General features: G+C 41.4%; 1 protein-coding gene across 1 annotated transcript; it reads right to left on the reverse strand.

Moving 5' to 3' along the window:
- Window positions 1-61,261: 61,261 nt before the first annotated feature.
- On the reverse strand, window positions 61,262-120,286 carry foxo6b (forkhead box O6 b). Its single transcript, XM_074687690.1, has 2 exons — window positions 118,947-120,286; window positions 61,262-65,520 (listed from the first exon to the last, which is right to left on the reverse strand). The coding sequence occupies exons 1-2, from the start codon at window positions 119,442-119,444 to the stop codon at window positions 63,796-63,798; spliced, it is 2,223 nt and encodes a 740-aa protein (XP_074543791.1). The 5' UTR covers window positions 119,445-120,286; the 3' UTR covers window positions 61,262-63,795.
- Window positions 120,287-129,133: the final 8,847 nt, after the last annotated feature.

The raw sequence follows: 129,133 nt of genomic DNA on the forward strand, positions 1-129,133 counted from the left end.
TTCTGCTGGTGACGCATCTTCAGTGAGACTTGTCCTCACTTATCTTGCAATATCCAGTCTTCAGGAACATGGACAAAATGTTTTAATGACAACACAAGAGCAGGATGTGTAACCTGTGTGCGTTTTAATGTACAGTTTTTCCAAGATAAAGATTTGATTACTGACATACAGTGATTGCCTGGCTTCTATTCTACAAAACTCCACTGTAGTGTCTCCTATACATTCATATAAATATTCTAACCTGAACTGACAAATTTGACTTGAAGTCTCAACATTTTCCTATTGGAGCTTAACCGGGTCTTTTTAAAGGTTTCGTCCAGAATAAGGGAATCAAGTCATTCTAAAGCAAAAGGACAAAAATCTAGCACTGCGGCTTCAGTTTTAAGCGCTTTCTTCTTCCTTTGTCCTCCCTCTCCTGCGGCTGAAGTGGTTACAGGTCCTGACACAAAGGTTTGAGACTGACCCAGACAGTCAGGACCTCCTGAGGAGGGCCTCCCTGGGTCATGACCACCGATCACAGGATAACAACTTCGAGGTCCTGAGGAGGCAGAGGAAGAGTCTGAACCAGGCGCTGCACTCAGCCGAGAGCTGCTCTCTTTTGAATTCATTTCGATTGGAAGAAGTCTGAAAGGAAAAAAAAAATACTGTAAACTGACGAAAGAAAAATATTTGTGCTTTTTAAAATATCTTTTACCAGAATGTAAGATGTAGTCTCACACAGCTTGCACATTATGCTCCTATAAAATGAAAAGCTAAAAATCAAGCAAGCTGCTAGCCCCTAACATGAATTCATCAACTTTTACTTAAACAAAAGCAGCTTTAAAACAAGATCTTCTCCTGTGAGTTAAATATAACTGGAGCCTTTTCTGGTTTAACCAAAAGAAAAGTTGTTCCTAGAGGAGACCTGAGGACAGTTCTTTTTGGCTTTAATACCTCTCTTTTACTGTTAGCAAGAAAAATCCCTGCACAGAAAAACCCAGACCCTTCAGACTTGGAGCATTAGTGAAACACAGAGTTTTTCTTTTCAAAGTTTAAATATTTCCACATCCCATACAAAAAAGAGAAAACGTGTGATATGTACATCTTTTGTGTGGGTTGCTAAACAGCAGCACTTGCCATATCCAGTTTTGAGTTTGGAGATCCGGAGTTCTAACATCAATCTGGAAATCTGGAGAGTAAATTCTCCAGATTTATGAGTCATTCAGTCTGTTTTTATAGTTAGATTCATTTAATTGGTGTTTTTGGCTCAATTCTTTGAGTGAAGACAGAGAATAATTACAAGTTTGCATATCAAAATGTTATCTCTGTCACGTCACTAACACTTAGAGATGACACTGAAAAATAAATGTGGCATGTAATCTTTGGATGCTGTGTGTGCTGGTTTTCTTGTTTTTGCAACATGCAACAATTTTGTTTAATTAATAAATAAAGTGAGACATCATTGGTAAAGAATGCTCTCTTTGTTATAATATGGCTCTCAAACACACTTAATGTGTTGTTTTTATGGCCCTTTGCTCTCCTGTGAGAATTAGAAACTATAGCACAGCTTGGCTCTGCATTCTGAGGAGTTTCACACTTTTATATATATGTACAGTATAAATGTGATAGTTGCCCACGGACAGCCCTGCCTCCTCCTCCCACCTGTGGCGTTTTCATCTTGGCACATTCTCTGTCATAACTGTCTTGGCTCGTATGTCTGAGTGCTTTTCTGCGGCCTCAGCCTGCTCCCTCATTCACTAATCACTAATCAGAGCTCACGGCCCCGCCGCTCCGCAGTTAACCTTCAGGCACTTGGGAGGTGCTCCTCCACCTCCTCTGCATATGGCTGTTGTGGATTTTGGGCGGCAGCCAGGGTGCCCTCTCGCGTCGGCCCGCCCGCCAAACGTCGGCCCTGTTCAGAGGCACAAAGACATTTGTATGCCAGTCATGCTACGGAGGGGCCGCTGCCTCTTTAAGACTGTGGGAAAGAGGGCATTTCTACAGTGAAACAGCCCGTTTTCACACATTCCTGAGGAGGGCATATTGAGCTCATTATCATAGCTAACTACAATGGCTCTTTGTGAGGGAGATGGGATTTGGGACGGTGCCAGATATCCTCGGGTGCATGTGCAGATGCACATGTGTGGATCTCTTTTCATTTTTTTTTGTTTTAACTGAAACATAAGTGAGACAGTCATACTGCTTAATGAGATGTGTTTTTTATTACAAGATTATAAGATCAATCTGAGGCACAGTGTGGCTCTGTAGTCCTCAGCAGAAAAAACATGTTACACACCAATCATGCTAATTATGAACATGTATGTAGAAAACAAAGGGTTTTCTCTTTGCACAATAAGATCAAAGAATTTCAAGAACTGAAATGATAAATTCACTCACTTTTTTTTTTTAATAACTTACATTAAGTCAAACTCCAACACTACCACTACTTTTGTTACTATTTGAATGAAAGCATACAAACCTTAAACTTGAGAAAAATCACTCAAATATTTCACTATTCTGACAACAGTAATATGTTTTAAGGGATAGAGAGTCTATGGTGTGCTTTAAAGCTCTATAAAAAAGCCAGTGAATGGCCCTCAAGCCAAGATCTACCTGCTGTACACAGACGGAGGAGGAGAAAATATCTAACAGTTGAAAATTTATGAATGGTTGTGTAAACCACAATGACTCAAAGTGAGATACTGCAGAGTGACAAAGGCAGCGACCAGCTTCATGTCTTTTAAAGCATCCGTATGAGAAGGTTAATACTTACCATGAGACATCTAATCCACAGTCAGAACTTTAACAGGAGACAAATTGAAAAAAAAACCCTGTCTCTGTCATAGACTATGAGATGTGTGTAAAGAGAGTTTGTTTAAATCAGTGATTGTCTAGTCAGGTCAAAGTCAGGTGATAGACCTGGGCAGCCTTCACAGGTATATTGTGGACAGCATGTGTAGGTAACACATACTCCATTCAAGTCAATCGGTCAACTTACACCGTGTCAGTCCAGCTGTGGGGCTGGTCCGGCAGATCGCTGGTAATATGCAACTAACCTATTTTTGCTTGACACTGGAGCTGTGACGCACAAATTCAGAAAGTTGTGCACGGAAACTACCTAAAAACACTTAGTTACTTCCCAAAAAAAACAAACCCATGGTAAAACCAGATTGTTTTTAGCTTGACAACAAAACAACATAATGAGCGCAGCTACAACAGGGGTCAGCAGGTTTAAGGTTTTACAGCTCAACATGATTGAAGAGAGACTCATCAAAAGAGTGAGAAGTGAGGGAACCCCTCGGTCTGACTCCAGCTGTCTGTCAGTCATATGTCTTGCTTAAATACGTAACCGGCGTACGTTGATGATCACAGTCAACACACACCGGAGTTGAGCAGGACTGCAGACGTATCTGGTGTGAATCAGCAGCACCACTGTCCAACAGATTTACAACCAAGAACAATTACAAACAGGTCATCATGTCAACAGTCAGAATACACTAGATGTGGTCTCTAGTCTGGCTTCCCTGGATCAGATAGGTGTTCATTCAAGCCAATGTGCCAAAAACTGCCTAAAAAAAGTCAGTGACTTCCAATACAAAACAAACCCTGTCTAAACCTGATCAAATGTATCATAACGAGCTGACGGATGAGAGAGCACGCAGTTAACATGCAACAGTGTAGTCAGATTAGTAAAAGTACCTCAAAAAAAGGCATTTTACAGAGTTGCAGCATTTTTTCAATTCAGTTAACTTAATTTTATCTAATGTATATAACCTCACAACTGCCTTATGAATGAGAACATGTCTGTTATTGAGACAATGGGTTAATAAAGCAAACCAGCCAGCTCCTGCATAAAGGGACCAATGATGAGTTTGAGACTAAAGATCTGTTATGAACCACATAGACTGAATCTCAGAGAGGACTCCCCATTATCAGCCAACCTTTTATAAGGACACAATGTGATTTTGACCTGAACTTGTTTTCAAGTCTGTCCCTTTGCCTTGTTGTAATTGAGCTTCTGCTTTAAGTCTTAGCTGCCACTTCCAAGCCAGCAGGACAGCTGCAGCTAATCAGACTAATGCTGGCGGCAAACCACATCACAAAAGCCAGAAGAGCACGGTTTTGGAGTGTGTGAATCACACAAAGCTGAGGATGAAATCAAATCAAGACACTGGACGGAACTTCTCACATTGTTCGTACAGATTTCAAAAACGGTGTCTGACTGGTGAGAGTTCATGTATTTTGAGCTGGTGTTAATGTGAATTAAATTCCAAACAGGGTGAACTGGAGCCCAAACACATAGCACTCTGAAGGTTCACTATGTACATCATCCACTAACTTCCGCAGCAACCAGTTGGTTGGTTACGTTTTCATGCAGACAGATTTCATTAGCATCCAAGGGGGTCAAATTTATATTTAACTGAACATCTTAATTCAGTCAAATATTAGCCTCCTTATTTGTTCTTATTCAAGTCCAACGCAAAGACAAGGTGAACAGGGATTCTCAGAGCTTTGATGTTGACACCTTTCCACATAAACAACACTTCATTCGTAAGTAAGACTTTCACATCTCCTGGTACCTGTCTGACCTAACCTCAGGGACCATCTTTGCATCAGTTTCACAAAAGGGACCATTAGTAATGACACACTGTTATGGAACAGCCCATTTGGCCTTAGTATTAGCCGTATGCACGAATGCCAAAAGCTGACTAATAAACTAAATGCATCATGAAAACGAGGCAGGTAAAGAACGTCACGTCTTGGGAACTTCCTGGAATAACCCTATCTGAAAAAATTTAATTTCACATGTGTACTCCATGTAAACAATGACAAACATTAAAAATTTCATGTCTCCTGAAACTTTTCTGAAGGATTAATTCAATCCCCAAATATGCGTTCTTTTTGCATTTTTTTTTTTAATGGCAATGCCATTACCAGGTGTGGTAATCCTGCTGTTACTGCCTGTAACGGTGGAGTCCACTACCTTTAAACTGAGAGCTCTGTTGGAGCGCTAACCTGGCTTACGCATATAGCTTCTAACCATTCATAAAAATGGTCTGGTTTCATCTAAAGCTAAAGCTAATGGCTGGACGTGCATATACAGGGTGGGCCAGAAAGATTTACCCATTGTATATCTCTATTTTGTTTGCTTCGCTTTTGTCCTAAAAACTTGAAATTTTGGATAGTTTCTCTTAAAAGGCATGGCTTTTGGTGTACCTGAGTTAACTCGTTTACCCCTAAGACTGTCTACAATGTCATGAAACAATACAAGGAGACTGGCAATACCACCAGCAAGCCAATCCCTGGAAGAAAACGTTCAGTCCGGACCAAAAGGGATGTTGATGGTGAGGAAGAGAATCCAAAGGAATCCTTGCTGGAGCATGAGGGCAACAGCAAAGGAAGTGAACATTTCAAGAACTTCACTGAGAAGAGTCGTCAAACAGAATCTCAGACTGAAAGCACTAAAAATGCAACACAGACAACTGATTTCAGCCGCTTCTAAGAAAAAAAAAAAAAACGGCTTGACGGGGAAAATGATGCTGCAGGAGATCCAGAGTGCTGCAGACAAAGTCCTGGTTTGGTCTGATGAGATCTTCACTGTTCAGGCAATGGTCAATTCCCAGAATGACAGGGTCTATGCACATAGTGCACAGCACCTACCCGAAGGCTGCAGAACTCATTTTTGTCATCAGAAGCCAGCTGGAGTCATAGTGTGGGCTGCTGTTGCATCTGATGGCTCAAAGTCTCCTTTGAAAGTATAGAAACTGTGTTCAATATTTGTTATGTTTGTCTGCAAGCATTTTTGGATAGTGCTGAAAAAACGATGGGTAAATCTTTTGGCCGACCCTGTAGGCCCTGGTCTTCACCTCACTTGCTGCGGTGGTGTGTTTGGCTCTTTGGATGTAACTCTTTTAACCCTTTATTCTTACCCCTGACTCTGTCTCTCTATATCCGGTGCCTCACCGCTAATGCCAAGCCTCTGATCTTCTGGACTGTACCCTGTCAACCCTGTCAACTCTACACTGTTCAATCAGCTCTAGATATCATAGGACAACCTCGCCTTGGTCTACTCCCTTTGTTAGCCTGCTTTCAATCAATTCCCTTTTTCCCCACCTCTACTTCCTGTTGTGCATCTGGAAATTTGGGCCTAGTTGAACTCAATACAACACAATTAATGTTATGCTATACATCCAGGTCTGAGATCCACTTATCAACAACAATTCTGCACCATCAACAAATCATGTGATAATGTTGGTGAGCCAGACTCCTTACATACAGTCTGATTGTGACTTTTGGATAAAACCAACAGTAGACGTTGATTGGGATGAGTAGATGAGTCTATTTAACTACAGATCAGTATCTCATGTAAAAGTTTGAAGGTTAGATCGTAACCTGAAGGCACCTGTCATTATGCTTCAGGGGTGCTGGGATCATTTGGGTCTAAAAAGGCCGACGATGTGTAGCTCTGCAGTGTTTGCATGAAGCTGCAGCAGGTCTTTCTGAGTCAACGAGTGTGTGTTGCAGTGGCGGTGATGATAACAGAGGTGGGAGGGGAGTTTGTATTGTGTTACACAGGAAGACATTAGCAGACAGCCACTCTGAAATCGGCGCACTCGTTTCCTACCAGGATGCTCCCGGCAGCCGCACTGATCGAAGCCGACATCAACAGCTTTCCTCCAGATTCCCAGATGCCCTCAACACACAAACATACACACACACACAAACACGCACACACACACTCAAGATTTTTTTTTTGTGACAAAAAATGGCGACAGCATTTGAAATCCTTCTTTTTCGGTAAAACAGAGCTGAGCATGAGGAGCAACTGCAACAGATGCAGTACAAGGCCATCAAGTTTCACATTGTATTCCCACTCACAGACCCCCCACCCTGAACATTTCACCCAATCGTCTAGACCCCCGTCTCCGGCTCTCCCTCTCTGCATGTGGCCTCGCAGAAAGGGAGGGCGATTCTGCCTCTGCCGGGAAAAAGGTTAAAAGGGGCTGTCTTTCATCAGCTCATCATCCTCAACTCCTGCTGCATAATTTATGGGCTTGTTACTGTAATCGAAAATTCTTCTTTATTTTTTGGGAGAGGGTTGGGGCAGGGAGGGGGGAGATGCGCGGTGGAGGCTGCGCTCTCCCGTACAAACAGTTTCCCGCGAGCCCGGGCCTTTTCATGTGAAATGAGATACTGCTGTAATGTCCCTCGGGTGAGCACGAACACACAACACATACACAAAGTTGTGGAGGAAAAGTCTGTGTGTACACAAGCAGCACAATATCTCAAACTTCTTCCACTCGGCTCATGAATGTTAATGAGGGCAGGATGTACAGACACATCCAGAGTCTGTAAACCCAGCTGCAGCCTGTGATGGTGTTGGTTTACAGGCGATTGTCGGGCCAAACTAATTGATCGTGAGGGTGAGTCTTGTTTTATTTCATCTATAACAGCTACATGGTTGCATCATGACTCTCCTAGCAGCCATTTCTAGCGCTTATGTAAAGACATAACCTTGAAAAATTCATGAAAATGTGCTGTAAACAAAACATAATGCAATACAGTATCTGAAATATCTATGCTATGGTTCAAATCAATGGCAGCAAGTAGGATCCTGAATTAATACCACTATCCCTCTGTCCACTTGCAATAGTTTTCATCAACAGTGCACTTATCCTCCAGTGTGATTCCAGATTGGAATCAATAAAATTCATCAAACCACACTTATGTCCATCTGTCCGTCCATTTATCCACCAAGAAGCCAAAAAAGCAAAATTCTATAAAACATGACATTTTTTTGGTTTTGAAAGGCAAGTTTTTCTTTGATGTTTTGATTTGTAGATTTTTTTCCTTAAAGGGGCTGTGATCTTGAACAAGTCTCCCCTCTTCAAGTTAAACTTTATTGTCTCAGAGGGGCAATTTGTTCTGCAGCCATCAGTTGACAGTATCACACGGACAAGAAGACTACAATAAATACATTTAATAGACCATAAGACAGTGAGTTCAGCAAGGACGGTATACAGTTATTCAGCAGAACAATGGCTGCTGGAACCTAAGAATTCCTCATCCTATTGGTTCTGCATTTAGGAATACAGTATCTGCGACCTGAGGGAAGTAACCTGAACTTCTCATGCAGGGGATGACTGGGATCATCAAGCACCAACTGAGCCTTCTTCAGGGCTCGCCTCTGGTACAAGACAGTCATTGAGTGTGGTGCCAGCAATTTTGCTACATACTTTAATGATGCCCTGCAACCTGTTCCTGCTTTTGAGGGTGAGCCACCCATACCAGCTGATAAAAGAAAAGGTCAGCACAGACTCAATAAAACAAGAATAAAACATTTTCATAAAAGTGTTCTCTACTGTAAAACTGCGAAGTCTGCGGAAAAAGTACATTCCCTGGAAAGCTTTTTACATATAGTGTCTTCATCTATGCCCAAATGTAATCCACACTTTAAAATGAGATTACTAGCGCCAATATTGCTGGTTACATATTATCTTAAACTGCTACTTCTTAGCTTCCCGATCTGGTTGAGCAGGACTGGATTGATTTACAGCACGCCTACGTCTCTATGACAACACCACGCTGGCCGACAAAGTTTAGAAGTGAGAAGAGATAAAACACAGAGATCTATGTTTTTTCTCTGCTAAAATGATTTCTATGACTAATTTTGTAGTGATAGTGGACACTGAAGCCTCACTGTCAGACAGAAAAAGGACAGAAGAGCAGAAGAAAGCTAAACGGGAGAGTGATACAGCCCAAGCTAAAGGAATTAGCCTTAAGCTCAGGCTGTATCACTCTGTAACACAGGGGCTTAGTTGTGTGTGATAATGTTCATTTCAACCTACAGTCAGCAGTTATTCTGCAGTGGTCTGTTTAAACTTAAGAGTCTATCAATAAAATGAAGAGTGAGGTTATGTTAGCTTGGCTTGGTAGATGACTGACAGGACATAGCTAACCAGAATTCACTAATGTTTCACATTATGGACATGTCTTAGAGCACCGGGCTGCCAGATGTGCTTAACACAGACAGCTACTAAACCACTTATAAAGTGACAGTGTTTAGTTGTTCTCATGTTAGCCCACAGATTTTGTCTGGGCTAATATATAGCCAGCTGCTACAACGTTTGCTTGATGTCACGTTTCAAACTGCAGAGCTGCATAACTGTACTGATAAATACCTTACCTCAGCGCGTTGTATCCAGTAAAAAGTCGTCTTGTAAAAAGGAAAATTGTTTTGATCCAATCTCCATTTAATCCCAAAACAAACACATGCCTCACTAAAAGTAATTTACAACATTGTAAATGTTGTAGGTATGTGATCAAAAGAGGTTTAAGCTTTTGGGGTATCATGAATAAAAACCTAAACCTCTTTCCTTCTCTTCACTCGAGGTAGTTTCCTTTCACGGTGAAGCTGGTCTGCACAGTTGAATGTAAATGATCAAATCTGCTCACTCTGACTTAAAAATCAAATTTCCTGCAAGCCCTAGAGTAAAGTTTCTGCAACAAGTTGAGGTGAACAAGTGTGAGTGCAGCAAGCAAAAGTCACAGTAAGTGATTAGATGGGGTTAAAGTGTTTCACTATTTCACCGTCTTTACTGCTTGCCTTGGTTGTCAATGTTGTTTTCTGTGTTTGAATTGCAGAAAACTAGTCATTTCACAAATACAAAGAAAATTACCATAATTGAAAACCCTCCCTCTTCTGCTTCTTCTTTTACCAAAGCTGCCTCCTCGGCTGAACCTGACAGAGTACTTCAAGCTGTGTGAGAGTGTCGCTGAAAACATCGGGGATGATCTACTTATCATTTTTAAGCTAAAGTAGGCAACATCCTATCATTATGATAATGCCATATGCTACATTTGTTAGAAATAATTTCTGATCTGTGTTTATTTATTTATTTATTTATTTTTTTGATTGTTTGATCCTGATCATCCGGTGAGAATCCAGCCATCAATCAGGAGTAGTTTGCACATCAGCAGCTAATCACAGCAGCTCTGTGCTAACTAGCACCATCTAACTTCTACATTTCTTGCATTGGCAGCACTCAGAGGTTGTGTCAGTCAGCTTGTGGTAAATTTCCTTTACCCTTTCCTCTGAAAGACACCAGCATCTCTTTCTCTTTTCCTAACATGCTTTTTTTTTTCTCCTCCCCTCTGTGGTACTGGGAGACAGCACAACTGCTGTGCAGCAAACACAAGTTCATACTTAAATGGATTTTTTGAATGTAAATTGATGTCTGTCAGAGCTGCTGTTGTTCATCAGATTGCACTGACAGTGATCCAAACATGATTGTTGTTATTTATTCCATATTGCTCGAATTATTAAAGGTGCTGTGAGGAGTAGTTTTTTTTTTCTTATCTGAGTTTAAAATAGTTTCACTTTTACACCTGTGCTTCTTCATGACCCATATAAAAATGAGTTTATCAGTAACAGGAACAAGCTGAAGTTCAGCACTGACAAAAACACAGGTAGAACTGTCATGGTGAAGTTTGGCAGTTATTGAGTTATCAACCAGGATGAGTTCATTTTCCTCTTCAGATTTTTTTTTCTTTGACATAATTCTGGCCCTTATGCTAATGCTGGAGCAGGATTAGAAAAAAAAAAAGAAGTCCTTTTTTTTTTTTTTTTTGAGGTTTTGTTTTTGATGAAAAAACTCTATAACCAGGGCTATGCTAGCTAACAGAGCTAAATGCCTTTGAAAAGGATTCAGTATTTGTACCTGTGACATTAAGTCATACATGTGCAAATTTTCATTATTCAGACACGGAGTGAACATCATGACACCAGGGCTGTGAGTCCAACTTTTTGTAATGGGGTAGCCAAACTGGGCTACTGACTTTTGTTGGGTGGTCAATTATATTACACCTTTTTGACTAATCCTCAAACCTAGGAGGGTTATTTCCTTTCATCACATCTGTATTAACATTTGATGGAGAATAACTGCTTGTCAGGGTCCAGGTTTCAAGGGCAGCAATGTCATCATTGAAGACCAGTGGCCCCTGCCCACAACCACTTCCACTAGCTCCTATGATGGGGATACCAAGGCGTTCCTGAGCCATCCCAGAGATATCAACTCTCCATCGTGTCCTGGGTCTACCCCAGGGTCTCCTCCCAGCTGAGTATGCCCGGAAAAACCTCCCCAGGGAGGCGTCCTTACCAGATGGCCGAAGCACCTTATCTGGCTCCCCTCGATGCGGAGGAGGAGTGGCTGTACTCCGAAACTCTCCTGTATGTCCGAGCACTGAGCCCTATCTCCAAGGTTTGGCCCAGACACCCTGTGGAGAAAGCTCATTTCAGCTGCTTGTACTCGTGATCTTGTCCTTTCAGTTGGTGACCTAACTGGGAACAAGTTCAACTTTACCGTTCGCAATAAGATCCAATAATTCTTGTACTATTGTGTATAGGAGGTTAACCTACGTAAATGTGCAAAACTCAATTCTCCAAGTAATGAAAAATAAGTCATTTGTCCAAAGTTAACCTTTAAAGAGGGGGTACTCTGCTCTCCTATATTTTAAACATGGATATAAAGTTACAATGTTGGATGTTCAGGCTAAACGTGCAGATTTTCAAACCTTTACATGTTCATATGTTATAGAAATCACTGGATCTGAGCAAAACAGCTTGTTACAAAAGTAGCATGAGTTCTTCACAAGATCTTCATAAGCCTTACTCAAATGAAGACGTCCCCCGCTTAAGGATCTATTGACTGGTTTATAACACATTGGAGGGGTGGGCCTCAAACACCAAGGTCCATACCTCTATACTTGACAGGCCTCCAGTGGGCTGGCCATTCAGAAAGAAAGGGGTTTGTGGGGTGGGGAGCCTTAAAGAGACAGCAGCTAAAACAAAGGATTTTTTTGTGTTGTTTCTGCAGACAGAGATTGAAATAAGAGTTTTTCGAAAACACAAGTGTAAGACAAATTGGAATTTTGTTTTAGTTGTAAATCATGGCAAGCTACTACAGGGGTACCAGAGGGAAAGAAAAAAGACTTAAAAAGGATAATTTCCCTCCTTAATGATTTTATATGCATATCTTTACATTAACTCATCACCCTGCATCCTGCTGAAAATTTAACACAGAAAACTAGTAATACAAAGGAGATCATTTTGTTAGTTTTCTTTAACAAGAAGGAGCAGCATCTTAATCACACTGGGTGATGGTGCTCATGGGAAACACAATGTTTAACTTTGCTGGTTGCATCCAAAGAGGGCACCAGAATCTACTGAAAACTCCTCATGGCGTCTTTGTGTTGCAGCTGTTTCTCACCTCATTTAAATCTGAACATCAGTTATGCAGCAGGCAGGGGTTGATGAAGTTGAGGTCTTTATTGGCTTTCCTTTTCAACCCAGTCACAACAGCATGAGTTCAGACAGAGCTCTGAGGCCATGGAAGTTATCAGAGGTTTATTATAAGCCATCATCAAGCAATGAGTTGCTATGACAGTGTTCAGAAGTTTCCAGCTCCTCTCTCTTATTATTCATGCTGTTTATTCTCACCTGCTTCATACTGCTGTTACTGGTAGAGCTGATTTTCTCCTGTCTGCTGTCTCTTATTCTGGTTTCATTTCAGTCTGAGTCACATTCTCACCTCACCATGTTTTTTTTTTTTCATTGCAGGAGTCAGGGTTTTTGGTTTGGGATCTTTTCTTTGTACAAGGACAACAAAGTCAGGTTGTTTGATTGCTTTTTGGAAGTCTAGACTTTTTAGTTTTTTCAAAGCTGTCACATTTTTATTTGGAGCCTTTGTGAGAGCATCAAGTCCTGGAGAATAATTCTGTGGAGCAAAGAATTTCTCAAAGACCTGACCAAGAGATTGTTGGTTTATCTTTTCCACAATAGGTAGATTTAGGGATAAAAAGCTTCACATCATGAGTAGAAATATTCTCAGTCAATCAGAAAAATACAGCTGTATCAAAAAAACCTGACTTTACACATAGTTTGGAGCAATCACATAGTTCTCGCAGCACCTTGTCATACAATCCCTGTTTTTAAAAGCACTCAAGTCATAAGGAATGTGCTTCTTTTGTGCCTTTAAAAATTGTAGCGCACAAAAGACACTGATTCACAAAGCACATGTGAAGGTGAAATTCTCCCCAAATCGGACTGCAGAGCAAGTAATGTCTGTGTTCTGTTGCACATATTTTCACAAGTCATCATACATGCATTCAGGGTGAAATGTTACCCTTTCTGTACAAATAAACCTCAATGCAAGGTATGTCTCATTCACAGACACTGGCACTCAGATTTTCATGGATCAGGTCTGCAGAACAAGTGTTTTGATAAGACACCACAATGTTTCTGATACGGCTTTGCTCTGTTGTGTGTTGACTGCGTACATTAACTCACATCGGGTGCGTGTTCAGTTCGGGACATTGCAGGACACCAGACATCTGGAGTAGCAAGACCAAGAAGTTCCCTTGCTTCCCACTCCACTGATTATCCTCCTCTCATTCATGTTGGGATGTAAAACCTAAAACCTGTTGACCCCTGGCCTGGCTGCGCTCATTATATTAGTTTGTTGTTATAGTCAAGCTACATACAATCTGGTGAACAGTGTCTGTTTTAAAAGTGCTTTACAAATAAAGTTGGATTGGATTGACTTGTAGAGAAACCTATCTGATCCAGGGCCATGAGCAATGAGCAGTGCTAGGCCGAGGCTGTTGTGTTTTGGCCATCAGGACCGACAGCTGGAGTCATGAAGCAAGGAGTTTCCACATTTTCCACACCAATAACGAACCTGTTCTCGTTGATGCTGGACCTAAAACGTGTTGTTGTAGTCAAGCTAGTGGCGCTAGATATTATCCATCTATTATCTATTATCTTTACCACTTTTTTTTTCTTTCACAATTTGCTAGGCACCGCCCTGTTGGCTATGGCGGCCTTTTGCAGCAGCTCTCTCGTCTTCATACGTTTCTCGTAATTTTTTCGTCTCTTTTTCTTTACCTTTGTATTTGGAGTGGATCATTACTTTGTATGGTTCATTGTTGGTCATGGACACCAAACTTTTTGTGGCTTCAGCGATATTATTACTACTTTTTCTCCTGTGTTTGTCTGGAGATCCTACATGTTACCATGGCTGCATTGTTTACATGTGAACTCAGCTGTTAGCAGCCTGTAGCATGTCACTGCTAACTGGTGTAAGGCCTGATGTCTTCCCATGACGTGAGGAGAAGGAGGTGAGGACGACGTGCTAGCTCTCAGGTGTGAGCTAAGAAGTGACGACATGGACCTGTCCTTCCATCTACTGTTATTGTGAATGTAAGATCTATCTCGAACAAGATGGACGAGCTAGCTGTGCTAACCCAGCAGCAGAAGGAATACCAGAGAGCAGAGTAGCTCAGTCCTGGACCCTGTGGAGGTGGAGGCTGGCTGAACTGGAGAATGATGGACAAGCTGTCATCACCTATGTTCTGATGGACCTTTTTGCACTTTCTTACTCTTTTTTTCTTGATTGCTGCTGTGACTTCAATTTCGTTGTACTTGTTACAATGACAATAAAGTTCTATTCTATTCTATTTTATTCTTTACTTCTGGCCTGGCTCGGCTCATCATGTTGGTTTGTTGTTGAAAAAAAAATGTAACACTGTTGTTTACTCTGTGAAAGTCAACTAGATGTTTTAATGTGGTTTCAGTCCAAGACTTTCTGTCCTGCTCTATCTGCCCTGTGCAAAATGATGCCTTGTTGCTCTGGCATCAGGCACAAACAGAAGACTTCAATGGCTGAAACGCAGCCAGAACACAACGAAGCTGAGCTGACAGATTGACTTGAATTGAAACCAATCGGACAAATTCAGATCTGTTGTAATTCAGCCATAGGTGTGACATACCTTTTATTATTAGCTGTGCTAGGTGTTATCTGTCTATTCCCTTCACCACTTTCCCTGTTTAAGGTTGCAGGGACCTTTCCCGGATGTCTTGGGCACACAGAGACAAACAACTATTCACACACTCCCACCTAAGGGCAACTTAGAGTGACCAAACCAACTGATGAGCATGATTTTCAACTGTGGGAGAAAGACAGTGAGAGCTCATGCATGCCAGGGGAAAACATGCATATTCTGCACAGGAAGGGACCTTTCCAGCCGAGGAATCAAACCACCAACTTTCCTGCTCTGAGACAACAGTGCCAACCACTGCACCACTGTGCAGCCCAACACTTGGTATTAATGACAGTGTTATTCGGACAGCTTAACAAATCCCCTAACCAGCCAATCCCAAAGAGCGTCCTGTCTTAACTTTTACTTCATTTAGCCTTTATCTCAAAATGAAAGTTCCTTTGATCAGTTTTCATTTATTTATCCTTCATATTAGTTGAAGATGATAAAGAGAGCTTAAAGGGAATTTTAAACATCACCTTTTCTGTCTCATTTAATCTCGACTACTTAGGGTTTCAGTTTTGTGCACCCAGCTCCCTCATGGTGCATATTTACAGTCTGAGTCTTTCCTCCATGATACAACTGTTGCTCTAACTTTTTCCTTTCAAGTGGAGGAGGCAGAGGCTGTGTTTTATTTATCATGTAATATCCCTTTATGTGTTGTCTTAGGATTCTCACTGTCACTTCAGCAGCGTGAAACTCCTCCAGAGGACTGAACTCCCCTCTGCAGACACCCAACTGTCACGTCGGTCCCACTGAGAGCGGGATCTCTCCATCATTATGCTGGACGGGTGTGTGCTGCATGTGAATGTGCTGCTTCAATACACACATGTGGGTAGGAATGTTGGGACACAAATGTGTGTGTGAGTGTGTTTGTGTGTGTAAAGAAAAAGTTTCCTAACAAGCAATAAACACTCAGCCATCTCACACAATTGGAATCTTAAACCGCAGCCTTTAATTACTGTCCTGACAGCCAGCACTCAGGGCAGAAGGGAAGTACGAGCCCACAGGAACCTGTGATTTTTATGTGATTCAACCACCGGTCATCCACCTCATCAAAGTCTGACCATTCCAGGACTCTTGATAATGCAGCTTTCTCTCCACAGGAGGACTGGAGACCTGACCTGAGAGGCTGAAGGATGAGTCTGGAGTCTAGTCAGACACATTCCTGCACAGCCACCAGACTCTCCACCCTGTGGACCGCATGGAGACCTCAGCTCATTCCTTAACTCCTCTCCTTTGTTTCCGGAAACTGACTGAGCATGTGGTCAGGCTGTAGCATGCAATGTATTTGGCATGAGATAAAACACATTTTGCATTGATACAGGTGGAGGAATTAAGGTGGTGATGAAAAATCAATCAGGCAATCTTTACGAACATAGTGCCAAATCAGAAACGTTCTCTTCTTCTTAAGACACTTGACATGAAATATATCAGATCTAGAGCTGCTTAGTTAGAGAGTTTCTAAAATCCTTTAACAGACAGAAACCTAAAAAGAAGAGGGGTTGGCAGAGTTAATTCTGTGTTGTAGTGATGATGAAGGCAAGGGTGGACTGGCATACGGGGATACCAGGGATTTACCCAGTTACCCGGTGGGCCGATGGGCCGGTGGGCCACGGCCGCAACATGAGAGAGAGGGGGCAGGGCGGACCAGGCTGTGGCAGAGTCGCCTGTCAATCACACTGCTCCAGGGGACAGTGCCAGAAAGCATTGTTGGAGGATTTGAAGATTGCGTAATCTGCAGGGGCGAGCTGGCCATCAGGAAATTCAAGACTTTTCCGAACGGCCAGTCTTTTCCAGACCCTAACTGGCTGGTGGTCGGAGCATTTTTTTTTAAACTAATGACGTCAGGGGTCACTGGTCTACTGATGTGTCCAGTTGTTGTGGGCCGGGCCAAGTCAAAGTCCCAGGCTGTTTTTCAGTACCAGTCCGCCACTGGATGAAGGTGAGACTGTTAATAGCCGTAGAAGCTGGAGTCATTGAGATGGAAAGTCAGTGGCAGACAGACTCTAACTATAAACTTTATTAACTGATTGCCTGTCAGCAGGTAGGATATTGACAGAACATTGTGTTCTATGTAAGCACAAAAATCAAAACAAAGCATAGACTTTCTTCTTTCATTAGGAACAAGATGTTTGTTTCTACCTTATCCGTTCTCTAGTTACCAGCGGAAAAGTTTCACCAAAAACACCTGTTTCTAACCAAAAAAGTGAGAAGCTTTGATTAGCTTTCAGTGCTCCTTCCTGAAGCTCCTTCCTTTGATCCTTTCCACAATCTCCATCGTCTTTTCTCGATTGCAACACTCTCTCGGAATTACTATGACACATACTCTAATTGAGTGTGAGCTGCCTGAGTTTGCAACATTTCTCCCTTGTCTCACTGCCACTTCACATCCTCTTTTCATATCTAGGCTGACCTCTTATCAGAGGAGAGCACTGCTGCCACCTACCATAGTTTACAAGCCTGAAATTGATAGATAAGCCAGACTGTCCTCCTGCCTACCCTGTTGAAAACACAACTGGTGTTTATGGACGTCAATGGCAGCCAATGAGTTGAAAAGGAAAGTTTAACCCCTTGATGCTTTTCATATCTTTAACTTGTTTTAAAATATTGCATGTGCTATATTTAAATCTACAATCTCAACTAAATTTAGCATCTGTAAGAATGCAAAACACACAAAAATAATCTTTTTGTATGTTTGTAAATTTATTATGGCAGTAATGTGTTAAGTCTGCCCCTAACAGAGATGTGTTTGACCGCCAGACCTCAATCAGTAGATGATTCCCAAGTACAGGAGCCTGACCACTTAAGGCGCCAATCCCATACTACTTTTAGAGACTGTAGGGACGACAAACAGCTGCATGCTGGGAGCTCAGTTCTCTAGGGGGGAACCATGAGGGTTTTCTTAAGACAGGACAGCTCATTAACATTAAAAGCTTTTGAACTGTTTTTTTTCTGTTTGTCCTTCTCCCAGTTGTCTTGTCTTGTCTTATCCTGTCTGTCACTGTTTCCCCTTCTTTCACACTGTGGTGTGGCACAGCTCTCACCTTCAGCTCTCGTCAGGGGTTAAATAAAGTTAGAAAAAAAAAGCTTTAAAACTGAGGAGAAGGATTTATTTTCTGTTCAAGAGATCTGCTCCCTCCTTGTTCCAGTCAGAACTCAAGTCTTTATGGTACAGCCACACCAAACACAAATTCGGTCGAGATTACATATAAAGTTAAAGCACGCTTGGCGCATCGACGCATTTGGGGCGTCAGACGCTTGAATTGAAAATACTGAAGTTTGAAGATGAAGGTGAAAATAATCTGTGTGGTGTCATTATTCAGAGTTATATGATAAAACATGTGTACTCTACAGAGACCGGTACAAAAAGGAGCAGACTTGGGTGAAAGTCGCTGAGGAGACAGGTTTTGAAGGTAAGAACTGTAAACATTTGTTTCCAGCTGGATTTGCCAGCACATGTCATCACTGAGTCCGACTGTGTTTTCCTCAGTGGAGTTTTGTCGTAAAAGATGGAAGAGCCTGATAGAGAGGGGGAAGGAGCGGGGCAGGGGCAGAGCCAGTCCTCTCTTTCCTCGACCCCTTCATTATCCCCAGGGAGACCTCAGGGAACATGGGTTGGTGGGTCGAGGATGAGGTCTCAGGGAACAGCCAGGCAGGGCCAGTGAAGGTGGATTACCAGGGAGAGGCAGCAGGCCTTGGTTTTCACACACTCTCCTGTCATGCTTTTGAAACCACAGCTCATTTTTTCAGATGCTCTTTTGGGCTTTCCATCTTTAAATGAGTGGGCTCTCTACTCCGCCAGCACAGTGACACGCGTCAACCCCCATAGGTTGTCAAAATAGTCCAGTGTCCAGACTCGGGCATTTACGTGGCGTGTCACAAGCGTGATGCATGTTTGAATTCGCGTCCGGTGTGGCTGCGGCATTACAGACTTATTAGGACAGCCTGATAAAAAAGAATTACAGTAATCCAACCTTGAGGAAACAAAAGCATGGACTAGTTCCCCTGCATGGCTGTGAGACAGGATGTGTCCAAATGACTAAATAAGTTTAAAACAGTCTGACTGCTTGAACCTTCACTAATGACTTAATTTGTGTAACTGCATGACATTAACACGAGTCCACTAACAGGTTCGGGCTCCTGCAGACCAGAAACTCTTGTTGTAGCGTCAGTGCAGTATCTGTCTACTTCAACAACACTGACACAGCTGCTACAGAAAAGATCTAAGTTAAAAATAAAAAGGTGCCTCTTAGACCTGACACTAAGACCAAGGAACCATCTCAGTGGATTTTTTAAAAACAGGAGTATATGACCCACATGATCGTGAAGAAGCTGCAGCTGTAAGATCTTATCTTGAAGTAATTTAGCCCCCATAAAACTTTAAACTGTGGCTAAGGTTAAAGGAAAAGCAATTCCCCTTCAAGAAAAATGATTAAATGTTGAAATTTTGTGCAAATTACGATAATTTCTAACATTTAGACCCTGGATGGAGTCCATTCAAGTCCAAATTTATTTATATAGCCCATAAATAAGACAGGCCAAGATCCTTTCCTTCCTCTTATAAGGCTTTAAAAACCTTTGGCTTCAGATGAGAAATAGAGCTTCTTATCACATCAATAACCCTGATGCAATTAATGTTCACAGACCTTCATTACAGAGTCATTAAATTTTTATGAAAGTTTGCAGTTGAAATATAAAAAGTCAAGTGCAGAAGAGACATCCACAGGAAGAAAGGGTTTCAGGTTTTCTTCTGAGAGCACAGGTTGTCTGACCCTGTCCAGCTTTCATGATGTATTTATCACCCAGCTGACCAAAGGCTGGAGTTACTGAGGAATACAAACTCCAGAGAATCCAGAGACGGAGTATTTCTCTGATTGTAACTTTTCTGCTTGTCCTTCTAAAAACAGGTGCCATCAGCAACGAGAGGTAGAAACTTCAGAGGGAAGAGAGACTGAGGGGAGATAAAGAGAGCGAAGAGGCCTTTGAGTAACAGCTCATCTTTTATTTGGCAACACTTCAAATGTAGCCCGTTTACCACGTCTAGACGAGACAGCTTTCACAGCCAGGCTAGGCTACTGTTTCTTTTTTCAACCCGAGTATATAAAAGCTATTTACTGTAAGAGCAGAAGACAGACATCTCTTTTAGTTTTCCTACCACAGACGCTCTGCTGCTCCTCTATGTTGCAGATGAGTTTGTCAGATGCGTGCGTCCACCTCTCTTTCTCTCAGTCTAACCCTCCTCCTCTCTCTTCTTGCAGTCTGTTTGAAGCTGTGAGAGAAGTGAGACAATCTGATCGTGTTTGATGGATAATTTGAAAAACTCGGTGAGCGAGATCAGGGGCTGAGACGATGTTCTGTTTCTGGTGGCTGGGCTTCAGAAAGCAGGTCGTACAAAGAGACGTGTTCTCTCTCTGCCGCCCTTTAAATTCTGCAGTCAGCGTGTTGGGACCGTTTATGTACTCTAACGACCGCCGCAAGCTTTTCATGTGGCTCTTCCTGCTGATTTGCTGCGAGAAACCTCATTTTTGTTCAAGACGCCGTGTGCAGAGAAGACTTCAAGTATCTGCGGTTTTTATATCAGGTGTGCCTAAACCTGGAAACAATCCAAGCTTTTTCTCTGTTTGATTACAACTCAAATACAACTCCAACAAAATATCTTTAATAATTAATGACAGCATTCAGCTGTTTTCACATGTAATTTACTCAAGACTGATTCCACTGAGGCGTTGGATCCGATTTATTCAAAGCGTGCATCCAGAAAGGTTATTATTCAAACCCTGCTTCACAGTAGAGAGATGCAGTATCACACAGTTGTGAAAATGTAGTTTTGAAACTCCTATCTTTTGTACATATTTTTTAATTATGAAAAAAAAACCTCCTATGTTTTATGTCAAATGGAAACATTAAAATATTAGGAATATTCCAGCTACTGGCAGCATCGGTTTGATATATCATCTAACCTTTAGGTCAGAACTTGACAGACTCTCAGAGGATACACTCGAGGCCCACAGAAGAAAACAGTCCCTCAGATTTAACAAGGAGCATTGGCTTAAGCCTGCTCTTTTGTTTTAAATCACATCAAACCTAATGTAAAATTCACAGTTAAGCCAAACCCTCTAAGGGAGCGCCAATGCCACGGGTTTACGCCCTGGCACACTGGACACGTGTTTGGAGTGTAGTGTAGTGAAGAGCAGCCAGAGGCAGATGGGGTCAGTAAAAAGAGAACAATGAACAAACAACAGGTTACAGTCTCTTTCTGTAGCTGAATTACTCATTTGGAGATGATTCTGTGACTTCTGTGCTCTCACCAGTGATGAGGATGCTGCATAGCCATAGATTGTCTTTTGTTTAATCAGGTTTAAACATGTACAATATTGAAAGATCTGCAGTGTGTTGCGATGTCACTGTCTGACAAAGCCAACAGCTCAAAGTTCTGCTTGACGAGGATCACGTACATCTGTTCTGTATCCATTGTTGTATCCGATGGACATTTTTCCCCCTAGTTTTCTCATTTATAATATCCTGTTTATTTATTCTTGAATGTTTTGCACCATATACTTTATTGTTTTGCTGCTGTAACCCTGAATTTTCTTTTTGGGGATTAATAAAGTACTATATGTAAGTTCTATATTCTATTCTGTTGATACATTTGTGTTCGATTCCCAGCTTGGCTGGCGGGTTTTTCTGTGTGGAGTTTGCATGTTCTCCCTGTGCATGCGTGTACTTTGGCTTCCTCCTACAGTCCAAAAACATGCTCATCAGGTTAATTGATCACTCTTAATTGCCCATAGGTGTGAGTGTGTGCATGAAAGGTTGTCTGTCTCTGTGTCATCCCCGTGATTGACTGGCGATCAGTCCAGGGTGTACCCTGCCTCTCGCCCAATGACAGCTGGGATAGGCTCCAGCCACCCGCGACCCTGAATAAGATAAGCAGTTTCAGAAGATGAATGAATGAATGATATGTTTGTCTGTAATCAGGGAGTACTTCTCACCAACATTATGTAATAGAAAGTTGAGGGTCCACGTGTTGTTTATTACTTTTAAATTGATCTGTTACGTTCATGAGCCTGGTTCTTTATCTAGTTACATCTTCTGTATTCAGATGGACTGGTGCTGAAGGTGGGCTCTGTCATATTACAGACTAGGTGGAGACAGACCTGAGACATTCTGCAGCACTCACTGTGTAACTCGGACTTCAGTCTAAACATTGGTGTTATGTGTTTGTAGATCCAACTTATTAGGACCTCTGGGGCTGGGACACTGGCACTCCAGAATCTTTTCTTTAACAACTTTGAAATACTGAAGCAATGAGATGCTACGGTTGCCATTGTCAGCCTAAATACACCAGATGCATCTTGCTTTGTTACGGCACCGGATCAGATGGGTTTCCATTTGAATCAATGTGTCAGCTCACACTGGATCCACTCTCTTGTGGTCCGGATGTGTCCCTGCTCCAGCAGGTTACAGTAGATACACAACATTTCTACAATGTGACTTTTAAAATCAAACAAAACATGTAAAAATCGTGCAAATGAGCACAGTAAGGTCAGGATTAAACAGGTTTGATGTTTTAAAATCCAATATGAATGAAGAAAGGATCATCAATGGAGTGGGAAGCACGGGAACATCCTCAGTCTCACAACTCTGTCAGTCCTGAACAAGCAGCCGGTGTGAGTTGATGTACACAGTCAATATAATCATTGAGAGCGATGGACTTCAAATTTCAGCCATAAAAATTACAACCCACCTCCAGCTCAGGGTGAAAACAGTTATTTTCACAACTTGAGCGTTAGCCGTACTTGTGGTTTGAATGTGGAGCGAGCTGACTTATGACTGACAGCTGTTCAGGATTACTCACACCTAGCTATGCTCCTACAGGTTCAGGTTCTATTCTTCTGTATTATTATATCCGGATGTGATGGGGAATAATGAGACGCATTTAACTATAAGAATTAAAGAAAAGCTTATTTTTTTCGTGCACATCTCACGATCGCCTTGGATTGGGCTCTGCTCTAACTGTGCACTCCTGTTGCCACGCTAACGGGGCTCAGCTCAGGGACAGACTTTCTTCTGTCTTTAAGTACAGTGACAACACTACCCATGGTGCAATGTGACCATCTACACTCAGGTGTTTTATGGCAGCAGTGTCAGACCTAATAACGTACAGAGAGCTCCCTCCACTTATGGATTTGTCCACTCATAGGTTTAAAGCAGCATATAGACTGCGCCCACTCCCCAAAATCCCAAAACATTCTTAAAAACAACAACAAAAAAAAGTCAACATCAACAAAAAACTATAAACATAAGATGAGTAAATCTCTTCAGGGAGGGTATTACCGAGTTTTAAAAACCTTTCAGCTACATCGTGATGGTATTGTGTTTTCAGATTTAACATATACACTGCTAAGTGTTGTGCTCTGGAATGACTGTACGCTCAGTGAGGAGAAGAATTAAAGGCTACAAACCTTTAATGGGCCACTTCAGGGATTTAATATGAAACTTTAATAAAGTTTGGGGACTTATGGGTGATTAAAAATATGAACCTGCAAAAAAAAGGATGTTCTGAGGCAGAGACTGGGTTGAGAAATACAGCATCGAATGACTCTTAAAGCAGCCTTATCACAGGCTCTGTTTAAATCAATGGTCACTAAAGCTGAGCTGAAATAACTCTGAAGACATCATCATCAAGTTTATAAGACAAAAAAAAATCTTATGTCCATAAAAATCGTCATTTAGGTAAGAAAAATGTTCTTGTGAGTTTCTTAAAATTAGTATGATGTCTTGACATGAGAAGCTAAAAAAGATTTTTTTTTTCTCACCTCATTGGCAGATTTATTTTTAACAACCAATGCAGGCCTCATTTTTGTCTTTTAATATCTTAAAATCATACATTTTTCCGGACTTATCATGGGAATGTGGTGAGTATTAAGCCTATTAAGACAAATATTGCTTAAAATGATACATCAAATTTTGATTTCAGTGTTTGCAGTGTAAAACTTTAAGAAAGGAATGAAAATGCTAAAAAAATAAATAAATAAATAAATAAAACCTTCTAAAAAAACAGAATCAGGAACAAAAGGTTACATGTCATTTTTGGACCATTCTTAGACTGTGTGCTGAGAAGAAATTGTTGTTTGTTTCTTTGTTTTTTTTGTGGTTTGTTTGTTTCTTTCTTTCTTTCTTTCTTTTTTTCTTTCTTTTTCTGCAGGTAAGAACACATTTCACTCTTTAATTCAGACAGGGATTCCCATTGATAAGTTTGTGAAAACCTCAGATTTAGTGAACTGATTTGTCTGAGTCGGGTGACGTTTCATCAATGTTGTTCCCATTCACACTAGAATAGTTTGCTAGCTTTAAGTTTTAAATCATTTTAAACTAGGATTATGATACAAAAGATGAACAAGTTCACATTATATCTCTCCTCATCTTTTTTCTTTGAGCTTTAACTGGACAGTGTAATCCTTTTTTTTTTTTTTTAGCAGAGCCTCTTGTACCATTTGGGGCTGCTGTCTCAGCAGTAGAGTTGGGAGGTTGGAGTTTGATTCCAGGACCTGTTTTCCACATGCTAAGGTGTCTCTGTGCTCTGCCACCAGTGTCTGAATGGGAAAAATGAGCACTGATGGATCTCTACATAGCAGCCTCTGCCATCAGTGTGTGTGAATGTGATGAATGTTTAAGTGCTTTGAGTAGTCTGAAGAAAAGAGGTTTTATCCTCTCAACCATTCACTTTTACTGAACGTAATGAATTGCTTAATCATATAGAATTAAACACAAATAATTAGTTTAAAAAACCAGAAAAAATGCATCTTTAAAAATTATGTAAACATAGTTTTATTAGTCTGTCAGCTGAGTATTTGGTGATAGGATTATGGCTGAAATACACCAGATGCAGTCCGTCTACACTACGTCACAGCAGCAGATAAAATAGGTTTCTGTTTAAGTTAATCAGTCAACTTACACTGGATCTGTTCTATTGCAGTCTGTCTGCGTGGCTGGTCCGTCATGTTGCAGGTAATAAACAGAGGATCGAGCGGGACAGGAAGTCATGACCGAAAACTACCAACAAAAACCCTTCACTTCTAATTAAAATAAACCGTGTCCAAATCCGTTTGTATTTAGCTTGACTATGACAACAAACGGACATAATGATCGGAGCCAGACCAGGACCCAACAGGTTTGAGGTTTTGCTGCCCAACATGAATGAAGAGAGACTTATCAATGGAGTGACTGAGTGGGAAGCGCAGGAACTCCTCAGTCTCTTGACTAGCTGTCTGTCAGTCCTGTAGTTTGCCAGACTGAACACACAGCCAGTGTGAGTTGACAAACCCAGTCAGAGTTGGACTGCCATTTTTGAGGCATCAGTCTTTAACCCCTAAAAGTAAAAAGTGGATTATGACTCATTCTCAAAAGCTAGACCTCTTCGAAACCATAAAATGTTTGTTCATAAAACTCATTACATCTTCACAAGAACTTGCTTCATCAGCTCTTGAATGTCATGACGTGCCATACTAAATGCATGATGAGTGTTGTAAAACCATCTTTGTGCCCTCGTTACAGCTACTATTCATATCTCTTGTTACGTTGTAGTCTTAAAGCGATCGTTCAATGTCTCCAGAGTGAACTACACTCACGTTTCCTTTTCACAAGCTGCAAACTGAGCTGTTTATCTCATCTTTCACTATAAATGTTTTAGGGTGAGGGTTAGTTCGCACAGAGCATTGTGTGTAACCACATGTTGGGGCCATTATAAGAAAACAGAGTTATAGGCTACTAGTTTGTGAGGGGGAAAAGGTATTGGATATGTAAAACCAAAAGGTTACAAATTTGCGAGAAAAAGCTCTGAAGGAGGTTATCAAAGAAATCAGACACTGGGCTAGACCTCCTTTAATCGTTGACTCTGCCGTAAATGAATCATTAACTGACTTCCATTAAATTTAAGGAGTTGACAGTGATGAGCAGAGGAACTCACTCAGCTCTGATTCATGTGGTTCTATTTATCATGTTTTACTGGTAATATCTGGCTCAACATAAATAAAAACAGCTAAGTTAGCTTAATTTAAGAGGGCTACCAAGTTAACAGACAATAATGCAGCTGAAACTCTGAGTATAACTGGAAATTAACGATGTTTATATCAGTAGAATCACACCTTGGTTGTTATTTTATGCCTGATCTCTCCGCTCATCCCGCTCACTATCACTGACCTCACAGCTCTTCACACGAGGAACAGAGGTGGTCATATTTTGAAGCACTGACCACAAACTGACTCCAAACATTCCCTCTGCACAGACGACATTATACAGAACGCTGGGCGAGTGTTTTTAGCACCAGAGGACTAGCAGCAGTGTTAAGTGGGTCTGATGATCACCTTCACACTCACTCTACATCACTGCAGATAGGAATCAGCTTCATTGCTTTAAGGCCAAAATTCAAATAGTGAAATGTTGCTTCACGGAGCGGTGGAATGGAAATATGTTTCCGAGCTGCAGGGTGTCCTTCTTCGCCTCGCCGCTGGGATCTCTGATGACGGGGTGCGACTGTGGCTTCTGGGGAGTGTCTGGAATGGGTGCCATCTCCCTGCGGTGTTCCACAGAGGCCTGATGACAGGAAGAGAAGGGACTTGTCACCGTTTTCAGCTGGCCATTGGATGACATGAGAGGAGGAGGAAGAGGAGGAGGGGGAGGAGGGTGAAAACTGAGGGTGCATGGGAATGGCTTCTCCTCTCCCCCTGCAGCTCTGGCACATCACCAGCGTTATGGCGGTAATTGATTCTCTCTGTGCCATTAGTCTCCGAGACAAAGATGCGCCAACGAGAGGGGGTGCTGTCACTTAGAGGCTGGCATGGCGCCCAGCCACACTCTTTCACCAACACACAAATAGATACATGCAAAGATACACTCCTTCTGCGGGCGCACACGCATTTAGTTTTTCACACGGATGCAAAGTAGCGTGGCTTTAATGTCAGCTGTCAAGGTCTGCTGAAGAGGGAGCGTTGCTCATTTGCAAATAAGCCAAACATGAACGGTATACAGCACAAACATGGTTAATGCAGAAGTCTACACAGAAATCAAAGGGAATACAAATGACTGCTGATCAGCTCTGACATCCTCCTCTTACACATGACGCTCCTCTGATTGTGTTTGTGAGGTTCCTGTGGTCGCATTCCTCAAACACACATCTCCACACACTTGAATATAAAAACAGGAGCTCCCCAGACAAAGAGCAGGGCACGTCGTTATCATATTAAAGTTAACAAGAGGCTGCTGTCCTCTGCCTGCAGACCGCTCGTAATCTGATACAGATTAGGCCTCCACGAGCGCCCAGACGCTCGTCTCACTCATCACGACGACACCTGAACGCTTCCTGCTATCATAATTCTCATCACCGCCGCAACGGCCATAACGGTAAACCATCATCACGCCATCGCATCATCTTTACTGTCGACACATGAGCGGCAAACATTGTACACCGTCACCATGGCAATCGTCTTTTGTCATCCTCCCTGATGCTGTTTCTCATCACCATGGTCACGGCAGCCGTACCTGCCTCACACACTGAGGAGGAGAGGTGGAACAAAGGCAGGTAAAACCCAGTGAACACACACACACACACACACACACACACACACACACACACACACACACACACACACACACACACACACACAGAGAGAGAAAGGAGTGCATGTACTGAATGCTAATTAAGCAAATGAAGGATAAGCTAGCAGAGACAATAGCCCCCTCACAGTCAGTTAGGAGCTAATTAAAGAACATATAGCTCACAATCTAAGATCACTCAGATCAGTTTGCCCTGAGGCGCTGCAGGCTGCTTGATAAGCGTTTTTCCTCATCTCTAAAGTGAGCTGTGCATGTAGGGACTGATGTAAAAGAAAAGGGGGATAAACTGGTGGCAGCCCTCCATTGCTCCAGTCGAGTTAAACCAACCCTGCCTGACTTTCTTCCTCTCGCCTCTCCAGGCCCACTTCTTCTTCTTCTTCTTCTCCTTCTTCTTCCTCTTCTTATTCGTAGATGCTCATTTGGAGTCTGTAATTAATTGGAGCCTCTATTTTTTTTTTCATCTATTTTTGTTTGGCTGTTGACCGACGTGTGGTCCTCTCACGCGCTCGTCTTCAGGTCGACGTGGCTCCCTAATTAAGACTCCAGAGGACGGCTAATTGCTGTTGCGTGCCTCTCGGCGGAGCAAGGGAGCCTTCTCCCGGCGCTGCCCGGAAAGAGCGCCCGAGTGCTGAATTAAAGCAGCTTATGTAAGCTTGTGGTGAAACTATTAAACACCAACCAACTTTTCCTTGTGAGGAACTGCCACTTGATTTAATGGGCCTCATTAAAAGTGCACATCACACAGATCCAAACCGCTCTCTCCAGCTTCTCACAACAATAGGATAATGGTTCCTCCTCCATGCTGTCAGAGACTAATCCGAAATATTGAGCAGTGCTGTTGCTCCCTCAGAACCATCCAAAATGGGCTGAAACATTCTTAAAAGGAAGGATTCACATCGTTTGTCTTTTTTGACAAGGGGCAGAGAGGAGCAAGTGGAGGAGCAGATGACTCTGAGCCGCTTCGTGTTGTTTATACGCAGAGCTGAATGGAGGAATGTGGAGCTGAGAGAAAGTGCATCCTGTAACGAGCTGAAATAATGTTGCTATCGCACAAGTCTTCAAGCAAGCTTCTTGTGAGGGGGCGAGATCAAATACATCAAATACATGTTGGCATTATTCAGGAGGAAAACTGTGATTTGAAATCTGGTTAAATGTCAAGCAGTAAATCCTCACATCCATCAATACAACTCGAGTCTATTCAAACTCCTCTGTGTAACACTTTTGCTCTTTAAACATTTTCTGAAAGGAGCAGAAAATTAAAGTTGTTTGTTCTATGAGGAGGAAATAAAAAGTACATCTCCTAGTTTACATCCTGTGTGTCTCATGTTATCCCACCTGGTACCAGAGCGCTTTATTTACAAGCATGTGAAAATGAATCAGGGAATCTCACCTTTAAATAAATTCTGCCTTTTCAGAATAAATTCTAATAAGATTATTGAGATATGGAAAAGAAACACATCAAAGGCTTGATAAGAAAGTTGAAACTTTCAGCAAAGGAAATGGAAAAAATAATCATCAGGGAATTTTTAACTAATAATTATTCAAGAAAAATAAATAAATAAATAGTAAATAAAATAAAATCAGCAGGTATTTGGCTTACCCCCCCCCAAAAAAAAAAAAAAATAATAATAATAATAATTAATTAATTAATACATAAATAAATACATAAATAAATGAAAAAATAAATGAAAAAATAAAAAATAAAAATAAAATTAAATAAATAAATAAATGAAATAAAATAATGTTGATATTGAATTGCAATAATCAGGTCACAAGGACACTCTATGTAAATAAATGCTTTTTTTAGGGTGAACAGTTGATAAAACCTTATAAAGTAAAGAGAAACTCATCACTACGGTGGCCCTGAAAGGCAAACAACAACAGCAGATAACTAAACACAACAGCAAATCCAAAAAGACAACTACAAATCAAAGATGTCTTTAGTTTTTTGCTGTTGTGTTTTTTTACCTTGCAAATTTTGAGAAGTTATTTGCTGTTGAGGTTTGCACTTCAGGGCCACCATACATCACAGATAAGTCCAGAAAAGAATTCTTGCAGAAGTTGACAATTATAGAGATGCTCAAATGTGCAAAAGACACATTTGAAATGGTTTAAAACTAGGGATGCACAGATACCAAATTCAGGTAGTGATAACCTAATAACCTGCACCTGGTGGTTACATTAATAATATTCTTTAAAAGACGAATTAAAATGAATCTTTTGAAAACTGTACTTTACCACTGTGTTCACAATTATGTCTCCAGTCTTTTTCACACCATTTGCTGTGAAACCCACAGCCTTCTGCCTTGTAAGGAGGTGGGTGATCAAACACTGTAAATCCAGAATTTTGTTCATTAGTCGCTGCAGCTTTGGGTCATCTCAGTGCTGCTGCTGAAAGTTTCGTTGGTGCTAATGCTAGCAGCAATGACAATTTTCAAGTGGCAACCCCTGGTCTGAAAACATGAAGCTCATGCAGAGGTGCTAAAAACTGTAGTTGTTCAAGGTTTAACTTGTGGTTGGCTGCAGAAACACAAGAAACCACAAAAACACACAGAGCCAAAAAAGAAGACGTTGGATGGCAGCCAGTATACAAAATAAACAACTTTACAGCCTGGCTGAAAAAAACTGTTTGGACTGAATGGCTCATTTATCTATCAGCGCACACTGTATGGAGGCAAATTTCTGCCAGAACTTGTTGTTTTTGAAGTAATCAAACTTGTGAGTTATGCCCATATAAGGGCATGGCTACTTTGAGTGACAGGTTGGCATCCTGTAGCATCTGTAAAGAGGCTAAAGGCCCGTCTCTACAGCACATCCTAACTCAAGCTAGGTTGAGTTCAATGTTTCCAATTTGACCTGATGATGAGCTTCAATACTCTGTATGAAAAAAAAGGTTGATATGACAGAGACTATGTTCATATATTAAACAGCTGATAATATTTCCTCTATACGTCTTTGTTTAGAGGACGAACAAGTTATTTTCTGAAAGGGCAAATCTCATTCACAGGTGTTAAAATGTGTTTGCCTGCTCTCAATCATGAAATAATTGTTTGGTTGTTGTTTTCATCAGTTAAAAGTGTTCTATTAGGAAAATAAATGATAAAATGCTTCCTTTATCAAGAAGACAACCTTTACTATGTCTACTGCACTGAGCAGCAACATTTCTGTTTTGAAAAGCAAGTGGGCTCGGCTGAAAACCTTTGGGACACTTTCAACTTTTAGGGAAAAAAAATTATGTTGGAAAAGTTTCCAATTTGAAGCTCCTATTGCGAGGGATTTTTGTTTAAAATCAACTTTGGGAGGTTCAGGTCTTACATCAGACATCCTCACCCAGCCGGGGGTGATCAGGCCCCAACTTGTGTCCGTTCCTGAGACCCTAAGCCACCAGGTCAGCATACTTGTCCAGCTCATGAGCTTCATCCATCTGATCTTCCCAGGGAACAGTCCGCTCCAGTAGTACCACCTGCCTGCTTGCCCTGGACATCAAGACCATGTCTGGATGGAGTGTTATTGCTGCAATGATGTCAAGGAAACTCCGGTCTCAAGGCTTTTGCTGTTGTGAGTAGGCCCTCCTTGATCTTCTCTGGGGCCTGGGCTTCTCGGATGCTCGAATGAAGGTGACGGTACACCTGGAGGGATTTTGCTGCTTGCTGCAGATGGTATTTGCTATTGCCCTCTTATCTCTTTGGGAATGTTTCCATCAGCATGTTTATTTTTAAAAGAGAAAGACTCATTCTCCTATTTTTAAAACCTTAAGGCTGTCTTTTGAAACCATCCAAAAACTCCTCACAGCAGCTTTAAGTGACAAATATCAACCTGATGTGTTTTTCAGGAGGTGTTGATACAGGTGATTTTAATTCTCCTATTTTGTACATACAAACATAACCCTCCGTTGATCTTAATTTAAAGGAAGTCACAGCATCACACATTCTTTTTTTGAGTTGCGGTATGGAAATCTGTTCAGACGTCAGAGAGACGTGACCATGTGAAGACAGGGTCCAGGTTCAATAGGAGAGAGGAAACAAGGAAACACAGCAGCAACAATTACTTAAGAGACACAATTAAGGCACCAGCAGCGCAAAGACCACTACCACAATGGACTCTCTGCAGATACCCTTGAAACATTCCTTCACTTCAAACACACAACTTGTGCCTCTCATCGAAAAAAAAAAAGCTCAGAGAGAAGAAAGAGATGGTGGGGGAAAAAAAACAAAAACAAATCAGGAAGAAGCTGGAAATGAGTCCAACTCATGCATAACTTCAAACACTCCATCTTCAAAGTTGCATAACATTAAAAAGCGAGCCCACTCCGAGCTCTCTACATCAAAAAACAGCCAGCATCGAGGGGACACAGCCGAGCCTGCTGAGCCATGCCCTCGCTCTGAGGCACAACATGCACCCACCCTCCTCTTTATCTTCATCCTTTGTCGTCCCTTCCTATCGTCCTTGGGGTATTTGTTACTGCAGAGTTATGGAGCATTATGGGTAAGAGAGGGTCAGGTGGTAATGCACATGACTTCCAGCTCTGCGAGAGAGCAGATATGATGCAAAGATCCTTTTAATTCTCTAACGGAGCTGAGATCGCACGGTTGTGTTTTCCTGTACGTGTGTCAGGATAACCTCATCATCAGTCACCTTAAAGCTCCAATGGGGTGCTTCTAGTTTGTGTCGTTATTGGTGCCCCCTGTGGACTAATCAGCTCTTGTTACTTCTTTGCCAATCTTGGTATGTACATGCAGGAGTAAAGTTTTGTATCAGAGAAGAAGTTAATCTACAGCACAGCAAAGCTATAGGATCAGGTGTGAGGTGTGCGACAACAAGCAGGTTTCAGTCATCAGGTAGAAAGTGTGATCACATCATGGAGGAAAACACGCACCTATGTAAGTCAATATGAAACTCATTAGAGGTGCAAAAACATCTGCCATTTTTAGCGAGGGCCTCAGACCGGGAGCGCAAGCAGTCAGGACGTCTTTGTGTTGATTTTCAGTGTGCATGTTAACCGACCTTCGCCTTCGCACTTCCACTGCTTTATGCCTCAACAGTGGTAAAAACGAAGAGCAGTAACACTTCAGGTGTGTATGCAAGTTACCACACGATGAGACGACTGAGTTACACTTTGTTTAAAATTAAACCGTATCACTTTACAGAGTCTGTCCCTGCAGCTTTTCCAGTGTTTGGGTTTTAAATAAATCTTTCTGTCCGTTTAAAGTCACTGACCATAGATCTTTCAGGGAGTCCCTGAGCTCTCTCGTCTCATAGGTTCCTCTGGATGGCTGTAGACCTGGCAGACCCCAACTGCTACAACTGTTAACAGTCTCGCCATCATTATCATCATCACTGCTACAACACAGAACTGTGATCTTATTGTGATTCGGCACTGTAAAAATTGTTATTAATTATTACAGTGATTCCTGGTTAATGCCACAGCATTTTCACTTTTCAGGAGTTTCACTTTAGTTGGTTTCTCTGTTCCGTACTGGTCCTTCATACATGTAATATATAATTATTGAATCCCACAACTTGAATCCCATTAAAGATCTGTAAGGGGGCTGAACTGAAGACCAGGATTTATGCCAGAAAACCTTCAAACCTGGAGGAGATTGAAAGATTTTCCCAAAGAAGAATGTGCTGGGATTCCTCAGGAGATGTGTCAGAGATGTGTTACAAACTACAACAAACAACTGCATGCTGTTATCCAGCAAAACACAGACACAACTGACTGTTAGCATCAGGGGGCTAATGAATTTGATGTGATCTGTACTGCTAAACTCACACAAACTATATTGAGTGTAAGTGCGTTCACACTGAAAGTATGGAAAAATTATGATTTGATTTCTCGGCTGGCTGATGAATGGATCAAACGATGGATTACGGTCTCAATAAATGAATAACAGAAGAACACCTGATGTAAACTGAGATTATTTACGTTAAGTGTGAAGCAGCGGATTTGAGACAACACAACCGTGGAAGATTGTGTTCATGTACGTGTACTAATGGAAGTATCTGCTGTCAGACACAGCATGTGAAGTCACTCATCTGTTTCTGGTACAAAGGCTGAATCCTAATGTCCCTCCTAAACCCTGAGCCCGTTACAGACCAGTAATGGGACAGTACTTTGCCACTTCTCACATAAACTGATTGTGAAAGGTTTAACTTATTAACACATTCTGATATAATTAGGACAGATATGGTAATCCAAGGCTAGAGCTTTTACGTTTTTGGATCTCTCCAACTGTCACAAAGCAGGCTGTTAAGCTGTAAGTACTGTGCTGCACATGTGCAGTAAAAAAAAAAAAAAAAAGACAGAAAAAAAGACTCATTCCACACTGCATGACACCATGTAGCTCACCTGAGCAGCATTAGAATTCTAATTGAAAATGTTTTAGTTTAATTTTTCACCAATACACTTCTGTCAGTCAAAACAGCTTCATTAATGTACAGCATTTTATTGTATTAAATGAACGGCACATACACTTATGTGTAATGACAAATACATTTAGGTGGATTGAGGATGTTCCATAGATTTATTCTTAAAGGTAGAGTCTGCAGGATTTTCCCCTAAAATAAAATGTCAACTTTTCCTGCTCAATCGTCATTTCTGGGCTTTTATACATGTGTGTCAGTGTCTGTGTCTGCCTCAACCCCCTCCTCTGCCTGTATGTTGATGTTTTGGTTGTATCAGGATGTTTCTGGGTGGAGAGTAGATGTGATTATCTTAGCCAATCACAGCGCAAGAGACTTTGTGTGAAACAAAATACTAAACGGATGCAACTTCTTACCAAATAAGGGTGAAGCTTGGGTCGACTTTTACTTGCTTTCCAGCACTTGGAGAGCAGCACAAAAATTAAAATTGACACGAGTTGGCTTACTGCTTGCCAGATATGTGTCAAATACCCGTGAGTAGCTTGTTCTAACATGTCAAGTCAGGTGCATGGCTCTCCAGTCTCTCCCACATAGAAACGTGATTCTACTGGTGTTTGCTGGGCTAGTGAGCGTGTTCACATAGTCCTGGTTGGAGGCTGTGGGTGTGGGCTGCTGCTGGCACTGAACCAAGCAGAAGGAGCCCAGTTTGAAAGTTGTGTTTATTAACTAGAAATGAAAATTCCTGCAGACCCTACCTTAAAATGGTCAGAGGACCAAAACAGTTCATACTTCTTTCCGGGGTGTTTGCGTATTGATTGATTTATTTAAACAGAGTCTGGTCATTTTCTTGCTTGAATCTAACAAAGCTGACAGCTTTTGGTTCAGTTGGAACTCCAAAACTTCTAGGTTACTAAATTTATGGTTAGGATAAAATCAAAACCTCATAGTCAGCCCCTTGGGCGAGAAAGCTTTATAAAAAAGTCTTTGCGCCCACATTTCTGTCACCACAAAGCAGGAATAGGCCAACATGTGTGTTACAGACACAGAATTTCAATCTCTTAAACCACTTTTATCTTTTTCTTTTTTTTTTTTTTTGTTGGATAAAGTATGCCTTGTGAGTCTCCGGATGTGACCATGCTATCATCATGCTGTCATCACTGACAGTTCTCTGCTTAAAATAACAACTCTGTGTCGAAAAGTTTAGTTAACTTACTTTGAATAGAAAATAAAAGTTGCACTTTTCAGTATGGAGAAGCTATAGGATCAGGTGTGAGGTGACAACAAGCAGATTGCAATCATCAGGTACAAAGTGTGAGCACGCCATGGAGAAAACAGGCAGCTATACGAGGCATCACAACGCTCAGCAGAGGTGTAAAAACACAACTGGTGTCTTTGAGTCTTCACTTGGCTTTTCCCCTTCTTTGTCACTTTCAAATGCTCCTGACAAATTTACCAATATGGTGATAAACAGATACAAAACCCCGCCCACACGTTTGAACAGAAAAAGCTCTTCAGATGCGCACCTTTCCACCCACATATGTTGACTTACGCACATGAACGAACCGGTAATGTTCCATCAAAGCTTATAGCGCCCATTAAAACGCCGAGACAAACACAGAGCCACGCTCGTAGTTAACACCCACACGCTCTTGAATGGCGTGGCTTTCCATCACTGCAAGTGCCAGTGACAGTGACAATCACATACCCCACTCAATTACAGCTGGCTAATTGTTCAGATGCCACATTACCATAGAGACTCACAAAGACTGGTCACACAGTCTATATACAGTCCATACACACACACAAAAACACACAAACAGCCTGTGATATTTGTCAGAAAACATATACTATTACAGTTTAAAATAAGCATGAAACGCCCTCATGTAATCTGATAATGGATTATTTAAGCATCTGCTCAGCGTGCCATATAAAACGATAAAGCTACAGTACATTTTCTCTTTTTTCGTCCCCCTCAACACACACGTTCTGTGCACAGTACACAGCACACACTTTGCCTGAAGGATTTTAATTTGAGATGCAGACTCCGGTGTCATAGTGAATGATATTAAAAGTCGTATCATGAATAAATCAGGAGACAGAGGACTCACCTCAGCAATGTGACAGATAAGCAAAGAGGAGCAGCTCACAGGAGGAGACAGAGAGAGGAAGAGGTTCAGGACTAACGGGAGGAAAGGCCGATAAATAAAGACACATACATTTTAACAATGCAGACAGTCGCAGTGTTTAATGTAGGCCATCAGTTTACGCTGCGTCCTAACAAGGCTGTAATTACTTCACTGCTAAACCCACAACACACCTTCATCCGTCACCACATCCCCAAAGAAAAGCTGGATTTCATTTGTTTTTCATAATGAAATCCCTCATTTATAAGAAAGCACTCAGCTGTTACATCAATAAAAATCGACAATTTGTCAATTTGTCATGTAGCGTCTGAAGGAGACTGGCATCACAGCAGGGGAGACCTGCCTCCATATTTTTTTTTGAAAGAAGCGAAATTCAATGAGAGCTATTCAAACCAAGAGGTAGCACACATGATGAAGTGATGTGCTGGTTTATTTGCTCTGAACATGTCAGAGACCTTGAAGGTTTATTCTGTCCTGACGCGATCTTGGTGCTTCTGTTCCTCTTTGTATTTTTTTATTATTTATCTTTTAAACGTGTTGTAATATTTATACAAGTTAATGTCTTCCACATACTTACAAGCTTCATTTCTGCTATAAGAACTGTGCCCACTTTGCTGTGTGCCATAAAGCAATAATTCAGCAGAACATATTGTGTTTATGCTAAGGCTGACAGATGTAAAATCTTGTTTATATACACTGACCATGGTAATCCCGGATTCAGCCTCTTTGACCTTCAGAACTGTCTTAATTCTTGGAGTAATAGATTCAGCAAGGTGCTAGAAACCTTCCTCAGAGATTTTGCTTCATATTGACATGACAGCTTCACACAGTTGCTGCAGATTTATGGGCTGCACATCCATGATGAGAATATTCCGTTCCACAACATCCCAAAAGAGCTCTGCTGGATTGAGATGTGGTCACTGTGGAGGCCAGTGGAGGAGAGTGAACTCACTGAAACCAGTTTGACACGATTTGAGCTTGGTAACATGGAGCATTGGCAACAATACTCAGGTAGGCTGTGGACTTTAAACCAGGCTCAGTTGGTACCAAGGGGCCCAAAGTGTGCCTAGAAAATAGCCCTCACATCATTACACCACCAGCAGCAGCCTGAACCGTTGATAGAAGATAGATCCATGCTGTATGGTGGCCCTGAAGTGAAAAACATTAAAAAAAAAAAAAAAAAAAAAGACAAACCACAAGATTAACTTCGCTATGTCACCCTCATATCAGGTACCTCGTCTGTTACAAGTTAATGTTGCATTTTGTGATTTGTTGTGTTTTACACTTAGGGCCACCAAAGATAGCTCTAGCGTGCTAACATGCATGAACCAACTTTAATTCAGATTTGCAAGCATGTTAACTTTTTGTCCACAGGGCAAGAAAATGAGCACAAGATGGAAGCTGCTCATGGAAGCTTTAAAGATCTGGAAAACATGGTCAAGAATATAATCAGGGATTGTAATGACTAAAGAACGATTAGGCCATAAGGACAAAGCTTTGGAAAAAGTCATCCTGCTTGTTGGCATAATTCTAACTGCCAAATTTTACCAACAGAGCTCTAAACAGAGACAGTTCGGGGTTAAAGACAAATTGTAGCTGTTCGTTAGAAAAAAATCTCCATTATTTTTTTCTAGAAACATAACAAAACTTTTTCTCATAGACTGACTTTCAAAATATACACAAAACACTGTGATAATTGTAGGCAGTGACAGACAGACATGTTTCAATAATATGCTGGAGTCGTGGTGACTACAAAACTTGGTTTATGTCCCATTACAATGCAGCATTTACCTCAAAAACTACCCAACATAAAATTTTCCCTCCTGGAGAAAGCTGGATGGGATATTAAGATGACTTAACGAAATGTCTTTCCATTGGTCATTAGGTCCCTAACGCTGACGGCTGGCACTTCGTGTACTGTAGAAGTCAAATTTGTCAAAAGTGGAGATAAACATTTTTTTTTTTATCGAACAGCAACAAAGTAAGAGACTCACAGAAATTCTGGCCAAACAAAGGCCCTGAAACCCAGTATCAAGAAAAAAAATCTGACTCTTTAATAAATGAATTTGACTTCCTGTGTTATAAAGAAGCATTAGTATTCAGAGCCATGATGAAGAATGAGACTCATTCAAAGTCAGTGAAAGCTCCTCACCGTGCCTTTAATGTTTACTATTAAAAGGTGACTCACTAGGCCTCATTGAGTCAGAACCTGAGGAATGGTCTTTCTCACATCAAGAGCTTTTGTTTCCCATGATGCTTTGTGCACTCCCTACTCACAAGACCCATCCAGAGTCATTCACGAGGTCAGGTAGACTAATGAACAGAGAGGGCAGCAGCCTGCCCATGTTTGTGGACAGGAGGCTTCATGTGGTCTGCACATCTTCCCAATGAGCCAAGTGTGGTCCGACACGTCAACATGAGTCTGCTGCGTGTGCCTGCACATACGAGTACATGAATATGCATGTGTATCCCTGTGTCTGTGCTGTGGTTACCTCTGAGGAGCGACGGCGGTGCTGTCGGCAGGTTAATCCAGCCCTCGGGCTAAGCATCAAACTTTCAGATCAGACAATCAATAATTCAGACAGCAGCTTGTCAGGATCTATCACAGAACACAGACTGAGAGGCAGGCAGCAACACAACAAAGGCACAGAGGTGATTTACAGCCTCATACTACTCACACACATACAAATAAAGGTGGACGCACACTGCTCCCTGCGTAATTGTGCGCAGATACACGTACGTTATAATCACAGCCCACACGTAATGCTGGACAGAGGGGAAACATGCGCATACATAAAACCGCACACAAAGAGCCACGCCTGGGCCTCAGTCCCAGGAGATATTACAGTATGTGATTGACGGTCCGAATGGCTTTTTTGATTCCCAAACCCCAGAATCTAAACTAATTCCTGACTTCAGCGCATCACTGATCTACTGCTGTGCTTAAGATCCTGCAGCTAGTCCTTGAAGTATACGCTACCTTATTAATATGGCCGTGGCACAGTTGTAAATCCCGAGCAAATCAGAGAAACATAGCAGCAAACCATGTCTGTTTAGTGTGCGTTGTGGGGGAGTGAGCTGGTAGGGGGTAAGAGAAATTGAGGGATATTTCAGCGTGTGGGTGTATAATGGCTATCAGAGGTGACTTTCAGTGGGATCAACTCAAAACACTCGCACACAAACACACAAACAAGCTTTTATTTTCTCTCTTTCCTCGCACAGTCACAGACACAGAACATTAACTTATACAGATAACCATATCAAATGATCATGCAGCAGCAACTAGCAGTGTGTGTGTGTTTGTGTGTGTGTGTGTGTGTGTGTGTGTGTGTGTGTGTGTGTGTGTGTGTGTGTGTGTGTGTGTGTGTGTGTGTGTGTGTGTGTGTGTGTGTGTGTGTGTGTGTGCACCAGCATGAGGCAGTCATAAAGTGAAAGTGCTGACGCTCAGAGACATTTTCTTGGAGCTGAGTGAGCCCCTGCAGGCCTGCTAACCTTGACTTCCATGTTTGTGTGTGAAGTAGACAACGGAGTGAATGTGTGTTTGAGTAAACAGAGCTTTGATTGGATAATTCAAACATAAACAGTCAAACCATAGACTGTATATAGGGTGGACAGCGTGGCTCCCCCATTTATCATTGTACGGTTTTGAAGTCAAAATTCCCCAGTCACAGGCGCAGCCATTGGCAGCAGTTTGGAGCCAGAGTCTGCGCAGTAGAGAAGATGAGGGATTCTGGGAGAATCTGAGTGGAGCCGAGTGACAAAAATATATATATATTTTTTTTCTTTCGAGAGTCTCATCACTTCTTGACTCTACCTCCCGACATATTTTACAAGCCCTGAAAAAATACACAAGAACGGCAGCTGTAAATCATCATTCAGCCTTACCTAAAGCCTCATTTTTAACCTTGTATAATTAATGAAAACAAAACTTTTCAGAAAAAAGAGGACTTGAATACAAGACAGACCAAAAACATCTTCAAATCACCACAGCAATCGGACGTGAGAAATATTTCTACAAGGTGTATCAATTTTTTTAAGTTTGACCACAGCCCATCTGGAATGACAGGAGAGATGGATTTTTTAACCTATACTGCAGCCAGCCACCAGGGGGAGCAGTTTTGTGGAGACCTTACTTCGGGCCAAGCAAACTGACGTCCATTTTTTACAGTCTATGACTCAAACAGGTAATTTCTGACTTTTATTTTGAGCAAAATGAACAAACAAATGTGTCTGTTTGTTCACCAACAGTCTACATCCACCAAAATTAAAAGCCAAAAATATTAATAAACTCAGAGCGCTACTTACAACCTGAACCAGAGTATCAACAAAAAAAGAAAAAAAAAAGAACAGATAAAAAAGAAGAAAAAGTGTGTGTGTGTGTGTGTGTGTGTGTGTGTGTGTGTGTGTGTGTGTGTGTGTGTGTGTGTGTGTGTGTGTGTGTGTGTGTGTGTGTGTGTGTGTGTGTGTGTGTGTGTGTGTGAAGTCGTTGACTTTGTAAAATTTGTTGCTTTATTCATGATAGTTAAATATAAAACTGCTTTTAACCAACTATTACTACTAACAAACTATTACTACCTACTGGAAGAGATGTGAGGTAAGAAAAGTTGCTCAACCAACATGAATAACTGCAGCTTTTAGAAAACTTTCAGTGAAAGTCTTTTTGAAAATCTTGAGGGCTTCACAAGGAGTGGACTGAAGCTGATGTCATTGCATCAAGAGCCTCTGCACACAGACATCTTCAGGAAAGAGACTTCGGCTGTCTGATTCCTAATACTCAGACACTCCTGAACCAGACATAACACCGGGAGGGTCTTACCTGGGCTAAGGAGGAAAAGAACTGGACTTTTGCTCCAAGTCCTCTCAGTGAGTGGAGATAAAGCATCAGCATTTCATTTGGAAATCAAGGACCCAGAGTCAGGAGAACAGAGTTTCCACTGTCAGCGGTTTTCGGAGGTACCATCTCATCTGTTGGTGTTTGTTCCTTGTGTTTTCTGACGTCCAGAGTCAGCACAGCTGTCTGCCAGGACACTTTAGAGCACTTCATGCTTCCTCTGGTGACAAGCTCTATGGAGATGCTGGTTTCACTTTCCTGAAGGACTTGGCACCTGTCCACACTGCCAAAACTACCACCAAATGGTTTTCTGATCGATATCATCATGCTTTATTAGCCAAATAACACACCTGATCTAAACCCCTTATAGAAAGTACCTAAGGAGTACTTATCAGGAGGACAACAAAAAACAACAGCACCAATATAACCTCAAACTAAAGTATAACACTTAAAATTTGGTAAAAGCTTAATGTAGAAATAAAAAATGAATCCAAATCATTATTATTTTGATGCTATTTCTTCAAAGTTATCTTCTAGCTATTAAAATGTGGCCTCTGCTGAGACTTAATTATGTTGCGTTGTCTGTATTTCATCATAAATCATAAAGTTGAGTAATTACTTTAGCACTTCATGGGCCTTATCGTGTGATCATGATGCTCAGACAGGGTTCAGTAAACATGGATATCTATGACGCACAGTTAAACAGTCATTTTAGCTGCAGCATATCTAAAATGTGACTTTAAAGAATGCTTTTAATAGGTGTGTAAATGTGTTTTCAGTCTTGGACCAAAACTACTTCATGAACTCCTGAACAAAGATGGTACAGTCAGTGTTGATCTGTGTCCTCTGAGAGCCCCTGAGTTTGTTTCTACCCCAGTTGTTGCTGAACCTTGTTTCTTCTGAATACTTAGTGTTGTTATTAAGTCATTAAATCTAAAATTCTCCCAAAAGCTAAGAACTTTTGAAGGCCAAATCTCTGCATGACTCCTGCACACTGTGGATCACGACGGGCTGCGCTGTGCTGTGCTGTTCCACCTTCTCTGTTCAGTAGCCTGAGGATCCATAGGATTATTAAAGAAGCACTAACATTGATCAGGGGACTCTGAGGGTCAGTAAACATTAGTAGACTAGTCTCATGATGATCAATTCTACACACACACACCTCGTGGGCTTCTTTGTTCAGGTGAATATGACTGATTGAATTCCTGTAGCCAGCTTCAACATGTTGGATAACAGCAGCAGATTTATACTTATGGTCGTAATGATTTTAGATCCAACAACAAAAAAGTGTTTAAGTAGGGTTTTTAAGCATGTTTTCCTTCTGTCCACAAACTTACAGACATTACTGCGGTATTTTTATTTGTTTGTCTGTTTGAAGAACTTTGACTCGACTGTGTCCGCTCACTTTTGATACCCAGAGAGAAATGAGAGAAAAATCTGACCTCATGAGGAGCGGCAGATAAAGAGATAAAAGGATAAAGAGGGATGAGAGATGAGAGGGAGGATGCAAGAGAGGAAAGGGAAGGAGCAGACTGCTTGCTTCCTGTGTTCATCCATATTTCACAGCACTTTCAATTAGCAGCAGTGTGGCTGCAGAGCAGCCGAGAGAGATAAAGAGATGGAGAGAGGTTTGCTCCAGGTCACTGTGGCCTGGTAATGGCCTCTCTCTTTCCCTCCCTGCTCTTTAAAGGTGTTTGCAAACATAAAGTCTGTTTGCTTTGGCCTGAAGCAGGCCGCGAGTCTTGGTTTGTTACATCTACATATTTCTCAGGTTATTTTAACGTGGCATAACTTCAAGCGCGCTGTAATTTATCAAGAGTAGCCACATGGATGAAGTCTTTTCATTTGTTGTTGGGAAAAAAAAACGGAAGAGGACTTTAATCTGCGGGGAAACTCAATCTGCAGCTTTTGCAGCCAACATGGTGCAAGAAGAGTTCAAGTTCAAAGTACAAACAAACAGGTTTTTTTTATTTGTGATATTGACACAGGGTAAAAAATTATTTGAAAGTACTTTGAAAAAAAGTTTTCAGCAGATAATCAAGACTTTGTGCCCCAAGTTCACCTGATAGAGGTAAAAGTTCTTCAATGTGGACTTTCACTTTTTTTTTTGTATATTTTCATCCCTTATTCTCCTTTCATTCTTTCATTCAGTGAGGCATTTGCAAAGATTTTCCTCTCGATAGCTGCACATGAATACAGACAAGAAACTCAAGAAGTTGGAGGAGGTTCAACCATGCCTGACATTAATAAACTGGAATCATTCTGTGAATTAATTTTAAAATGCTGTTAATTTTAAAATAGAGGGTTTTTTTAACAACTTTTCTTGCCATGACTGTAAACTTATATATAAACATATATATATATATATATATATATATATATATATATATATATATATATATATATATATATATATATATATATATATATAATTAGAAAGTGCTCAGAACATACACTTTAAAGCCATTGAAAGGCACCATATGAAGTAACTGTTAAGGGTACAAGAAGACCACTCCAATTTAGGAGGACAACAAACAAAGCTAGGTACCTTAAATCAGATATTGTGTTATAAATGAGGAAAAAATTTGCTGAAGGTTTCCATCAGACAAACCTTATCACTTTTTGAAAGCAAGACAACATATACTAAAAAGGTCTCTTAAAAAGTACCCAGAAATTAACATAAAGTATAAATATGTATGTTGGAGGTTACTTAAAACAGACTTCGCAGCACAGGGCAAAGAAAAATTAAAAGGCACCTGAAAATCTTTAGTTAAAAGAAAGAAAGAAAGAAAGAAAGAAAGAAAGAAAGAAAGAAAGAAAGAAAGAAAGAAAGAAAGAAAGAAAGAAAAGCTATATCTGAAGACATGTAACATACCTTGACCTGGGCTATTGTGTGCATTTGATTGAGTAACAAAAGACAGTATGATTCATTGATAATGAGACCTTAAAAATATGTATATCAGCAGAGAAATGTTGTGTAGAGTCTTTTCTTAACAGTGCTTGGTTTAGTTGGCCAGGTCAGTCTCACCAAGCACAACAACACTTCATCCCACTGGTGTCTTGCTTGTGTGATTATTGTGCGCTCATAGTCAGCTGGGCCCCTCCAGAGCCCGAAACAACCGGTCTCAACCACCTTAATACAGAGGAGCCTGTCAGCCAAATGACAGGCTTGTTGTCAGAGCAGATCAGAGGTAGTGAGGCAGTACTTATTCTGCCTCTTCTGACCTGTCGGAGGCTGCAGATACTGGGTCTGAGTCCTCAGCTGGGTACCACTATGGTCCAAGCGTCAGCACTGTACTTTCTCTCTTCAGTGACAGAATTCACAATCAGCCACATAGGAAAAATCATGACCTAAATAAACTTTGTTGTTTTTGTCAGAGACAACTCTAAGACAACCTCAAAGCCAAGAACGTCAAGCTGAAACTTCACTCCTGTGAAAATTGTTCCCTTGGAGAGCCAGAAGACCAGAGGGCAACGTAAAGTTTGAGGTAGACTACTTGGTACATATTCAATCAATTATGGCTCAAATTTGGAGGCAGGCTGGATTCACAACCAATCTTAAATCAACTAATTTGTTTTTTTAGACAAGCTTCTTCAGCTCATCATCATTTCATCCCTGCTTTCTTTTGTCTCCTAGTTATATTTAGAGCTCATTTCAATTCTTATTTTTCAAAATACAATATGCAAATGTCTGTTTTTTAATAGGGCTGTTATAAAATGGGTCAATAAAAACAAACAGCAAAAAAAAAACAAAAAAAAAAAACAAATATGGTTCAAAAAATTGCGGTGCAAGCAATCTTTTAGTTTATCTATTGTTTGTATTTGCCCACTTTGGTTGCTGCTGAAATGCTGTCAAGTATAGAAAAAATATATCCCAGTGTGACATGCCATCAAATTTGAGCACTCAAGACAGTGACAAAGACAAACTGCAGTTAGGTTGAGACCTCAATGAGGACCATGAGCATGCAGACGAGCTTCCCTGAGACAGTTACCAACAGTTTGAGCAGAAACTCTTGCAACTTGGTACGGCCAGTGAGGAGGAGTGGACCAACACTCATAATCAAGAGAGAGATGTCTTACACTGCGTAAAGTAGTCACGCCAAATACTCTCTGACACCCCCCCACACACACCCCCACACCCCCCAGCGGATGTCATAATGTTTGGGGAAATGTATGGGGACATGTTAGAAAATGACCTTGCATATGGTGTCCCTGTATAGTCAAACTTCCCTAGAAATGATATGGGCAGAAGTGAAAAAATGTAAAAAAAAAAATCAAACCTGTTCCGAAATAATGATGGACAAAAGTTTCAGTGTGATTGTGCAAACATGGTTGACATTACATGAAATTGATTTTTTTTTTCTCAACACGTGCCAATTTCAGACAAAAAAAAAAAAAAAAAACAGACTCAGTGTGCAAAGACCTTTAGGCACACCTGTGCAAAAACCCTACTGTCCAATCAGCATCTCGATATGCCACACCTGTGAGGTGGATAAATTATCTTGGCAAAGGAGAAGTACACACTAGGACAGACTTCAAATCTGTGAACAGCATTTCAGAGAAATCAATCTTTTGTGTGCATCGAAAAAGTCTTAGATCTTAAGCCGCGTTTCCACCAAGCAGTCCAGGTCGGTTCAGTACGGTTTGGCTCTGTTTGGTACAGTTAAGCCTGATCCCGTTTGCGTTTCCACAGCAAACTATGCCCTCGCATGGTAGGCGGCGTGTAAGTTGGATGCCGCAAGCCCCAGCGGTTAAACAATAGCGTTACGCCATAGCAGCGCGACACAGCTTACCCCGCTAATAAATCCAGCGAAGAAGAAAAACATGACACTGTAAACAAAGACAATAGATGGAAGACATGCAGCATTTCATTCTCTTTGTGATTGGCAAATAGCTCTTTGATACAAAGTGCAATCAAGCTTTGTTTCAGAGAAGTCTGTGTGCCGCCAGGAGAAATGCAGCCGCTGTCAGGGTAAGTGATGATACTTTTGACCAATCAACAGTCTGCAGTGTGTTGCTCCACCTTCCGAGAGCGGATCGGTTAAGTCCGGCACCCATACAGAAGGGTCCCAAAAATTAGGCTGGCTTGTCTTGGTTTTTGGGGATCTGTCCTGGGATAAGTCAGTGGAAACGCCACAAAATGCGTGCCGTACCGAGACGAACCGAACCGGTCTGCTTGGTGGAAACGCGGCTTTAGAGTTCAGCTTATGCAAAAAGGAGCAAAACTTGCATTTCAATTCTTGCTTAGTGTAAATATTAAAGAAAAAAGGGAAAGAATCATGCTGTTGCATTAGTAGAAAAACTGTTCCTTCAGAAAAGTGTCAGAATTAGTTTTAACTTTGATAGTTCTTGACAACGCTAATAGTCGAAGCCCCGCCCCTTCTTGATTTTGATTGATCACTGAGGAAGAATACTGGAAAATATATCAGTTCTACAATGGTTTAACTTTTTCTTTTATTCCTAAGTTATTTTTTGGACTTTTATGTCTTTAACTGGATAGGAGAGAGGACAGTGGTGGAAACAGGGCAAGAGTGGGGAGAGACATGCAGGAAAGAGGCCACAGGCTGAATTCAAACCCGGGCCATCTGCGCCAGGGTGAACCTCATGGAGTGCGACCTAAACCACTAGGCGCTCCACAGTTTGACAATTTTAGATGATCCAAGGGGCACCTGTAATTCAGAATAAGGAGCCCTGAAATACTGAACTGGTTATATACAGAAAGAACAGTCACTGAAACTGTAAAAAAAAAAAAAAAAAAATGTTGTTAGTGGAGACAGGCCCTTACACCTACATACTTCTAGTCTGTTGTTTCTACTGAATGGAAAGATCTTGGTGCACATTGGCACAACCCAGCTTCACATGGTATTTTAACCAGATTTTAATTACACATGTGAAAATGTGTAATAAACATTCACATCAGACTGTCCAGTGCTTCTTACAGTGTTTTAGTTTCATATATAATGTTGAGCCAAGTCTCTGACATCAGTCACGTCTTCTGTGAGGCTGAAAATAGAGTCTGGTTTCCATGTTTTCGAGACTGGAAGTCACAAGTTGGAACAAGATGGCGATGAATCTATAAATATCAGAACAGTTCCACTAAACACTGCTACAGTAGGACACTTCAGTGAAGCTGTGACCATGACTTCATTTGATGGCACCAGTGCGACCATTAAACAAGCAGAGAAACATGAACATGAACTCATATTAAAGCCTCTGAGCACCCTTGGGCCTCCCTGGCACATTGCTGAAAACCTCAAGAGGACTGAGTGTTCTGGTTGGACTGCAGGGCGGGGAATTAAGGGTGCATATGAGGAAAGACCATTCCTGCTGAATCCAGCAGCTGTTTCCTGGCACCACCTGCTTCTCCAGGGAGCAGAGGCCTACAGAGAAGGGACATCAGCCCCCAGGAATAACCCCAGGCGATGTATGTCGGCCATATGCCTGGCCTGCTGCGGGGACCGAGCAGTAGGGAAAGAATGACTCCTGTGTTAGGGCTCAGACAGAGAGACACTGTCAAGTCAGGCTGCTCTCTGGCTGACAGCTCGGCCGACACCAGGCCAGGTCAAACCTCGGCCAAGAAAGACAAGAGGGTTTGGCAGAGTGTTCTGATGTCGAACATCTCTGCGTCTGATAAAAGCAGAGCCACGGGACAGGGAGCAAAAGACGTGGCTATGGGGAACGACGAGGAGTGACGTGTTAGGAAATTAATTAAGGTAGGGAAAGGAGAGAAGCTCCTGCCCTTGGGCGTGCAGAGCAGAGCAGCCGTCTGAATCAATGAGGCTGTGCTCGTCTCTCTTTGACCAGCCAGCCTTCCCCGGGCTGTAAGTAGCATATGAAAGAGTAATGAGATGTCTATCGCCTCACTCAGCGCTGCCCACTCTGTTTCAAGCTATAGCCAGAGATGGACAGTGAGACTACGATATGATAGCATTGTTTGACACCTTAGGGATTGCAGAGAATTGCCCCTTAAAAAAAAAGAGGGAGAGAAAGGGAGCTGAGTCGGGAGGCGGAACGTGTTTTGGGGCAGATGATTCCTTTAATAGATGCAATCTACCTGCCATCGAATCCAACACTCCTCCTGCTCTGTCCTCCCTCCTCTCAGGCTCAGTCTAATGCTGCAGGATTCCTCACACAGATTTAATCACAGGAGGAGAGGGAGGGATGAGACTCCTTACAATGTTTTTTTGCAGCATGTTGGACTTATTACTTGTGCAAACTTCAGTTTGCTTAACACTCACTCTGTGTTAAACAGACCGTGAATTATAGCCTTGGGAAATTAACTGTGGTCATTTTTAGACTGTCTTCACCTTTGGTGCTAAGAACTTGCTCATGTGATTTTTGTCTTGCTCACAGATGATCATTCTTCACAGCAGTATGACTGTTAGAGAGCTGGGGATGCTCTTCTTTTCCCTTTTTGGAGGGGAAATGTTGGATGCCTCTTCTGATTATTCTTAGGGGAGAAAAACAAATAGAAGTAAAAAAAAAAAAACTGGCTCTACATTTCCAACAGTCTTCCATACTGTGTGGCACATATGGTTGCTATAGTTCACTCCTCTCAATTAGATAGTTTTACACAGCAGATAAAACTGGTTTTCAGCTACAACTTCTGATAAACCGACAGACGCTGACTCGCTGGTGACAGGATGGAGAAAAGAAGCAGCTGACCATCAGGAGACACTGAGTGTCCAACAACATGTGTGCTCCAAGTATTTCTGGTTTCAGCAGATGAGTGAAGTTAGACCCAAGTAGAAAATTTAACTTGCCTTTTTTCCCTTCAGTCACTCATCATTGCTTACAGTCTTCACCTTCCCAGCAACACCTAAGCCGAGAATACACCAGATGAGTCTATGCGCCGACTCTGCTCTGTTGCGTGTTGACTGCATGCTCTCTCATCCCTCAGCTCACACCGGCTGTGTCTTCAGTCCAGCAGGTTGCAGGACTGTTTTAGTTGGGAGACTGAAAAATTCCCTCAATTCACACCCCAGTAGTGGTAGATAAGTAGTTTCTGTGTACAGTTTCCTGTCCTACTCAATCTTCCTCATCGTGAACTGACGCAACACAGCTCTGGTGTTGAGCTAAAATAGGACTGTTACGAATCTGCTGCAATCTGTCAGAGCAAGGACGCAGCTGAACAGCAACAGTGAGTTGACGCAGTTGAAGCCATGAGGCATAAAGCAAATACATGGAGAGCAGATTTCTTTTTCTTTGTTCCTGACAACTTTTCCCAGGGTGCAAAGCGACAAGTTAAGGTTCTTATGTGTAGTTATGTAGAGCTATTGTTTGAAACCTGCAACAATCAAACTTGTAAACTCAGTTTGTAGTTTGAGCAGACCATCTGTTTACTTAGCTGTAAATCACAGCCCAGTGCTCTGAGACGTGTCTGTAACATTGGGGAATCTTGGTTATGGCCCACCAGTGCTCATCTACCAACTCCAACCTCACCAAGTAGAGCTAATGTAACCTCACTTTTCATTTTATTGATAGACTCTCAAGTTTGAACAGACCACTGCAGAATAACTGCTGCATGTGGGTTGGAGCAAAAATGATCACAAACAGTTTAACACGTGTTTTAGCCTGTGTGCTTTCACTCTCCTGTTTAGCTTTCTTCTGCTCTGACGTCCTTTTTTTTCTTTTTGACAGTTCAACTCCAGTGTCCAACATTACACTGTGTACATATGTTCTTTTCTATTTTTTTTTCTTTTTCTATGTTTCATCATGTCTCTCTATTTAAATTGTCTAGTAACAACTTTTTTTTCCCATATGTCCTCATATACATATGGTAAATTGAAAAACCTTTGAATCTTTGCAACAAAATTAAACCAAGAAATAATTTTCCCAGAATAAAGGACAGATCTCTCTCCTCAATGTTAAACTTTGCTGACTGATGTTGTGCTCTTCAGGGAAACTCCAACCAGACCATGGATCCCGAAAAATAACATCTGGAAATATCTAATTCTGGTGCTGATAATCCCATTTCAAATTGTGGATTACGCACATGGAAATGTAAAACAATAAAAGTTTGACTATTTCAAGATCACTGATGAAGTCCTAACAGGGACTTTAAATGTGCATCATTTAGAAAGGTAATACAAGGTTACCTTTTAAGAAACACTTGGCTCATTGTACCTTTGTGTCCTTAAAGACACCATAGGGGGCATGACATGAGGGTCAGCATTTGCAGGAAGAGTCGGGCACAACTCTCCTGTGATTTAACCAAAACAGTGCAGTTTGAAGTGTTTTTTGTTTAGCACATTCTTATTATGTCAGATCAATGTTGAAATAGTCTTCACCGTCCACTTCCGCCTTTGTATCAAGATGATGCAATAATCCTGTCAGCTCAATTTGCGTGGGAGTGCCGTTGATAGACAGATAATCGAGCTGTTGTGATGCGATGTTTCAATGCATTATCAGTTCCAGGGTTGTCCAGAAGCTGGTGTTTTTAGAGGCATTAATACACACATAACTATATATGATGCTGCACATTATGCAGTGATCACAACTTTAACTGGCTGGAGGTTAAATAACAGTTGTATTAAATCATTTAGAAACACAGAGTAGCACTCACAGAAGGCGTTCTATCCGGGCTATAAAACGGATTTACAGCAGCATTTATCAGGAGCATCAATCGCAAAGATCTGAGGTTTATAGGCACTTTAAAGTTGGATCATGAGACCATCAAAATGTGAGCTGTGATGGTAGCTGCGAGAGGTGATGATGTCACTCTTGTTTGCCCAGTTTGATCTTCACTCCGCTCCGCTAACACTCCTCTCTCGCAGCTTTTCCATCATCTGATATGGTGTTTCATTGATCTGTTTTCTCCCCCGCTTGTTTTGGCATCTCAACATGGAGTCAACAAGAAAAAGTCCCAGGGGCAGCGTGGAATAGCTGGAGGTAGGATTGCAGAGTTCAGTGTGTGTAACAGGCTGAAATATATATACATACATGCAATTAACCAACAAACAAATTCACCATACAGTGCAGGGAATTACCCCTTTACCCTTCCAGAGCTGGGTCTGCATGGCTGTGTTTCTATGGTACCAAGATATTCTGTTTCTTCTAATGTATGTGATCTGTTAAATAAACTCAAAACTCTCTAGTTGAACTCTTTTTAACACTTTTATAATTATTTCTTTTTAAACTTAGTCCAACATTTGCCTCATGGACACACACAGCTGAAGCTGTCAGAATGAATAAACTTTGCAGACACTGAGCACACTTCACGTACGGTTTTGTTGCCTCATCTTCATGAAGGGCAACGACACATTTCATGTCCCTCCACTTTTATTATAAATTGCTCCAGCTCCCTGTTAAAGACCCCTGTGCTTTACTTTTTTTAACATGCAGATGATCTCTAGCAGTAAATTAAGAGCTTTGCACACGTTTCATGACAGTTATCACATGTAGGACAACAGAGAGTGCATACCAATGAGCAGCTGCAGACAGCAGGCCGGCCAGAAGGTAATAAGAGAACAAACGGATTTCTTTTTCCTGCAGACTCTGGTTGATAGTGTTTCATTCCCAAAGACTAATAATTTTCATTAGACAACGAGGCTGATAATCACACCTTTGGCTTTGTTTCATTACCAAAATAATACCATTCATTAAGGAAAGCTCCAAAATAGAAGAAATAAAAGGAAAGGATGAATACACCATGAGATAAAGAGTGTGAACAGTGAAATTTGGAGGCATTATGTCTTACTGTATCTGATTCATGGAGAGCTGATTGTTTGTGAGGAATGAGCACACAAAGCGCAGTTAGGGGAAGACCACTGTTAATGGTTTCTCTATGTTCATGGTCTCTCATTGACTGCTGCAGATTGTGAAACCTGGGATTATTATGGAGACCTGTTTTAATACAGAGTTGAGAAATGTTGGGATTAATCATCTGCAAAGCAAATTTGTCTTAAAGTAGAAAGACAAAGAGCAGTCACATGTTGTCATCATTGTTACCAGTGCATGAGGCAACAACACCAACTCCAAGCGTTCATCAGTGCTTGGTTAGAGATATGCTGAGGCAGCTGACGCAGCTAAAAGAAGTACATACTTCTTCTGTGTGTCCGTGTCTATGTCAGCCTGCAGTACTCTAAAACATGAAGGCAGTGTGATCTGTACGATCATCAGGTTGTCTGTTTACAGTCCTACTACATTTTCTGCTTTTTTATGGTAAGTTTTTTCATTTTTATTCTTTGGCTTTTAACTCCAGCGAGACTTAGTTTCTTTGCCTGGTCTTATTCTCTTTTATTTTCTTTTATTCCCTTTTACTTGCTTTTTATTTGCTTTTTATTGTTTTTACAATGTTTTTCTTTTATTTGTATGTTTTTACTTATCTGTTTTTATCATTTCATTTGATCTACCTGTACAGCACTTTGTCTACAGCTGTGGTTGTTTCTAAAAGTGCTCTATAAATAAAGCACGTATGGTATGGTATGGTAAGTTTGAGTTTGTCATGTAAAATTGTAGCAGATAAATGTTGCCGTTTCTTATACAGCAACAACAGAGATGAGTTTGGCCAATGTGCAGCCATTCTGAAAACTTTGTGAACAGGAAACACAATACGAAGACCAGTACCAGGGCTTTTGGTCTGCCTAATAATGAATAGCAGTTACAGCTGATAGGAAATGCAATCATGGTATGCACATTGGTTTCTGCATCAAAAAAGGGTTTCATAGACTTATGGCATGGACTATAGTGTCCATTTAACTCAGAGGCACGAACCAGGCTTAACTGTAGCCTATACCAGCCATCTTTGGACAAAAAGCGGCGTACACTCTGGGCTAGTCTCTAGTCAGTCACAGAGCTTAGACACAGAGACAGACAACCTTATCGCACTCACACCTAGGGGTTATTTAGAATCCCCAGTTAACCTGATTAGCATGTTTTTAGAGTGTGGGAAGAAGCCAAAGTACCTGGCAAGAACATGCACAGGTGAGAACACAAGCTCCACACAGAAAGGCCCACCTTGCCTAAACCGGGTTTCAAACTGATGACCTTCTTGCTGTGAAGCAGCAAAGCTAACCACTGCACTGTGCTGTCTTAGTTATCATCAATTATCAGTGTTATGGAATTTACATTGAAAATGAATTAGCTTGGGCGTGGCCAAGTAGTTAAGTCATGTGCCCATGTAGTGGCATGTCTGGGTTCCATTCCTAACTGAGGCCCCATTCCCACATATCTCTCCCCCCCTGCTTTGTCCACTGTCCTTTCCCCTAGAAATAAAGGTGTTAACTAGCAGCAACCTCCGGTCTAAGAATATGAGACAATGCGGAAGTGCTAAAATCTGCTGTTTCTTGAGTGTCTGCTTGAGGCGGGCTCCAGAAGTACTGGAAGTCACATACACACCAAAACAAAAAAAAGCCATTTTCAAAGCAGAAATAAACCCATTTACAGCCTGGTTCAAAAACGTCTCCTGTCTGGCTCGCCACTTTTGCTATCGATACACACTTTACAGGGGGTGATTTTTTTTTCTAACTCGGCAGTTCAGAAGATATTAAGATCATGAGCTCGCCCAATCAGAGGCACAGCTCGGGGTCACGTGACCCAAAGGCGCCGTACGCAAAGCCCTTGCCACTACCAATACGGCCGCTATAGCCAATGTGCTTCATTCACCTTTTAAGAAACAGACGGGTGACATCAGGGAGACTACGTCCATGTTTTGTGTTACAGCTTTAAAATTTTAACTAAAACATTGTATGTAACACAAATTGAAACGGACTAGTTCATTTTCTTCCTTTTTTGTTTTGTTTTTTTAGCTGCACTAATATTAATTTGCAGTATAGCCTTCTGTGCTTCAAGCATTCACTCTCATCCACTGAAATTCACTTAACTGAAATGTATTAAGTTTGAAAGCTTAAAAAACATTTGACTACATTTTACCAACTTGTTAGCGTGCCATACAGGCATCAGTTCCCTGAAGTAATGTTTGTTATAGAGATGGGTTATGTGGAGAAGGCTAAAACTCACAGCACAGCATTAAGCTTGAAAACTTTATAAATTCTTTAAATTAGACAAATGAAACAGCAGACAGATGGTTTAAAACACAGTCAATACTGAGTAAATGATTGTTTCACTGTTGTCTGAAGACCTTGTATACTTTAGAAAAGGTGGAGTGAGTGAGAATTCTTTAACATATCCTGAAATAAAATGAGCTCAGAGTAAAGAAACCCTGAACTAACTAACACAAAAAGTGAATTATCCTCCTCTCTTAAAAAGTGACACTTCTGTAAAACCATACCAGTTATAGTCCACTGAGATTTGTCCAGAGTCGCTCATAAAACTCCTTTAAATGTCTCTTTTCTGCACCGATTATTGTTTGCTCACTCCTGTAAAATAATGATCTCACATTAGTCTGATTCCTTACTTTTCTCCTCCACTTCTCCTCCTGCACATATTAAATCTTATTCATTTTTAATAGCTCTTTAAACCCTTCTTTTAATTAGTCTCTGCTCATTTAAATGCTTTATTTAACTGTATTATTTTTAATGTTGGGAGCAGTGTGAGGAATGGAGCTTTAACATTTTATTCTTATGCTGATAAAAGATGCCTTTTACCTACATGTATGTTATGCTAATTTGCTTTGTCTTTGTAATATATGAGTTGTAATCGTACACTGAACAACCCCGACACATTTCAACACAAGAACAATCTGTTTTCACATCTTCTCCCTCCCCCACAAAAATAACAATCAGCTTCCAGATCAATTAGCATTCAGCATCAAATCCTTCACAGTATGTACGAAGCCCGAGCTGCGTATTATTGAGGGGATAATTGTTGCCTTGCGGTGTTTGGAAGTTGCTCGCTGACTGACTGACACTGATACATACACATACATGAACGGTAATTACGAACAAGCACGTAAAGACACATAAAGAGTGAGTGACACTGATAATTAACACGCCAGCAACACATGCTCTCCTCTTTCTTGTGCCTTTCAGAGGGGCCCGTGTACACCCCAGTCAGAATAATCCGTCTCCATCATGTCGACACTGCGCTCTGTCTCTGAGATTGTCACACTCACTAATTACTCTTTAAGATAATCAGCCTGTGTGGCTGGAGATGCAGCTCCCCTCCGTGGCTCTGTCTTCTTGGGGAATGAGAGGTTTAATCTGTGGCGAGATCAGAGCTACCGGGAGCAGGAGGGGGAGGGATAGGAGGCGGATGGAGGGAGGCGGGTGGAAATGAGAAGGAATTTGGGCATCTTAACAAACTCTTAATTACGTTCTCTATCCTCCGCTGGTGGCAGGCATAAATGGCGGTCCCCAGGGAGCCTCTGATCCACTTTCTGATCTGCAGAATTCACAGCAGAGCTACTGATCAAAAAGATGGAGCGGCCTAGATGCTTCAAACACATGGGACCTTTTTCCAGCATGGGACTCGTAGCTTGTCATTGAGCGGAAGTTTGAATTGTCGAAATTCATGCTCAAAAAAGAGAGAAAAAAAAACTTGGCTCCCTTTAAAGACAAGAAAAAATAAAAGAAACGGAGCGTTCAATGGCTCCATGAATTGATAATGAGCATTCATGCAACGTGCTGAAGGCGTTTGTCCCATATATGAGGCAGAATTCATTGGAGATGACCTCCACCCACATTCTTGCTGTTCGAATGTACCAGGCACAGCTTTGATGTCGGCCATCAGCTGAATCCCTGGGGAGACTCTGCTGTAATAAACCACAGCAGTGAGCTCAATGTAACACACTCACCAGCAGGAAGTCCCGTCAGCCTGTCCCAGTGGCTCTCCGGGAGCTGTGTGGGGTCAGGAGGCCACTGAAACTGGATCACGACTCATAACTGGGCAGTTTATCCGCTGACCACCGCTGTTTCACATTTAACACAGTTTGTGAAGAATTGAACTGAAATTACAGATATTTAATCTCCCTCAGTTATGATATTTTGTCATAATTTTGTCTCATCTTGATGTAATGAAACCGTTATCATCCCTTGGCCTGCAGAGTCTTTCATGAGACTAAGAGTCACAGATACAACACTGATGGTACTTATACACAAGCAGAAGTCAGCCTAACTAACCATAAACTGCCTCTAAATGGTGAACAGAGGCCTGATAACATCCTAAAGTTGGTTGTATTTCTTTAGTCTTTATTTTTGTGAATCAGTAGTTCATATTTCTTCTGAAGTGATGATTTTTCTCTGTTGGTGATCTCTCTTTGGCATGAATACTGGCCATCTAATGAAGTGTAAGTAAGCTCATGCAGGACATGGAAGTCATACACCCAGCTGTTATCAGCTGACATGTTAATGTTCAAATCATTTTTCAACCTCACTCAGCCAATCACATTTCTCTCCAATGATAAGGCGTTTTTGTTCAACACAACTCTCACAAATCCCTGCTATACCTACACAATTCAGACTCCTCTACTGTCCGTTAAACATTGCCTCCTCCACCCTAGCCTCCTCCTACTAAGCCTGTTTGAGTGTATTTACCCATGAGTGGTAGAGGCAAAGCAGGCTGCTAGGCTAACCCAGGGAGCACTCTAAAAAGCAAAGTCTGGCCTAACTGTAACTGTGAATCCATTCGAGAATAAATGGTTAAAATCTGTGATGAGTGTGTTCCTGACTGAACTCTTTTTGTGACATGTTCAAAGCAGACTTTCTAAAGAAAGATTTTATAACAACTAAAACTCAATATATACAGGACAAATTTATTAGGCCACCACCCAGCATAGGTTTATATATCTGATTATCTGTTGTTTTGGGGTTTTTTTTGATAATTTTCCGCCCTGTATCAATAGGTGACAGCACTCTCAGACATGATGAAAACACAATATGAAGGTAACTTACCATATATGCAAAAAGACTGATCTATCCATCAGTCTATCTGGTTTCAAATCTACCACAAAAACGTAATGAAAAATGTAATAAACAGGACGATAACGTAGCAAAAGTGCTGAGCTCGAAATGTAACACAAAATAACAATAAAAACCAACAATGCTGAGCTGAAAATGTAAAAACGTTTGGCAACTTGTTACATTTTAGGTCATTTAATACATTTTTTGGTCTGCTGACACCCCCCCCCCCTTTCTCTTTCTTTAAATGATTGTTTGAAGTTGGTTTTATGACGTATGATTTGTCTCGTTATGTTATGTCTGGTAAGTTTAAATGCCTGGCCGGAATTTTGCTGCCACTCTATTTTTATCCACAGGGACAAATAACCGAACTACTACAGTTTGAGTAAAACAGGTACCACTAGTAAAACCTCTGAATTAATAAGCCAGAAAAAACACTTAGGCTTAAAAAAATGTTGTTGTTTTTTGTGCATTCGGAGAATGAAACTACAAGCTGAATGTGTGAACTAACAATGCTCTCCATTGAAAGACACCAGACTTTAACAGATTAGGGCTGTAAAGAGGTGTAGTTCTTTACACTTTAACTAAAAATGCAAGTAAAACATCAAATATCATGTAATGTCAGGCTCTTAGTAATGGATCTCTTTCAAACTTTGGTGTGAGATGGTTGACAACTCATTTTTTGTTGTTTTGATTTTCTTTATTTTTTTCAGTTCAAATAAAAAGCCCAGAAACTCTTTATTAAAACATTGTAGGATGAATCCCAGAAGAGACAGATCTGTATTCAGTGAAGTTTTTCTGGGATTCCTAGAGAATTTGAGTTTGTCACACTAACAGTTACCAACAGTCCCTGCACATTATACAGCACTGCACAGTTTATGCAGATATCACACACTCGCACAGAGCTCGAATATCAGCCTACAACCTTTGTCAGATCACAAAATCCCTTATCCTGTGAAATATGGGGACGTCTCTGAACTAGCTGCAGAATAACAGGGAAGATTAGGGAGGAAGAGTGCATTAGGATGCTTGGGTTGTAAATATATACGGGGAAGGAGTGAGGGAGAGGAAGAGGGAGTGTAGGTTTTTAAGTTGCTGTCACCGGGCTGTCACCGTGTCTGTCAGAACAGATCCATCACGGCTCTGACACGTCAGGCTTCACATTTGCATGGAGTGCAGCCGGAGCAGTCCTTATTATGCATTCTGTCTCACACTAACCTTCCTCCTGCTACCCCATGAACTAACTAGCATCCGAGAGGCATATTTCATAGAATGCCATGAGCTGAGGATGATGGAGAGATGTTATTGGCTTCTGACAGCACATGTGTGTGTTTGCGTGTGTGCATGTGTTGCGCTGGGTGCCGCCATCTTCCCAGGTGAACAGGGATCAGCCATCTTGTCAGGTGAGCTGCTGCTAACTAACTGTGTATTACTCTGATGCCACACACACACACAGACACAGGCACAGAGGTGAGGGATATGAGGACATAGCTGTGTGTGTTTCTGTGTGAGTCTGTGTGTGTGTGTGGCACAGTATGGCGGTGCAGATGCAGTCAGTCCCTCAGTGAGGGATCCTCCGCAGGGACAGACACAGCTGTGGCATGGCATCGGGATGCTAACGAGCCTTATCATACAGTCACACACACACACACACACAGACACGGGCGCGCACACCAAAACACACACACATCAACACCAAAAATGCACGTAAACATGCAGGAGTCATTCACTAACACACACTCCCAAAAATGAGGGAAAGGTAGTGTTTAACTCTGCATTCATAAACACTCTGATAAACACACATGTGTGCTCAAACACACACACACACAAACACATGTACTCACAGAAAACACATACATTATCTTCACACACACACATATGAATATATTCAAACATGTAGTCAAACGTACATATTTGTTCTGAGGGGATAAACAAGCAACGTATCCACGGACAAATATAAGAATTATCAACATGTCATGGCATGGCTTTTTGCAAATGCTTTATTTAATAAGTACGCACACACATAGAGGCAAAAACATGCACACAAATTCATGTGTAGGGAAATGTGAATACACTAGTACACACACACATGTGCAGACACACACAAGCATTATACATGCGCTCCAGATTTAGTCTATCTTTAACCTTGTCTGCACGACTGGACTGATACATGTGTAATCTGATATTTACCTCTGGGGCTACGTTTATGTAAAACTTGTTTTACAGTCTACCTTGAAGGTCAGTGATCGGCCTCATGTCCACTGGCTCAGAAGTAGAGTTGGTTGTCCCTCAGTCAGAAGGTTGGCGGTTCCACCCCAGCTCACTGAGTCACATGATGACCAAGTGTCCTAAAGAAAGATGCTGAACCCACAACTGCTCCTGGTGACGTTGACTGTCTCTATTATTATTAGCTTTTACATGTTACCATTTCACAGTGAGATATTGACACATCTTGGGTGCAAGGTGCAAAAGAAAAGGTTGGGAATGGTGAAGCAAATTCATTTTGCCCCTGATCCTTCCACAGAGGAAGTACCAGAGGTGGAACGGGGAAAGATGGTGTCAATGAGGCTGGCAGGCTGACTTTACAGAGTGAAACAATGACAGAACCAAGCAGCCTTAGTGCAAAAGTTTAGTTTGGTGAAACCTTGTTGATCATGCACTGACACAGCTTTGTTTTTATTTGTCTACTTATACATTAACAAAGAGGAGGAATAATATCACCTTCCTCTTCAACAGTTCCAACTTGTGTTTGTATGGTGTACGGTCAGGGGGTCTGGATAAACGTATATTCAAAATAATTTCGAGGGCTGGACAAGTTGTATAATCATAAGGTAAAACAATTAATTGGACAGTTCCAGATTTCTGTTTCAGCTGCTCTGATCTTTGTTGATATGTTCTGTTCTGTAAGATGTAATGCACATGTGTGAATAATAAACTGAAAAAGAATATTGATGAAATTACTTCTCTGAGTAATTTAATGTTTTGTGAGTTCATTCAATGTAAACTCTTTCAAAAGGTCCTTTCTCACTTTAACAAAAGAAAAATGGAGTGGTTGTTATTTAGAGGTTATTAAGCTCAAGTTTTTGGTCTGGTCTGGCCCACTTGAGATCAAACTTGGCTGTGTGTGACCCGGAACTTAATAGAGTTTGAAACCTCTGGTATATTGTGATGTGAAATCACCATACAGAAAACAGCTCCTGATACAGAAAAATGAAGCCTAATAGAAACAAGAGCAGAGAATGTGAGTGGAGAAGAGCGCAAGCAAGAAAGAATTTTGCAAAGAGCATAGAAGTTTTTTTTTTTTTTCAATGATGGCAAGGTGGGGCAGAATTTGCTTCAGTTTCACTCCTTTACTGCTTACATCACGGGTCTGAGGCATGCCCAAACATGGCCCAAAATCAGAATCAGAATCAGAACATATCATTTGGAGCGAGCTAGGATTCCTCCATGTTTTTTTGTTTTTTTTTAACACCACACAGCTGTGTTAGATACTTTACTCTGATTGGTTGAACTGTCTAATAACAGTGCTTGCGTCTTAATTCCAAAGCAATTCTTGGGTCAGAAGCCGCATTCCCACCCAGTACAGCTTGGTACAGATTGGATCGGTAAAGCCTGATCCTGTTTGCGTTTCCACAGCCAACCGTGTCCCCTCTTGGTAGGTGACATGTAAGCCAGATGCCAACAACCGCGTCAGCTATGTAATAGCGTGACTCCATAGCAGTGCGACACAGTGTACCCTGCTAATAAATCCAACAAAGAAGAACAACGTGACTCAGTAAACAAAGAGCAACAATAAAAACCTAAAGGGGAGGGTCCAAAAACTGGGACGTCTCATCTTGGTTGGTTGTGGATCTGTCCAGGGATTAGTCAATGGAAACACCACATGATGTGTACTGTACTGAGATGAACCGAACTGAACCACTTGGTGGAAACGGGGCTTTAGTAGTAGCTCAGAGATACTCTCCACAGCTGTGCTGCAATGCCTGGATTGCAGGACAGGATCCAGTGCTAGGCATCCATGCTGTTCAGCCTACAAATTTAGCATGCAAACAAAAGCTAACATTTTTTGCAGGGGTAACATGCTGAAACTCATTTCTGCAGATTAATATGGTATTTTGTGTGTGATCTCTTGACACTGTTCTTGATATTAAGAATAAACAGCAATTTTAAAAGAGCTGTCAGGGGTTTTTGATCAATTAGAATCAAGTATATAACACAGCTGAGCAGCTGGTAAAAAGACATGATACAGTAAAGCAAAACAGTGGTGTACAGTTAAGTGCTTTATTTGAGGATAATGTACACCTGGCTGTTTAAGAGCAGAGGCAACTTGACGTCACACTGAGTGCAGAAAGAAAACGGATGTGGTATTTCACTGGAAATAAATTCCCACCTGTAACTGAATTATATCACATACCAAAGCAAGTGTTGTGAAGATCAGCAGTATCCTACAGTGTGTTATTCCCCACAGAACTTCAGACTTTAGTCTAATTCTTAGTGATCTGATCCAACCTTGTGATGCCTTCATGTCAGACTTCTCTCTGTTCTGTGTGAATGACACCTGTAATACCCATCTGTTCATGCTTTCAGCAGAGTCTGTCTAAAAGATGATGTATGCAAATGAAAGAGACACACAAATATACCTTTATGTTCTTATTTGATTTTATTTTACGTCACCAGATGAGCAGATACATCATTTTAGAAAAGAAATTGATATTTGCAAAAAATTATAATACAATTTTCTCAATATAGATTATGTACAGAATGAAATGTAGTCAAACTGAAATAGCATTCTGCCTCTTTGTCTTGGAGAAGACAAAGCAGTGAGGGGTCTGAATGGTCCTCCATAGACCCATCTCCCTAACCAATAAATATAAACTGTATATATTATGTATGCTGCACTCATCCAGGCATGGACAATACCAGGGCACGTTAGCTCTCAACAATATTCCCTTAATCAGTTCTTGTACATAACTGTGCTACACACACGCCCACACACTCGCACACCCACGAGAAAGCTTGACACACAAGTGCACACAGGCCAGAGAACAAATTACAGTTGGGTTACAACAATGGGCCATCTTAACTCATGAAAAGGAAGAAGAAAGCAAAAGAAAAGTGTATGGAAATACCCGTCATTGTCCTTGATCAGGAGGGAGAAGTGGCTTTCTGGTCAAAGCTCGTCGGAGCTGGCGGAGTAGCACTTGACATTTGGCCCGATTCAAACAGCCAATTCTACAGAAAGCCACCGAGCTGGAAAATCTCTCCCAGTCTCACAGATCCTGCCTCCTCATTTAGCTGCCTCCCTCCTATTCAGTCCCTTTCTGTATCTATCCACCTTTGTTCTCTCTTGTTCCTATTCTCTCTATCTTTAATGGGACAGGTGCCAGGACAAGGGTTGGCTAATGCCCCCTTTGCCCGTGTTCCCTCTGGGAATGTAGAAAATAAAAGTCACACGAAAGCTTCTATCCAAGCAGTATTGTAACAGGACAGACAACTGCACAATCACAGAACAAGCACAAGAAAAGACAACAGCAAAGTAAAGCTATGGCCAGGACGAGCGGGCGGTGGCGGTGGTGGGGGTGCAAAGCTTGTAGAGGGGATGCTTGAAGGACTAAAAGGACATTATAAGCACTCCACTTGCCAGCCGCTTTACCTTGTCGCTGGGCATCACCTCTCAGAAATCGCCCTGCTTGTTCTTGGTGGGGGGAAGAATTATGACTTTGTGCCGATGAGCGAATACACACACTTGCATAAATCATCCATCTTGTTTGGCGGTTAATTACTCTTGTTTACCCTCCGAGTAACCTCGGGATGGGGCGGCGCGATAGGAGGGAGCCTGGGAAGAGGAGATAGCACCAAATAGTAATCTGCTGACGCTGTTCATCAGTGTGCAATTCACAGGAGTAAAAGCATATAGTGGGCTTGAACCTGGGTGTTAGTGAATTAGACAAGGTTGCCTGGGGTCTGAGGAGAGCAGCTCCATCAACATCCTGGCCTGACCACAGCTGCTCGCTAAGCTGTTCTGGGGTCAGCTGGTGAAGGAGCCACGCTGAGGCAGCCCAGCACAGGCCAATCAGGGACCTCCTCAGGATGTGCAGCAGGCTCTGATCGTTGCTTATTTCATTACGGGGAAAGCTACATAAATCCACAAAATGGAGAGGAAGAGGCACAGAGGGAATATTTGCATTTCTCCTCTCCTATCATCTCCCCTCAATGCCCCCCTTTCTCCTCCCCAACACTACCCCCCCTTTCAATCCCTCCCCCATTTAGTGCAGAGTGACTTTAATCATCACTTTCGCCAAAACACATTAAGCCGGTGTGTCCGGAGTTGAGGAGGGAGAGGGGGGTTGAAAAAACACAGAGCAGCGCATTAGATTTGCAATAGTGATGCATCACTCTGGCATTACTTTGGAGATTAAAGAAGGGATGTTGCATTTCAATGGAGTGGTGCTGATGGCTGCCTGATGGATGACTGTCCTCTCGCTCTAAACTGAACAGGAAACACCACTGTCCACCACACAGAGAAGTCACTCTGACCCTGATCCCTTCTTTTCCCTCCACACCTCAAGGTTTTATTTCACCCTCATGTTAAAATTTCCTTTTTTTCTTCACCTCAAAGCTCCCCTGCGCATTTTAACCCCCAATCTGAGAGCACCTCTACTTTGAAAGGTATTTATGCAGCTGTTTGATCATGTTCTTAAGTCAAAACAACACCTCCTTTGTAGGAGGAGATAATACTGGGAAGTAGATTGCATACATTAAACCTAAGCCAACACACGACTCGACTTTTCCCGGTCTTTTTGTTACTGCATCTGTTTAAAGGATGGATGTAAAGTGCTTGACAGCTTTGAACAGGCATGTCGAGATTGGGAGGAGCCATAACAACTCAAAACAAAAACAAAAAAACTGAAGGGCATAAAGAAGGAGGGGGGCGTAAGGTTTGGGCTCATCGGGGCTGGCTCAATATGGAGACAGAAGGCTTTGCAAACAGGGTCGGGGTTGAAGGGAGAGTCAGATATGAGCTGAAGGGCGTCCCCAGGAAACAAAATGACAATTTGTATCTTGTTCTACAGTCTCAGAGGAACAGAATCACAGTCCGTCAGTCCAAGGGTACAGCCCACCAGCAGCCTGGCCTGGTGGGTGAGCTTTCTGATTATGAGTCTATCCAAACCCCTTGAGCCTGGGTTCACCCTGGCACCCAGCTCTGGTTGCTGTGTGCTGAAGGAGGGCATACAAAAGCCCCCAAGCTCATGCCCATCCCCATGCCCAAGCCTTGGGATAGAGAGCCATCGAAGTTGAAGTCAATACTCTCCGTGTCCATAAAGTCACTGAGCAGGATGGAGTCTACGTCACAGTCCAGGCTATTCGGGACACTCTCTATGTCCAGACTGGCGGCCATTCTACTGTGAGTGTTGTGCTGTTGCCCCTGGTAACCAGCATTTCCCGGCTGGTGGTTGTTATGGTAGTAGCCATGCCAGGATTCAGTCATACCCTGATGATGAGCCCCAGGGTAAGGCTGGTGACGTGGGTGAGGGGCTGATGCCAAGCGGCAGGGGTCCTGGGGCACGTCCATGACCCCAGCAGGGTTGGGCGGCAAGGATGGCGATGTTGGGAGATGTGGGCGGGGACCATAGTGGTTCGAGGTCTTGAGGCTGTAGGGCTGCAAGATGTCATTGCTAACCCGTGGAGAGAGGGCCTGAGGGTGAGGCCCACTGTGCATAGGGTTATGAGGGTTGTGGGGGTTGTGGTTGTGCATGTGGTTCTGGCTGGAGCGTGGGTTGTGATCGTGGTTGGCGTTTACTTTGTTACTGTGAGTGTGCTCGTGACTTGGGCCATAGTCATGAGCTGGGTGGGGCTTGTGGCTGTGGGTGTAGTCGAGGCTGGCTTGGTGTTTGTGACCCTGATTGTGGTTCTGATGGTGGGTATTCTGGTCATGAACTGAGCCATGCCCGTTGTGTAGGCTGGGATTGTGAGCATGCTCTTGGCTGTGATTGTGGTTATGATTGTGGCTGCGATTCTGATTGTGACTGTGCTGGCTGTGAATGCCATTGGTTCCCTGTGTCATGAGTGTGTGTGTTTCCCGTCCCTGACCCAGCACTGTGTCCTTGTTGCAGTACGACGGACCTCCTGTGAGGAGACTCTGCAGGGCATTGTTCTCTGAGTAGCCCCTCATCGGGCGCTGGAAGCTGACTGGCTTGTTCTCCTGGATGGTCTCCATAGGAGTGTGGTGCCGCAGCATACCCATGGAGGGCTGTGTGTATAACGGCCCACAGTAGGAGCCCTCTGCCTTGGGCCCAGGCACATAGGGATAACTGTTGCATTTGATTTGCGGGGGCTGGGGATATCCGCTTTCATCTAGACTGATAGCCCCAGTAAGGTCAGTCAGCTGGGGCAGCTCAACATTGGGGCAGTGGCCTCCCGTGCCAAGGGCAGGGGATCTGGTGCTGGTGGGGCTGGGGTAGAGTCGAGGAGAGGCTGAACAGGAGAGTCCTCCCTCTTCAGGTTCATCAGCCTCAGCCTCAGCCAAGATCGGAGAGAGGCAGCCACTCATCGTTGAGGCAGAGGAGGAAGTGCGGGAATGGAGGTCAGTCCAAGTGTCATACTCCTCACCCCCCATGCCAATGCCTCCTTTACCTGCTGGACTGCCGTGCTCTGGGGAGCCTTGCATTGTGGGACCAGCCCCATGACCTTGCCCCCTTCCGAGGCCTACGGCTCCTGCCCTCTTCCTGCTGACACGACCCTTGGTCTTCAGGTAACGGGTGCCGTTGTCTATCGTGGCTGCACGTCGTCTGGGTCCCTTGCCCATCTTCCCTCCTTCTGGGTTCAGCATCCACCAGGAGCTCTTCCCTGTCCCTTCGTTCTGCACCCGGATGAAGCGACTGTGCAGGGACAAATTGTGTCTGATCGAATTCTGGAAGAGATAGATAGGAAGGAGATGGAGGGAGGGAGGGAAGAGAGGGCAGAAAAGAGGGAGAGAAGAGATAAACATTAACACCCGAGGGAACATTTAGGGTTAAATAATCATTTCTTGAGAACACAAAGTCATTTCAAATTATGGCCAAACTATCAAGGCTGTACGGGGAGCGAGAAAAAAGATGGATAAAGTAAGGGAGGGAGATGGAGGGGGAGCAAAGAGGGCAGGGAGAGTGAAGGACCAATCGATACCTCCCCTGACCAGCCTCTCTTCTCCACACGCGCTCACTGAGTCATAATATGGACATGGGTGCAGCCTCCACATCAAACCATCACCAAGGTTACAGAAATGAATCACGCGAGGCAACCCAATCACAGACAGACCATATCGATTGCAGGGCCTCCAAATATCAGAGCCTGAGATCCAGCCAGAGACAGGGAGGGAGGAGAGGAAAGGGAAGGAGGGGGAGGCGTGTGATTTGGCAAGAGAAGATCTGGAAGAGCACCAGAATGAAAAAGAAACACTCACACACACAGGCCTGGAAAAAGATAGAGAGGAAGTTAACGAGGGAAGGGGAGGGGGAGAGACGACATGCTCATTTAACCTCTTTTAAAATCATAGCACAATTAACATGACCTGAGGCGAGGCGCCGGATATCTTTATGAAGAAGTCTTCCTGAGAGGAGCTTTGAAGGGGGACGGATGTGGTGGTTTGGGGTAGGGGAGTGTATAGAATGAGCCTCTCCAGACCCCTGTTTAAGTGCCTGAGTGACGGCTGTATAGTTAATCCAGGGCTCTGCAGGAGCATTTGAAGCCAGTGCCAACCTGGAGTGAGTTGATGAGATCTAAGCCTGCCTAAAGGAGAGCTTAGCAGGGATACACATCATCTCAGCTGGCCAAGTTAGTCTAAGTACAGCGTGTTCATCCAAATCTTTCCTGCTTGTGTCATTATTCACACTCTCCAGCTTTCCTCCCTCTGCTTTACCGCCTTCTTTTTCTTTCCCACTCTTTTGCCTATCGCTCTTTTCTGATCATGTGGGAGGAACAAATCCCCCTTCAACCCCAGCCTTCTACTCCATGCGCGCAATCACACACTTTTCTTTTTCCTCTCTGGAGATATCTATCTATTTCTGCCTTGTTTATTACCTGCACATAGCTCACAATCTCTGTCTCCTGATATCTGGCGCCGTTCTCTATCTTCATTCACTCCCCGCCTCCTGTCCAATTTTCCTGCTCTCAGCCCCATTCATCTCCTTCTCTGTGTCCCAGCGTCTCTTGATCACGACATTGCTCATTCTCTCCCTCTGCTTTCCCCGCATCCATCCTCTCATCACCCTACACAACTTCCATCCTCCCTCTTCTCTTCCCTCTCTTTCACTCACTCATTCATTCGCACTGAAAAAGCGAGCAAATATCGGAAACAAACAGCAGGAGATGCAAATCTGTGCTCAATGGGGGGCCAGCTTACATTTCACCCTTCAGTGGGATCCATACAGTCAGCATATGTACCCTCCTCATCCCCCCTTATCTGCCGTTATACTGTGGCAGAATACACACCAACATGCCTGCAAACTGGACAGCCGGCTCAGAGAGGTGACAGTTTTTTATTGTTGCAGAGTATTATGAAAAGCACAGCACCGGAGCAGCAGGTAATGTGTTCCTCACAAAATGTTTACAGGGGGAATTCAGCTCTAAGTGGATTTCAAATCAGTCTTGTATCCTACCTACGACCATTCTTGTTCACACACACACACACACACACACACACACACACACACACACACACACACACACACACACCCATCCCCACAGCATGACTCCAAACAGGTAATTTCATCCCATCCTCCACTCAAATCACGCTGCTTTGACTACACTCTCTTCATAAACATGGAAATTGGATAGAAGAGATGTATTTATGTTTTTCTACCGTTTAGAGGGGTCCTCTTCAAAACACCAGGTCGGGTAAATTACACAAGCTCAACACGCAGCGACGAAATGGGCCCGACCGCACTCCTCAACCACAGTGCGCAGACTTTATCAAAGCTAAATTGAACGAGGACGCCGTGTGAAAGAGGCCGCCGGTGGAGGCGACCCGCATCAGGTGATCTGAGAGCGGCACCCTGACAGGTTCCTCCAAAACATGACGGCTCTGGCTGGGTGTAGTCATGGCAACAGAGTAAACCAAAAGAGGGAGAAATGAAGAGAGGGGAGGTGAAGGTGGGGGAGAGAGGAGGGGGAGGCGGCTGATGCTGTTTGATGCTGCAGGCAACTCCAAACAGCCTTTTATCTGAGTCTGTCAGATTCCTGCTTCCAATCCACCAGGGAGGCTCAATCACCAGTAGTCCCAGCGTCTCACTACCTGTACCAAGCTGTGATTAGCAGTAGTGTGCATGTGTGTGTAGCTGTGTGTGTGCGTGAGAGTAAGCAGAGCTACTGCACAACTACCAGAGCAACAATTAAACCTCACTCGTTCACTGTTGTTCCTCCAACTGCTGAAAATAATGTAAAGTACGGCAGTGTGACAGCCCTCTGCATTATTGTTTGTGAATACATTCAGATAAATCTGACACTCCTTTAAGGCTGAGTAACACATTATCTCGCAATAATTCTGAAAATGTGAAAATATGAAAATGTGCTCCTGTTTCTCACCACCTAAAGGTAATGTTCCTTTGCATTTGTGTTGTTCTCTATTCATTCAAACCAGAGCTTTCAGCATTAACACATTAATTAAGATGAGGAGTGGGGCCCCCAAATTAACGTGCACATTGTTTTTTGGCTGAACGCTACATCATTTCCCTTTCAGCAAAGTGCGTTTATGCCACAGCTGCATCCCCTCTGCTCTCACTGATGGGAAAAAATGGCACCACTGGGCTTTGGAACAACACATTTTGCAATAAAAACTCCAGGGTCGCTCAGCAGACAATTACTTTGTGTCAGTGTTATTAAAACATTACAAAAGAACCTGAAGTTTGAGCCACCACCTTTGAGCGAAGTATACAGGTGCAGATAATCAGACTGATGACACAAAAGTCTTGGAGTAAGTCAATCCCCAAAAATCTGTGGGTGTAACTGAATAAACAAAGGCAACAGCGCTTCATAAATGGGTGACAGTTGACTCTGCTTAGGGAGGACCAGGTCTGAGGTTCTTCTGACCCATCATATCTCAACGTCAGGAGAAACAGCAGTTTCACTCACTAAGAATCATTATGAACAGAGAAAGTACTAGAACTGCTGCATTAACCAGGAATCACTGGACGTCAGTCAGTAAACAAATTTACCTTGTGACCTGCACTCCTGCATATCTCTTAACATGTGACATTATCATCCTTCAAGAATAAAGAGTAAGAGCTTAGAAGCCATCTCCTACCTCTAAGTCAGGTCAGACCAGTGCATTATTTATTTGGACCATAAATTTAAAAGTCAAGATAAAGCACATTTCATGAATTCATTTGATTTCCAAATCTCAATATTGATGAAGTTTGATCTAAATTGGACTGAAAGTATTAAAAAGCAAAACAATTGAATTTCAAACATACTTAAAAAAAGGTTGTTAACTATTGGGGCTATGCCATTAATAAATATTGAAAATATTAAATGCAATTTAGTATTGAAGGATTAAAAAAACATGAACGGTAAGAGTTAAGTTTTACATTTTTTATCTAATAAAAGCCAATTACAGTGGAGTCGGATCAAAATAAATCAGTCTGGCTGAAAAAAAAAAAAAACCTGACTGGTTGAATTGAAAGAAAATCTGTTTTTGTTGTCTTTCAAGTTAAATTTCTAGGCCCTTTTGACCTTTAAAGCAGAAACTAGGGAGAGTATAGAGAGAAAAGGGCCACGGGCTGGGAGCAAACCTAGGCTGCCCGGTATGTGGGTGCATGACTTTGCCACTAGGCGAAGCCCACAGCTTAAATAATATTTTACAATAAAACGAGATGGTACAGCTCACATTGTGTTTCTTCTTTCTACGCACTGAGACCAATTTTTCAATGATACATAGCTAAAGCAAAGGTAAATGTTTGCATTCAGTGGGGCAGCAGCTCTCTTTGGGATCAGTTGACCTGTGTCTCAACCAGTGATATCAGTTAAAAAAAAAAAAAAACTTTCTTTTATCTCTCTGATCCATTGACATTCATTAATGTGGACAAGTTTTGGGGAGACATTGCTCTAAATACAGCATATTTTTGTTTTTTTACGACTTACTTCTTGTGTTCCAAAGCCGCTCACTTACTTTTTTAACGTTGAATTTATTGTTATTTTTTACTGGATTTTGTTCTGTCTGGTCTGATCACCAAAATAAGATTGAATCCCCTCAAGCTCCTTGAAAAAAATGTAAATTAACACAAACCAGACCAACTCTTTGGTTCAAGCGGCGTATAATTATGTTTATACCTAAGAATTATGGTGGTGGTTGAAAGGGTCAGCCAGTACTTGGTCTTGAACAGTCCATGCCTGTTACTTTTAGCCATGAGCACAATCATTCCACATCCATTACCAAGTGGCTATTATTTCAACCGGGACAACCAAGGTCCTCCAACCATAAAAAGTCCTGGGAGTTCCGATCCAAACCACAATCTTTCCTTAAACTGACTGAGCCTTAAAATGAAGGTTTGGAAGTGTGATTTCAGAAAACAAATGTATTGTGTTTTGTATTTTTGACTTTTTGTTTAAAATGTTCATGCAGTGGAAATAGAACCACAGCAGACCCAGAGCTACAAATCCCAAGTTACCAGCCCCACTTATCAATGCACACCACAAAAGTCTTTTTGTTATTACCAACTAGTCCAACTGTCTGATCCTGAAATGTGAAGAAGTCTCATCCTTCAGCTCGCAGCCTTTGCTCTTTTTTCCAAACAGCTGGAGAAGTTCTGCAGAGAGAACTGTGACCGAATCTATCCTCAAGTCCACCCTGCTCCTCCACAGGGAACATACAGCACTGAATCCTGCTCCACCACTGAATATTATGCACCAACGGTGACTGAGTTTGACCCCGACACTCTGCTGCTTCCACTGAGTCAGGGGATAGTCAGTCCAGTGGTTGGCTAATGGCCTGTGGGCACACAGATCGGTCTAAACACACAGTTCTTACTCTTTCCCCTTTCTCAATTCGCCAGACCGAGGAACAATTTATGACTGGGTGTGGGACTACATCATACTGTCACAGTCTGTTTGCTTCATAATTACAGAGAAACATTAAAATCAGGCCGTTTAAAACACAGTCTTCTTTCATTTACTGTTTGTTCTCTCAATCAGACCAACACATTTGTGTAAAGTGCTTGGACACTAGCTTCTGTTCCTGTGAGGTTCAAGTGGATTCCAACTAACTGCAAAGTTTTGAAGTGACATATATGAGTGATAACCAGACTTTAATGAAAGGTGATAAATATGTGACAATGCCGGATGTGACGATGCAAACAATACAGGGTTTTCAACCAGGAGTCCAGAGGTGGGTTCACAGACACCTGCTGCATTTTCAGGCAAGGATTTTGTCTTCAAACCTTTTCTAAAGAATTTTTAACCTTTATTCTAAGTCAGGGGTTTCTTTTTCTTCTTCTTCTTTCTTTCTTTCTTTCCTTTTTTTTCTTTTTGCTTTGCTTTTTTTAAACTTTTAGTTTCAGAAAAGTTCTTTTTTAGTTGACATTTCTTCACTTTTGATGTTAGCTTTAGATTTCTGGGGTTTTTTTTAATGGTCCAAAAGATTTGCTCCTAATACTCATTAAAAAAGTGTTCTAAACTGCAAAAGGTGAATGACCAAACGTAGGATATAAGAGATAAACCATAACAAATTGATGCTGGTAAGCTTGTGCTGTATGTATGAAATAAACTGACAGAGGAATCAGTGATAAGATTTGATCTGAATATATTATCAAAATTCATTAAAAAAAAAAATCTAAATCACTTTTTTACAATCTTATTCTTGTAATTTCATCAGTTTTATAATGTGTGGTCAGCTTCCCTGGGGCTGAGAATCTGTACACAATAGCTCGGAATAAAAATATGATGGTCGTCCAAAACATCTGCATGAAAGGAATATAAATGTATTCCTGTTTGATATAACCTGAACTTCGTTATTAGGATGTGTTGCAGTCAGGTTTGGTTGAAGCATGAAAGTCCGGCGTTTACCAAGTAGGCACTTTGAAATGTAGGATATCAAATTATGCTCAGTATGGGTATGCTCACAGGTTTTTCCAGAAGTTTCAGTCTTATCTAATTGTCTTCATTCTTTGATCCAGACAATGAAACAGTAAACTTTGGAATACCATTAAAGACAGACATTCTGCTCTTCTATATTTTAACATGAATATAAAGAAACAGTGTTACATTTTTTCAAACCTCTACGCATTCATTTGTTGTAGAAATCCCTGAATCCATCTGTAAACTGATCAAAACCACTTGTTCTAGAAAATACCACCAGATTTTCTCAAGCTCTTAGAGAAATGTCCAGCGCATTGTATAAGGATCTTCTATCTCATTCATGAAATGTTGAACAAGCAGGTCTTCATTAACAAGGTCTACCCATAGCTCTGCCCTCAACAGGCCTTGAGAGGATTGGCCAATCAGAAGGAAGGGGGTTTTGTTAAGCAGGACGCCTTAAAGACACAGCAGCTGGGAGAAAGCATTTCAGGCAGAGGCTGAAGTAAGGGTTTTCTAAAACACCAGTGTGATAAAACCTGTTATTTTTTTCATCTGTAAACTATATTAAGATACTACAGGGATACCAAAGGGACAGTATGGAGCCTTAAAAAACACAATACCCCATCTTTAAAGCAATGCTCTAGCAGATGAAAAAGTTTGTAACCTGAGATGTTTGGTGGTTCACACGTAAGAGATCTCGGCTCAAATTTAAAAAGGTTCATCTGTAGTTCTTCAGTCTCTTTTTATTTATTAGTTATTTTTGGGGCATATTTGTCCTTAATAGATAGAACAGATGAGGAGAGACAGGAAACACAGGAAGTAGAAAGTTGAGGAAGACTTTGGCAAAGGGTGGAAGCAGGGGAGTCTAACAAGTGACTGGAGTGACGAGGACTGTCACATTTTTGTGATTTTACTTTGCTGAACACAGAGAGAAATGGCCTGGTACACTCGAGTTTTGTCTGTGGTCAGGTCTAAAAACAAGTCATTTCCACTGGTTTGAGTCAAAAGTGCCCTTCATGGGACCAATATCGCAGTCAGTTTTTTTTTTACCTTTTTCAGAGCTACCAAAGACATCATACACCCCCTTTCACACACTGATTGCTGGAAGCATCCCTTCATCCCCATGAGATGAGATCACTTTGCTTTGAGCTTCTCTACACAAACACTAAATACGTTTAAGAGCAGGTTTTAAAATTTCACTGATTCCCTTTTTAAGGCTCTTTGTTGCTTTTCTTCTTGTTATTTTTCTCACTGCTTACAAACAGACTTTGTCATCTTTTTGGCACAGGTTTTATCCTTCCTTTAGACACACTTTCACCACAGAGGCTCACCAGATTTACATCTCTTTTATTCTCTTTTCAAAAACTTCTCTTCTTCATCTACTTGTGTCTCCGGCAGTTTTTGTATCTGTTTTCTTTGAGTCTTGCTGCTGTGAAGCACTTTGTGAAGTGGATTTTGAAAGGTGCTCTATAAATAAAGGTTACTGTTATCACTATAATCCTGGAATTGACAAACTGAGCATACATGAGGCACACAAAAACAGACAAATATGTGCAGTCAAAGTGAATGCAGTGCAGGAGGACTAAATCCTTTGTTTAAATATCAAACCCTGGCTGAGGAAGCCTGATACTGCGGCTGCAGATGAAACAGACTCTTTTCCTGTTGAGCATCACTTTTTGAAACTCTACTTTAGGACGTCGTGTGCCCACATCCTTCATTTCCAAACAGCAATATCAGAGCAATGGCTAATTCTCTTGATTATTATTATTTTCACCCCCTTCCCGTTCCTTTTTTGATTCTGGGTTAGGTAGCTAATTACATCTGTTGCAAATTATCCAGTTTATGTTGCATAGCAACCAGAATGATGTAACCCTTTGCACCCTCTTTCCTCTCAACGTCTCTCTGCTACAATCCTCTGGTGGGGCTTTGTCTGAGGAGAGAACAGCTACGTATATTACTTCTACATAATGTCACATGTATTTATCCGTGCACTGGACCTCGTAATGTGGAGGTGAACTGTGTCCTCACTTCTGAAAACGTGTCACAGATGAGGAAATGTAATCATTCCTCGTGTTTTCTTATAGCACGCTAATGCTGTAAACAAACAGCATCATGTATGTTTCACAACTTGACACATGTTCACCTCGATGTGAACGCGCACACAGCCTCGAGCACCCCCCCACCCACCCCAAACTGGCAATCATACTTAATCCCTCTCCAGCCTGAGTAATCCCCGACAATCCAAGGCTAATCCTGGTTAATTCTGGGCACTCCTCAGCTGGGTTTCACCCTGAAACCACAGAGACAGGGTGGGGATTGGTCGGATCATGGCGATTGAGGCTGGGCGCGGCGTTGATGGACATAATTGGTTGGGCAGTTATTGGAAGCCAAGAAAAACAAGCACAGGTTTTCACGGGTCTTTAGAAATGCGTCCGGATTGACCCTCCCTACGTCACGGCTCAGGGTACAAAACATGTTTTTCCTTTAGTGTCCCGTGTGTAAGCATGTAAACATTAACCCTGTCACTTTGTCCGCTTACTGCCATGACCGCCTCGTGACTAACCCTTTAGGATTACACACATTTCTTGTGAAAAATAAAATAAAAACAGCCAAACGTACAAAGAGAGCCGTCCTCTGCGTGAGGGGCTTCTGAGAAGTCATTAGCCGCTATTCAATCAGCTCTACCTAGCGAAGCTCCGAGCTCAATTCTTCTTAGCGGCTATTGATCCTGATTCCAAAATGAAGCACTTAAGACGCCTTGATCAAGCTGCTCCTTAATCTAGCGTTAAGGAGATTGAGACCTTTTCACCCCGTGTCTCAGACAGACTTATTACTCTGGCACAGAGGTACAGTGGCAGTCACAGCACACTTCACTATCATGCGCTCAGTTTGGGTTTTATAGTCTGCTTAAGCCCCTCTGGTGCAGAGCAGGCAGCATGAACACTTTTACTCTCTGCCATTTTGCAAAAGCTGTCAATATACACAAAGCCAAGAGTGCTAATGAAGCAATATGTCAGTGACAGGGGAGGGATGGGGATGCTTTGTTAAAAAACAAGAAGGCCTCTGGTGTTCGCAGGATTCTCTGTGTTTCTGTTCGATTGAGTTTGCACATGGAAACTCAGGATGTGTGTGCAGAACCGCCCGTGTCCTCATGAGAGCGTGAAAGCAGAAGCAAAAAGGAAACTGATTTACCTTCTGCTGCGGCTCTGTCAGCAGCCAGACGGGGAACAGGTTGCAGAGGAGTTCTGCTCCTGGACATTTTTATGGGATGCTTTTACCTCGCCATCGTCACGGGAGGGAAGTCTCTGGAAGGGGGGTTCTTTGGAAGACTCAGGAGAACATCATGTAGTGGATTTTGTACCGCTTACTGCTTCACATTTTGAGGAGCCCACCTCTAATTTGTGAAGCGTTCAAGAGGAGATCTGTGTTTTAAATTCCATACAGCGCTCCATTAGACGTGGTCCTGCACAATCCAAATGGAGTGTTGTTGGGGGATTGTTGTTCGCTGCCTTGTTGAGAAGTACTGGGACTAGGCAAAGCCGTTCTCTCCCCTTGCTCAACCATTATTTATTAATCCATTTCACACAGCCAGGAGTCATTATGCATGGTCCTGTCAATGGGTATCTCTCTATGCCGCGCATTTATTTGATAATAAGCAGGAGTGGGGGAGAAGATAAAAGCGCTGACTGCGTTCATTGTGGAGCGCTTTCTGCAGGCGGAGAGACTTAAATGAGAGCAGCCAGGCTCTGTGTGGGAATGGGTCTCGTCTGCTAAGCCTGTCTGGAGGCAATCGATGGAAATTAGTCAACGCTAAAGATTCACTTCCTGTGACTGATGTCACGGGCAGCGCTTGTCTCTTTGAAGGGGAATAAAGGAGTGGGAGGCTGAAGGATTAATGGGGTTGGAGAAGGTGTGAGCATGCGGGGTTTGGGTGGGGGCTAAGCTGGGAAAAAAGATGCCATTCTTTTAGTGAATTGCAGGAAGACGATAGGCCTGAGCATCCAGAGGGATGCAGTGGAGCTAAAGACAAGAAACAATAAGATAGTTGTGAAGTGGGGGCCTGCTCTGTATCAAGCAGCCAGTATCAGTAAATCATTTTGATCTGCATTTCCCTGTGTGATAAAAGATAGATGAAGATGACGCTGGTTTCCCTGAACAGTTTTCCTAAGTGTCAAACAAACGAAGCACCTCTTCATCTTTGCATCAATTATTCAACTTAACGAGGTGCACCATAGGTGATGTATTTCAGGTGAAGTAATGAATGGTGAGTGGAGGCTGGCGTGTAGTCTAAGGGGGTCAAATTCAAACCAAACAGCAAAGACATATCAGTTACAGTGAAGATGTGTAGTTTTTAAGCTTTTTTTTAGGACTTTTGGGACAGGGTGGAAAAAGAATAAGTTGTTAAAGTTTGAACAGCAATCAGGTGCAATAAGGCAAGAGAGTACTATGACTAGATCATGATTTCTGAATATTCAACAAACTGTTTCAAAATAAAGAGCTGAATAGTTTATGTGGTAGTTATATCACAGTGGTAGAGCATCTGAAAGCTTTTTACTTTTTGCCATTTAACAACAAAAACCCTCTATGATATCACGGTCACAATCTTACTAACATGAGAAAGCACAGTGCAGGTGCCAGTACAATGGAAAGCAGTCAAGAATTTGATTCTATCTCCTGCATCACTTTCCAAAGTGTCCTTGAGCAAGACACTAGACCCCAAATTGCTCCCACTGTTGGTCAGTGGTGTGTGAATGTGATAGATAAACTGGTTCTTAATGCAGCATCAGTTCCTCAGTGGTGTGTTTATGTGGTGTGGGTGCATCATAGACTGTATTAAACATGGACATAGTCTCTGCAACGTCACCCGTCTGTTCATGAGACCGTGAAATCAGTCATGCTACCTGAGCTGTCTCTCTGATTGGACAATCAAAAAATCCTAATAATTTCACCTTACAGTGTTTGCCAATAGTGAAATTGTTTTAGACCCAAGATGTTTTTTTGCACCAGGCTGTAAATATGCTTTTTTAATGCCATAAAAGTCATTTTTTAAGGCTGGGTGTGTACGTGACTTCTGGTTTTTCTGCAGTCAGCCTCAAGCGGATTCTCACTGAACAGCAACTTTTAGCACTTCCGCATAGGCTTCATTTTTACTAACAGGAAGTTTCCCCTTGGAATGGGTGAATAAGACTAGCAATGTAAAGCACTATGAGTGGTCAGAGAGTAGACATGTACTATCATCATCATATCAGTACTATTCCAGTACTCTGTTTGTCTGCAAAGAGGGAAAGGGAACTATTTAAATGATTGGTGAAAAAAAGGTCCAAAGGTCAAAGGTTAGTGTTTATTCCAATCCACATGTTACTTAAAGTGAGTCATGTTGTCAGGAGATTTTTGCCTAACATGTTAAAAAAGAAAACAAAAGACATTCAAAGTTTCATGGCAGGGATACTGTGCATTGTTTGATTTGTGCAGAAACGGATAAAATTGATTTGAGGTGAGACTAACTCTAAAAGAGTGTGAGTTAACCTCCAATACTTATCCAGAACCTGTAACAGGTATTTTTGCTCTCTTTCCTTGAGTGTCATGCCATGAAAAATGGATGTTTACAAACATGTCTGGCTCTGCTGATTCTGGTTTTTACCTGCCACTATTGTCAAATGTTTGCTTACTGTTGGATGAGGCTTGGTTTTGTTTTTGATTTTGTGAAGTCAAGGTGTCCAAGGTGTCATAAGAAACTCTTTGTTTGGAATTCACGCAACTTGAATAAAAAATGTAGAAAGTGTTTGCAGGTTTGGACACACTCTGCTGCTGTGTCCAATTTAACATCTTTGTTAAGGTGTTCGGGAATGTGAAAAAGCATACAGTTAAGGAGATTAAACATTCAGTGAAAAACCTCCTTTGAGTCATATTTTAGTGTTGCTTGTTCCTGAAAAAGTGATTTTGCAACATTTGTCACAAAAAGGCTCAGTAAACCGAAGCACAAAGAAACTCTGTCAAGATGTAAAGCTGACATTTAGAGGCGTGAAGAACCTTGGTTGCTATAATTCAGCAGATTAAATCACACAAACATCTGAAGCTGGAGCTATATTTGTCTGATTTTCTGGTATCAGTATTTTTTTTTTTTTTGAGTTAAAATAACCTCACAGGAGTCGTTCAACAACAGGTAGCTCCTCTTTTTCTGCCCAGAGGATGAATAATAGTGTTTAGGTGGTAGCAGCAGATTCAGTTTGTAGTCGCCATGACAAAACGATCAGAGTTAGTGTCTCCAGCAGCTGTACTGAGGCTGCCTCCTGAAAGGTGCACCAGTTAGCTTCTCCTCAAAGTACAGCCCAGGGACTAGAGCCAGCCCTCAGGCGACAGAAGGCCTTTCACTCCCCCTCACTCCCTGTGGAGCTCCATGAGCTCTGGAGAGGGGGTTGAAGACGGAGAAACAAGGCAGACAGGAAGGGAAAGACGGGTGGAGAGAGGCAGCGTCTGGGGCGAACCTGAGAAAGGTAGACGAGAAGAAAGCCTGAGGGGCCAGAGGCGGACAGCAAACCCAATCCCCAGCGGAGAGGCCTCTAATTGGAGCTGCTGGCGTGCCGAGGCAGCCTGTCCCTCGGCGGATGGACATAAGGAGCCGAGTGAAGGCGGAGAGCCCAGGGGTGGGAGGAGAGGGCAGATAAAAATAGAGCCGGCAGATTAACGAGCATCTGAAAGCGGGGCAGGGGATCAGAAAATCCTCCTCTGTGTGCCAGAGATGCCAGTCCTCAGGTCACAGCCAGATCTGTAAAAAGTGATGGACCCGGGGTGCCCACGAGAGGTGCTTCCTCCTTTTTTAGTCCTCCTAACGTCACAAACACTTAGGGGAGGGGACAGCACTATGTCCTAATCCGGGTTTGTGATTAAGTCTAAATGACTTCTGGGGGAGAGAATTTGAAGGGGAAAAAAAATGTGCTAAAATCCTCTTTGATTTATCTGTTTCATAGAAATATAGCAGAATATCTTTTTTTTAAAAAAACTCATTGTGTCCGATAAAGACTGTTTGAACTTTCATTCAGTTGTAGCAGTATTTAAGAAGGTTTTCAAATAAAGACAATATTTTAAAGAGAGATTTTTTTTATCTGGGTGAAGCTTCATACCTTGAATTTCAAGTAGCTCTTGGGAAGAAATGTTACTTTAGCTGCTTTATGATCCACAGGACAAAACCATACTTCAGGACGGATGAATTTCCACCTGAGATACCTGAGATGTCAACCTGTTCAGAAACAAAATTTCTTCAGATCAAGTGTATTAAGGTTTCTGATATTGATGCCTTTGTTTAAGCTTTGAAGAAAACTTTTAAGTGTGGACCGAACCAGATTCAAGCCACAGCTTGCTGTCTGATCTTAAATAGACCAAAACTTCAAGCTTTTCTGCCTTTTTTTATTGAAAAATCAAATATTTCCTCCTGTTTGAGCTGTATTTAATCATTGTGTAGTCATCAGAGAGTTTTAAAACCAGGTTAACCAGTAAAGAAATGTGGAATTCAGCCGTAGAGAAGCTAAAATAAGAAAGAAGAATACTACAGAGACCAGGCAGTGTGTAACCTGAGGGCAGGTGGTTAAAAGAGTGAAAACTACAAAAGTTGAATTTAATACTCAAACGAATCACCTACTAACTATATGAATAAATAATGACAGGTAAATCATTTAAATCTACAGAAACTACTAAAGTGTTTTGGATTTTTTTTTCTTTTTGTGCTGTCTTTGTTTTTCTGTCTTTCAGTACGCTCAGAGAACCACCTGGCTTCCTTTCTAATCACCTGGCAGTGATGAATACTGATTGGTCAAACCTCCCCTAACAACAGCCACTAATTCTGAATATTAAATGCAGCGCCAAAGTGGCACAAACAGAGCAGTGGATTCATTTCATGAGAAGTTTCAGCACATTCAAACAGCTTGTGATTCCACCTCGTGCTGTTAAAGTGTGACAAAGATATCAGAGTCTGAAAGCGTCGTTTAAACCAGTGGTTCCCAAAGTGGGGGTTGATACCCCTGGGGGTTCACAAAAAAGTACTCACAATTTTATATTTCAACTATTATTATACAAAAAGTTAATAAAAAAATATGGGGTAAATTTACTATAAAACCATGCAAACAGAAAATATTTGATCTCTTTTCCACATTTCTTTGTTGAAGACCCCAGAGGTGACTCAACCAAGGGAACAATGGCAATTTAGGAAATACAGCGACACAATGTGCTCATTGGTAGTCCAATTCATCAGCTAAATACCTTCATTTAGGTTTTTTTTTATGTTTGTTTTCACAGTGCAGGGGGTCACCAGTCTCCTGCACTGCTAATTTGGAGGTTGCAAAGTTTGGTTACCCCTGGTTTAAACAACAAGGAGAATCATTTCAGTGGAACATTTAGTCTGTTTAAAGGGCACATGGCTTGACGTGGTTAATGTCTCAACAGAGAAAAGAAAGTTAGACTAGGAAAACTAACAGTAAGGAAGTTAAAACTTAGCATATCTTTACATTCTTTACAGGCTGTAGTGTCATTTTGTGCATAAAACTTTTGCTTTAGATCAAAACAACCATTATATTCCAAACTTTCATTAAATGTATAGACTTGTGTCCAGACTTACTAAATACATTGCTGAAAAATGAAAACTTTATATATATTCTTCTATGTGCAGAAATGTCATGGCTGTACTGCTCAAAAACTAAATGTAAATCACGGTGACGTGTATTCAACATGGGAAGCAATGTCAACAACAGCGGTCTAGATCGTAATGTTTTTTTGTTTACACTTTTTACTAGATTTCTATAAACACATCACAGCGCTCTGGGACATGTTGAAAACACAATTTGACAGTGTAGGTACTTTTATAGATACAGACTGAATTCTGTCTGTAGTACCAAGTACCATGTTTTGGTACCCAAACGCATCCTTGTGAATGCGAGAGAGTGGAAGAGTAGGCGATTTTTCATGCTGGACATGAACACAGCATAGCAACTTTATATATTGAAGAATAAAGATGTTATATTGAAAAACTTTGAGATTTTATTATTAATAAAGAAATTGATATAACCACACACAAAAGTACCAAAAATTGGTATCGTTGAGTACCACCAATTGCCAGGTACCAGGCAATGGTACCGTATCATTTCAGATGTAAAAGGTATCCATCCCTTGGCTCTATAGGGTTAAAATTCATGAGGAACTGAGTGAATGAGACGTCGATCAAATTAACCCAACAATGGAGAAGAAACCACAAAACACAGCATGGTGTGGGTTTTCGAAGTGTTACAGGACTGACTGAGTGTGAGAAAAAAATGTGGACATAAAAGTTTGTGCAGGTGCTGCTGTTACTTCCTACCTCTGCTGAGAACTACCCATGGCCACGGAAGAGCGATCAACCACCAAAACCAAAGGACTTTTTTACTCTAGCAGCATCAATAAAACATTTTTAAGTCAAGAAAATTAGTGAGCAGAATGAAACAGATTCCTTACAGAAAGAGAAAGGAAGTGTTGGGGTCTTTAAATCATCTTTAAATTCCTGAACTGATTATCTGTCTTCATATTCCTTTACAGGTTTGTTCTCTTTGTTGGCATTCCTCTACCTCCATCAGACTGATCCAAACTGGGACCATTACTGTAAGAGCTGATGATGTTCCCCACATGACAGATGTGCTGAAGGCAGTTTCTGATGAAATGCTTGATTAGACAAGCTGCCAAATACACCTTCAGCACTGTGAAAATACAGAAAGAAGGGCCCTTCAGTTACAGTAACGCCAGTAAGTGTAGTTTGTCACCTCCACCTTTGACTCTCACTCATGAAAGGCATCCACCCCCACGGCTGTGATTTCTATCCCTCCCCTGGGCGCTTTCACACGCCAGGTGGAGCATCGTGACGCCTATGAGAGCCAAAGGAGAAGCTGAGAAACAGGCCTGATCACACCTGCCATCAGGTCTCAGGAGAGCACCACCCACCTCAGCACTCAGCTGTCACATCCATCCACACAGCGAGGCTGTGCGACACCTCCAACAAATGCACTGATCCACAGTCAGAAGCTGATACACTGGCAGAAACACGGAGCTGAGACAGTCTGAATGGCACATTAATAAAAAGAAACAAAGGCGAGATTGACTGCAAGAATTGGAAACATACCCAGACACTGCCACACAACTCGGCATGAGAATAACAACTATCTCTTGTCTTCAACTCTTGGCCTTTCATCCATAACTGAAAGCATTTTTTTATTAACATGAGGCTGCAGCCTTGAAAGAATAACAGACGACAGAAGACGAGGTGATCAACTTCTTCTCAAGTGTCTGAACCTCATTTACAGGTTAGCTCGAATTAATCTAAAGCTGAAAGAAAGAGCCCCTTCACCATGACCATGAGTTTCCCTCACTTTGTGTGATGAATATTCATCAGGGTTTTAAAAAAGACAACCATTGTTAGATCTTTAGAGCTTAAATAAATGCTACAAAACTGCTGCCGTTGCTTCATTTAAGAGTCAATAAAGATTTTACCACTGTGATGGAAACTCTGTCCTGTTAGACTCAGTCCTACAGTATGCAAACTTTCTGTCTGTAATTTTTTTTGCAAAATTGTTCTTCAACCTCAGATGTCTTTTGTTTCTTTGTTTACTGATCCTTTTTTTTTTTTTTTGGCACTACTTTGGTGTTGCACTGGTCACATTATGTAAACACCCTCCGCCCCTGTCCTCAATCTTGGATCACCCAGGATACTTCTGGGAATTTCACTTTCAAATTTCACTGTAAGGGGCCAGCAGGAGAAAAAAACTCAAGGTGAAAATTTCATCTGTTTACTTTTACCCAAGCACACCACCTTGGAAACTTTTGGATTTTTTTCGGAGTTTAGGATGTGTGAATAACTCCAGAGACTTATCAAAGATTTCAAAGCCCCGGACTTGTGCATGAACTCATTCTAAAAACCAAAGGCAACCATTGTGCTAAACAATAAAATATCAAAGCAATAATAATTATGAAATCAACCACTGAAGACAGTCAAGGTGTAAAAATGAATATTACCCAATTTACAGGTAGTCAAAAAAGAATTGGGAAAATAAATTATTTGCCATGACTGAAGGTAAATAACAATCTTTCATCGAATGATACTGATCCAAACTACCCAGAAAACTTTTGTTCAACATTAAACAAAATATTTCTTTCCTATCCAGAAGTTATGTGTACTCTAAAAATAGTTTTCCTTTCTTCTTTTAATTTTAATGAGTACTGAGTGTTTTTCTCCTTCTGCAGTAGAGGAACAGCGCCTTCACAGTTATCATAACCCTTTTTTGCCTCTGGCCCCTTGTATATTTTCACCCACCCTGAAGCTAAAAATAAGACATTAACTCTTTTTGGGTTCTGTGTCTGATCTATTAAACATTTTCCTATATTTATACTAAATACATTTAAAAATGAATAGAGCTTTTTGAAAAGACAAAAAGATCTACCTAAAAGAGATCATTTCTGAAAAACTCCAAATAATGTCACATCATCTCTTCTTGTGCTGTGAGTTAAAGTCTAACCAACAGGGGAGCATTAATGTGACAACAACACATATTTATGTTAAAGTTCCTGAATATTTGAGTTTCCTCTCTTTTGCTCTTTGTAGATTTTCCCTGCAACAAGTCACAGCCTGCTGTGAGTTCAGAGAGTTCAGAGGGAAGTGTCCAGATTACAGGACGGCCTGTTCTGATCTGAATCAGGTTGTATCTCACATGTGAGCTGACTGTGGTGGTAAAGAGGAGTCCACTTTATCAAATCTATGTTTCTCTGCTCAGTTATTGACCTGAAGGACCAACCTGTGGAAGAATTTATTGATGTCCTCCATGTTCATTTACCTGATCACTGGACAACAGATTTAACTTTTTTGCTTGTTTTTGGCCCTGGTACTCTTCTGTCGTACTATCATAGACACAAAAAGTCTTTCTGCTTCACTGTGAAGGTAACTCTTTAAAAAAATGTGCATGATCTTCAATGACCTCTGACGAGAGCATTTATCAGGAGCACAAACATCCACAAATCGGTGTGGATCGTATTTCACAGCAGTCTATGTGGTGTGTCTCTCTTCATAATGGATCATCATTAGCCTCATCCTTCATCACTCCTGTAACCTGATACCTGCTTCAGGGCTCGCTCTCAAACACCATGGCCACCAGACAGGAATAGTAATGACTCAAATTTATGAAAAGAACACTCGCTCATGGCCGGTAATAAATACTTCATAATACCTTTTGATTCTATTAGTTCTTCTTGACCCGCTCAGGAAACACTCTTCAAAAATTCATGAGATTTCAGATTGATTGTTTTTTTGTTTTTTTTAAATAATTACAATTCACAGTGTTACTTTTTAGAGAGCTCAGGTTTCTTTCAGAAGAACTTGTCTTTTCAGATTTGCTTTTGATGTAAGCCAGTTTTAAAAACTCAAACCCTCTGCCATAATGCGTGCAGACTGTCGCTCCTACAGGATGAGGCTTTCAATGCAGCGGATGGGATCTGGTAGAGTGGAGAAATTGATAAGACACACGAGGAAAAGGGATCAACATATTCACAAATCATACATTTAACAGAAGTTTAATCCTGTTTTATTAATTGACACCAGTGCAGAAGTCAAACCTCGCTCTGACACTGTGAATATCAGCCTCACAAAGACAAAGCCACACACACACACACACACACACACACACACACACACACACATACACACTCACTACACACACACACACACATCTCGTGCTTCACTAGCGTGGCATGCTGGGCCGGCTCATTACTACAATGCCAAGCTACTAGTTGCTAAGGAGACCTTAGGGAGAGGGAGGGTTCCTGTTGCCATGGCAGCAAGCCTGCATCCTGCCAACTGTCTTCCCCCGTGAGACATGACCATCGCTGAGAGAAGAAGAGACGGGGAGGAAAAGTGAGGGCAGAGCGGAGCGAGGCGAGAAAAGGCTGGAGGGGGTTAAGATGTTGAAAGAGGAGGACTTGTAAAGATGCCTGCGAGGCGTTCGAGAACCACAGAGACTGTAGGAATAATGCACGGGGAAAATTGATGGGGTGAGAGCAGAAAGAGAAGGAGACCTTGAGGCCCCTCTTTCAAAAGGCATGCAGCAGCTTTCCCATGGCCGACATGCTCTCTGCCACGCCGACCACAACTGGATCCAGGCGGTGACAAAGACAGAAAAATGACGTTAAATACCCCGAACCAAACCCTTCCCTCAGTGTCACACATGTCCCCAACTGAACCTTGCAGCTTTTACTACACCAGCAGAAGATCTGACAGAGCTTTTTGGACGAGCGCTCACAGAAACCCATCCGTCATGGAAAGAAATCTGCTTTGGTGTGAGTGAGCCGTAATGAACGACGGATGGGAGAGAGTGAGAAAGAAGGAGAGAGGGAATCTGGGAGGGATGAGCTGAGAGAGATTAAACTGATTGGGGAGAGCAGAAGAAGAAGGGCAAGGAGGTCATTCCAGGCAAAAGAGAGAAGAAGTCCTCAGTCTCAAATTCAAATTAGCCTTATGGGTTTCTAAGGACACTGAGTAGTTTCCACCCTCCATTTCTTTCACTGTGTCACCCGTCTCCCTCCCCCTCTCCCTCCTCTCCACGTCTCCTTTCTTTCCCTCCGTTTCCCTGATTTCATTGGCTCTCATTAAATCACTCCTTTGAACGTCGAGGAGTGGTTCATCACAGTGAGGTGTACATGTGTGTCAAGGGAGCTATAATAGTGTAGATGCTATAAATAAACACCTGAAGCTCTTACTCTCATCACCCTCGACCCTCCCTGGAGATCTGTTACCTGACCTGAACCTGCTGAACATGACTCAGGATGGATCCCAGTCCACTCCCCTTGTTTGAGACTTTTCTTTATGGTTTTGGAAAATGGTTTATGTAATCACGATCATCGGCAGCATTTGAGAAAGTGCAATGCTATCCATGTACTTCAGTCTGGGAAATTGGTGCTTTTTTGTTTTTGCTGTTGCAGGGTTCAGCTTGTTAGGTCTGAAAAGATCCCTACAGAAATAAACTTTTTGATTAAAAAGTGACCTTCTTTAATATATCCCTTAAGTTTCATCCTAACAAGTCATGAGACTTAAACACAGCAACTTTCTTGGAACTGGTCTGTCAACTTGTCATTTGTCTTTTCTCATCCTGTCTGGTTTGACTTTCTGTGAAACAGACATTTGGAGTCTTAATAGTTACTCTGAATAAAACGCAACATTATGTAATCAACACATGTAAAACTGGAAAGTCTGTTCTCTGTGGGGTAAAATCCTTTTTCCTTTAACTTTGTTACCTCTAGGTAGGATAATGACCTCACCCTGAGACTCTTCTGGGATCTTTTTCTTAATTTTGTCTGACCCTGAAAAACACAATCAGGAACATTTGAAGTGAAAAAAGCAGGGTTATCCTTTATCCAGCTAACACGGTAAATGCTTGCTGTGACAGTGGGTAAGAATTTTAGATGACCATATTTTTCTGTTTACAGGTTGCCCCCAAGTACAAGTTGCATCAGTCCAAAAAATGCGTCACTAAGAGGACAAAAAATATCGTAATGGACTATAAATTGCATCTAGTTATAATTATTTGGTATGTTTACAGTATTTCCAGAGGGATGTATTTACATATAAGTTTGATAAATAAGTATTTATTTATTGAAAGGAACTCAGATCTGTGACCATAGTTAAGTTTCAGTTTCTTTTTTTCTACGTGCTCCTCTCACTCACTTGTACACTGCTCTACTGTTAGTGTTGCCATTAGACCGATGCAGTGGAACCTTAAATAAGCTCAACTGGATAAATGTCCTCACGTTAAAAAAAGTTTTAACCTTAGTTTGTGACTCAAATTCCAAAAAAGAAAAAAACAGTCTCAAAGACAATCGAGGAAGACATGAGTCTTATTTCTCTTAATCACATGATCAGGGCACTAAAGCAAAGCCTCTGTCAGCACAGAGCCATCAGAGCCATGGAGATAATTCCTCATCAGTATTACTCATGTATGAACATAGTAATAGTATCATATGACACAACACCTTATTTATTTATTATTTCATCTATGAGTGGCAGGACCAGCCAAACCAACAAAAAGTGCCACTTACAGTCCGGGAAATACGTTTAAGTATTTCTTTTGAAGGTTTCTTTCATCCCTGGCTCGGTATATTATTTTTAACTGGGTTTGCTTTGACATTTGATGGTGGCTCTAATGACGTACCAGCACAGCTCTTTCTCTTTTGCCAATACGTTGCCGTTTAATCCTGTTCCTGCTCTTTTTGCCAGTTACCTGTACTCACACAAATGACCTTACGTTTTCCACCCTCTTCTAAAACTTAAGACTTTTTTTTTTTTTCAATCAAACCAGAACGCTGCAATGCTACTTTACTGAACAGTAAGTACGTTACGTGCTGCTAGATCAGTACCACTCACTGTATATTTGATAAAAAAAGATCCTCTATCTGGTTCTTTGATTGAAATCAATTTTCTGGTAACTGTTACCAGACAAAAATCAATGAGCTCAACCGGAAAGCATTACAGAAAAACTCACCTCAGTTCGTGTTATGAGCTTTAATATGGTGTTCAAATGAATGACCTTAAGACCTCACTCAGATTTCTTTGGCCTATTATTTAAACTGTCCGAGCAACCACCCAATAGCTTTCTATTGACAAAACAGTATTCCTCAGTTTTCTGACGTTGACATTTTTTAGTGGGTGGGGCTTGGCTGATGGTAAAACATCCATCCAGACACGATACCAGCCCTAGCTAACAAATCGCTTTGGGTTTAATTTTCCCACAATGGCAAAAGCTCATGATCTTCCTGAATATGTGGCCACTTACTGTCTGTTACTTAAACAAGTTAATACTGATGGATGGAAGCAAATAAAGACAAACTGAGGGAGTTGAAGTCCTCAGATGACTTCATATTTTTCATTCATTTTGTTTCACTTACAAGGCTAACATTACCAAAAAGAAAAAAAAATCCAATGTTCCCCTTAATGCCTTTCAGTTAATGATTGGAGGGTGATGATGATCTATGTAAGTAATGTCACTATATCATACATATATAGTGAATGTGTGATTACACTGTAGGCATAAATGAATTATGTTGATTGCCTCCAGGATGTCTCTTTATCTCATTGTGTTTACCATTGATGACTCTGTTTTTATTTGTAGTGATTCAGGTTTGGCTTCACTTTAGTTTTGACTCCAGTATTTAACGTGATGATGTGACATTGGCCCTCATTCCGGTAAAATATATAGGTTGAAAGTCGATCCAGTGATTTATACACTTGGTGTGTTTTATTAATCCTTTCTCTTGTACCAGACCAAACTACATCTTTTGTTTTCAAAAGAATAATCTGTCTTTGGGTTTTCTTTGAATTTTGGTTTCGTGTTCGTGAAAACCAGTGGGGTTCAGTTGGGTTCATCTGGGTTTATTTGGGTTCGTGTTTGAGGCCTGTGCTTTTATTCCCACAGACTTTTTGCTTCCAAAATTTTCTTGCAACGTGCAAACACGCTGTAACTGTCCCAACCAATTCAAAGTGCTCCTCTGCCTCGCTCTGGTTTTCATCACTGCTCGTCTCCTCTTCCTCTCCCTCGGTCTGTTTCTCATTGTGAGGGAATGTGGCGTCTGTCTCATTGTCACAGACGCTGGGAAACAAGAAGCCTCATCACACTCATCCTCATCTGATGCTCTGCTCATCCCTCCTTTCACTCTGTGTGTGTCTCTCTTTTACACACACACACCGCACACACACTGCACAGACATGGCTTTATTGACTTATTCATGCATGGGTTTGTTTCGGGGGCAGAGCTCCTGTCTGCCAGTCTGACAGACACCCCGTGAACCCTCGAGACTCCCCTCCCCATCATGCTCCCCCCCCCCATACACACTCACACACACACTCACATTATCTCGTTCTACCCCCCACTCCTCACCCCTTTGCCCCCCTAACCGGAGTATGGCACAGGGAGTACTCATAGAGCAATCGTGAGTTCACTCAGGTTTCTGCTCCATCGTTTCCCGCCTTCTCTGTCGTTTTCCTCCCCTCTTCACTTTCTACTTCTCTTTTCTCTCCTCCGATGGGGAGAAGGGGAAGGTATGCCCACATTTCCCAGAACAAAGACAGCCCAATTAAGTCAGTTTGAGTTAAGGTCTGTGTGGCAGAGAAGGATCGGAAAAGCGAGGAAGCAGCAGCAGCGGCGGAGGAGCAAACGACGAAGAGAGAGACAGCCTAACGAAGAGGGAAAAGAGGGGGTAAAAAGAAGTGGAAGACAAGAAAAAAAGAGGAGCGAGAGTCACTTTGTAGCGGAAGCGGGTTGACTTCGTTTTTAGCTCCTCAATGGGAGACTATGAAATATTAATAACTGCTCCAGCCATATACTTCAGAGGCCTATGGTAAAACTTAAAGTCTAATGAGACGCCGCTCATGAATTGCTAATGGGGATGCTGGAATGTGTGTTTTTTGTGTGAGTTTGAGTGTCTGCATATGTGTGTGAGTGTGTGCGAGTGAAGGGGGGTCAAGCTGGTAGCTGAGGGGTGGAGTAAAGCAGAGCGTTCAGTCTTTCAAAGAGTCGACGAGAAACTTCATTAGAGGCTTGAAGTTGTTCCTGCCGCACATCTAAGCAGCGTCGCGTTCAGCTGAACCGAGAACTAACTCCACTGTCGTCGACGCTCCGACCACAGCCAACAAAGTTTGAAACCATCCTGTTAATTGAGACTAAATGGAAATGGGTTTCATTTTCTTTATAATGTGGGTGTCAATCTCTAGTAACAGCTTCTTTCTTTGAGTTACAGTTCGCCTTGAATCCATGTTTGAAGGGCAGAAAGTGCTGGAAGAAGTTTCTGCAAGAGTGTTATTCTCCCTCTATGTTGCCCTTCAACATCCAGGATTTCATCATGCTGCTTACACACGACTAATGAGGGAGTTCAATTGTGTGGAAGTGTAAATGTCAAAAAAAGATACTCATAAACCAAAAGGAACCTTCATCATGTGTAATAAAAAAGAATTATGAAGCCACTACTTAAAAATCAGAATGTTAGATGTTCCTGAGATATGACTCATTCCTTCAAACCTCTAATCATTAAAACAATGTGAAGGGGCCTGTATGGGAAAATTACCATAACAATCCAAATGTGCGGAAAAACTCCCTCCTTTTTCAAGAGGTACTTTTAGAGAAGCCATTTTTCAAGACCAAATCTGGATTTATTTACAATAAAAACCTGAAAATAATGATGATAAAAAAACGTGTTTGTCTTTGTGCTGTTTTGACTGCAATTGTTTTCAATATCTTTCAGACAAAAATGTCACGTTTAAATCAGATTAACTCAAATTAAAACACAATCACATTTTGTGACCTTCTTGGAATAACTACCTTGGTCATTTTGACCACAACAAAGATTATAATAATTATTTTTTGTGTGTTTTCTGAAAAAATAGAATGAATAAATAAAAAAAAAATAAAAATGACTCAGGGGGATTATGTTAAGAAGGTAACAATGTGTCAATGGAGCACTCTTCCAACCACTATTTACAACTAATACCATCAATATATGTGAACTTTTCCAGTTCTAAATAATCACACCTGTCTATTTGTTGAAAGGTGTGGCTGCTTTAAGGACCTCAATAAGACTCTCTTACTGTGCCTGTTTAAAGACTGTCTTTTCAGGCTCACCATCTTTAGACTTCACATTTTGTGGCATCATATTTCAGTTCAGTGACTGATGAGTTGCACCAATAAACATTCTTAAAACTAATAACACAGCTCTGTCTCAGTGGTTGAGTAACTGTATACATGTTTGAGCCACTTTTTTTCCCAGATGATCACCATGTCTCTCCATCTTTCATCCCTCTAGTAGCAGAGTGACAAACCAGCAACCCCAACAATGAGGACCATAGTCTCAGTATATTAAAGTTAAAAGGGTTTTCAGTATTTCATAAGTAACAGAGGTAAGACCCTCAAATCTATGTCTAGCATCTGCTTTATGGTACCCATCTATACCACAAACTATTCAAGATTAAAGAAATCATGGAGTGCAAATCTGTTGGTTACAGGTGCTGTACTATTTGACCTATCCAACATCAATACAAAGCTACCACAAACAAACTTCAGAGGTGTTCTGCTAAAGTAACAATCCCGGATGTTTATATCAAACATAAAGATTTTCAAACCTCTACATATTCATAGGTTGTAGAAATCCCCAAATCTGTCTGCAAACTGATCTAAATGTAAAAACAAGCTCTTCACAAGACTTGCTAATATGATGAGGTCATCACATAAGGATCTCAGAACTTGGCATGTTAGAGGAGTGGGACTCAAACATCAAGGTTTGCTAAAAGCAGTATCCTCGATAGGCCTCCAGAGGGCTGGCCAATCAGAGGGCCTTAAAGGGACAGCAGTGAAACATAAGCTTTTCAGACAGAGATATTTAAACTCACTAAATTGAAAAAGGTTATAATCATCAAAAATTAGCATATGCCCACCAACTTCATGCTCTGCCGTTTTTTTTTTTTTAAGTTCTTAGATTTAGTTAAAAACAATTGGTTGAAAGTATAAAACATAATTTAAACAAGTCTTTAAGTTATTAAAAACACGGTTAATCATGAAAGATAATGCACTCAGTAGAAATATGATACTAAAAAAAGTGTACATATTCTTGCAAAACTCTTTCACAGACGTATTTGACACAACTCAAAACTGATGATCATTAGAAAAGTTGACATCAGTTCATATATTATCAACAAATTAATATTTACAGGGGCTGAAAAAAGGTAGAAATCCTTTGTCTTTGTCTTCAGGAGAAGCTGTTCACTGTGAGTAAGAACAGCTCTGGGTGTGTTGTTGCGTCATGTTGTGAAAAATCTCTAAAGTTTGTTTTCTATACAGTAGAAAGGCTTTTATGCTTCTGCTGAAAACTTTATGGTTAATTACAAATATACACACCCTAACTTTTTTAATCCCATATTATAATTTATGACTGCAGACTTGATAGCCCATTATAATCTGAAAAAGTTATGAGCATTAATTAATAACCGGGCCATTATTACTCAACAGCAACAGAGATTTTTCTCAACCTGACAACCCAGAGGTTGGTGTAAGCACTGACTCCTATAAAGTCTGGGTAATTATTTATATGTAAACCTTTTATGATACCTCATAGACCCTTCAAAGAGCAAGAAATGAAAAAATAACATAAACATGCTGCCTGAAACACTCCGTATTGACATAAATAACACTCTTTATGCCTGTTATGGTCTATAACGACCTCTTATTTGGTCTCCAGCCCAGATCTTTCTTACAGCAGTGAAGTACCTGGCCACATCTCCGCAGCTAATCTGTGCCAGAGCCGGCAGGCCTCGTGGAGCCTTGCGTAACCCCGGCTGAGTGTAATGGCGGGGCTGAGCCATCAGCTGGGGGATTGAGGGCTGTGTGCAGGCGGGGACCGAGGGGGAGCCCAGGGGTGTCGCCCTGCATCACAGCGCTGCTTACTGACCTCATTTCTTACCTCCCTGAAAGTCCCCTGGCAGGCCGCTGATGCTGAGAGGCTGAGACGGGACCGAGTGGAGCACGCTTCAGATATATCGCCATTTTATTACAAATCAAATATGAATCAGTCCTAAAGTGATAAACAAAGGATTGATTGTAGGGTGGATCTGCATCATATTGGATGTTCATGGGACTATTTTACCAAGCATTGGTTCAAATGTGCTATTTTGATCAGATTTTCATATGCATGGCTGTTATTGTTGGAAAGAGATGATTAGTAATTAGGAGACAGAACAGCAGGAGAATACTGGGATAGAGTGAGAGCTAAGAAAAGAATAGAGAGATTTTCTGTCTTTGATTCAAAACAGAAGAAACATCCACAAAATGCAATTTATAGCTGATGTTAAATACGATAAGGGGTGATGATTAATTTCTGAGAGCCACTTTAGTGATTTATGCTTCATCTAAAAATGAGAAATATGTGCAGAAAGGCATCTTTTATTAATGATAAACTTAGAAAATATCTAATCTAGCAGCAGGTTTTTTTTTTTACAATTTGTTAGGGTGTAACAATGAAAACTAAATTCTGACTCAATCCAAGGCATTAATCAAAGGTGAAATTTTTTAGGTAACAGCGAAAATGTGATTGATCTTTGGTTTTCTTATGGAAGGATACATATCTGGTGTGAAATCAAAGAGATGGGATGAGTTTCTGATCTGCCTGGCACGGAGTGCAGAGCACCATGCCTATGTCAGATATAAATAAAAAGTTTTATAACTCAATCTACACAGTCTGAAACTTGAGAGGAAAATAGCTATTTAAGCTTGGAAAAACCACACAGTTTACTATTGTACGGTGGCTGGTAGGTGTCAGACATTTTCAAAAGCTACAACACGAATGCAAACACCACAACACAACGGAAGTACTGCTATCCCAACACACAAAAAAGTTGTTTAAGTCAAGAACAGATTGTTTTCTTTTCTAACTTAAGCTATGATAAATATAGCTTTAATGCTAACATTTTAACATGACTGATTCATAAAGCTAAATACAAGATGATACATTACCGGTAAACAGAGAAATATAAGCATCACAAAGGATATCACAAGGTGAGACCCCTACAAAGCTAATAAACCATAACTGTGGTTTAAAAAAGAAAAAGTACTTTACTTATTTTCCAAAATTTCCTGTCCATTGGGATAACTTAAATCATTTGACTTCATTGACTTCCATTGTGTTGTGGGGTTTGCTTTTGTGCTGTGGCCTTTGCAAATCATCTAAAACCTACCGGCCACTGTAGTATCAATAAAGTGTTTGACTTGCTCACAGTTTTCATAGATTTATCACTGCCCCATTATTTAATGCAGACGTAAAACCAGTGCTACACAAACTTTAAACCTTAGCATGCAAAACAAGCTAGCAGGCTAGCATGTCAACTTCAGTAACTGAGACTATAAAGTCACCTGAACGCCATCCAGCCTGCAGGTGATGTGACAGCATGTAGTACACTGATACCAGTGTAACTACATTATCCTGTCTTTAACATAAATTAGCTCCTTCAGACGGCAGTGCCATCTGTTTTGGGGACTCTGATATAAATCAGGATGTGTTGGATGTACTTCTCTAAAACTGCACAAGATTGTCAAGACATTTTGATTTTCTGTGATTTTTCATATTATTTTCCATTATGGGATAATTGGTCACATGTTTCCTGGGTGTCCCAGAATGTACAGAAGCCCTGGGTTTTGCATGTCTTATAACACGTGTCATTTTTTGAGCCTGTGATGAATTGAATGGGGGTTGTTTTGCTATTTTCTGTTTTTTTCTTGTTGTGTTTTTTATTTACTCATTCATTTTTTTTAACTTTTATTTAAGTTTTCTGGAAAGTTAGTTATCAATTCCAGCCCCTGCAGTGAAGCTGGGGAATAAGCCCGAGCTGGGTCTGCCACATATTAGAGTGGAAAATTTAATTTATACAGTCAGGATGTGACGATAAATCAGAGGGAGTTTCCTCAAATGAGTCAACATAAGTAACAGATTACTAGTTTTATTTTTCATTCGAATAATAGGTATATCCTCACATAAAATCTTTTTAATACATCATTAGAGGACTTAGATTTTATTCAGCTCACAGTGTACTGAATGAATGGAAAGCAGAAAATACTCCTGTATTAGAAGATGAAACTACTCAATGTTGCCCACGTTCTGTTTTCAGCTAATCACTAAACTGCTTCAGCAACAGTATTTATAAAATCTGAGATGAATTACAAATGCAAACTTAACGTGATACAGAACAGCTTTTTCCTGTAAAGCTGCTCTGACAGAAAACGAAACATCTCCTCTCCCGTAACTTCTCAGACTGAGGCATTTTTCAAGCTTATCATGTCAAACCTGCATCATCATTTATATGACTAATACATCCACATCTCTATTTATTACTTTATTTCTTTATTTAAACTTTTCTGCCTCAAGCAAGCAAAAAACTATTTTGTGTCAGTGTGGAAATTTCCCTGAAATGTGCCACTTTCCATTCAGCCTGTCTAATTCAATATGTCATCATTTGCATAAAAATGCATGGATGGAGTCAGCTGCTCCACCAGGATGCTACAGAGTGTAGGATGAGTGCTCTGCTGCGTGCTCTATTTGTGTGTTTGTCCGCTGCTCTACATATATGTTTGTTGACATGTGAGTGAACAAATGGGCGTGATTTGTTAATGCACATCTATCCGTCTCGCTGTGAGCGCTTACGCAAGCTGGCGTGCATGTGGCATGTGTGTCACATGCATAGCAAATATGTAGCATTGGGATGTGTAGGAGTTCATTACTCTATGTGTGTGTGTTTGTGTGTGTGTGTGTGTGTGTGTGTGTCTGTGTGTGTGTGTATGTGTGTGTATGGGAGGAGGGGTGCAGCCTTTCCGCATGAGTGGGGCTGTCAGTGGGCATCAGTCAGCCAGGCAGCGACAGGCGGAGCAGATCATTAGCAGAGACGGAGGGGAAGAGAGGGAAAGGGAGAAAGGGGAAGGTGAGGGGGGGAGAGCAGGGACGGAGCAGAGCGAAGGCCTCAGTCAGAGCCGCGTCTTTAATATCTATCTTCAAACTACACACACACACACACACACACACACACACACACACACACACACAGGCCTGTGCATGGCTCAGTCATGCAACCACGACTATCCTGTCCTCCTCTGTCCTCCCATCAGCTCCATTACTGTCGCCATCACGCCTGTCAATAACTCCACTGTGAGGCTGCACGGAGACCATGGTTTATTATTATGATAGTCAATACCCCATTAATGCTGCATCATGGGACATTAGAAACAGAGTCCACTGAGACGTTGGGCTCTACAGTTTTACCACTGGTTACAGTGATGATTTACAAGAATCTGGCAGTATTAATTAACACACAAAAGATGTGTCCTTGTACCCTTTGGGGTTTGGGCTTTTTGTTGTTGTTTCTGTCTGGTGATCTCTTCAGTAAAGTTTAGGTAAAAGATAATTACATTTTGTCACAACAGTATGGTTTGTGTTAAACGTCTTATCTCTTCATTGAGAGAGGATGGCAGAAAGAGAAGGAACCTGCAAAGAGACAGCAGGGAATAACATGGGCCCCTGTTTCAACTTACACTGGCAACTACAACCTCGGTACCACGTAGCACCACACTGACGAAACTTAGCTGACTATGACACCAGACTTCCACCCCTCCCATCTCTATGATCAGCCTCTCCTCATTCATGTTGTCATCACTGGTCTCTAAAACCTCAAACCTGTGGCCCCAGGCCTGGCTCCGCTCACTATGATGGCTCGTCATTGTAGTTAAGAGATGTATGATCTAGCATCCCCGAGGAGTGTTTTATTCTCAAAGATAATCCTCTTGTTGTTTCAGTGTCTGACTTCCTGTCCTGCTTGTACCGCTCTGTGCAAACTTATGCTCTATTGCTATGACTAGAATTAACACCTGCCATGACGGAGCGGAGACGGACCAGGCATGGATCCTGTGCAATTTTTCAATGAGGTTGTTATGAAATGAGGCCAGAGAACTGCATTTAGCCCGAAACAGACAAACAGGCGCTTTCCTTTGAAGGTCTTGGACCAAGGAATGACAGGTTGAAGTTCACAATGCAGACATATCTCTCCTTCTTATCAGACAAATATAGAGGATGACTCACTTTGATACAAAGTTTTATAAGTCTTATAGAGTCCCATAAGTTAAACCCTCTCAATAAGGGCCCCTCGCTTCTTCAAACACCCTTTAAGCGACTCTTACTGCCTTTGCCTTTTACCCTAATTATTATTTTTTTATTTATTAATTTATTTATTCATTATTTTTTATTTATTTCACTGCTTTACTTACCTCAGTTTCAAATTGTCTAGTGAGTTTAACATTTCTATTTATCCTATTTGGGTATTTTTATTTATTCATCATTACTTTTTTTCATTTTTTCTTTATCATATTACTAAATTTTACACTATAGCCATTTTAACCTTTGACAGTCCATGATGTTGGACTCTTCACCTGCCATTTGGTTTTTAATGTATTTTCTGTAATTTTTGAGGTTGCACCCATTAATTGATTTATTATTCAAATTTATTATTTCAAATTCTAGCTTTTTATTTTCTATTTTATCTGTTTTTTTCTGCTATTAAGCACTTTGTGAACTAATGTTTTTAAAGGAGCTATATAAATAAAGTTATTATTATTTATATGAAGCAAATGAAGCTAACCAGACCTTCAGTGGCAAGATTTTTGAAGTCATTTTAAACATCTGCAATGACTGGTAACAGGTTCAGATTCTGATGAAGGGATTTACAGGTGGCCAGAGAATCCGTACACACAAAAAAAGTTTAGTTAAAGAGGAGAAAAACTAAACTTAAGTCAAAGAAAACTTCACACTTTACAACAAAGTCAGATGTACTGTAGTCATCTGGAGGTTTTTTTAAGCAGATTTCTACATTTTACAGATAAAAACAGAATACATGACTGAAGCCTGTCATGATTTTAGTCTGTTGGTGTCTAAGTCTTACACAACCAAATAAAACATCACAGTGTACTCACAAGGCCTCATTTCAGGAAATCAACGTGTCACCCTGTCAGCGGTTTTGGAAAAAGAACGAAAAAAGAGCATGATATTTAGTCTCAATGTGTTTCTGTGAGCTCATTAGGTGAATGAAGTGGCATCTTTGTTTCAATCAAATGTCACATGACAATTATCGTGTGTTCTCAGTAAATACGCACAACTAAACCATCACCTCCAACGTGTGCTTAGCAACACCTAGCTCTGGATGACAACCTGCTGCTAACTTTGACAGCCGTGCTTTAGATCTTGTTTTTCACAGCCTCTTCAGTAACTAGCTCCAGTCGATACCCGTCCTCTCCAGTGTGCAGAGAGTGAGAAGACCTTGTTTAATTCCTGCGCTCTCCTCCACATCTCAGCTGCTTTGCATTTTGCCCTTTCATCGTTCGCCGGCTGGGCTCATAACTCATCTTTTAGTGCTGCATCTTGTGGTGACCACCTTCCACTCAACAACACCATTACACAGGCAGATTAATGCTGCTATTAAATCCACACATCGACTTCGGTGGCACTCATCAAAGACAGTATATATGACCAGCGGTATCAAGGATTTGATGAAGTCAGACTTTCAGAGGGCCAATAAATCAGCGAGCGAGGTGCAGTCGAACACTTCACAGGGTGGAGGCTGGGAGAGGAGGAGGTAGATACCAGGAGAATCAGGTTCATCAGAGCATGAACCCTGAAAAAGTGAACGTGCATGTGTAAAAATTTAATCTACATCCTTCAAAAACATGAAACATTAAGAGGTCCTTTGTACAGGAGTAAACAGACACAGTCACTTTAGTCACTTTGTGTTATTAGCATGGCTGGATAAACCTCTTTAAGGGCACAATCACCCTGAGTGAACCACCAGCAGTGAGCTACGTACTTCAAACATAAATCATAAAATACTTCAGCTTTGATCAGTGGGCCAAAATGTAAAGATGTAAGAATGCACTTTGTGTCGAACATTAATTCTGAAGTCAGTAAACACAGAATGAAGATTCTGTGGTCCATTTAGCTGTACTCACACACGCACAAAACTCCAGAAAACCTTCCTTTAAATTTCTGGATAGGCTGCAGGTTTGAACAAATTTGTCTCCCCAACTTTAAAAAAAGCCTGTTTTCTCTGCCAGCCTGCAGATGTGTTTTTGCAAGAAACCTGAGTGAGATGACCCCACTCAGTCAGAAGGACATTTCATGAAGTGAAGGCTTGAGTTTTGTGCACTTTTTCTGTGAAAGTCAAAGTCTGTCACAGCTACCAGAGGAGTCGAGGACTGGATAGTCTCTTCCTGATGTCCTTCATATCACTGTCACCCGCAGAGTTATGGTAGAAGAAAACTACCAGCCTCTGAGAACAGCACGTATTGAAACATGCAGTAGTTGTAGGATGACATCACTGCAGTAATGGTGGCCTGTCAACTTCTGATAAATTGTTGGATTCATCTTTGGATAGGTTGATGTGTGACAATCAACAAAGTTACAGACCTCTGAAATGAAAGAGGGGGAAACTTTTATACCATACTTTACTCATGGATCTAAAGAAACAATGATGGATGTTAAAACTAAATGGCTACACATTTCTAAAACTCTACATATTCATGTGCAGATGAACACGGTCCATTCTAACAATGGAAAAAAACTATACGTGACTTGCTTAATGATGAAGTCATCACATAAGGATCTCATAGCTGGTTCAAGAAAATGTTGGAGGGGTGGGACCCTCAAACACCAAGGTCTGCTCAGCCTGGCTAGGGGTGGGCGATATATATCGCGTACAATATTATCCAAAATGTTGCTTTAACAATGTGCAATTTTAAATTATCAAGTATTACTGTTTTTAAAAAAAAAAAACAGACAGTGCATGGATGGAAAAGGAGAGGTGCTTGAAATTCCTCATTTGCTGAATGCTTGCCTCAGAAGCCAATCAGTGGACAGGGTTCAGTCATGTGACTAAATGGAAACCAAACACTACATAGTCGCACACGGAGGAAACATGCAGGAGTCTCCCGTCTCAGCGCGGGTCCATGTCCCTCGCCTGGAAATGGTTTGGAGCGAGTGTTGCATCTTCCCAGAGTAGGCACTGGGAGATGTTTCTTCTGTTGTTTTCCCAGCTTCTTGTCCGCTTTATAGAATGTGCTTGTCTGTGTGCACATGTTTGTGTGTCTGTGAACACATTGGAACAGAGCTTCACTGTGCGCGAAACAGCGCAAGAAGAAATGTGAATGCTGCAATGTACATATGACACCCCATAATGCTATATAGTCAAGGTATAGACCTGATTTATGAGAGGTACCTCTAAATTACTTCTGTGTTATATGGTAAATAAATTAACTCGTGCCTCCATTGCCCCGGCCGGACGATATATCGGTCTACCTCTAATATATATATATATATATATATATATATATATATATATATATATATATATATATATATATATATTAATGATCTACTACCTGGATGCAAACAAACACAGGTAATGGATGAAATCTTGTTGTAAGGTGTGGTTTGGTGGGTTAAACTGGCACATAACTTACTCGACTGGCATATGTAACCTTCATTGGCATGTTGATGTTAACCTGTAAAGACTAAATACTGGTGGTGCTAGCTCTACTTAAGTTAGCCTGCAATAGCTCATACAATTTGCATCCTTTTGTTTGTTAGTCAAAACGTGAATTTTTTTTTTGATCAATAAGCTTATTAGTTGCTTTGGAACATCCACTGCTAGGTAATGTGCATAAAATGAACTCAGTTGTAGTGTGGAGGAAATTCAGATCATTATTTTTTTTAGGATACATTTTGTAATTTGTCTTGGATAAAGCAAACTGTTAAGCTTTAAGTGCAGAAACTGGTGTCAGCTCAATTCACACATTCAGAGCGACATAAGTTGTGTTTGTAAATTAGCTGCTGGCTAATGTCCAGGTAAGACAGCCAACCCCTCTGAGGCAACACGGCTGTGTTTTGAAGGCTATGAAACAACCTTTTGTCAGTTTGGGTAATCTCATTGGACACAGATCAAGCTTATCAGAAAATTCACTTAACAGAATTGACCTCGCAGCAGTCTCTCCACTTATCTGCTCTCCTTGTTAGCTTTATATTCCCATTCTTTGTGTCCAGACAGTTCTCCACATGCCAGAGGAGGTTGCTGTGACTCAATTGCCGAGCTTCAGATGAAGCTAAAGTGGCTCATCTGTAAGTGAATTCACCTTTAAGAGAGTCATTTTTAAAGCATGGCAGTCATGAGAGATGAGGGCATGCTCTGTGGGAGAATAATAAATCAAGGCTTTCTAGTGGTGACCAAACATACCGTGGACCTTATGCTAAGCTAGGTCACTGCTGGCCACAGCTGAAATATTATCCTCATAAAACTTTGCAGCACATCTATTTTCTCTCTGGAAAAGCAGGACTACAATACTCAAAAGTACATCTAAATCTAATAAATTCTACCAGACGCAGACAATTGTGGATTTAAGTGCAATTTCTGTGCAGGAGCGGGCTTAATCTAGGGCCACAGATTTGAATTTTTCTACGTTAGCTTGGAGCGATGGAAGCCAAAGCACAGAGGGAGATGGAGAATGACAGGACAGAGTTTGGATTGCAGAGGAAAGGAGCAAGGCAGAGGGGTGGTGTTGTTGGGTGGGGAGGGAGGGGGAGGAACAGAGAGGAGTCTGGAGTTCATTCAAGGCTAGCTGTCGTCAGGCTCGGCGTCAGGCGTCACATGGGCAGAATGCTAAACGCCGAGCTCTGAATCCTGACCTATTTTCATCAAACTGACATAGAAATCCACTGAGAGGCCGTCTTACGCTGCTAACCTCTGTCTGCCTCCAGGATGCCCTTAGAAAGCTGCCACACACACACACTCATACCACACTACAGATCTGTTCACCTTTGACCTACCCCACTTTAACCATTTTTGATTAATAATCTCCAAAATGACGAGATTGAAGTGATTTCCTCCCTGCTCCAGGTTGAAAGGCTTTTATTGTAATTTGTCCAAATCTGCCGTTGGACTTATGAATATTCATGAGGTGAGAAACTCTTCCCTGACCCTCCTTTGTGCTGACAATAGACGGTAGTCATGTTCCTTTTCTGTGTCGGCGCTGAACTTGACATCGTTAGCAGACACCTTCAGAATGTATCAGCCGCTCTAACAGACTTCTTACAAAGACAGCGAGCAAATAACTCTGGTTAAAACACAGAAAATGATCCTGCTCTTAAGACACTAATGGCTTTCATTTTTAACTGGCTTTTATCAACTCTGATCAAAGAGCAATTACAGACATCTTTAATGAAAATGGATTCAATTGCCAGCGAATGAATGCGACTTGATTGATGCAGAACATCACCTGAACATGACTAAACTACACTGAGAACAATCTTTTTTAATGGTGATTGATAGTATTATACTGTAAAATGATGAAGTGGAGCTTTTAAACCAACATGCTCTAAAACCACAAGGTTATAGTTCCATCTAAATATGCGGCTTTTTCAGCACATTTCAATATAAAAATATAAAAATGCACTTACCCAATTTTGGATTACACATAGCAGCTTCTACACTTTTTTAAGGTACTCAGTTATGCAACAGTATTTTTGTTCTGCTTTACCAAACCTTTAAGCCCTTTTGCCACAGCAGTTAGTTCATGTGTGGTTTTTATTAGTCATGCATTTTTCTACTTCTTCATGCAAAGTCTGTTCTTTTTGTGAGTTTAGGTGCAAATATTTGAGGCCTTTCGATTACTATGAGAGACTTTGAGTTAAATAACTGTGCACTACCACTTTGGTCTAGAGTTTGAACATCTCAGCAGTCAAAATGCAGCAAGATTTTGTGTAATAAGGCCCTGCTGATTCTGATCAATGTTTGGGTTTATGAAGCACAATATTTTCTTATTACTTTAAACTCATCTAAAAGTGACAATTTGAATTCAGACTTTGGCATTTATATGGAGTGCAATTAAAGCCTCAAATCAACACATTATTCTTTCTTGTCGTCACGCTGTTTTAGCCATTTAGGCACTCAAGCTGACACAGCATCTTCCTGCTGCTGGCTGATAGAAAATAACAACATCTTGTGCTTTGAAATGTCACATTTCACCTGAACAACACCCACAGACAACCCAGCTGACAAGTCAAATGCAACATGCACTTTGTGTCAAATGAGTTTGAAGTTTTATTAAAGTGGAGCTTGGGCTACAACTATAGACTGTGTATAGAGTGGACAGCGTGGCTCCGCCATTTATCATTGTACGGTTTTGAAGCCAAAATTCCCCCGTCTCAGGCGCAGCCATTTGCAGCAATTGCAGCCAGAGTCTGCGCAGTAGAGATGATGAGGGATTCTGGGAGAATCTGAGTGGAGTTGGGTGACAATTTTTTTTTTTTTTCTTTCGAGAGTCTAATCACTTCTTGACTCTAACTCCCGACATATTTTACAATCCCCCCAAAAATACACAAGAACAGCAGCTGCCAATCATCGTTAAACTTTACGTAAGCCTCGTTTTTAACCTCATATAACTAATGAAAATGAACCTTTTCAGAAAAAAGAGGACTTGAATACAAGGCAGCCAAACATTATCTTCAAATCACCACAACAATCAGACGTGAGAGACATTTCTACAAGGTGTATTGATTTTTTAAAGTTTGACCACAGCCCATCTGGAATTGCTGGAAAGCTGGATTTTTTAACCTATACTGCAGCCAGCCACCAGGGAGAGCAGTTTTTTTTTTTGGAGACCTCACTTTAAGCCAAGTAAGCGGACGTCCATTTTTTTTTACAGTCTATGGCTACAACCCAAGAGCAAAGCATACAGGTGCAGTTATTCAGACAGCGCCATACAAGTTTGCAGGGCACAACTTGAACCACCACAGACGTGTTGATGTCCACGGGTTGGGACCAGTCACAGTCTTTGAACAAAGAAAAGTAGTGATAAAAAGAAGATTTGCTCTCTGAAACAGCTGTATACCTTTATCCCAGAAAAACACGACAGATTTGGAATTTTCCTCACAGCGTCTTTAACAAAAAATTTTTTAAAAATGACAGTACCCCCTCTTTAAAGCCTCCTTTGCCAACAGGTATTAATCTCAATATCAGAACTATGGAGCCAAAGCAGCCACAGTACGTACAGATTGTCTTTCCTAATCATAAACTACACTTTCTCTTTGAATCTTAGCAGTACTCATCACATGTGGTAGTCATATTTCAATCTAGGAAATAAAATGTGATATGTTTTCTGTTTGCATGGCCCACATTTCTTCTGCAGGTAGGAAACTACTTTTGAGAAATGCAGTCAAAATAACCAGCTCCATTCTTTTTTTTCCTGGTTTGAGAACTGTTTCAGAAAAATGTTTTTTCTGACATGTTGATGTTTTTTAGCTGTGGTTAAAATAATATATAATAATAATAATAATAATAATAATAATAATATATATATATATATATATATATATATATATATATATATATATATATATATATATATATATATATATATATATATATATATATATATATATATATATATAAAATTCTTCCAACTTCAGGATTTCAACATCAACAATTTGGTGATCCCGGGAAATGTCCCAGTCTACAGCTAACTGTTGGGTAATATAAGTCAGGAGGAAAATGCTGCAAGGTGGGTGTTATTAACCTCAAACCACAGCAATGAATACCCTCTTTAAAAAAGGTGTTTCAGTCAACTTAGAGTGTTTGCAGGTTAGCTCAGAAAAGATTGCTCCATGTTGTGAATTTAATTTAAATCTTTTTGTCAAAACTTCCAGTCTCACCGACGTATACCGTGGCATTATTTAAATGCAACACATGTGGGAACTCCTTGTTTTCACATGCCCTCCACTCCTCAAATTGACTGAATATTTGGGGTTAAGAAGCTGTGGTCTGGGTCGTCCGGTGCGGCACTGAGCGCTTCACTCTCCTACAGAATTAATCACAGCGTCCTGTCCTCTGACTGATTACTTCCCATCAATCTTAGTTTGCTTAGCCCTTCAACAGGAGAAAACCCTCATGAAGATCTGATTAAAAATCTAAGCGACTCATAATCGGAGCGCATGCCTGGCCTTGGAGTCGATACTCTGCGATAGTCATGAGCTGTGAGTGAGATTTATCTACTCATCTCTAAATGTCCGTTTTCACCTGCTCACGCTGACCTGATCTCAGCGAGGGGAACGGCTGTGGAGAGGAGCGGTCTGGAGAGGGGGTAGTGGAGATCTGTGTGTGTGTGTGTGTGTGTGTGTGTGTGTGTGTGTGTGTGTTTGTGTGTGTGTGTGGTAGTCATTTGCAGCTGCAGACAGGAGGGGGAGTGACTTTGAGAGTGTCTGAGAGGCACATCCTGCCTGCAATTAAGGTGGAATCAGAGAGAGATCTGCGCTGCCTTGATAATGAGCCTCATCTGAATTATTAACTAGAGCTGTACCCCCCGGACCCGGACTCCCATCAGGCCTAGCTCCACAACAACACAAGCAGATGCACACACTCACAAATATACACACGCAGGGAATCTTCAGATCCATACAAACCTCTATCAAACCCATTTTAGTGCATGCAGGAACTCAAAAACTAATCCCATTTGCAGTAAAAATCAGGGCAACACATTACTTGAAGTGGTGCTCATAAGGCATTATAAGGCATGGAAAGCCCATTATAAACACACTGTGAGTGCATGATGATTTATTAAAACTGCTGCATAGCATAATGAGTACAATATGCAGAAAGTTAGAGGGTTGAATACTTTATGAAGCAACTGTGTCATTAATCACATTAAAATTTAGAGCAATTTCAGATGCATGATTACATTATAACATTTTCTCTGATTCCAGTGGGATTACGATCACTTTGCTGCAGCTGTGATGGATGGATTGGGATTATCTGGATGACTGTACTTCAAAAGTAACTGCCTGTGTGATGTATATGTGTGTGAGGATGTTTGATGTACTTCCAAATGTGAAGTCAAATGTTTCACTGGTCTGCTTTATATTGATGCTTACAGTTTAAAGCATTAGAGCTGGACTTTGCCACAAACAGGGAGCTTTGTCTTACGTACTTTTAACTCAATAATAAATATTATATATGAAAAGGGTGTAATTGGTTTAAAAATGATTATATATCTACCTGTTGTAAATAAACTAAGGAGACTTCTCTCTGTGCATTAAAATGATCACAGTTAGTCCTCCAGAGGCTGATCAGAGCTCTAGCCACAGCAGCAGTCTGCTATCAGGGAATAATGTAACCTTGCCATCAAACACAGTGTAATAAAAAGAAATTCAAACAGGTTTTAAAAAAGTTGTAACCTTTTATGCTTATTTTTTGTCCGTTATTCTGTAGACTTCCATTAAAAAAACTTAAATTACTTTGATTGTTAATTATTAATAATTTTGTCTGATCAGGAACTAAAACCCAGAAATGAACTATGTCACTAACAACCACAAGTCTACAGTGCAGAAACTGCTTTCGTCAAAAATGTCAACTTCTATTTTGACTATTTTTCCACTTCAGTCCAAGGTTATAACATTTGCAGTTCTTGTCTTTACAGTGACTCTATTATTTGTCAGTGCTTTAATTAAGCCAGTGCAATTTCTCCAACAATACTTGATGAAATTCATAACTAAGTAAATGAAAACAAAATTTAACATCTATATATGAAGATATCCAAGTCATTTTCAAGAGTCTCTAGACAAATTTACTTCATTAAGATCCTGTTAGAACCAGCAGCAGCACACTTGAAATATGGAGCCAATGTAGGAAAAACTGCAGTTCCTTCAGTGTCCACCTTAGTTGGGCTCCAAAAGCCTGAGAGACCACATATACACATATTTGGTAATGTTGATCTTAGCAAAAATAAACATGTTAACAGCCTGGTTCTAAAAAAAATGTTGATCAAGAAAAGCTCTTGTCCCCATCATCTCACATTGTACAGGAGTATTTATTTTGTTTCACACAAGTTTTGAAAGCTGCGTTTTCATTACACTTTTTCGCAAAATGAAAGCGATATTTCTCAAGTTTTGATAAAGAACAATTTCAGCTTGCCAGTGTTTCCAGTACGACCAGAATTGCGCACAACTTGAGTAAAGTAAAACATAATGTCCATCCGGATGCTGCACCCGCGATGATGTCGATTCTTGAACGTTAGTGTTTTTATTCACTGCTCAAACTGTCAGTAACTTAAAACAGGCACCAACATAACACTGAATGAAGATCATCATCTCCAGCTCACATACTCTCAAGCACACACACACACACCTCCGCTCCTCCCTCCTGCTGCTCTCCGAGCCGCTCACAGCCATCCTGCCAGTGTCTGTTTATGTGGCAGTGGACACGTACAAGGAGGTGAGGGAGGTGTGTTGTCATGACAACGTGACATTTTTGCGAAAAAAGGTGTTTCCATCGCACTTTTTCAAGAAACTTCAATATTGAAACTTCTGAAAAACCACCTTATGAGAGCATAAAAACTTTTTACAGAAATTTGGGAGGTTTTTCGAAAATGTGGTGTTCCCATTACCATTTTTTTATTAGGATTTTTACGTTTTGCGCAATTCTAGGTGTAATGGAAACACAGCTATAGTTGGCTTGATGCATACCAAACCCATTCAACAATATTTTTTAAATGCGAAACTTGTGCCAGCCAATCAGAATGAACCTCCGTCATTCGGCTGTGACGTTAGAGAACCAAAATCCCTGTTCCCTGGCGTATGCGTGAAACCATGAAACCAGAGTTTTCCAAAGTCTTCACTTTAGCTGGGCTTTTTAGAAAATGTTGTTTTTGGTGACACAAAACAGCAGTTTTGTGTGAATGACAGGACTAAATGATGAAAATATATGCAGTTTCCCAGATACTTCATTACATGTAGACATGGACCTAATGTTACAAGTTTTTGTCCAATCAGAGGAACAGCTGACTTGACTGACAGGTAACACACTGTTAGTGAGGAGGTTTAAGACCCACCTCGAATCAGCCTCTTTATACTTGCTTAGTTGACCGAAAATTAAGTGGCGTCAAGGATTTCAATATGGATACCAACAACGACAGGGACCAAAACCCTGCCTCAGAAACCAATGTGTGATGTCAGAGAGACTCTCTTATCGTCAAACATCCGGTCTCTCTTCAGTTTTCCTGTCAGATCATGGGAAGAAAGCTTAATGCAAGAAAAGAAAACATCTAACCCAACCTTTAAAAAGTTGCTAGCTCATTTCCATAAAATGATAAAAGTGATTTGGTAAGTGGATACAAGGAAAATGTGACAAAATTAATTTTGGTATGAAAATAAATAGCAACTGTTGAAAGCATGTAGCAATGCAGAGCAATGTAGGGATGCAGAAATATTTATGATGCATAATTCATGTCTCGTTTGGAAGGTAAAACTGGTGAAAACTTTAAACTTTTCTTCCAGTTTTCAGTTTATGAAGTGGACGATATTTTTTAGCCTTCTAGAGCAGTGTTTCTCAACCCTGGGTTTGGGAACCCCCTGCCCTGCATGTTTTTTATGTTCCCGACTCCAGCACACCTGATTCAAATGATCAGCTCGTCATCAAGCTCTGCTGGAGCCTGATAACGAGCCTTTCATTTGAATCAGGTGTGCTGGAGTGGGGTAACATCCAAAACATGCAGGGCAGGGGGTCCCCAGGACCAGGATTGAGAAACACTGCTCTAGAGCAGAGATAAAATAATAATGTTAGTTCACGTTGATTTTGGCACCCCTTGTGGACAAGGCAGAATGTTTAATTTGTAGCTTTTTTTTGTCCAGAAATCACAGGATCTCTTTCTTTTCACAGTCTAAGATTTCACCCAGCATAAGTCGAAAACATAACTGGTAATCTTCTCTCTGATGGTTTAGTGTGCTGTTTTAAGGTCTTATCAAAGCATCAGTATTATTTCAGTCTGTTCATAACCAGTGTAAAACTCCTCACAGGAGCTTTAACACACAGGATGGCTTTCAGGATTTAGTGAGCTGTAGTTTTGATGACGTGTAGAAGTCGAGCAAACACGAGAGAAAAGGATGAGTAGAAAATGAGTAGAGATGACTGAAAGCCCCTGGTGTGGCCATCAAAGGCCTTGTTAACAGTGGAACAACATTACGTGCTGACCTGTCTCTGAGTCACGGTCTGACAGCCAGGACAGAGGACTGAATGTTTTTTGACGCCTTCTCTGCTCATCGTCCGAGCCAGACACCAGAACATTTTGAAGCCCTGAGGTCTGGTAGACACCGCGGAGAAAATGTGTGCAGGGCCGACATTTTACGACACACCACCAGGCACGATTCCCAAGATCCGCCTGCCTGCCTGCCTGCCTGACTGACTGTTGTGCGTCTGGACTCAGTTTTCTCTCTGGAATTTCCGTCTGTAGAGTGTTTCTCAACATTTTATTCCAGCTGATTTATTCCAACTGATTGAAGTGTGAGGGCTGAGGGCGAGAATATTATGTTCTATTCCAACCGCTATGACTCATTTAAGCAGTGAACACCCCGCCTCCACTGCCGGTGCATCCCTTGTTTACATCCCAGCACTTCTCCAGATTGAAGCGATATCTGCCCGCGTTCTATTCAAAAGCCTTTTGTCGCCCAGCATCGACTGACAAGGACGCTGATCCTCTCGCATCAAATCTGTCCATCTCTGCATGGCCTCCCTCCATTCAGGCCCTCAACGACACTTCCCAACTGTTCTCTCTCCATTCACAGGCTGATCAGATGAGTTTGAGCACAGTCTCAGATTCAACAACCAACCCCCTTCGCTTTCCAAATTCCTCTTCCCATTCCCCGCCCCCGGTTAACCCAGCGCCAAGCCCGCCAACTCGAGAGCTGCCTCTCCTTCTGCTGGGCCTTTGTGATAATAACAATAACTGTGTAGCGGTGCAGAGGGCTTTCTGTTGAGCCAGCGCCAGGCCGGCTGGCACAGGGAACCCTCTAAGCCTGTTCCACCATCTCCAACCAATTCCCCTCTGTCTCGGCTGGCGCTGGAGCATCACAGGCATTAAGGCTGCTATCAATGTGCTCAGCAGCAGGGGCCACCGCCACCACTCTCGCACTCGCTCTATCTTTTCTCTTTCCGCCTCTCTCCCTCTCCCACTCAATCCTGAATCCAATTCAAAAAAGGGTTTTATTGGCAGGACAAATAATACCTTGTTCTTCAAAATGTCTCCTTGCCTCCTCCTTTTTTTTTCTTTTTTTTTTTCTCTCAACGCCGCTTCAACCTCATTCTCCTCCTCTGGCTCCTGGAAGTGGAATCTCAGCAGAACAAGGTGAAGGCCGGCGTGGGCGGTAATACTTTACGTGAAGAGCATTGTGATGTATTACAAGCCGATTAGAAGCACATTAGAGGCGAGGAGCCACTGTGACTCTCAGTGATCGTGGATGTAAAACGAGTCAAGAAAACTTAAAGAAAGGTCAGCTCGGCTATTTTTAGATATTAATCCAGCGTTTCTGCATCAGTTTTGTATCTTTTTTTTATGATTTCCTGGAGTGAAATTTCCAAAAAAAGACTCCACTGCAGTCAGTTGACACCTGCTACGCTGCTGGAAAAGTTTACCTGCTCTTCCTGAAAACTTAGACTTAAATTGAATGTTTTTCAAACCAATAAGCAGCAATAAAAATCAAGTTTCAGGAGCCTCCAGGTTTATTTCTGGACATGTCATCATCAAACAAGCTCAACCCACTTCAGCAAAAAGAGCTGAGACAGCAACTAAAATGCAGAAATCTTGAGAAAATCTTGTTAATTTGGAGTTTTTGTTCATTTTGGGTCAAACTTATGTACGTATAACTGAATAAAAAGCTGGAGACTTTAACATAAATGCCCCTAATTACGTCCATGTCCTCAGATCCCCTGCTTGGCACAACACGGTGCAATGAGTCACATTTTATGACAGCAGAAATGACACTGTTGGTATTATTTTATCGCCACCTTACATCCATCTGTGAAGGCAGAAACAGCCTCAGTGTAGTGTAACGACGCATAAGTGCTTCACTTCATGTTTTCATAACTACATTCCCAAATGTGGACCTTAATTTCAACACATTTCCCTTAATACTCACCATGATTCAAAATTAAACCTGGAGAATTTTAGTGTATAATGATGAGGGGTTTTTTTGTTTGTTTGTTTTAATTTGACTTTTCTCATTTCAAAACACAGCTTTGAATAAATGAAAACTTTGAGGATAAGACCCCCAGAACTGAGGGTGGCAGCACTTCAGCATCACGGATGCCAACTGGTGTGACAACCTCCAGGACGAAGAGCGAAGAGTTTGCCAGAGAAATCAAACAAAAACGAAGGATGTTTCAAAGCGGTGGTTTCACTTTCAAATCAAGTCCACTCAAAAAAAGCTGAAATCCCTTCTTCAGTCTATTCGTCCGTCAAAGAGATGAAATATCCAAATGCTGAGCCACGTTGACCCAACAACTCAACAAATACATCATATTTCAAGATATTTCAAAGCAAATTAATGGAATCAACTGCTTTCAAAGAGTAAAAATATGTGCCAATGTGGCATGAAACATTACCTTATCAGAAGATAAAACACTGATTTCTAAAGGCTTTTGCTGGCGGCTTTGGCAGGCATGTCTACTCATCAAAATCAATTAAGCCCTTAGTTTTGGCTTGAATTAATGTTAAAATCAGACTTTTTTGGAACTGTAGGGTCAGTGAAGTCTAATGAATAGTTTTAATGACACAAATACACTTTGGTAAGATTTGAGATTTTGCTGTTGGACTGGATTCAGAAGTAAAATTCTTTGTTGAATATTTGCACTTAAGATTCCTTTCTTCATCTTCTCCTTGGAGGCCATTGTGCCATTTGGCATCCACAACATTTTTTCAGTCCCCCCCTCCCTGTCCTGTTGCAGGCATGCCAGGTACGAGCCAGAGTGTGTGAGCAGAAAATCTCTCAGTGAAGAAACTGGTGATGGAGGCAGAGACTTTAATGGCATGAGCACCAGGTGCCTCTACTTTTACATTTGTTACCTCTGAACAACAAGAGTAGGAGGAAAAATATGCCTGATACTCTAGTAGAGTAAAAACATTTCGTAGAATTAATAATAAAAGGCTGACTCTCACTTCTGCCACATTTACTTTCTGGCTTGATATCTGGACCCAGGCAGAAGAAGAACAAGTCGAATGTGATTTGGAAAAGTTGATTATGTCACGACATGTGTCTCCTTTTTTCTTCCCCATTTGTCATTAAGAACATTTTTGCAACTCAAAGCAGCACAGTTCAAGCTGAAAATGAGCATTTGCTTTATTCTTCTTTTTTTTTACCATTTCAGATAAATTTAAAGATACAAAACACCACAAACTCAAGCTTGGACTTCATGTCAGGGAGCTGGAATCAGGTATGAAAAGGTTTGAAGGATTTCGACTGAGGTCTGTTCACTCCTCAGAGATTATTAGTGTTATCTGATTAATATCACTGTGACACGAGAAAAGTAGCCTCCCACCCATTTAAGTGTCAGAATAACCACAAGAAAGTTCCTAAATGTGTACGATGTAAAACAAACTGAACATTTTAATAAGTCAAATATAACACTCGCTAAACCTTCTCAGCAAATGATTTACATCTAAGTCTCTTTGTTAGACATTAAATCTGTAACGGAGGCGTGTTTCAGCTCTAACATAGTGTTAAGTTTCTCCAAACCATCAAGCAGCAGGAATGAATCCTTTTCTGAAAATGTAATTGATCCTCATGTGTGTGCAGCTCCTCGCTGTGAGCTCATTATATCACAGTCTTGATTACAACAGTCAAACACCCACGACGTGCCTTCAACGTTTGTAAGCCTTCAGGTAGAGTCAGTGAGCTCCCACCTGCCCGCCTGCTGCTGCTGCTGCTGCTGCCGCGTGTGTGTGTGTGTGTTTGTGTGTGTGTGTTTGTGTGTGTGTGTGTGTGTGTGTGTGTGTGTGTGTGTGTGTGTGTGTGTGTGTGTGTGTGTGTGTGTGTGTGTGTGTGTGCATGTGTGAGTGTACAGTACAGCCTGCAGACAGGCCGCAGCTCAGCACATCCATTCCCACGCAGAGCCACTTGTGAAGTGAACATTACAGTGTGTGTGTGTCTGTGTGTGTATGCGTGAGAGCACAGACCCCCGCAACACCACCACCACTGTGACCACCTACAGGACTGAACTCACTTCATGTGACCAAACAGCCTCCCACCTCAGATGCAATAACAAACATGGCCCCAACACTTGACCGCAATTACAGCACAACAGTCAGAGAAACACGGACGCAGTCATCAAGATAACTCTGCTGCCAGATGCTTAAACACCATGTACCGCTACGTGAGTGTGAGTGTGAGTGTGAGTGTGTGTGTGTGTGTGTGTGTGTGTGTGTGTGTGTGTGTGTGTGTGTGTATCTGTTTATGGTGAAAACTGAAAATCTCTCTGTCACTTCACACTCAAAGGAAAGATGTGGGGTATTAACGATGTTCTCCAAAGGTCATTCTTTTAATCAAACTATAAACTATGAAACTTATTAGGTTAATTTTATTTATTATTTATTTATTTATCTATTTATTGATTTATTTATTCCTTCTTTTATTTGCTGATTTGACCAGAGCACAAGCTGCAGGTGTGTGACTGTTCATGTTTCTAGCATATTTTTTTTAACCTTTTTCCTTTTTGTACAGAAATTAAAAGTATAGGGAATGTAATCATTAAGCATCTCTTTTCTGAAACATTTTAAAATAGCAACTAAAACAATTAAATCAAAAATAAATCAATAGAAACTAAAACCTAAATGGTTAAAGTGTGCACCTTTAAAATACCACAACTCACAAATGTACATGGTACTGTTGAGTCCACAGTGCAAATGTATGTTTATGAATTGTGGCATTTTGGGCTCTGCTATAACAAACTACCATGCATTATATGTCCCTCTGATTTAATGTACACTGATGAGGAAACTACACCAAACAAATCAATATCCAATCACTACATGTAGGCGATGATGTCACTGGGCTTGGATCCTGAAAGCATCGCTCTGTCACAGCAACAGAAATTAAACAGTTGAATTTTTAGCAGATGCCGGAGCTGTGACGCATGAATTTATCGTAGGGCAGAACAAGCAGGAAAGGAAGTAGTGGACACAATAAGAACAGCCAGACCAGGAGTCAACAGGTTTGAGGTTTTACAGTTCATCATGAATGAGGAGAGACTCGTCATTAGAGTGGGAAGAGTAGGGAACTCCTGGGTCTTGCTACTGGACCTGCAACCTGCTGGACTGAACACGCAGCCGGTGAGAGTTGACACAGTCTACACCCAGACCAGAGGCGCATCTGGTGTATTCCCGTCGAAAATACAAAAATGAATAAAAATACATAAATAAAAGCCCCGAGAGGTGAACTATGAGATAAGATTGCAAGGAAAAATCTGATGTGCTGATCAAAAGTCAGAGTTTTAGTCTCATGAAGCTGTCTCTTTCATTACGTAGCTAACTCAGACCAGGTCACATTCAGTTTCAGTTTTGAATCTATAGGCTAACAAAAGGGCTGTTCTTTCAGCAATTATGGCATGATAATGATCTTCATGGGTAGTTAAGGTCCTCAAATATTTTTAAGACTGGCAAACCAAAAACACACTCCAACAGCCAAAGTCATCAAAACCAAACCAACACACAAAAACAGACTGACGCATGCATGGGCTACCTGTAGTTAGCAGGTCATGCTAGCTACAGGAATGCAATTTCTTTGTTGATGCTTCAGAGCAAAAACATCCTCCCTAGGTTTGGACTGACAACCCTTGGAAGAAGATTTGTGTGTGTGTGTGTGTATGTGTGTGTGTGTGTGTGTGTGTGTGTGTGTGTTTGTCACAGTATGAGCACAATCAGAGAAGACGTACATAAAGCTCAAGTTGTAAAATGTGTGAACGTGTGAAAGGAATGTAAAACACTGCTGCAGCTTTAGCGCTTGACACTTAAACAAGTGAGTGACACCTAAAAGTGGTGTGAGTACAGTACGGGAGAATGTGTATGTGTGTGCGTGTGTGCGTGTGTGTGTGTGTGTGTGTGTGTGTGTGTGTGTGTGTGTGTGTGTGGTATTAAGAGGCAGGGGAAGCTGCCGGCCCAGATGAAGACAAAGAGCCCAGCGGCTGAATTGAGCAGCAGCTCTCAGACAGGATTACACAACAGCTCTTAAAGACTGCTTTTAATAGCAAGACTTTGACTGGATCTTATTTCCCTCCCACTCATCCCATCCATCCACATACACCCCCCACCCCGGCCCACTCACACACACATACACGCACACGCTCACTTCACACATACATAAATACTGCTCCGTCTAAGCAGAAACATACAGGAATGTGTGTACATATAAGTGTGTTTGTGTACCTCTGTGTTTCAAATCTCATTAAATCTCAACCAACTGTTACATGTGTGTCTATGTGTATGTGTGTGTGAGAGAGAGCTCCCCTCTCTCATATTTTTGTTGTTCAGAGTGTTTTCATGATTGAATCAAGTTGTTTTCAACCCAGACTTAGAGCCTCTCTTTCTTTCATCCAATCAGCTCCCTGGCCTGATCAGCCAATCAGAACCTCCACTCAGAGCCGAGAACAGGAGCAGGTATCAAGCTGGGCATCCCTGCGCTCCACACAAACAAGGCCCGGGACTTAAGCCCTTGCTTCAAATCCAATTTAACCCTCGATAACATAAAGATTGGAGAGTGGTTGTTGTTGCACAGATCGGGCCGAAATCAAGCGTGGATTTTATTTAGATTAATCTAAGTCTTAATATCGCTCAATTGAAGCCTGGTGAGGAGCCAAATGAGCTGTTGGAGCAGAGGAGGAAACCTTGTGAGTGTAAAAGAGTCTCAAAAAGAAAAGGAGACAAAGGCACTTATCACAAAATGCTGTAAGGATATGATAACATGACAGAGGGAAGCAGATAGAGGATTTTGGATCAACTCAATGTCAAACACGCAGATGGTGTGAAATGCCTGTTAATCCCACTGCAACTCGTGTTCCTCCTCTTTTCTCTGTGTTTCTTCTATTGCCGGGCTGTGTCAGAGAAGCAAAACACACACACGGGGACACTGAAGAAGAATTTGAAGAATGTTAAAAAAGAGCTTCATCGATTTTACACATGATGTTCAGTTTACTTATCTTAAAACTAGTGCCGCTGACACAGAGGTCCCCTCAATCCCTGGACCATCAATGAAAAAATGACGCATCACTGTCAAACAAATCAACAAGCCCAGCTGTTTTCTTTCATCACTGAGGAATTTCTATGTTCTGGTATAGTTTTAACATTTATTCTCTATATTTCCACAAACATGCACGCACACACACATTCTCTCCAAAAGAAGTGAGGAAAGATTTTTCATATCACTTTCTTGGACAGACAGAGCACATATGTGTTAGCATGGTCATAGTTAAAACAAGACAAGCTATTTTTTTAAAACCTCTGAGCGGATACAGCCTGGTGCCCTCCCTCAGATCTCAGGCGCTCCACAGTGAGACCTGAGCCTCATGTTGGAAACCAGTGGTCCTGTGTCTCCTGTGGCTGTGGTGCTATTTACTTGTCAAGGGACCTATTCTCTTAAATATGACCAATGAGGTCCTTTTCATCTTGCAAGTGACCAAGTAACCAAAGCATTTCTTAAAAATGATTCAGTCGAGCTACAAGGATAACGTGAAAACAAAAAAAAGTTGGCTCAGGTTGCTTCAGCACATTTGGAGTTTAGGAATCCAGTCCAAATCGTTGTGATGGTAAAGTTATTCAATGTTTGGAGTAATGTTAATAAAGGTCTGACATTAACGCTTTTGTATCACACACCATTCACATCCTGAGTGACCAACCCACACATTGACCCAAGCTCCTCTAACACTATTTATATTTGTATTTATTTTACTAGATCTTGTTTCACTTCTACTTTTATACTATGTCAAATATGTGATTTTTATGCATGACAATGTTTGTATTTTAGTGCTGTCTGTCTCCTGTACTGGTGAGCCAAAGTTAATTTTCCACTTTTGTTAACAATAAAGAAATATGATTAATTATTGTCTATTCTATTCTATTCTATTCTATTCTATTATATTATATTCTATTCTATTATATTATATTATATTATATTATATTATATTATATTATATTCTGTTGTTTTCAGTCACCTTATTTTGACCCTACTGGCACATCATAGAAATGTCACCAAAGTTTATTCCTGCTTCCTGCTGCTACTGCAAAAGAAACATACAGCACTGCTCCGCTGTTCAATCACACATTTCAGTAAAAAAATAAAAATAAAAAATAAACCACAGAAATGGCTCAGCTGACAAGTCAAAAATAATCTGTGCTTTTGTGTCAAAAAGAATTAAAATATCACAAAAGCCCTCTGAGTTTGAGCTGCCGCCCATGAGCGAAGCATACAGGTGCAGCCAATCAACCACACCACAAAGGCAGCCGAGCATTTTAGAGTAGAAAAAAATCACTTAAAATCAATGATGATGCTTAATTAAAAAGCCTGTAAGTGGCAAATGTCTGCAGGTCGATCAACGCTGTGGAGACATCCTCGCGGTAAAGTCAGAACTGACTCATCAGTTTTTTGGTTTGGGAACCTCACGTTTCTTATTTTGCACAACGCTCAAAGTAACTGGAGCTGCGTTTTGTCTGTGGAGCAGTGTGCTGGAATGTACAGCATGTTTTGTAAATGCGTGACACTGTTTTCCTTTAGAAAATCAAAAATTGATCTTATAATTGACAAAATAAGCACAATAAGCCATCCTCTACCTTGAAGCCGTGGTGTCAGAGCACACTGCTGTAGTGCAGCATTTCTTAGAATAATCCTAAATCCAAGATCGTTGGGTACATTTCACTGCTTTTTATTTGACTCCTAAATCAAAACACCGCTGAGAATTGTTTGAGATGGTTAAAATGGACATAGGAATAGTTTTGAAACTGCTGAAAAGCAGTAATTTATCGCTACTTAGAAATAAACATATTTATCATGTGGTAGCTGTACTCTAGACATTAAGATTGTATGAATAGAAATGTAAAACCAGCTGTGTTTATATATGTTTAAATAAAACAAGAATGTGTAATCTGTTAACACATGACGTAAAGTGAAGTCAGCTCTCTCTTAATGTTAAAACTGACCGTTGGTTTTAATCAGAAATAAATGTCTCACTGATCCGTTTCTCTTGTTCGGATCACCCATAAATCCCCTCCTCAGCAGTTTTTCACTCTCCTCATCAGATCAAAACAAACAAGAGGACAGCAAGCAGAAGCGACCCCCACAGTGGTACCAACAAAGTCAGATTTAGGAGTTTGATTTCTGGAGCTATTTTTGACAAGTTGTAAAAGAATAAAGTGTAATCATGATGGGCTTCAGACTTTACTTTTTAAGCGCTGAAACAGAAGCTTCAGGGTTTGACAGAAGAGAGAAATGAGGGTCTAGTGAGGAATGTTTACTGGGTCCAGTTGTGCAAAACTCAACCCATCTTTAAAATAAAACACCTCGGCAACTTGTGAGTCGTTTTCTTCATTAATCTGAGTGTGAGGCCGCAAAATCGCTAGAGCAGGTCTTAAGCATGTTTCCATCTTCAGAGATGTGGTTATAGTTGAGTGATGCTTCCTTTTTAAAGCTCCTGGATAAAGTAATGCCAGGAGATGTTAAAGCCTGCTGTCAGAGTTAACAAGAAGGGAGTTACTGGAGCTATAGTCTGTTGCAGTTAACAGAGAGCACTGCGGATTTTGAAAATTCACATTAACCGCAGTATCTGACCGTAACAGGCCTGAAATAAAACTCATACAGCAGGCAGAAGACCATGAAACACAAGTGGAGAGAAGTTTTGTTTTTCTGTTTCTTCTGTGTTTCTTACAAAAAATACACCAGACGGGGATAAACTGCTGTTCTAACATAGTTTAAATATTTATTACAAGCTAAGAGGGGCAGAATTGATGTAATATATTTAACATTTAGAGCCAGAGCCACAGATATACTGATGGAAATTTTAAAAAGGTGGTACACAAAGGCAAAACTTTGTCCCACACAAAGAACAGTGTGAGGGAAAGCTACAATTCAGGGTTTGGAAACAAAAGAGCTCTAATCCTCAGGCAGAATGGGTGGTATTTTTAAGTAGATTACAGAAACCAATCTATTAGATTAACCTCCTATTAATTTGAATTTAAGGGATAATCTGTAGTTACATCTGTTTGCCGTGACACCCCCCATGTCATCATCTCTTGTTATTGTCCTTTTAAACCCCTCTCCTTGTGCCATGCCTTCGCACTGTCTGTGCGTAATTCAACGTGCGCGCACTGGATAGCAGGGGGGCGGGGAGGGGGCTCCAAACGGTTCACCCCCGAGCACCCAACCGGTGGCATGGGTGACGTTCCAGTCAACGAGCTTCAAATCGGACCGGGCGCAAACTTTGTCCCCTGTGTGACCCGAGAGCAGAGAGGGATAAAGGTTTGGATCCGGACACCTTGCCGATGCGTCAAAGCGCGTAATAGTTGCCTGTCCAAAACACACACTGAGAGTTTGGCTCCGTGTGGCTTCTTCTATATGCACAAACTGCAATCCTTAAATAGGATGAACCCAGTGAACCCTCATCCAACCTTATCTAACCAGCACACCGCCCCTTTCCACACTGTAGTGAGGAGTGACACGGGGACACGCCACTGACATAAATTGTTGGACCAGGGGTCAATTATGTGGTTTAGAAATATGCAGAGAGGAGTTCTGTAGCAGACCCAGACAGAGGCTAAATATAGTGAAGCTTCTCCACTAAAACCTTCACCATGTGGTGTCAGAAAATTATTTCATGTGGCCTACCTTCCATCCTGCTGAACTGTTGCTGTCGCCTTTATCCTTGAAATACGGAACAAAGCGAACCATCCAGTCATAAATCTGGGAAAGGGTAAGTCTCTTCTCCGGGGTGCTCTCGATGGCACGGGTTATGAGGTCTGCATAAGACAGGTTTCCCCACGCGTTCCGCCGGGAGGACTTGGCTTTGCGCAGCTGGCCGGCCACATCAAGCGCAGCCCCGGACATACAGGCAGGGGCGGCCACGACCGGGGCTGGGGCGCCGGCTGGATGCTTGATCTCCGCCGGTGCGCCGCCTTTTCTCTCGGCCCGGCACGCGGGCACGTTGTACTGCTCCAGCTTCACCGATGCCAGGGCCAGACCTCGGCTTGCCTCTTCTCCTCCGGGGAAATCCTCCGGACACGGCAGCGGCCAGGTGCACGACCGTGACCGGCTGTGAGGCTCAAATTCCGAATCGATATCAACCTGATGCGCATCCATGCCGCTGTTCTTTATCATCATCAGCATGATGATCTCCCGCTGAATGGATGTCAAAACCGGGCAAGGTCACTGAAACAAAAAGCCAAAGACAATCTTGACGTGTGTCAGGGAGTTGTGATTAATCTGGTCCTTTGTTGACAGAAACAGAATAAACGTGTTTAGTTTCACACACGGACACGATCAGCCAGTAAGAAAACGCCGGCAGCAGAGTGGGGTATTATCATTCTCCTCAGTGCAACAATGTGGCATCACATCAGGACAGATGAAGGTGTATCCGAGGCATCAACAACAGTATCAGTCTCTCTTCCATGATAATGTGTGGCTGCATGCAGGACCAAGTGACGGTCAAACATCCATTATGAACGCCAGACACACTTGGAGGATGTCAGTGTGTCGCTCCGGCTGCAGCAACAGTTGATCCCTCTGACAGATGAGCTCCGGAGCAGGTTACCAGGAACGCTGATCAAACTCCAAATTAATTGACTTTTTAATTTCCTCTACGCGCTCTCTCTGATCGAAGCTCCTCCACCGTCTCTGTCTGCACGTATGTTGGTGACCGGCTTCAGCTGAAACTCACTGTGAGCGCAGTTACTCCCTTAGAAAGAGGCTCTCATGAATCATTTAAGTGAAGTCGTGAATTTCGAGACGAGAGAGGGAGAAAAAAAGAAGCCCTCGTGGATTTGATTTGGAGCATCCTCTGTGTCTCCTCTGCACGCCGCCAGACTCCTCACGCGCTGTAGTAGATGTTTCTACCTTTGTCTCGAGCTCTCCGTTCACATGTCACATGGGTACCGACTCCGTGTCTTTATACTACGAGCCCGTGTGTCTCTGACGGCTTCAAGCCACTTAACTGTAGACTGGAATAAAGTGGAATAAGTGCTGCTTCCATATAATTGGACGCCGCCTGCATCAAGTCACTCCCTCCAGAACAGGTTTCCAGAGGAGGAGGAGGGTGTGTGTGTTTGTGTGTGTGTGTTTGTGTCTTTGTGTGTGTGTGTGTGGTGGGGGTTATATTCCCAACAATACAATTTCCACAGGCAGACATTTATTTATATGACAACAAATTCACTTACTGTCTTGTAGCTTATCATCGTGTTTATTTTCTATTTTTTCACGTCGGTCAATCATTAGGAGTTGTAATTTGATTATCGCTGATGAAAGATAAATGTTTATTTTTCTCTGCTTTGTTTCTGATTATTAATAGCCTCATTAGCCAGAGATTGTGCGTCAAATCAAATAATGAGAGCTACATTTAGAGAAACGTGTCTTTGAATGTGTTTCAGATTGTGCGTTTTAGAGAAACTCTTAAAGCAAGAAGCTTTCATTTCACGTTTGTGAATCCTTATGGTGTTCACATATATGCTAGATAAATGGACAGCTTTGATATAAAGCATATATGATTTACATAACCTCTGCTCAGCACGTGTATATTTCTAATGTAGTTATCTATTAATAAAGAAGCCTGTTCAGCTCTGAATGACCCCTAATGAAGCCATGTTTATAAGTTATTAATACTTCCTCCTGTAGTGGAAGCGGAGGTGTGACTGAGGTCATGAGTCCTCTAAGGACTCTGTTAGCTCTAAAGCCTGTATAAATAGTTGGATAATGTGCACTTGCTGCTATAAAGGGCTCCTATCATCAGGTGAAGTTCAACAACTAAATTTAGATTTAGGGCACTGATAAAATTAAGAGCAGGCTTAATCTGAACATTTATAGTATAGTACCAGAGATAAACAGAGATAATGGCATGGAAATATCACAGCTTACAGGTGTCTCTTCCAGAGGTAAGATGCTTATGACTTATCAAATAGGTGTCCCAAATACAAACAAAAGGTCACCTGCCAGCAATTAGGATTTCTGCAAGAGTCTCATGCTTTTTTACCTGTTCTCCTGATTATTTCTCGATTTATCACACTGACACCAGTTAAAGCCATACATCAGCCCGCAGAGTCCGAACCCCATCTCTGGAGTAAGACAAGATAGATAATAACGTTTAAGACCCTAGTTTGTTTTTTTAACAGTGTGAAACGTGACAATTTTCAGTGTGCAACTGAAACCCTTGACAGACTGTGACAACAAACTATAATCGGCCCTAAAAAAAAATCCGCCAGACTCCAAAAACTAGGGAGATCTAATACAGCTGACATCAAACTTCATGTTTTCTTAAGTAGAATTAAATACATGCAGCCTGGTTAAAGTCCCTGTGAGGACTTTATAAGTGATCCTGAAATAGTCTCACTTTTACAAAGCTGCCCGTATAAAATATATAACTGAGATTATCAGCTCAAAATATTTATTTCTAAGTGCAATCTCTCAGTATCCATGGTCAGTTCAGAGATTCACTGAAGAATAAAAATCTATTTACAGCACATTGACCAAAAGTCCCTGCATTGACACTATGCCAGCCAGTGAAGTTCAGCAATGAGAAGTGCGTTGACTGAATGCGAATCATAACCTGTCAAAGCGGAAGAAAGCTAAACAGGAGAATGATAGAGCACAGGCTAAAACACATTTTAAGCTGTTTGTGATCATGTTCATTCCAACTCACATGCAGCACTTATTCTGCAGTGGTCTGTTCAAACTTCAGAGTCTTTTAATGAAATGAAGGGTGAGGTTACATTAGCTCTGCTTGGTGAAGTTGGAGTTGGTGGATGAGCACTTGTAGGACTTAACCAGGATTCATTAACATACACGTAACAGACACGTCTCAGAGCGTCAGTAACACCAAATAGATAGACTGTTCACCTTCTGGGCACTAAACTAAAAACTGAGATCACAAAGTTTGATTGTTGTCAATATCAACAATAGTGCTCCATAATCCCTTTTGCATCCTGGAAAAAAATGGTCTTGAACAAAAAAAAGTAGAGTTGAAAAGATCTGCTCTCCATTCACAATTCAAAGCTCTCTGCTGGCTTACAACACATTGACAAGAATGGCTCCTGCCTAGCTGGGGTCCCTCATCCAGGTCTACACTCCTTCTTGACCACTACGCTCTGCTTGTGAAAGACGCCTGGTGCTCCCAGCCCAGCGTGGCTCCAAATCATTAGCCAAACTCTTCTCCTCTGTTGTGCCCAAATGATGGAATGAATTACCTAACTCTATACGATCCGCAGAGTCCTTTTCTACTTTTAAGAGATGTCTGAAAAATCATCTGTTCGGGGAACACTTGTGCACTTAAGCTGACCCTTCTCCTCTTTGCCCTTAGGGGTAAAATGAGTCAGTAGGTCTAAGACTCGGCTCCAATGATTTTTTAGCACTACTACTACATTTTGTTGAAGTTTGAGAAGTATACTGTTGCAGTAATTAATTGTGGTTTGTTGGCTTGTTGATCATTGTACATCCCCCCACCGCACCCCACCCCACCCAGAAAAAAAACAGACAAACAAAAAAAAATAAAACTCGCATGTAATGGCAGCGCTTGCAGCCGAATAACTTGTAGCACTGTTGTCGCACTAACTAGGTTTGCCTTTTGTCTAAATTCTTGCTTGTGTTGTACGTCACTTTGGACAAAAGCGTCTGCTAAATGAAACTGTAAACTGTAAAACTGTAAACTTGCATCAAAACCAATGTACGCCTTGGCAGGAACCACGCCTTTACAACAGTGGGTGATGGTGCTCACAGGAAAAGGAGTTTTCATCCCAGAAAAGCACTACTGATTCTGGACACAGATGTTATTGCAAGCGAGCCAAATGGATAGGACATAATTCTTATTTATTTATTTATTTATTTATTTGAAAATAAAATGAAAACATATATGGTCTCTCTAGCTAATCACTTTGTTTAAAATGCCTCAACATACTTGGTGAAGTAACTCATCCTTTAGTTTATAATAAAGCCAAGATGTGCAAGATAATACCTATTTGGCAGCTAATTGGCTGATTTGACTGACAGGTACATGCTACCCAGATTCAGTTGTTTTTCCTCAGCTCTACTTTTTTGCCAGAATTTAGCCAAAATGTTTGCCAGAGAAATCATCTCCAATATAGCCAGAGCATTTCTGAGCACTCAGAAGTCAATAGGTGGATGATTGCCTTCAGACTACATTAATGTAAGGAAGCTGCTCGACCAGCAAATAGCCAAGAATTAGCCTGTGCAACTTTAGACTACTTCTTATGCAGTATACATACGTTAACATTTGTGCATCTGGACTCCTACACTTCTTTGGTTTTGTTTTGTGTAACTGAAGATAATCAGAAATAGAAAAGAAAAATGTCCCTGGAGGGACAACAAAAGCACATCCTTCCACATTCTATAATAAACTGAAATCATATCAGGAGGAGCTTATCTTCCAATATGTAAAGAGTCCCACTTTACACTGTAGTTGACTTCCACATTTAAAGTAATTAGTTGTGTTAAGAAAGTCTTGGCTTCAGACTCTGAGGTGTAAGTGTTGTGTTTCAGATGTTTTTGCCAAACCACAATTTACACTCTCTGTTTGAGCTGAATGTTAAGTACTATACAATGTTGGCTTAGAACAGATCTCAGGCAAACTTTCTTTGTATGATATTTAAAGTATCAAAGCTTTTGTTTTTATTAAGCTTGAATTCAGATGCTGATGTACTTAACATGGTATTTGTGTTGGTTATTGCTTTACTCAAGCCATCAGTGTCAACAAATAAATTGAAAGAAAATTAAGGCCCAAAATTATTGTATTGTGGGTTTTTTTTGTTTGATTTTATTTGCTATTTTGTCCCTATGGCACACTGTATCTCAGTTGCAGCACTATCTTCTTGTTGTTGCTACAATAGAAAACAAACCACTGTGATTAGGAACGAATGAAATCACCATTTTGAGTTTGAGCTACCAACAATAAGCTAACATGAATAACATTTAGCTTCTTCTTGTAGACACAATAGACCTTAAGGGGAGGTAAAACCTTTCATTTCTTTTTGTGTTATACAGGTAAACAATGTAGTCAACATTAGCATGCTAATTTTTCAGGCTAGACAGCATACTTTCATATGGGATCCTGTCCAACAATCTAAGATGCCACGTCCAATCTACAGCCACATCAGCTGCAGAGTGACGCCATAGCAGCGCGACACAACGTGCCCCGCTAATAAATCCAATGAAGAAAAAAAACGGGACAAAGGAAATTAAGAGCAACGATGGAAGACATCCAGCTTTTCACCTTCTTTGTGATTTCCATGTGGCTCTTTGCTACAAAGAATGATCAAGCTTTGTTTCAGAGAAGGCTGTGTGCCGCCAGAAGAAATACAGCCTGTTTCACTGTGACAATTCTTTCAACCAATCAACAGTTTGCAGTGTTGTAGCGCCACCTTCTGGTGTGAAATCAGTTTAGTCTGGCAACCCAACGGAAGGGTGGGATGGTTCGTCTCAGTTATTTGGGGATCTGTACTGGGATTATTCAGTAAAAACACAACAAAATGTGCCTGTACCAAGACGAACCAAACTGAACTTTTTGGTGGAAACAGAGCTATAGACAGTAGAGAAAATAGATGACACAAAAACTGCTCCCCCTGGTGACTGGCTGCAGTACAGGTCAAAAACTCAATCTCCCTGGTCAATCCAGATGGGCCTTGGTCAAACTGTAAAAAATAAGTACACCTCGTAGAAATGTTTCTCACATCTGTATGCTTTGGTGTTATGAAGTTAATATTGGGCTGCATTGTGTTCAAGTCCTCTTTTTTCTGAAAAGTTTTATTTTTATTAGTAACTAGACATTAAATTAAAAAAAACATTTTACGTTGTATTTCACAATGATTGACAGCTGCTGCTCTTTTGTAGTTTTTTTTTTTTTTTTCGGGACCAGTGAGATACTTTGGGAAGGAAGGACAAAAAGAGATTAGACATTTTTGTAGACAAAACAACAAAAAACAAAAACACTCTTTTTTTTTTTTTTTTTTTTTTTTTTTTGTCATCCAGCTCCACTGAGATTCTCCACTGCGCAGACTCTGGGGTATTTTGGCCTCATAGCCATACAACGTCAAAAGGTGGAGCCACACTGTCCATTCCTTATACAGTCTCTACAAGGACATTTAGACCATTATAAGAGGTGGTGATGATAGCAGCGGACTTAAGAGTTGTGACATTTCATTAATTTTTAAAGGTGGGTCAACCACAGAGCTCAGAGAAGACAGAGAGCTGAGTGCGGACGGTCTGATGTGAACTCAAGCACAACAGATGGATAAAAATCAGTCGCTGTGGAACGCTGACTGTCAAATCACTGGGACCATTTTTTTTAACTGAATACATAAATCATTTAACTTTAGTAAGATAATTTCTAAATGGATGATCAAATCTGTGTTACAGAAAAGAATCAGGGAGAGGCCTCATCAGCGTACTCTAGAGAAAACGTGGGGATGATGAAGAGGGACAGAAACAGAAAGATTATTATTTTGAAATGAGTCTGTCAGGTCAGTAGTAGCCAGAGCTTTACTAACATAAATATCAGCACACAGCAATATCTTTTTTTTTTTTTTGTGGTTCTATAAATAGATGTTTTTCCCTCTTATTTGTTTTTAGTTTGCAAAATGTGACTTAATATGTCTAACTCATAAAGTAGTTTTAAAATTTTAAAACCATGGAAGACATTTAAAGAAGAGCAGTGAAAATACTTTTTAAAAAATCTATTTCTATTTCAGGGTTTATAATTTCTAACATATCCTAACACAAAGAATTAAACAGTGCAGTGTTTAAATAGAAAAAAAGCATTATTGTCAGGTTTCATTCTCCCTATCCGGGTCAAAGAACTGAAGTACCATCACCCCTCGCTGTCTTTGTCACACGTCGTTGCCTTTAGAAGCTCTGAGTCCATAAAGCGCGCTCCATCAATAGCTGCTCTGTGCTGTAAGCTCGTCTGGAAACCCCCAACACTGACAGAGGCTGCCACTCTGACAGCCGGTTGTCACTGACAACCATAACCTCAAATGCACCTTAATGGAATGCTTTCATAGGGACTAAATAGGCCTATCAACATGAAGAGAGCGAGTGATCGGTGTGTGTGTGTGTGTGTGTGTGTGTGTGTGTGTGTGTGTGTGTGTGTGTGTGTGTGTGTGTGTGTGTGTGTGTGTGTGTGTGTGTGTGTGTGTGTGTGTGTTTGTGTGTGATGGAGAAGTGGAGAGAGATGCTGTAAATGGGAACAAACAGAGGGAAAATTCAAAACACATGGCTCTGTGGTTTGGAGAGGAGATTTTTCTATGCGCCGCAGAGAAGTTGTAACAGGAATGTGGTGTGACTCCCCTCGTATGGAATGAAAACAGAGAGGCCGTGCCAGCGGGGTGGATATAGGGTGTTCAGCTGTGGCTTACGGCGGAGAGCTCGTCATCAGGAGTAGGTGATGCACCGCCGCAGCGTAAACATGAGAAACATGAGTCACACGGCCGGACACGACACGAAGCAGACGGAGAATTACAAGGTTTCACACAGGGGGGGAGTGGATTTGTCACAGCTATTTGGCAAAATATGAACATGAATCCAACTCCTTCAAGAAACAGGTTTTCACATCAGTGTTTCATTTCCAGAAGGTCTTTGTGGGATAAAGAGAATCTGCCAAATGGATTCATGTTTATCCATTGTCCCTCTACTTTCTCAGCTTTAAATATTGATGATGTGCATATTGACTGTCACTGCCAGCTCCCTCAAGCGGCCTCTTCTCATTGATTACAGAGTCCACTAATGCCTAAACTAAGGGATGGATTGCAAGGTAAATAACCCATCACAACAGAAATGTGTTTACAGCTGGTTTAGGGCGGCATAAATCTGTTAAATTAATAATAAACTGTCTAATAATTTAGAAAACTGGCTACCTTTAATGTCTCATGAAGGAGATCATAATTTTTATTCTCCTGTGCTTCGTGCGAGGACATCATTGAGTGTTAGCAGCTTAGCACAACAACTGTAAGCAGGGGAGAACTGCAGGCTTTTATCCAAATTAAAGCTAAAATTTGATTCTTAAACAGCTTCAAACCTTTCTCACTAACATTATGTAAGCTCTTCACTGGAAATCTAACAGCCTCAGGTGTTTCTTCAAAAGCCGAGAACAACCTGTTCTCCTGGAGAGCAAATTCTTGGTGGTTGCTCAAAGCATGAAGTTTTAACGGTGCCATTAAATCTGTAAGAGACAGCCAGTGCATAGGCTTTAAAAAAAAAAAAAGGCAGTACCGTTAAGTTTAGATGTCTAGGTGTTACGCGATGCAGGATATGGATGGACTTAAAGCTCCTGTGAGGAATCTTCAGCAGGTTTTGATCAGACTGAACTCCAAAAAATGACCTGCAACACAAATTAGGACCATCAACCACTGGATTGATTATTTGTTTATAGTTTTATTGGCTGAAGCTGCTTCCACAGGGTCAGTATTAGGTGAAGTAATGACTGAAAACTGCCAATACAGACTATTTAATACAGATAATTTTAACTGCAAAGATTCTGGATAAGTTGGCACTGGTTGGGTAGAGGAGGTACATCTTGCCTCTTAACTGTTCATAGGATTAATTCCACATCCCAACATGATTTAGTTCATGTCTCTCTCACACACACACAGACACACACACACCTTCTTTTGTCCCATCAAATCAAGACAATAAGTCCTTTAAACTTTTAAGAAAAAACTGGATTCTGGATGAGAAATACATTTGACTGTTACATATTAAAAAATAGACTGTAAGTTAAGAAGTTAAAAGTCTACATTGAGAAACTGAAATGTAAGCATATGTTTCGTCTCACTTTAAGTAAAAATTGACTTGTTAGACTTGATCTGAGCCACATTGACCTGGTGACAAGTTCAGAATAATGTTTTATTTAAGATATAAAAATACAAAAATGACAAGGTCTGGATTCCACAAACCAAGGTAATCTTGGGCAAGACTTTGAACCCTGCACTGCCCCCAGTGGCTGTGCCATCAGTGAACTAACAGGCTCCTGTATCAGCCATGTGAACAAAACTCATGACTTACATCTCACTAATAAATTTTACCAAACAGAGGCACTGCAGAGTCAGAGAACAATACAGATTCAGCTATTTCACTGAAAATCTAGGGTCAGCCCCATGTCCCCACAGCCCACAAATCGTCACAATCACGATCATATCAAGAAAAAAATAAAACAGGCTGAATCGAAAAGGATTCCAGCTGAAGCAAAGCTTATGGATGCTCAACCTTTGTTTTCATTTCTTTTAAGTCAAACTAACAAAACCAGATTTCGGAAAAAAATGGACATACAGCTTGACAAATGGGCACTTTCCATGCTTGCAGCATGTAATGAGTGTGAAAAAGAGTAAGTTCTGTGATGTGCCAAAAATACAAATTCTCAATATGTAACAGACCAGTCTACCTCACACACTGTTTCCCACAACGCACTGTGCAAATATTGATCTCCTAGTCTGTGTGTTTGTGCTCTTATTAGAGCTGCAAAATCATTTTCAGTTTCAAGAGCAGCTCCTTCAGAGCAGGCTGAACAACGCTCCGTTTCAAATTTTGGAACAGCGAAGACGAATGTGTGCAGCAAGGAGGCGCTATGCTCTGCGTGTCCTGACCCACAACATGCTAGCAACTGCGTGGCTAAACAGAAGACGGAGGATCAGGTATGAACTAAAGAACAACATTCACTACGGGCTGCGAGTGAAATATGAGGGGATTAATGCACAATGCTTGGCTACGGTGGCTTTATAGGCCCAAAAGGCGTATGTTCCCTGTAGTTACTTTGGATGGACATTGGTTTGTATTCAGACCTGCACCAGAACCACGAACAGTACCAG

The sequence above is a fragment of the Halichoeres trimaculatus genome, unplaced genomic scaffold (genome assembly GCF_033239565.1).
Source record: "Halichoeres trimaculatus isolate MK-OKI-2021-1 unplaced genomic scaffold, fHalTri1.1 fHalTri1_scaffold_14, whole genome shotgun sequence".
Classification (NCBI taxonomy): domain Eukaryota; kingdom Metazoa; phylum Chordata; class Actinopteri; order Labriformes; family Labridae; genus Halichoeres; species Halichoeres trimaculatus.

Excerpts from the sequence above, each read along its gene's own strand:
- foxo6b (XM_074687690.1), bottom strand. The coding sequence starts at position 119,444 with ATGCTGATGATGATAAAGAACAGCGGCATGGATGCGCATCAGGTTGAT. Across the intron at positions 65,521-118,946 it reads ACAGTTCAGCAGGATGGAAG|AATTCGATCAGACACAATTT; the intron begins GTAGGCCACATG and ends TATCTCTTCCAG.